This window comes from Pezoporus occidentalis, unplaced genomic scaffold (assembly GCF_034315485.1).
Source record: "Pezoporus occidentalis ecotype Australia unplaced genomic scaffold, CSIRO_AGI_Poc_V1 ctg370, whole genome shotgun sequence".
NCBI classification, from domain to species: domain Eukaryota; kingdom Metazoa; phylum Chordata; class Aves; order Psittaciformes; family Psittacidae; genus Pezoporus; species Pezoporus occidentalis.
In genome coordinates this window covers 695-138,929 of record NW_026915692.1, presented here as the reverse complement: position 1 = coordinate 138,929, position 138,235 = coordinate 695, and the positions used below count along the sequence as shown (strand labels likewise).

The following is a 138,235-nucleotide window of genomic DNA, read 5'->3' as shown; positions in this document are numbered from 1 at the left end:
GTGTCCCCCCCTCAACTCCCCAGGCCTGGCTCAGCCCCCCGATGACTGAGAGGGACCCCGGGGATGAAGCCGCCACCTCGCGGGGCCCTGGCACTGGTGCGGATGGGGATGGCGCTGGGACAGCGGCGCGGAGCCAGCGTGGCACAAACGGGGCTCCCCTCCTCCTTGGTTTTGTATCTGCACAAAGAAACCCCCATAACTAAAGATCCCCTGGAAAGGACCCGACCGCGACCCGAAACGGGAACGAGGGTTTGGTTTGTTCCTGGGGGCACAACAGAGGTGGGGACCAGGGGCAAAGGCTGGCACCGACGTGCCGGGGTCACCACCAGCTTTCTCCCACCTCTGGCCCAAGGGGCCTCACCCTGTGACACCCTCGTGGATGGGATCCTGTGGTGGTTGAGCTCTTCCCCACAGCGATGTCCCCAGGGACCACGCAAACAGGGAGGCAAAGCCCAGTGTGGGATGCTGCGAGCAGCAAACACTTGGGACGTGTGGGCTCGGGTGCCGAGGGATGCTGGCATCACCTCACACGGTTTTTCCCCCTGTACCACGCCAACTCCGGTGCTTTTTATAGCTCTTTATAGCAGCAGAACTCAGCAAGCCCCGGAGTGTGGTGCCAGGAGCAGCGATAACCCCTGGGACATCATCGTCCCCTGATGGAGGTGGAAAATCCTCACCAAATTCCCCTCTCCCAGAGGCAGCAGCCAGGCGGGAGCGTGGCTTTGCCATACAGCTTTAAGTGCTTTATTAATCGAGCGGGTGAAACTCCATTAGTCACACAGGGTAATGCCAACCCCTCCAGAGTCCTCCTGGCTGTGGGGAGGGAGGACGGGGTGAGGGATGCACTGGGGTTGGGGGAAAGGGTGCTGGATGAGACCCCCTTCCTAGCCCAGCAATGGGTTTGGCTTCTCCAGCAAGCCCTGAGCACCCAGCGAGCAGCTCCATCGGAGGATGCACCAAGCGCCCAAACCCAGCCCTATTGCTCCATCAGGGGATGTAGGAACCACCTAAAATCACCAGGAGATCCCTGCTTCATGCCCTGCCCCCCGGGGGCTGCTATCCCACCGCATTCCCACCTCTCCTCCCGGCGCTCCTACTCCTCCACGAAGCAGTAGGTGCCGTAGATGCGCCGGTCCTTGCTGGGGAAGCCGAAGCTGTGGACACCGGGATGCGGGAGCCCCCCGCAGCGCTGGCGGGGGGTGGTGATGGGGAACCTCACGCTGCCGTCCTCCAGCCACCCTCCATCGCAGCGGTCCAGCTGGGAGAACTTCCATGCGGAGTAGAGCTGCCCCACTTTGGCCATGGCGGCCCCGTGGTCGCGGCACGCTTGCGCTGCCTCCCTGAAGTTCAGGTGGCCCCGGATGAAGTAGACGTGGCCTGGGGATGGAGGGGGGGGAACGTGGCAAGTGAAGGAGGCACCACCGGTGATGGGATGCACGGCCCCATCCCTCATACCTCCTGCACCTTAGGCAGGAGCTCTTCCCTGTGAGGGTGGTGGGAAGCTGCGGCTGCCCCATCCCTGGCAGTGCTCAAGGGCAGGCTGGACACAGGGGCTTGGAGCACCCTGCTCTGATGGAAGAGGTCCCTCTCTGTGGCTTTAGATGAGCTTTAAGGTCCCTTCCAACCAAACCCATTCTACAGTGCAGGCCTAGGTGGGCACTGGGGTGGGATGGGAGGGACAGGGGACCCCAGCACTACCTTGGAGAGCAGAAGTGAAGCAGAAAGCATCGAACCGGTCCTTCTGCTTGTCTCTGGCCCCATAGCTGCGGACCCCGGGCAGGAGGAGGCGGCCACCGCACGGCTCCCGCGAGTTGATGATGGGGTAATGGACAGTCCCATCGAGGACCCAGCCAGCGTTGCACCAATCCAGCCCCTCCGTCCAGGCTGCAGGGTGCGAGGCGGCTCAGCACCGTCCCAGTGCCCAGGGAGGAGCGTTTTGGGGCGGGTGAAGGGGGTTTCGGGGATGCTTCACCTTTGTAGAGCTGCTGGTAGGTGGCGAGGCGGGAGTCCTGCTGCTCGCAGGCTCGTTTCGCGTCCTGGTAGTTCAGTTTGTAGCGCCCGCTGCTGGGCTGGTAGGGGAAGACGATGCCTGGGGGGACAGGGGCAGAGGTTGAAACCCCCCCTCAGAGCGAGGGCAGTGGGGCCTGGAGGGGATCCTGCCCCTCTGCTCTGATCTGGGAGGCTCCCTTGCAGCACTGGGTGCAGCTCTGGTGGCCCCAGCACCAGGACATGGAGCTGTTGGGTCACATCCGGATGAGCAGGGGCTGGAGCAGATCCCATAGGAGCCAGGCTGAGAACATTGGGGCTGCTCAGCCTGGAGAAGAGAAGGTTCTGGGGGAGACCTCAGAGCAGCTCCAGTGTCTGAAGGGGGGCTACACGGATGCTGGAGAGGGACCTTCATCAGGGACTGGAGCCATAGGAGAAGGGGTGATGGGTTCAGACTGAACCAGGGATCTTAGGCAGAAGCCCTTTACCATGAGGGTGCTGAGGCGCTGGCACAGGGTGCCCAGAGAAGCTGTGGCTGCCCCATCCCTGCAGTGCTCAAGGCCAGGCTGGACACAGGGGCTTGGAGCACCCTGCTCTAATGGAAGGTGTCCCTGCCCGTGCCAGGGGGTCGGAACTGGATGATCTCAAGGTCCTTTCCAACCCAACCCAGTCTGGGATTCCCTGTGGAGGAGCTGCTCCCCTAAAACCCCTTTGCTTTAGCATCCCCAAAGACTCAGTGCTGGGCGATGGGGCTTCGCTGCGCACCCAAGCGCCCAGCCACGGCCCAATCCAGCCCAGGCACGCAGGGGACGAGCCCATCCTCACCCTCGAGGTGCAGCGTGAGCGAGACGCTCTCGTCCTCCAGCCCGTTGACGAGCTGGCAGCGGTAGCGGCCCTCGTCCTCCAGCGCCACGCGGCTGATGGTCAGCGAGGCGTCGTAGCGGTGGCTGTGGCGCAGGCGCACGCGGGGGCTCAGGGGCCCGTAGTTCCTGTGGTAGAGCCCGTTGGTGATGATGATGACGCTCTCGCCGTAGTTGGCCGGCTCCACCTTGCTCCACTTGACGCGGTAGTTGCGGGGCAGCGCCCGCAGGACGCAGGGCAGCGTGGCCGTGGCGCCGCGCCGCGTGTGCACCGCGCTGTGCAGGGGCTCCAGCAGGTACTGCAGCTGGGGGGGGGCTGCGGGGCACCCGCCACGGGGTCACCAGAGAGCTCTGATGCTGTCCCACCACCCTCCAGCCCTCACCGGCTTCTCCGGACTGGTTTCCATCACCATCCATCACCCTGCATCCCTCATCAGCATATCCAGCCTGGTTTCCATCACCATCCACCACCCTCCAACCATCATTGGCATCTTCAGACTGGTTTCGATCACCATCTACTACCCTCCAACCCTCATTGGCACCTCCAGCCTGGTTTCCATCACCCTCCAACCCTCATTGGCATCCCCAGCCTGGTTTCCATCACCCATCCACCACCCTCATTGGCATCTCCAGCCTGGTTTCCGTCACCCATCCACCACCCTCATTGGCATCTCCAGCCTGGTTTCCATCACCCTCCAACCCTCATTGGCACCTCCAGCCTGGTTTCCATCACCCTCCAACCCTCATTGGCATCTCCAGCCTGGTTTCCACCACCATCCACCACCCTCATTGGCATCTCCAGCCTGGTTTCCATCACCATCCACCACCCTCCAGCTCTCATTGGCATCTCCAGATTGGTTTCCATCACCCATCCTGCCTCCTTCCCCACCTCTTTGAAAAGATCAGCCCCTGCCCTTGGCTGGACCCCCCCTCCCCACCACCACCTCCCTCCTCCAGCACTGACCCTAACCAGCAGAGCCCCTCAGCTCCATACCCGGGGTCCCAGTTGAACTCTGGAGGATGCTCAATGCTGGGGGTACCACCAAGAGCCAGAGGGAGCTGAGCAGGAGAAGCTGGGGCATCCTCAGAGCTGGGGGCAGGACGGTGCCTGGGGGGAGCACAGCGGTCGGGGATGAGATGGTCGATAAAGCCAGAGGGAAGGATTGGGACCCAGGAGGCCCTGGACACGCTGGAGAGCTGGGACTGTGCGAACCCCATGGAGTTCAGCAAGGCCAAGGGCAAGGTCCTGCTTCTCCATTGGGGTCTCACCCACATTTACTGTGCCAAGGGGATGCAGGATGTGCCAACCCCCTCTATCCGTCCCCTCTTACCGTCCCCAGCCGTGTCCTTTGGGAAGCCACCGTTCCCATCCAGCGCCCGTCCTGCCGCGGCCCCGCTCCGTCACAGCCGCCCCATGGCGGGGCTGAGGGCTCTGCGAAGGTCAAGAGGGAAAAGAGGACGCAGGGACACAGGGATGGGTGCCCCGTCACCACCCCGGCGTGGGCAGTGCCCCTGCAGCGCGGTGCCGCTGCGGCCCCATGGCCGTGCCCGCGCTCCTGGACCTGTCTCCGTCTCTTCCCACTTTCTTGTCCGGTTTCCCCCCCCCCTCCAACACCTCCCCGAGGGACGCAGGGGAGGAGGAAGCACAATTTCCCATTGTGAGCATCTTTCTCTGTATTGTTCTGCTCGGCAAAACACAGCGCGCCCGGGTAACAAACATCCCTTTATGTGCCGGCCACAGCACCGGGAATGCCAGCACCACCCCGGGCTCCAGCACCCCTGGGACTGGCAAAGCCTCCCCTCAGCACCAGCACCCAGGGCCGGAGGGTGCTGCCTGCTCCTGCAGGAATCAGGGCTGTGGGCATTCATGTGGCAAGTCTCTGATAGGGGGGATGCTGCTCCCATCCTGTGGAGCTCCCATGGGATGCGGAAGGGGGGTCCCAGCACTCCTGCTCCCCACCAGCCCTGACAAGAGGCATCCGAGAGGCTTCCCCATCCTCATCTTGTGGCCGGGATGCTGCCGGGAAGAGGGTGCACAATGGGGGCTGTGTTCTGGGCTCCCTTATCCCCTCCCTCCGCCAGGATCCATCTCCAGGGCTGGAGGAAGCTCTCCTCCAAGGACACACAAGACAAGCAGCGTCTGTCCCCAGCACCAAGGGACCCAGTGACCCCGGCTTCACCACGGCCCGGGGAGCAGCAGTGTGGGGTGCGCCGCTTCCCGGCCCCTCCTCGCAGCTCCCAACCCCTCCATCCCCATTCCCATGCCCACGGCTGCGAGAGCAGATCCCGATGGATCTGCTCAGGGCTCCTTGGCTGGAGGATGCTGGGTCCCAGCCCCACGGCACCACCACGAGCGGAGGCTCCGGCCCCAGCCCTCCAGGAGTGACTCATTCCCGTTCCCCATCCCGTTGGCGTCAGGGCACGACCCCAGCCCCACACCGCTCCTCTGAGCTCCCCCCTTGGCCTGGCGCTGTGGCAAGGAGGCACCCGAGGCCCTTCCCAGCCTCCATCTCCCCCATCCCACCCCGAACCCCCCCGTTCCCCCCATGCCCGGCCTCGGCAAGGCTGAGCCCTGGGGCACCCCCAGGCACAGCTCCCCCCTGCACCCCCTCCCCACGCCGCCCCTCGCACCCAGCCCCGCCAGCCCCCGGCTCAGCCCCCGGATGGGGCGCACCCGGTGCCGGGGTTTCCGTGTTGGCAGCTCCAGGCGTGGGAAGCACCGGGGCAGGGCCGGGCCCGGCAGCCGCAATCACAGGCGGGGTTTGAGGCCCCAGCCCCGTTCCTCTTCCCACTGGATCTGGGGGGGGGGGGGGGGTTCCTGCCCCACACCATGGCCGAGCCCGGCGCCACCTCCAGGCTCCGGCTCTCCGGGCTCTGCTTCCTCCTCCAAACCTTCACCATCCTCCTCTTCGCTGCCTTTGTGCGCTTCAGCCCCGAGAGCGGCCCCGGGCTCTGCTCCCAGCCCCTCAACTGCAGCCGCAGGATCCAGGATTGGGGATCGCAGCCCCCCCGTGAGTACCCCGGCCCCAGGCTCCCTCTGCCCCAGCTCTGCAGCGGCCTCCAGGGCAGGGGGAGCATCAAGGCTGTGGGGCCGGCGCATCCCATCCAGGAGGGGTCGGGGTTGGGGGGGGGAAGCAGGCACATTGCAAGGGATTCCTGCACGTGGGACAAAGCCAGGCTCAAACCGGGGAGGTTTCATAGGGTCATGGGGTGGTTTGGGTGGGAAGGGAGCTTAAAGCTCCTCCAGCTCCAACCCCTTCCGCTGGAGCAGCTTGCTCCAGGCCCCTGTGTCCAGCCTGGCCTTGAGCACTGCCAGGGATGGGGCAGCCGAGCATCCCACGGACGTGCTGGATTTTGCAGTGCCCAAACCCTCCTTTCACAGAGGATTTGGCTCCTTTGGTCCGGCCCACCAGGAGCATCCTCCTGCACAGCTCATCCTGAGCTGGGGAATGAGGGGCTGATCCCGGCTTTCTGAGGAAAGGGTTGGAGAGGTACCGAGGGAGGGGAATGGGGAAGAGCAGGGGGAGGAGCAGGGGCAGGAACAGGAACAGGAGCAGGAGCAGGGGCAGGGGAAGGAACAAGATCAGGAGCAGGAGCATGGGCAGGGGCAGGAACAGGATCAGGAACAGGAGGAGGAGCAAGGGCAGGAGCAGGGGCAGGAGCAGGAGAAGGAACAAGAGCAGGAGCAGGAGCAGGGGCAGGAGCAGGAGAAGGAACAAGATCAGGGGCAGGAACAGGAACAGGACCAGGCAGGTTCCCCCGGTTTCTCCCCACCCCACACAGTGACTCACGGCTCCGGCACAGGGCAGGGATGGGACAGAGCTCCCAGCAGAGCCCAGGGGTGCAAAGGGCATCGAAGCCCAAGGCAGAAGCAGGCTCCCCCCTTTGCACCAGCAGCTGCTGGGGCTGGGTGCGAGGGGCAGCGTGGGAAGGGGGTGCAGGGGGGAGCTGTGCCTGGGGGTGCCCCAGGGCTCAGCCTTGCCGAGGTCGGGCATGGGGGGAGCAGGGGGATGCAGAGGGGAGCTGCCCCACCTTCACCCTGCTGCAGTGGGGTGCTGATGGCTCTCAGACACCCCAAGAGGTCTCGGGGCTGCAGGGGGAGCCCGTTGTGATGGAGATGACCCAGAGCCACTGCAAAGGGTGCCAGGGGACAGCTTTACCCCCCCCCACCACCAGCCCAACCTGAGGGGCTCAGCTGAAGCCTTCGGGTCCCCAACGCCTGTTAGAACAGGGGGTTCCTGAACCCCTTCATGGGGACGGACCCTGCTGCCTCCAGCCCCATCCCGCTGCCTCTCCTCCTCCAGGGTTCCGGGATGCCCACGTCCAAACTCTCCTCGGCTTTGGGTTCCTGGTGGCCTTCCTCAGCCGTTATGGACCGGGCAGCGCGGCCATCAGCATCCTGGTGGTGGCCTTTGCCATCCAATGGGCTCTGCTGCTCCAGGGCTTCCTGCACCAGTTCCGGAATGGCAAGATCCACCTGGGAGCTCAGAGGTGAGCCTGCTGCGTCCCGGTTCCTCCAGCATCCCTGCTCCAGCCCTGGCACACGAGCTCCCTCCTCTGTGCAGCTCGAGCTCTGCTCCGGAGCAGGATGAGGAGGGTTTCCGTGGGCGCTGGGTACCACTTTGTCATCAGCATCGCAAGGCTCGCGCTGCCCCTTGGAGCAGTGGGATGCGGGCCTTATGCTGTGGGCTCAGCTCCCCACCCCCCCCAGACCCACATCTTCCTCCTTGTGCTTCCCAGCATGGTCCGTGCTGACTTTGGAGCTGCAGCCGCCCTCATCTCCACCGGAGCTGTGTTGGGAAGGGTGAATCCAGTGCAGACGCTGCTGCTGACCCTGCTGGGAGTCACCCTCTTCACCCTCAATGAGTACACCCTGCTCACCCTCCTGGGGGTGAGTCACTGCCTATGGGGACAAGCCCTGCCTTGCCTAAAGGGACAAGCCCTGCCTTGCCTATGGAGCCAATCCCCCTTCCTGCACGGTGCTTGCTGTGCTCAGCAGGTGAGCGACAGCGGCGGCTCCGTCACCGTCCACGCCTTCGGAGCTTACTTTGGCTTGCTGGTATCCCGGCTCCTGCGCCAGCCCCATGGCGAGCAGCAGGAAGAGCAGCAGGACACGGGGCACCAGCCGGACGTCTTCGTCGTGGTCGGTACGGAGCTCGAGCTCGGAGCACGTGGCGGTGGCAGGACCGTGAGGAACAGCGTGGCTTTGAGCGAGAGTCCTGCAAACCAGCAAGGGCAGAGGCTCTCCCCCTCCCTGGGGCTGCATCACCCTCTCCAGGACCAAGCTGTGCCCCGTTGGCCAGCCTGAAGCTCCCATGCTGCGAGCTGAGGCCGCTCGCATCTCTTGACGCCGGCGAGAAGCCTGCATCAACCCCAAGGTCCAAACCTGCTTCTTCCCCTTGCTCACAGGAACCATCTCCCTGTGGATCTTCTGGCCCGGCTTCACCTCCGCCACCACTGCCCATGGCAGCGCTGAGCCCTGGGCAGTGCTCAACACCTACCTCTCAATGGCAGCGAGCACCATGGCCACCTTCGTCCTCTCGCCTGTCCTCTACGAGCAGAGCACCCTGCGCATGGTGGGTCCTCTCCTGACACAAACCCAAGGCCATGAGCATGAACACACCCAGGGCACACGGGTGTATTCACCCCTTAGGCTTCCCCAAGTTTGAAGCCCCAAATCCCCCCAGCCCCACGCTGATGTCCTCAACAATCCATTCCCCTGCCCGCATCCTGCTCCATCAGGTTCAGATCCAGGATGCCACCGTGGCTGCTGTGGCCGTGATGGGCATGGCTGGGGAGATGCTGGTCACCCCCTTCGGGGCGCTCATCGCAGGCTTCTTGGCTGGTCTCATCCCTCCGCTTGGCTTCAGGTTCCTCACGGTGAGCGGCCTTGGGAGCACCCAGGACACCGGTGCCAGGGCAGGGACCCAGCACCCCCCCAGCTGAGTCCCGGCTCTTCCCTGTGCTCTCCGCAGCCCTTCCTGCGTTCCAGGCTCAAAATCCAGGACACGTGTGGGGTTCACAACGTCCATGGGCTGCCCGGGGTGCTGGGCGCCTTGCTGGGCACGCTGCTGGCAGCACTGGCCACTGCAGATGCCTATGGTGGCAGGTGAGGAGGGCCAGGACAGCAGAGAACCAGATTATGGGATGGGTTGTGTTGGAAAGGACCTGAAAGCTCCTCCAGCTCCAGCCCCACGGGCTGGGACACCTTCCACTGGAGCAGGGTGCTCCGACCTGGCCTTGAGCACTGCCAGGGATGGGGCGTCCAAACCTTCTCCATCCAACCCATCCCAGCGTCCCACCGTCCTCCCAGGGAAGAGCTTCTGCCTCACACCCCATCTCCATCCCCCCTCGGGCAGGTTAAAGCCATTCCCCTCGTCCTGCCCCTCCATCCCTTGTCCCAAGCCCCTCTCCAGGCTCCAGCCCTGCTCTGGGGTCTCCCCGGAGCCTTCCCCTCTCCAGGCTGCCCCAGCCCCGCTCCCTCAGCTCCCCAATTCCCCCTTCCCTGGTGCCCAGGCTGGAGCCCGTGTTCCCGCAGCTGGCCCGGGGCAGCCGGACCCGCACGGGGCAGGCTCTGCTCCAGCTCAGCGCCCTGCTGCTCTCGCTGCTGCTGGCCGCGCTCGGGGGCTGCCTCACGGGTGAGTTGTACCTGGGGGGGCCGGGGATGGGGCTCCGGGCCCCGGGGCTGCGCTCGGTGCTGCCGCTAGATGTCAGAGCAAGCCCGGGCAGAGGAGCCGGGCCGGGGCCGCTCCCCGCCGGGCTCAGGAGCGCGGCTTTCGGCATCCTCAGGAGCCGTCCTGCGGATGAAAGGGCTGAGAAGCGCCGCGGCCAACCGGTACCTGCAGGGCACGGAGGTAAAGCTGGGAGAGGACGGGGTCCTGCGGGGGGGCTGCAGCAGCATCCGGGGTGCGGGAGCTTCGTGAAGCATCCCCCAGGTCCCTCCCGTCCCGTCCTGGGCTGCTCGGAGCAGGGCCCCTTTCCCTCCGTGCCTCTCCTTGGTGCAGGTGGATGAGGAGGGATGTGAGCGCGGAAAGGAGCCGGGCACCAGCACCTTGGTCTAATGAGGTCCAGCACCAGCGGTTGAACCCTCTGCCGGCATCACCAGGGATGGGCGGCTTCTGCCAGCCTGGATTCCCCAATGGGCTGCTCCGGAGCCAGGATGCTTGTCCCGATGTGGGAGCCAGCTCCGGGTCCTGTCCTGGGCGCAGTCGGGTGCCCCACAGGCCTTTGCAGGGTGAAGAGATGCTGCGGGGATCGGGGTGCTGCTGTGGGAGCGATCAGAGTGTTCCAGGGACACATCAGCCGCTTCCCCTCTCTGCTTTGTGCCTCGGTTTCCCCATCTACTGCTCTGCAAGGAGAGGAAGGCGATGGCAGGGGCTGTGCTGGGGTACCCGGCCCCACAGAAAAGGCTTCCTATGGACACTTCTGCACACAGCATTAAAACAGGTTTTGTGGCCTCAGAATTTGCCCACATTGCCCCACAGAGCAAATCCAAACCTTCTCCCCCTGAGACCACGCAAACCGGAGATGGTTTGGTGCCGCTGAAGGCCCATGCCAAAACAGAGGCCCACAGGGTGCCATCCTGCTGCCACCGCAGGCACTGGGCAGGGTCCTGTGTGCAGAGTCCCCATGGCACACACGGCTCCATGGGGCAGAGGAGGGATGCGAGAGGGAGCCCTACAAAGGGGGTGCCAGGCTCACGGTCACCCCAACCCCACACCACCTCCTCCAACCTTCCCCCCCCAGCCCTCCCCTTGCCCCTTGCCCATCTCCTCCCAGCACATCCCAAAAGCACCCCACTGCAACGGGCAGAAAAGCCCCTCCGGTGGGATCATGGCGAGACCCCAGCCCCAGGGCTCGGGGATGAAATGGACCTCGCTCCTCCTCCTCCTCCCTGCGCCCATCCCCGGCCCCTCTGTTCTGCAATGGGATTAGGGCAGCCCTGGGCCCTCCCAGTGCTCCCATTGCCCAGCAGACCCCAGTTTGCTCTCCCAGCGAGCCGAGAGCTGGGGTGGGTGCCGACGGCGCGAGCCTGGAGGGTTCAGTCAGCGAACAAATTGCTTCTCTGTGGGGGCCGTTTTCCTCCCAGGTTGAGCAGAATGATGGCAGTTTGGGGAACAGATGGTGCAGCTAAAGCAGATAATCCCAGTGGCCCCACCAGCGCTGCCCGCAGCGCCAGCGGCCCGGCCCGGCGCACGCTGGGTCATGGTGGTGCCTGGGTGGTGATGGCAGCCCAGGAGGAGCTTGGGTGAGAAGCCGACCTTTGAGCTTCTCTTGCTTCAAGGGTGGTGGTGGGGGGGAGGTTTGGGTGCCAGGCCCTGCTCCTGCCTCAGTTTCCCCCCTTTTCCCAGCAGGATTTAGCCTCAGGTCGCAGCCTGATGTGGGGAGATGGCCCAGGAGGCAGTCCCTGATGGGGGCCCCTCACCAGCATCCTTGTAGCCCCCTGCAGACACTGGGAGCTGCTCTGAGGTCTCCCCCAGAACCTTCTCTTCTCCAGGCTGAGCAGCCCCAGTGCTCCCAGCCTGGCTCCTATGGGAGCTGCTCCAGCCCCTGCTCATCCGGATGGGATCCAACAGCTCCGTGTCCTGCTGCTGAGGGCACCAGAGCTGCACCCAGTGCTGCAGGGGGGCCTCCCAGAGCAGAGCAGAGGAGCAGGATCCCCTCCAGGACCACTCTGAAGCTCATTTTAGCCCCATTTTCCTCTTTTGCTTCCCTCTCCACCAAGAAAGAGGTGAAATGTTCAGTATTTAAGAGGTGGAAAGGGCTGGAGAGCCCATTCCGCCCGCTCCCAAGGGCTGGGTTCGGGCTCTGCGTGCGTCAGGCTCAGGGATGCCTGCGGAACAAGTCCTTATTGCAAACACATCAGCAGGAAAAGCAGGATGGGGCAGGGGAGGGCACAGCCACCCCTGCATGGAGCCAGCGCTGCCTGCGCCAGGGAGCCCTTCCCCACGCTGCAGGACCCGCTCCGGATGCTCCCCACCGCATCCCTGCTTCCAGGGCTTCGTTTAACTCCCGTTTCCCCTTACCCCTTGGCAGCCTGGTCCCTGGAGAGCCCCGGCTCTAACAGCTCCCTTTGGCCTCTCCCGTGGCAGCCCAGCTGCCAAGAGACCTGCTTAAATCACCTCCTGCTAACGCAGGAGCTCAATCAGCTGCTCCAAGGGGGGGTTTGCAAGGCAGAGCCATCACAGCATCTCCCCGGTGCAGCTGGGGAAAGTAAAGCCCACAAAGAGGTGCCTGGGAGTCCATTGGAATTAGAGGCAGGACAAAGGCTGGGCTCTCCCAGCTCCCGGCGTACGTGTCCTTACACATCCCTCAGGAACAGCTGATGCTGGTGCTGTTGATAGGGAGCCCACTAATCATCTTTGCCACCTTCCGGAGGGTGTGAATCGTTATCCCAGTGACACCTGGAAAGCTCCTGTCAGACGAGGCTGGTGCACACACGTCTAATAATGGGCGCCATATGGGAGAGGGAAGGCTCAGGAGAGGGGAAGGGGCCCAGCCGGCTCCGTGCCAAACAAAGAGCAGCACCCAATGGCTCCCCATCACCAGCACCGTCGGGAAGAGCAGCACTGAGCCATGGCAGAGCCGGCGGGGAGGAAGAGCCGCTGCTTGTGGCACTGAACAGGGAATCATGGAATGGGTTGGGAGGGAACTTAGAGCAAACCCAGCTCCAACCCCTGCCACGGGTAGGGACCCCTTCCACTAGAGCAGACTGCTCCAAGCCCCATCCAACCTGGCCTACTCACTGCTACTCCCTGCCCTTTGGTCTTTTACATCCGAGGGTGGTTCCCAGCCACAAACCTCACCACAGGCTTCATCCAGCCTCTCCCCATCTCCTTCTCCTTTCACAGCCATTCGCCATCACTCCCAAGAGCATCCCACCATGGTTCGCTGCTCATCACCACTTGGGTTGCAGGGATGCAGCAGCCCCAAGCCCCCTTGTCCCTCCTCATTACCCAACCAGCATCCCTGCTGGAACCTCCATCCTCCCGGACACGATCCCACTGTCTGGGAGGCGTGATGGGTTTGGATGGTGGGACCGCAGCAGCCACTGCTCCTTGCACACCGGTTGTGCCGGGCAGCGTTGTGCACAAGCAGTGCTTGAACCTGCAGGGCCGAGGAGGCCGTTTCAGCCGCAAGATAAATGGATATCGTGGAGCAAGTGGCAATTAGCGAGGGTAAAGAGCCCCTTAGTGCCCGTCGCTGACAGAACACCTTTGTTCCAGGCCCTTCACTTCCTATCCCGGCTGTAAATAAACTTGACTCCCAGTTTGCCTGGCCTCCTTTGTTCCCTCTTTGTTAGGGGTGGATTCTTCTTTGAAGCCAGAAGAAGGAGCCGATTGTTCACCCGTGGGGAGGTGCAGCCTTTGGGGTGCTGCCCGGGGCACCGTTACCCCGCTCACCCCGAACTGGGCGCTGGCAGCAGCCACCGATGGAGCCACCCATGTGCCAGCACGGCAGGGATTTTAATTGCTGTGTCCCCACTGACGAGGCCTCATTAGGGTGCTGGCGGTGGATGGAGCCTCGAATGGGGCTTTGTGAGTGCAGTGGATGGAAGGCGGTGGGGGCTGGCAGAGGGGCTGAGCTCTGCACCCAACGTTTGGGGTCAGGGAGGCAGTTTGGGGACTCTGGAACGACCTCAGTGCAGGGATTTGTCTCTAATTCACACCATGTCCTCCCTGTCCAAAACCAGTGGGATCGTGTCCGGGAGGATGGAGGTGCCAGCAGGGATGCAGCCCAGTGCTGGTTGGGTAATGAGGAGCGAGGGGGCTTGGGGCTGCTGCATCCCTGCAACCCAAGTGGTGATGAGCAGCGAACCATGGTGGGATGCTCTTGGGAGTGATGGCGAATGGCTGTGAAAGGAGAAGGAGATGGGGAGAGGCTGGATGAAGCCTGTGGTGATGTCTGTGGCTGGGAACCACCCTCGGATGTAAAAGACCAAAGGGCAGGGAGTAGCAATGAGTAGGCCAGGTTGGATGGGGCTTGGAGCAGTCTGCTCTAGTGGAAGGGGTCCCTGCCCGTGGCAGGGGTTGGAGCTGGATGAGCCCTAAGCTCCTTTTGACCCAAAGCAGGCTGGGATTCGATGCTGCCCTGCCTGCTCCTTCCCCTGCAGCACGCAGCCTCTCTGCTCCCATCCCTGCCCTCACCCTCAGTGCATCCATGGGCGCCAGGCCCGAATGAGTGGGAAAAGGAAGGAGGAAGAGGAGGTGGGAGCATCCCGGGGAGCCCAGAGGTCGAGCTTATTGACAGAGAGGCTGTTGAATGGCGCGGGGGAACAATGCCAGCCCTCAGCCGGGCCAGTGGGGACTGTGTAAAGTGAGGGGCCGGCAGCAGCGGCCGCGGGGAAGCCCTCCAGGCGAGTGGCCTTTAGTGCTGTGTTTGCCTAACCCCTGACCCTCCCTTTAGGGCTCTAATTGAAATCCCAGCTTGGTGACAAATTGGCATGACCAGAGGGCCGGAGGCGAGCCTCGAAGGGAGGCCGGGAAGCGCTATCCCTGCTCCGGCAGGAGCCGACCCACTGCCCCTTCCTGGTCTGGCACGGGCCACCCCCAAAGTGCTTTACACCTGAGGTGAGGTGTTCGGATCAGCCTCTTCCTTCCTCTCACGGCACTGCCCGAAGGTGCCACCATGGCCACGATGCTTGAGCAGGCTCAAGGCTCCTTCAGAACCCCCCATTTGGGCTGAAGATGCTCTGATGCTCCATCAGCCCTTCACAGGCTGCACCCTGGCAAACCCCCAGCACACAGAGCCCAGCTCCGGTCCCCAGCCAAAGGGAAGGGTCCCAGCCCTTCTCTGGGCTTTTGTCTTGAAGTAAAAGCTGCTGTTGGGAGCCAAGAGGAGAAAGGAGCTCCCAAAAAGCAAATGCAACTGAAAGCCCAAAGCGCTTCCCACCGCCTGGGCATCAAACCCTCACATGGAGCCAAACGGAGCTGAAGAAGTCCCATTGCAGAAGCTCCTGGGACAGGAGCACCCTTGTGAGCACCAAAATCTCGTTTTCTGCAGAAACCAGACTGAAAACAGAGAGAAAAAGCCCCAAATCAGACACCTCAACCCCCCCACCCTTCATCCCTTTTACAGCATCCCTGCTGCTCTGTGTGGTACCTCAGGGATGCAGAGATGCTCCATAAAGGTACCACTGCACCTGAGATGATGCCAAGGTGGGGATTACCACTGGTAAAGGGGCTCTGTGGAGTTCCACCATAATCCTCATCTTTTCCCTTCGCTTTTCCAGCCGTTCTGAACACTGTAATCATGGGAATGCTGGGATGAGACTGCCCAGTGTTCCTGCCCACAGGCAGGGATTGAACACTTGATGTTGTGTAGATTATCCAAGATGAAACTTAAAGGGGAGGGAATAATGTCTGGTCCCTTGTGCACCCAGGGCCCCAAAGCACAAACAGCACAAGCAGGGACCAATTCCAGTCTAAACCTGGGTATATTCCACGTGCAGGCAGGAGTTTGGGAATCACAGGGGCTCCTGCCCATGGCCCCACCAGCCCATCCTGCAGGATTGCGGTCTGCTGAATCCAGACCCTAACTTTGGAGCATCCATCACATTTGGTGGTGTTTGTGCATCTACCTCGTAGTAAAGCACCCAGATACCCCCCTTGCTGCCTGCACCTCATTTGCAAATCATGGGCAGGGATTTTGACATGCCCTAAAATACCTTTAACTGCAGGTTTCGTGCCTGTCACCCATCTCTGATTAATGCACTTCATCGCTCATTGTCATTATTGCTATTAAACGTGCATCCATCCAATTCAGACATCAAACCCCTGTCGAACAGCACAAAGCCGGGATTAAGCAGGCTTTGCTTTCAGGAGGTGCAGCCGCCAGAGATGAGGCATCTGAAGTCAAACTGGCCTGCGAAAGAGAACCAGGTCACCAGTCAGCACAAGGAGAGGTACAAGATGGGAAGTAACTTACATCCGATAACTCCAATAGACCTCAGGCACCGGTGGGAACTGGACTGCCTGGTCCCTTCCTCCTCCTGCCTCCCCACACGTTTGCCATGTTTTAATGGAGTGAAACCCTCTGTGCAATCCTGGAATGGTTTGGGATGAAGGGACCTTAAAGCTCCTCCAGCTCCATTGGTAGGGACCCCTTCCACTGGAGCAGGGTGCTCCAAGCCCCTGTGTCCAACCTGGCCTTGAGCACTGCCAGGGATGGGGCATCCAAACCTTCTCCATTCAACCATCCCAGTGTCCCAAAACCCTCCCAGGGAAGAGCTTCTGCCTAAGATCCCATCTCCATCCCCCCTCTGGCAGGTTAAAGCCATTCCCCTTGCCCTGTCCCTGCATCCCAAGCCCCTCTCCAGGTTTCCTGCAGCCCCTTCAGGCACTGGAGCTGCTCTGAGGTCTCCCCTTCACGCAGCAGAGGGGCAGGATCCCCTCCTTGAGCTGCTGCTCTGGGCTCCAGCGCACCCTGAAGCCGGGTCCTGGGGCCGGGGCAGTTTCGCAGTCGAGGTTCGATGGGGCTCGCAGCACAAAACCCCTTTGAGGGGTTTCTCGCCGGCCTCGGAAAGGCTCCGGCTTCCTCTGGGGGGCATCCTCCTGACGGGCGGCTTCAAGGCAGCGCAGCTCCCGGCTCCCAGCCGGACCCGCAGCCACGCCAAGTGCCCCCGGCACCCTTCGGCTGGCACCGAGGTCCCAGGCTCGCAGGGAACAGCCCCGTTTCCCAGTCCCCATCCTCATAGAAATTCCCTTCCAGTCCCCGTCCCCGTCCCCGTCCCCCCCCCAGTGCTTTTCTCTCTGCGTGTTCTCCTTTAGCCGGGAGCTGCCCTCCTCTTCCCCACTCCCACCGGGCGCTTCCCCCCTCCTCTGTCCCCAGCATCCCCCTTTTCTCTCGGCTCTCTATAAACAAAGCGCCTCAGTGTCTGGGGGGAAGAAAAGTTGCATTATGCAAATGGGAAAAAGCAGAGAGGAGATTTCTCACTCCGAGAACCCCCATTCCGGGCCTGCACCTCGGTTTCCATGGCATGGCCAAAGCCTGCTGGAGCCTGGTTTGCATACGGATGAGAGAGGAGATGAAATCAGCACGCAAGCCCATCACTGACAGAACCCCATTGTTTGGCCCTGTCTGATTCGGAGGCTAATGAAACGCCATTAAAGCAGAAAGAAAGAGGGAGAAAGAGCCCAGCGCTTTCATCCTGCCTTTGGTCAGTGCTGGGGAGGGGGAGAGCACCATGACGATGGAAGGGCTCAGCCGTGGGGTGAAGGTATTCTGGCACTGGGGAAGGAAATTCCCAGGATGCACTGCCCCTGCGAGCCGGAGCGATGCTGACGGGAGATGGTGCTGTGGGCAGGGAGAGCCCTGGCTCCCCTTGAGGACGTACAGCACGGGAATAGCCCGAGCTACAACAGCACCCATCCGTCCCATCCGCGAGGGCTCAAACCCACCCTGTGCTCAGGAATGACGCTGGGATGGGCTCAGCTCTCCTGGCTTTCAGAGTGGAATGAATGGAAAGCTGTGGCACCAAAGGAGCAGGAAGCAGCGCACTCCTTCCCTTCACTTCTTCTCCATGCAAGCTGGGGGAGAAGCCAACACAAAACAGAGAGAGAAACACCCCTGGGTGCCCCATCTCCCCCCCCCAGCAGCATCCCCCTTGGGCTATCCCCAATGCGTTGGGTTAGGGATGTCCAGGGGTCCGAGGACGTGGGCTGGATGGAGCAGGAGCTCCGGGAAGCTTTGCTCCCTTTCCCCTTGCCATGGCCACCCAGTCCCTTTCCCCCTGCCCTGCTGCCAACAGCACATTGTCCCCAGCGTGATTGGCCTTGAAAGGGCTGATTTGCTTTCCCCGGGCCCATTGAAACGCCGGAGACCAAAGGCTGTTCCCTCCAGGCGCTCGGAAACCTGGCACCTTTTCCACTTGGCTTCCCCGTGCCCCTGAGCCCAGCGGCTCCTGCTGAGGTTTTGCCATCAACAGAGTTTTGTTCCCTTTGGAGGGCGGCGCGGGAGGGACACAAGGACCTTGGAAATGGGCAGCGTCTTTGACACCGCTATTCTGCTGCGACCCCCCTGGCTGAACAAACAGCTCACAGAGCCCCACTTTACTCTGTTTCCTCCTCCGGGGGAAAACACTGCATCTCGGTCCTAATTAATTTACCTCATTAACATTATCTGCATTGGCTCTCTATTGCAAAGGCCGCTTTCTGGTCGGGACAGAGGGGAAAAACCGGGGGTGAAATATATCCCGGCATCTCCCAGCCCCGGCTGTGAAAGGGACATCGCGGGGTGGAAGCGAGCTGCTCCCATCCCTGCAACCCGCACCTCGACCTCCTCTCCTTGGCAAACGGAGCACGGGCTGGGGCTGTGTCACTGCACACCCTCGCTGCTGTGCTGGAAGTGCACGGCGTGCCCTTAGGGAAGGACCGGATGGGATGGGATGGGACGGGATGCTCGTGGTAGAGCATGGGATAGATGCCCGTGAAGCCGATGGGAGCTCTGGGCCAGTTTATACCCAACGGGGAGCCTGCCCTGTGCTTAGAAGCTGGGTTCAGGAAGCTGCCAGGGAGGCAAGGGCCCTGTGGAGCATCCTCCTTCCCTGCTCCTGCCTAGCAAAGCCCTGCTCTGCCGGCTTGTTCTTTTCCCTGCCAGATGCCAGCTCTCTTCAGGCTCTTTCTTCTCCCCACGCTTTGCTTTGCCGCATGGATCCGGAAACCAGAAACAAAAGGAGAGGAAAGAAAATGGGATGGATGTTGGGGGGGGGGAGGTGGAAGGGGGAGTTTCCCTTCCGTTAAAGCTTCTTGCAGCTCTCCCAATATGAGACACTCTGGAATCTCACATGAGGAGTGCGTGCGCCCACGTGCGCGCCCACGTGATGGGTGCCCGGCTCTGCCAGGCGAAAGGAAGGAGGCTGTGGTTGCATCCCGGGCCCTTTGCCTGGAAAACCAGGAGGATGCAGAAGGGAAAAGCTCCCCTCTGCTCCCGACCTGCATTCCCAAAGCTTAGAAAGGGAAATCCCCCATTCCCGGCAGCCAGCCGTCCTCCTAGGGCTCGTTCCTTGTCACTCGGGGTGCGTTTCCATATGGGAACGTGGGTTCCCCACAGCAGCCCTCTCTGCGCACGCCGCCTTTCCCAGCAGTTCAAAACCCAGCTTCCCACTTCGAATTCCCTGAATTTTAAGGACACGAGGAGCTGCTCCCATCCTCGGGAGCGCCGTCGGGATTCTCCACACCGGGGGAGGAGCGGGAATGGGAAGAAACCTTTGTGTCCTGATGGACAAGGAGGAGAAGTCCCTTCAGCATCACTTGAGCTCCTGGAGGAGAGCCCTTGGTCCAGGCAGGCAGGAGATGCTCCCACCACCAGGAACCTGCTATTGGCAGCGGGTGCTTTGTCCACCCCATTCCCAGCCTCCTCCAGACTCCCAGCCATTCCCAGTGGCCTCATTTTCCCCTTCGTTTTGGGGTTGTTGGCTTGGGTTTTCCTCCTTTTCCTCCAGTTTTAAAGTGTCGCTCTTTTCCCTCCGAGCTGGAATTTGCCGTTTAATCAACTTCGACCCAGATCGCCTGGAGGGGGTTTGGGGAAAGGGGAGGAGGGGATTTGGGGGGGGGGAAGAATGGGAACGCTAATGTCCCATCCCCTCCCTAAAATGAGTTTTAATTGTAATCCTTTAATCCCTCTCAGATGGCCCTCTCTCCACTGATGTTTTCCATAATTATTCCTTGCCATTTTCCCATCGGGCTCAAGAGTGTCTTCAAGAGGGAGGGGGTGGAGAAAAGGCCCTTTTATAAACTAATAATAATGGGGCAAATTAAGACACAAAGAGGCAAATAACAAGGGGGTGAGGGCTGAATGGGCATTATTAATGCCTCCCCCCCCCCAAATTTCGGTGCTGGTGCTCTCAGCCACCCCAATCAGTGGGCAATTGAGGCTCGAGTGGCTGCACCCTCCTACAATGACCCACATTTAGCCCAAGTGGCTGCATTGAGGGAGGACCAGGTGCGCGGGATCGGGAATCTGGGAATGCGCCTCCAGGCAGCGTCTGGCCTGCGGGATTCCCTGCGCCGAGGGCTGGACCCCGGGAATGAGGAGCATCCAGGGCCCTCTGCCTATCCCCTGCCCCCCTGCAGGGCTTGGGAGGGCAGCGCTCCCAGGGTCCCTGCGCGCCATGGGGTGCACATCGCAGCCAGCACCGATGGATGGGACCTGTTGGAGGGACCAGAGCCCAGTATGGATGCTCCTGAGCAGCTTGGGAAGGGGAACCCAGGTTCATGTGGCTCTTGGGGGGCTCAGGGGCTCTAAACAGGGGGGTTAATTCAGGGGACTCAAGGCCCACCTTCCTTTGAAAGGATGTGGGCCTGGGGGAGCAGGAGTAGGGATTGGGATGCTGATGCCAGAGCATCCGTGGCAAAGCACCCTGGCGAAAAGGACTCACCTGCCGAGCACTGAGCTCCTGTTTAACCTGGGAACCCTCTAAGCCAGGTCTGACGGGGGTTAATCCCCCCTGAGCATCTCCTTCCCCCTGCCCAGCCATGAAGCTCACCCATCACTGCTAATCACCCCATTACTTCAAGGAGCCTGACCCAAAAGGCTCTGCCAATGCCTCCTCCTGGCCCTCCCCGCTTCCTCCTCGCAGCAGCCAGCCCCGTATCCCACCGGGATCCGGCTGACACGAAGGGGTGAGCCTCGGGGCCGGCAGGGCACGGCCACGGTGACCCCCAAGGGCAAGTGATTCTTGCAGGAACAAAGAGCCCCTGTGTGCCGGCAGCCGGGAGTTTGCGTGCAATGAAGTGGGGGCAAAGCAAACAGAGCCGGGTCACGAGCACGGAGCCCGGGGCGCCTTTATAGACTCCCGGCTCCATGGAATGGGAAGAAGCTGGAAAACGAGAGGAGGCACAAAGTGAAACCGGGATGGGAGCAAGGGAAGGGCTCGTCCGTTGCGTCAGGCACCAGCAGCATCGGCAAAGGGAAGGGTCCCTTTAATCATCAATGGATGGGCACCCGAGGAAGAAGGGTTTTGTGGCTGGAGGGGGGCAGTGGGAATGCTGGACATTCCATATGCACCTATCCACAGCCCGAGTGGTGGTTGGGAATGGGGAGGGTGGGCAAAGCGGGGTCTGCCATAGGCTGCTCCAGATCCTGGCTCACCGCTCGCCTGGCACTGGAAGGATGCAGCCCCCATCCATCCATCCAGGGCTCAGCGAGTGCCCCTGCATCCCGAAGCATCCCCCCCCCACCAACGACACCTTTTCCCCTATCAAAAGGGAAGGCAAACCACATTGGCCATGTGGAAATTCCCGAAGAATTCCAGGGTGGTGTTTTGGGTTGAATTGCAGTGGAAACACAATGACCGGATGCAGAACCTTCCATTACTTGCATGGGACGGGCATGCTAGACATGAGATACACAGCAGAAGTTCACTGAAATGACCAAAATGAAGGAGTTTTGGGGTGGGTTTTGTTACCAGCCCTCAACACAAGCACCGGAGCAAAGTCTTAACGGGGTTGTTTGCTGCTGATAGGGAACTATCCCTGTAAAACACATCCCTACATCCCAAACCTCTGTATTCCCATTGACCATCACCAACACAACCCCTCCCGTCAGCCCGAACCCGCTCCTGGGCTCGGCCCCATTGGGCAGCAGCACAAAACTGGGCACGAATCCCTACTTTTCCTCCATTTCCCACATCAGCATCACCCTTGTCCATGCCCTGCAGCATCCCGGCTTCGGGACAAAGGCAGCACGGCCGATTCCCAATATCCTTCAGGAGGAACGCCTCTTCCCGCTTGTACAAAGGGATAACGGCAGAGGAAGAGGGAAAGAAGTGGGAAACACCCCCCGACCTTTGCTTCCTTTGGGAAGAGCTGCTATGAAACCCCTTTCCTGACCATTTGGGAAGCTCGGGAGCGGTGTCCCGGACCCCGAGCAGCCCCATTCCCTGGGGCAGCCCCCTTCTCCCAGCTCCCTTTATGGGAAGCAGCGGGAAGGAGCCCATGGGGCCTTGGGCCCCGAAGCCGGTGCCATCCCCACGCCATGGAGGGGAAGGAGAGGGGGAAGAAGGAGAAGGAGAAGAAAGGGAAAAGAGCCCCCTTTAAACCAAAGAGGAGGAGGAGAAAGCCAAAGGGGGGGGGGGGTTGGGAGGGGGGGGGTGTGTAAAACTCGTTAGCACTAATTATCAGGCGCAGGGACACCCGATTAATTTGCAAGTCAATTAAGTCTCCATAGGTTCACGTTTCCTGTTCTCAGCCACTGAGGGGGAAAGAAAGAGGGAGACACAACTGCGGCCTTAATCCTCCTGTGGGGCCGCCATGGCGGGGCCGCCTGCCCGTGCCAAGGCGGAGGGAAGGAGGGAGCGGGAGGGGGGGCTCCAGCTGGCACCGCCATAGCCCAGGGGCCGTTATGTGCCACTCATTGTGCCCTCCGGAGCCAGCCTGGCACCGCGCCGGCGCCTTCCCCGCCGCCATTTGGGAGCCCCCGACGCCATTTTGTCCGTGCCCTGCCAGAGCCCGTGGCCATATTGTGCTCCGGCCCCATCCCCGCCATCCTCCTGCCTCCTCCCTGCTCCCTTCGTGCCCCCCACGCCATGTCTATGGGGCCAGCGGGGCCTGCAGGTGCTACTGGGCTCTGTGGGCTGAGCGGTCGCTGGGAGGCCAGGTCTACCATGGCCTTGGGTGATGGGTTAGGGGCCATGCGATGAGGGGTGGGCCGGGTGGGGGTCAGCCCCATAGCGCCTTGAGGTACACGGTGGGGCTGGGGGCTCATGGAGAGGAGCATAGGGAGAGATGGGGTGGCGTTAAGGGCGTCCCCCGCGCCTCGGTTGTGGTTTCTGTGCCGTGAGGAAGCATCCAACCGTCCATCACAAAACGCGTTTTCCAGGAGCAAGCTCAGGAATGAGCCGAACGTTGAGCAAAAACAGGGGAAAACGGAAGGAAAACGGCTTAAAGCGATGGATAAAGAGAAGCAACAGTGCCAGAGCCGCCGGCGGGACACAGCCCTGGGGACACGCAGCCAATCCCAAGGCCAATTCCAAGGCACGGGGGACATTTGTGTGCGTGTGTGGACACAACATGTCTGGGGCCTGACAAAAGCCCCCTGATTGACACAGAAAAGGGGGCTGACAAAAGGCCCGGCGGAGCACAATGGTGGCCGCCGGGACCACGCGCGGGGCTGGGCACCCAGGGAGGCTTTTAAGGACACCTCCACCTTCGCCATTGGAACAAACGCCATCAATGGACCTCATCGAGCATCCTCGGGACAAAGAGGTTTTCACCCTCCCCACCCCTGGCCGCAACGTTCCTCACCCGCCAACGGGCGCCGGAGCCCTGTTTGTGCCGAGGGTAACACGGATCTGTTGGCAATTGGATCCTTTGCCCGGAGCTTTCCCGATAGGAACCCAACCAGCTGGGGAATGAGGGCCCAAAGTTTGGTTCAAATCCCTATGGAATAGAGGGCAGCTGAGTTCCACCCTGCAGGGGCAGCATCCCAGGGGAGCGGGCACCCCCATCTCCCATCCCTTTGAAAACCCCTTTGTGTGCAATAAAACACACGGATTTTGTCATAAAACCCATGTATTTTTCCTAAAACCCATGTATTTTTCCTAAAAACCACATTTTTGCTAAACCCCACATATTTTTCTTAATCCCACCTATTTTCTTCATTCTAATTCCAGCTGGAGCGAGGATCCGGCTGAATTCCCATTGCATTTTCCCGAGAAGCCTTCTCAAAACCCGGTGGGTTTGGATCTTGTTTTTCTCTCTCCCCCTCTCTTTTCTTATCGAGAAACAAAAGTGTTTGAGCCTGAAACGGCTCCATTGCGACAGGGAAGACCTGGAGCAGCGGTTGCTTCCCTGCACAAGCCACGCGGGTTGGGAATGCCTCGGAGCACAGGCACTATTGAGCCTGTCGAAGTGCGAACCCTCCTCTGTTGTTATCCTTTGGCTTTAACCGCATCCAGGACAATTCCAGCAGCTCCAGAACTGAGGAAGCTTTATCTACCTGAGAGGTTCAAGGCCGGTTTGTCCGTCAAAATGAGTTTTAAGCAGGACTGACCTAAGTTGAAAGCCCCACAATAGGGATTTCACACGGAATAAACCTCAAAACGCACGCTTTTGTTTTTATCTTTTTCCTGAAAGGTTTTTAATTTTAATCCTTTTTTTTTTTTTTAAATCAAAAGAAAAAAAAAAATATTTCGTTCCCAAGAAAGAATCAACCCAAATTCCTCAGAATAATAGGAAATACCCCGGGATGATGCGATACAATGGAGCTAAAGCGGCTGCCACCAGCTCAGGAGCCTGCAAAAAAATGCCGGGGAAGATTTTTTTGGGGGGATTTCTTTGTAAAAAAAAATGGGAATGAAATTCAAATTTTCCATTTTCATGGAAAACACGAGATTTGAGCAGGATAAATTCGAATTAAATGCGGGCATTTGAGCATGTTCAAACACTTCCCTAACGTTGCTGGTCCGAAAAAGGAACAAAAATCTAGCGGCAGTAATAACACCGCTGTTAAATCCCTTCTTTTCCTTTAAATACTGTGGGGGGGAACGAGCACTACGATTTAACCCCCCCTCCCAGAAGAACAAGTACTTTTTCGTTTGCTCCATTCTAAAGCAAAGTGGAGGAATTGCGTTTCGGAAGAGCCTTAAATCGGGATCCTCGACCCGACAAATCCCGAGTAACGACGGCTTTGTCTGAGCGTTGGATTCCCCCCATCCCCGAGCTGGGAGCAGCCCCAGGAACACACCGTGTCCCCTAACCCCCCCCCAAAATTTCCCCTCTAGGATTTAAGGGGATAATTCGCCTTTAACGAGTTGTACAGTTACAAACCCAAAAGGGTCGATTGAGTCCGTTCGAGGAGGGATTTTTTTGCCTCTTTAATGGGAGAAATAGAAGGAAACGAAGGGGAAATCTGGGGGAGGAAAGTGGGGATTTGGGGGGGTCTCAGGATTTCCCTTCACCCCCAGCCGCGGACGGCAGTGGGAGGAGGCTGGGGGGGGGGGGGAACGAACCCCACTCGGGAGCGCTCCTCCGTGGGGGAGAAGCCACCGGGAATGCCAAAGGATGCTTTAAACCGAGGGACGAGCCGGGCTGTGCGCTTTAACGGGGGTGCTAAAGCCGGGAGCGGTGTTTCAGTGTGTGCCCCCCCCCAGATGCCCCTTTGCTGCGGGTTTTGCGCTTTAACCCCGTTTAAAACCAACCCAGAGCCCGCGCATCCCTCTCGGACCTGCCCGCTCCCTCCGGAGCCCTCCTCGCAAACGAATTCCTTGCTCCAAATCGCCTGTTGCGAGTCCGGTACCCCCCGAAGCCTCAGGAGCGGCCGGGGGGGGGGGGGGGGAGCAAAAGGGGCAAAGGGGAGAGGGCTTAACTTGGGGTGAGCGTTACCCCCTTGAGGTGCGCTCGCTTTGCCCATCACCAGCGCGGTCACCCCAGCAAATGCCCCTCAAGTAATTGAATTAAAAATAGCTTCTTTTCTAATCTGCTTTGGGAGGGGGGGGGAACGGGCGGTTACGATCCCCCCCCCCCCCCCGAGCATTTTATAATGAAATGTAAGATTACAAATTAATTAAATTGCTTCCCCCCCCTCCCCCCCCTTTTCAATCTGTCATTCGCTGAAATTTGGGGCTAATCGTAAAGCAATGGAAAACAGCCCAAGGGGGGGGGGGGGGGCTACAGAGATGTCCCGTTCCATCCACGCTGCACCCACAGAGGGTGTCCAACCTGTACCCCCCCCCCCCCGACATTTGCACCCCCCCAAAAAAAACCCTTGAAACCTTAAAGAATAATGACAATAAATCGAACACATCCCTCTTTTGAATGCACCCTCAGCTCGTCGGGATACAGAAGGGCTGGAAATCCTGGGAAACGAGAAATGCTTTCCTCTTGAGCCCATTCAGTTCATTGGGTTTCGTGATTTTATTCGTACCTAAACACGGCTCCTACATTTAGAGCCGCAGAGATTAAATATTACAATTATTATCTATGATATTTATTGCAATTTAAAGCGCGGTTCTGGTAGAAAACGCTGCAACCAGAGAGAGATTTTGGCTGCTTTTAGATTTACCCTTTTTCCCTGCAGTCACTGTTTAACCACATTTATTGGGACCAGGACACAACCTCGCACAGTTTTGATCCTATCCATAACTTCCCAATTCGATCAAAAGCTATTCCTAACCTAAACCCGTCACCGGAGTGCAGGCGGTTGCCTTTGCCTCCTGGGTTTGTCCATCCCCGCTGGATCACGTCCCGTTATTTCACCTTTGAGGAGGCTCCTGCCGTTTGCCAACTTTGGGGCAACTTTTGAGGAGTTTTAAGCCCAAATCGACGCGTTTCAGGATGGAAAAAATCTCTTTCGATAAAGAGAGAAATTGCGGCTGCTTTTTGCTGCTGCTCCCCCAGGACCCATGGGCGCGATCCGGGACCCTCCTGCTTTCACTCTGCTCTTGCAACAGGAGGAAACCACAAAGCGTATGAGGTGCCTGGTCCCTTGGGCATCCCTCGCAGCACCTCAGCTTGATCCTTGCACCCCTTGGTGCCACCCGGGTGCCCCAGGATCCCCCCTTGGCACTGACCCGGCAGCTCAAGATGCTTTTGCACTCCCTTTGCTTTGTGTCCTGGCTGTCTCTCCCCACGTCGCGATCTTAACCCAGCTCCTATCGGCACAGATTTTAGGGGGAATAACGCAATACCCCGGGTCGTGCAATGCCAGGGGCTTCCCAGCCCCGGGATTCGGGAAACCGCTCTCCCAGCAGGGTGATTTCAAACAGCAAAGTCTTCAAGCCCAGATAAAAGATGTTTAATGCTCGTTTGCAGAACGGGAGGGTGGCACCGGGACTGAACAACCGGTAACGGGCATTTAGGAGAGACACAGCTCTGAAAGCTCCATCCTCGTCAACCTGATTTCGGACTCGCTTCGGGAGGCTGGAGCTTCTCTTTAAGCTACTAAAACCCCGAAGTGCTTTTCAAAGGCAGTTATTGCTCTGCTCTGACCTCAGCGGGGTTGGGGGGTCCTGTGCTTCGCCCCAAATCAAGTTCCCCCCGTTTTCCCCTAAAATAACCCCAACCACACAGCAAACCCCAGCCTGGAGCGTTCAACCTGAGCCCATTTCCCCTGCATCCCAAGGAAAACATTCCAACCTGGTGGGAAATGACACACACACACACACCCCCCATTCCTTTTTGGTGCACACACAGTTAAGCTGCGAGGCAGATGGGATTCTTGCTCCCGCATCGGCATCGCAGCACCAAAACCTCATCTGGGTGATGGGTAAAGCCAAACCGAGGATAATTCACCCCAAACACGGCTGCGACCACGCTGGGGTTTAACCTGATATTTCACAGGGATCAGTTTAACGTTCTCTACATGGGTCGCCCCCGGCTCCCCTTAGCCCTCCGGTTCCAGCAGCAGTGATGGGATTTAGCACCCGAGGGCTTCCAGGATCACTGATCCTATTAAACTTCCGCAAACAGGCAGGGAAACAGCCGTGGGCTGCCCAGGGCAGGGCAGAGGGACGTACGCACCAGCAACGACCCTAAAGCCTTGTGGAATACGTTAAGATGAGAGGAGTCCCCTGATGATGTGCCTCAAGTCTGGCTCTTAGAGCCCCCTTCCCCACAGACTGGGACAACAAATCCACACATAGGTCCCTATGGAGCTAAGCAAAGGGCATGAATGGAGTCGTGGGGTGGGATAAGAGTCATAGGGTGCCCCCCAAAACCCAGGGTCAATCCCACCCGTCCTCCCTTGGCTCCACCACCAGCAGGCAGCGCCAGGGTCCCTGTGCCCCTGCCACCAGCACTGGGGGGGATGCTCCACAGCAAGATTCCCCCCCTATCCCATCCGTGCCATGGGGCAGCCTTTGCCAACCACCCCAGGAAAGCCCTAAAAGCCTGATGGAGGGGAAACGGAGCAGCTTCTATCCTGAAGCCCTCCCCTAAGCCGTTTGCTCCCCACTAAACCCACCGCTGTTCCCTAGTGCCAGCAGAACGCTTGCTCCCTGGCACACACCATGGAGAAAGGAGGGCAGCAGCTGCCAGGCAGCGCCGAAGCAATGACATTTACTGCGAGGGGGGGGGGGACCGATGGGGGCAGCTGGCTGCTGATTATTGCATTATTTGGGGGGTTTAATTCATCTTCCTTTAAACAAGATTGTTCCAACGAACAAAGCGCTCGCCCAGGCCAGGTTTCCAAGAGGAAAGATGCCGGCGCGGGATGCACCCACAAGGCTAGGAAAAAGAGGGATCCAAATGTATTCCTATGGGCAAGTCTCCGGTGTGAGCTGAGCGAGGCCATCGGGGAGGCTGTAGGGGGGGGCAGTTAGGGGGTTAGCTATGGATGCATTGGGTTTCTCTCCCTCCACTGATTCCTGTCGTTCAGCCCCTTCCCAAACCTGCTTCTACGCACATGGCGCATCCCAGCCAATTTGGGATTTCTCAGGGATCTGCTTCCACCTCCTGCTAGCTGCAGCATCCAGGAGGAGGTGGGAAAACAGCCCTGCAAACCCAAAAGCAGGAAGCGCCAGCCCGGTTGCAGGGTGATGCCTGGGATGCTCCATGGCCCCAGAACCGTGTTGCATCCCAACCTCCCGTGCCTACTGCCACCCACCAGCCCTTTGTCTCCCAGCCCATCCCTGGCTGTGCCCTGTGTTTTATTGCTATTAACATGCAGAAAACACGGGGAAAAGAAACAATCTCTTCCCAGTTGAACCACCGCATCCCTCCCACCCCCTTTAAAACAACCTTGAGCCGCTCTGCCGAATACTCCCATTTAAAACCGCCAGCAGAGTTGCAATGGGATTTGTTATCTGGGGAGATGGGTAATTTTGGCCTTAATAAACGGGGGTTTCCTCATTTACGGCAATAGTGGATTTGGGAAGGGTTCACTGGATCACACACTGCAGCTGTGGGCACAGGGGTTCTCCCAGCAAGGCATCACTGCTCAGCGCCACTTTAAAGCCTCTGGGATGCTTAACTTAGTGATTTATCCCTGATTCCTCATAGCCATTTTGCTCTCGTTTCAGTGCTTCTCCCCTCCCCAAATAACCTCTTTGGAGACACGGAGCCATGCAGGAATCCTGCTTTTGAGGAGCTGTCATTTGCCATCCAAAACACATCCATGTGTTGGAGAGAACCCCAACAGCTTCTACTGGGGCACAACTGGAGAACAGAGCTCTTCACCCCCCAGTGAAGGATTGCGTCCACCCTGGTCCAGTGCAGACAATCCCAGACTGGTTTGGATTGAAGGGACCTTAAAGCTCATCCAGCTCCAACCCCTTGCCATGGGCAGGGACAGCTTCCACTTCCAAACCCCATCCAACCTGGCCTTGAGCCACAGCTTGTCCGGGTGCCTCCACCCTCACAGGGAAGAGCTTATATCCAGCCTGAACAGGAGAAGGCAAGAGGGAAGCTCTCAAGTGGTACCTGCAAGTGGTACCGGCAAAGCAGTGGTGCAACCGAGTCCAAAAGCCACCCAAAATCCTTTCGGTTTGTCTATTTTGGGGGAAACCACGTCCAACCCCTAGGGAATACAAGTGGATGGAGCTGGAGGGATGGCCAAGTCCTGGCACCCTCAATGCCCAGCTCCTCCTTCTCCATCCCATTCCCTACCACCTGCTGGGGGGGGGGGTTTCCACTGCCTCCTGCTCCCCCCCTCCCCAGCACACGGCTGCTTCCCATGTGGAATTCCAACCCCACAATGGCGCAGGCAGCGGTGCCAGGGGGATGCCAGCCCCATCCCGGGTAAACGCTGCTGCCCCTTTTGTCTGAGCCCATTGAAAGCATTGGGGGGGGGCTGTCACCGTGTGATGAGTGGCTGCGCGGCGTTACCCGTCTGGCACCGGTGCCCCCTCGCCACAAATGCCATTGGCAAAGCTGTGCACAAACAGCTTTTCAGGGCTCGCCTGGTTCTCCCGGCTGCCATAGAAACCCCTCTTTTAGCTGCGAGTATATTAAAGGGTGGCGCTGGCCCTCGCCTTGAATTCATCACATTGTATTCCCCCGGCGAAAAGAAGCCCCAAATCAAAGGAGAAAGCCCACCCCTTTGTGCTCTGTCTGAGGGAGATGGTCGGGCTCCGGCTCCTGCCGCACTTGGAATCGCATCTCCCCCCTTCCCCAGCAGCCCACCAGCCCGCAGCTCCCGGCCTCCTCTCCCTCCATCTCCCCCCAGACACCACCAAAAGGCTCCTAGAAGAAGGATCGTCAATAAAGAGCAGATAGGAGCAGGTGAATCCCTCCCTGCTCCTCTCCGTCCCTCCCCAGCGCCGCTCGCAATGGGTCCCAACAGGGGCTTTGGGGAGGTTGGGAGAAGCAGGCAGGGGGGTATTTGGGCACGGCAATCCCTTTCCAGGTTGAACAGGAAGTTTCCAGCTTGAACAGCAGGAAAACCATGGAATGCACCCGAGCATCTGCAAGGTGCGATCCGAGAGGCACAAACCCATCATTGCCCGGCTGCTGAGCAAGCTCATCCCCTGCACAGCAGCAAGGACGCGGCTGTGAGCGGAGCGGCTTCGCCCGCCCTCGGCGGCCCTGTGGAGGTAATTTAGTCATTCCAGGCGCTGGGAATCGCCCATTCAAGCAGATTTCATGCCCTGCCACCGGCCACATCTCTCTATCAGGGTGGCCGGCGGAGCAGCACCCGGGATCCACCTCCAGCCCTTGTCCCACCACACTGGAGACCCAAAGCAGCCCCAGGACACTCCAAAGTCCAGGGATGCAGCAGAACCCCCCAGCGCTTTGGGTTGAAACCTGAATTTTCACCCCCAGAGAGGGGAAATTCCTGTTTCTTGCAGAATTTGGGACAAAGCCTGCTGCAGATTTCATTTTGCTCCCCAAATTCCCCGTTTCAGCCAAAAAAGAAGCAGGTTTGTGCTCATCTCTAGCCATCACTTTGAGCCGGTTCCCTCCGCGGAACAGTCCTCAAACCTAACCTGAGCTTCCTCCTCCTGGCTCCCAGCAGCGCAGCCACTGGCAGGGGAAGTATTCCCGAGCTTTCCCAAAGCCTCATCCCAATTTCATGTTCAAGCCATTTATTTTACCCCCACTGACCAGGGAAGCAGCAAAGCTCCAAGCCAGGCCCTGCTGTGTCCTGGGGAGCTCCTTCCATCAGCTGCATTGCTCAAACCTCCCCTCCAAGTAACCCTGGTTCTGGTCAAGAGCCGGTTCTAAACCTTGGGCTCTGCTTTGCTGGGCTCTGGAGGGCTCCCAGAAGCCACCCAAAAGCCACCCACAGGAGGTGCCCAGGGCATGGTCCCTGTTAGGCTTTAGTAGAGGGAGCGCAGAGGGGATGGATCTTGCTCCAAGGCCATTCTCAGCTCAGGAACGAGCCCTTCATTCCTTATCCCTGCTGAGCATCAGTGGTTTCCCCTTCCCTGCCACAGCTCGGGTTAAGTCCTCAGGAGCACAGCTCCTCGCGGTGACCCTGGGGGTCTTGGGGGTTCCACATGGCCCCATATAACCCCCCCCCGAGCCCAGCAGCAGCACCAGGACCAAGCTGATGCGGGCGCAGAAGTGCTGGGAAGAGCCACCCAAAAGCCCCACACGCAGGCAAGGGGGAGCTGGGTGCCTGCTCCGAGGTGGCCTCACCCCAGTACCAAGCATCCCACAGCCCCACATCATCCTCCCTCCATCCTCACCGCAGCAATGCACCCACCCCAAACGATCCGCAGGACCCAAAGGGGTGCAGGAGCACCCACCCCCTCCAAACCGCCCCCCCCCATGGACCAGCCCCATGGTGATGCTTGGTCCCTCTCGATGTGGTGATGGTGGTGAGGGGGGGAACCTGGGCCGGCGGTGGGGTGGGGGGGACGGGACGGGACCCTGCCGCTTGTCTGGCCCGATCTGCATCACAAAAGGCCCATTCTTGCGAACTTGGGCGACCTCCCGACCCCGGCAGCTCGGGGAGTGAATGGCTTTAGTCTGCCACGACCATCATGTCACTGTGATTAGTGCGTGAATAAACTCTCAATCCCGGCCTTGGGGGAGGCAGAGCCGGCGGGAGCAGCGCTGGAGCCCTCCCAGCCCCTCAACCAGCACCCAGCACCCAGGGGGGATCCCGTCCCACCCAAAGCATCCTCAGCGCGGATCCCACCTCCCAGCTCCCGTGCTTAGGGGATGCTTTTGGGGTGATGGCAACCCCTTCCCATCATTGCTGCCTCCCCGGGAGGCCTCGCTGGGGGAGCAGAGCAGCCCAGATGAAGCAGGGAAGGACCATTGGCTCCTTTAGAGCCCCAAGCTCAGGCAGCAGCAGCCAGAGCATTGATGGGGAAGCTCCCTGCACCGCTTGAGCAGACTGGGCCGGATCCAACCCAGCTCCCTTCAGCTCCTGGAAGGGTTCACCAAGAGCTACAGGAGCCTCCAAAGCCCCTGAGTCTTCCTGAATGCCCCAGCCAGAGCCACTCACCCAAAGGAGGGATGTTGGGTTCCATAGGGGCAGCCAGGCTGGCTTCAAGGATGCTCCAAGCTCACTTTGGTCTCAGCGTCCCCAAATCCAGCATCACTGAGGGGATCCAAAGGGCTTGCAAGCTTCTGGGCAGGCAGAAAGGCATGTTTTGAGGGAAAAACCTGGGGGATCTCATGTTTCTGGAGGCCCTGAAGTGCACTTCCATTTACAAGCCAACCCGAAGGATGCAACCGGCCTCCAACATCTGCTTTTGAGGAGAAGCTGGACTCTTGGCATCCCTCCTGCTCGCTGCACATCCCAGGGTATCCAATAACCCCCGGGTTGCTCAACACCCATCCAGACCTGCCCAAATCTCACCAGTTTAAGCCTAAAAATCCAAGATCTGTAGAAAAGGCTTCGGAAGACAGTAAATTAGGCCCTGTGCAAGGGCTCTACATGGGAAGCTAATGACCTTTTGTCTCTCCTGTCTACAGACGGGCCTCATTTGCATGGATGCAGTTGGAATAATCTCGCCCATATTTCAAGCGTGTGGCTGCATCCCCGCATCCTCCTCCAGAGAGGTTCCCTCCTGCTGTGCGAGCCATTATAACCCTGCAGCCACTTCAGACTGCCTCCAAAGCCACCGAGACACCAGGCAGGCTCTCCCCGTGGGTCAGAAAGAGAGGGGCTGAGGCCCCAGATGTGGCCAAACGGAGCAGGCCTGATGTAGCGTGGCTAAGGGGTACCCCAACAGCAGCGCCCACGCCTCAGCTATGGAGAGCATGCCTATGGGGAGATGCTCCAGTAACAGCCCCCATCCTCCTCCAGGGACCAAGCTTTTGGGTTGATGGAGCCCAGGTGTGTTCCTGCAAGCTGGAGCCCTGGGATGCTCTTTCTTAGGTGCTTTGAGGATCTTTGTGAAGCAGCTCCCAAAGGGCAGGTTAAAAGTGGTGGAGGTGGAAAAACTTGAGGTCTCCCTGCACCTCTCCCTGCTCACGTTGCTTTTCTTCATGGCCTGGAGGTATCTCAGAGCTCAAGGGGGAGCTTTGGGCTGCTGTTGTTCCTGGGACCAGACCAGCTCTTTACAAACCCAGCTCCTGCTCAAGGTGTGCAGCAGGGCTGGCAGGGACCCCCTTACCTGGGGTAGCGCTGGCTTCACACTGCCCAACCCCATCCACTTGCTCCACAGAGATCCCAAGGGCAGGATTAGCCCTGGCTCTGGGCAGACTGGATTGCAAGAGCCAGAGCAATGCAGCTCAGGCAGCCCAGGACCCCAAACCCCTGAGCATCAGCCTCCCCCATCTTCCTCCTCAGCCCTTGCCAAGGCTTCCAGCATGAAAATCCTTCTCTCTTCCAGCATGGAAACGATGCTGGGACTGATGCTCCCTCATTTCCTGCTGCCATCCCCCCTTCCACTGAGCCTCAGCACCTGGTCTCAGCCCCTTTCCCCTGCACCAGGATCAGGTCCATCGGGGACCAGAGCAGCTCCGTTAACAACACCTCCTCCGGTTGCGGTGCCGGGGAAGCGGCGTGGCAAACCCAAGCCCTCAGACAAGGCCGAGCTGTCAATCCAGCCCCGAGCACTCAAAGGCTTGATTAAGGACCCCCCAAAAAAGAGAGAAGGATGGGGAGGGAGGGGGGAACCAAACAAAAGGGAAACGGGAATTCCTGGCCAGGAGCTGGGAGGCGGGGACGGAGGGAGGGGACAGCCCGGCCACGTTAAAATTCCGACGGAGAACTTGGAGCCGCACTATAGAGTCTAGACAAGCATTCAGAGCCCTGGCCCCGATTGTTAGGGAGCCTCTATTGTCTTAATTAACCATTTGAGCCGCAATGGAAGCAGCCAAACCTTTTCTTCCGCGGCCCAGCCCTCCTCACGCAGACAAACAGCCCCGAGTCAAGTGCTGTGATTTAAACCCCCCTCGGCACACACGCACGCACACAGACACCTTCTTATGGGGTGGGGGCTCTTTGCAAGGCTGGTTGAGGAAGGGGGTAAAGGGGGGGGGGGAAGAAATGCAAATCCTCAGCGCGCCGTGAATGGGAACAAATGGGTTGATTCTTTTAATCTCCTAATGTGCTTAATAAAGCATTATGGCGATGCAAATTTGACTGTAATGCTGTACATATTTTCGTTGACATGCTGGTAATTTTAGCTGGCTGAACAATCCAGCGCTTTGTTTTTAGGGAGTTATTTCTGGGTCGGGGTAAAAAAAAAAAAGGGGGGGATATTTTGGAGGGCATCCCAGCGTTTCTGCCCGTGATACCCCCTGGGAATCTCTGCAGCTCACTCTGCAGCTAAAGCAATGGCTAAGGTGGCCAAATTCTCCTCTCCTGACCCCAGCAGAGATGCAGGAGCAGCTCAGAAGCGCTTCTCAACCCCCCTTTGAGCTCCACAGCCTCTTTTCACCCATCCCTCTGGTGCCTTCCTGCCTCCTACATCCCATGCATCCAAAGGGGGATATTGGAGCATCTTCAGGTACTGGAAGATGTAAAGGTATCCCAGCATCTGAACGGGCCTACAGCTTAAACCAGGGACATGTAGGCTAGATGTAAGGCAGAAGCTCTTCCCTATGAACCCTCATCCCCCATCCAGCCTTCTTTAGGGTGGGTTTGGGATTTCCCCGCTCTGAGGGGTGCCTGCTCCTTCTGAAGGTGTTTGCATGAACCATTCCCAGTGGCCACCTTGAGGCCTGCATGTTGAGGTGGGGAAGGGGCTAACAAGGGCTCGTATTGCCCCTTCCTCACCATAACCTGAAATCTGGCACCTCTCTGGAAGCACCCCAGGGCAGCGCCAGCTTCCCCTGTGGGAATCTGCCTCCTTTTCTGCTTGTGTGTGTGTCAAGGTACAAACCTGATTGGAAAAAGAAAGAAATTAGTGCCAATTATAATCATGGTGCCAGGCTGCGGCTCTCCAAGGGAAAACTGTCATTTTGGCAGGATAAATGCAGCCCCGAGAGCTCTGGAAAGCAAACAGAGATGCGTGTCAATGGGCAGGCTCTCAATGCTCCCGAGGCCTCATGGAAAAGGGGCTTTTTCAGCCCAAAACTGAGCATCAAATGCCCTCTGCATGTTGAGGACCCCCCAGACTGCTCTGCCCCCCTCATGGGAGCCCCGAGGCGTGCACTGGACCCCTCCTGCCTCAGCATCTCCACAGGGCAGGGGTAGAAGCACCACTGGTGATGGGGATGGGGCCCTTTGCAAAGCCCCTGAGTGCAGAGGGAGCACAAGCCTGGAAAGCCACATCCCAAATCCATTGGCTATAGGAGCAGGCAGCAGCTCTCCCCATCCTCCTCTCAGTGTGCAAGCCTTCGCTGCAAGGAGGGTGGAAGCTGGAGGCGTGAAGGGTCTCCCCTTAACCTATAGTGAGCATTGACCCCTCCAGCACTTCAGGGATGGTGGCAGGAAGCCTCTCAGCAGCTGATCTCCAGCAGGGAATGGCTGCAGGAAGGATTAAGGGGATTAACATGGTCCAGGAGCTACTTCCAAGAGGTTTGCCACAGCCAAGTGCAGGGCAAGGAGAGGCCTTTACTGGTCCTCCCTCAGGACCATTCCCAGCCCTCCCAGGATGCTAGGAGCAGCATCTGTGGGGAGGAAAAGCCACTTTGGCCCAACCCACATTCCCAAATTCCCCCCGAATTCCCACAGAGAAACAAGGACCACAGAAACTCACATGCTCCTTCATCACACATGTGCTCCATCCATCACATCCATGCTCCATCCATCACATCCATGCTCCATCCATCACATCCATGCTCTATTCACCCCATGCTCCATCAATCACAACCACACGCCAGGCATCGTGTACACGCTCCAGCCTCCCTTGGGAGGACAGGGACCAGCCCAATACCCTGCAAAGGGGCTGGAGATGTCCAAGGGATGCCAAGGGTGACGTTCCCCCTGTTTCATCTTTGTTCCAGCCTCGCAATGTTACCCCTCTGCTCCTAATAATTCATCTGCTCATTCGGTCTGCACCAAACACCTCTTTCATCACCATTCCCCGCCATAGGAACAGAGCCACCAGTGAACAGACACCTTGAGCAAGCCAAGCTTTATTGTCGGCGATCCTTCGCTTGGGGTTGGGTTTGCCATGCAAGAAAAGCAGTGGGGAAGAAAGAAAGAGCTCTCTTAGAGCACCACGAACAAGAGGGAGGCAGAGGGAAGCCGAAGCCTTCCCTTCATTAGCATGAAATTTGCTGGTAATTAGATTTCGGGGCATGAATATTTTAAAAACATGGAAAAGACAGGCTGTCAAAAACAGCCCGGCACCGGCAATTCCATCATGTGGGAGACAGAGACATCCACAAGCCATTAACACACATTTCCTGCGCTCCGAGACTGCCTTTCCTTGCTTTGCTTCTTTTCCCCTCCCAGCAGCGTGTTCTTCACCTGCAAGCAAAAGAAAACACAAAATCACTGCAGCTTCCATTGGAGATGGTTGCTTCCTGCTTTGCCATCATCCCAACGTGATCCCGGCGCTGGTTTTCCCTTCCTTAGCATCCTTCCCTCCCCTGCCTCCCACCGCAGCCTTGCTTAGCACAGGCAGGCCTGAGGTTGGGTCATCCATCAGACCTCCCCCCTCCTGCAGGACCAGATTAAATTAAGGCTGCAGGAAGCTCCTGTCTTGATCTTGAGGCTTTTCTGCTGAAAACACTGATTTTGATCACTATTTGCATAATTGTATGGTTAGGTGCTCGCCGGGTCCCTAATGATATGATCTGTGTTCAACACCGCTCCAATGAGGGCCGCTTGTGAGGGGCATAATAAACCACTGCTCTGTGCTCACCGCAGGCCTGGCCTTGGCTCTGGGCTGGGATCCCCTTCCCACAGCTCCTCCCTGCAGCCTCCTGACCCCCAAAGCACGGTGGGGCCAGCCCCACACACAACCTGTGCGTGAGGACGTGCACCGAGGGCGATGCCAGCCCCAGGGGACAGGGGTTGTGGTCGGGATGCTGGTCCCTGCTACCGAAACAACCCTCGGCAGAGCCATCATCCTCCGACGGCTCCATCCGAAGGGATGCAGTTGAGACGCAGCACCGCGGGCATCGCTCTTGCCCATGCTCCGTTTCCAACAGGACCACAATGTGGATGGGAAACAGCCCAGTCCCACATTTCCCTCTGTTTTCTCAGGAGAACTTTGCATGCCAGAAAGAAATCCATCCCAGGGGCTGCTTGTTGGGATCATTCAGGATCTGAGCTCGTTTGGAGGTGGGGGTATCACAGGGTAGGATCCATCCATGCCCGGAACCAGCACAGACACCAGAGCACATCCCCTGTATGACCAGTGCGGTGCCACCAACCCCATGGACGTGCCCAGGGAGGAGCTGCTTGCTCATGCACTTGTCAAGAGGACATCAAGTTAAGATGCTCCTGCTCATTGCAGGGGGGCTGCACCGGATGACTTTGGAAGGGCCCTTCCAACCCAACCCATTCTATGGGTCTGAGATCCTGTTCTCTCCTGAACTCTTCCTGTGCAAAGCATCAACATCTGGGGGGGGGGATTTTTGCTTTCAAAGAGCCTGGGTTTAGCCCTAAATCGGGACCAAACACTTGAAAGGCTCTAGAAAAGGGGCCTCTTTCCTCTGCACATCCCAAGTCCTTCAGAAATCAAGTCCTTATTATAACCGAGCCCTCAAAAAGCCTCTTGGGAAGAGGAAACTACAACAAGAACCCCCCCAAACCCCCATTATTTGACCTTGCTGTTAAAATTCCCCATGTTAGTTCCTCTCATCACTATCACCGTGATCATCTCTGGCAAATTCAGCCTACGCAAAACAGCCCCACACAAAGCAAATCCTAGACCTCAACTCGGGTCATGCCTCCCCAAAATCTCCTTTGCAAAGGCTTTATCGGCCCGAGCAGGGAGTAGAAGCAGTTGGTACAAGGAGCTGAGCGACCAAATCAAAAGCATGTGAGCAGATTAAAGAATCAATCGCTCCGTTTGATGCAGAGGAAATCCCACTAATTATAAAGAAGGGGCTTATTTCCTGGAGTCACTGTGTTTGAAGTCATCCAAACCAGGAATACTTCATTCCTTTATGGAATATGGAACACCGAGCCCCTTCTCCCACTTGCCAGTCCTCTGATGCCATCGCTGGCACCAGGGCTTACAAGGGGGTTATGGTGATGTTCTTCCCTATGTGCCTATGCACTTATTGGGTCAAATGAAGCCCTCACATTGCCTGCAGGGACGTGTTTAAATGTGCTTTCAAAGGAGGTTAGAATGGAAAAGGGGAAAGCTGTGATTTAGCCATGCCAGCTACCTGGCTATTACTGCAAAGGGGTGCGCGTTCCCTGCCAGCAGCGTTCACAATCACGTTCTTTGGAATGAAAGCAGACTGAAGGGGTTTCCCCCATCCTGATCCTTGAAAAGGGAAGGGGACTGGCAATGGCGTTACCAAACCTCACCCTCCACAAGCCCTGCCACAGCAGGAAGAGAGGAGCGAGGTGTGGCTTTTGGTCTATGGACACAGGTCGATTACACCCATGGACAGGACAGAACCCCCCGGTATTTGGAGGCAAAGAAGCGCTTCTCCTTTCCCAACTGGCATAAAGATGTTGAATGTCGAAGACTCTCTGATTTTCTTCATCTTTCCAGGTCGGGACATGCTTTGCTCAAGGGCAAACCACCCCTCTGCAGCTCCTGGTTCTGGAGCCAGGTGATGACCAGCACAACTTGCATTAAAACCCCAGCAATAATCCTCCTTTTGGAGGCTGAACGACGTGACCTAAAAGGTGCAGGCAGGGAAAGGCAAGGAAGTTCACTTGATCAAGTCTTGCCATCCTCGCTGCGGGCTCAGGGGGAGCTGGATACCCCTGAGTGCATCCCTGGCGCTGATGCTGCTCCCAGCCCCAGCGTCCTCAAGCAAAGCCACCCCTGGCTATGGAGCGAAGCCCACAGGATCAAACCCCTCTCCCAGGATGAGATTAAGCTCTCTGAGCCCATTATTCCTCTAAAGGCAACCTCTGGGGAGCAGGTTTCATGCAGAGCTGCCCATTTCCATGCTGAGGCAGCACCAGGACAGCCCAGGTTTGGGTCTTGCTCAACCCTGGTGATGATATTTGCCTCCTGCGCTTCCCTGCCTGGCCTCAGATGTTTGGGATAGACGGAGCAGCCGGATTTCTCCTTGCCCCATTCCTGGCAGTTCTCAAGGCCAGGTTGGACGGGGCTTGGAGCAAGCTGCTCTAGCGTGAGGTATCCCTGGTTTGGAACTGGATGAGCTTTAATGTCCCTCAGCCCAAAGCATTCTGTGATTCTATGGTTCTATGACAATAACACTTCTCTGGGCACCAGCATTTGGCCCTTCCTGGCTGGTAAGAGAGCGGCAAGAAGGGAATTGGGTTTTATCCAAAGAGGCTTTCTAGGGCTGGAGATGATCTTCCCTCTAATCCATCTCAGTGACATGCGTTAGCGGTGGCCTTGGCAGTCCTGGAGCCATGCTTGGACTCGATCTCAAAGGGCTTTTCCAACCTGGTTGATGCTGATTCTATTCTATGCAGCAGCAAGGGGCAGCCCCAGGGCTGAGCTCCAGGTCCGTGCCTCAGCCATGACCTGCTGCAGGAGGAAGGAGCCTTGGCTGCATCCCCACTGCCCGAGGGATGGGCTCAGGGCAGACAGACCTGGACCCTCCCTGGTCCTACCCCTGCCCTGCATCCCACCTCCTCAACCAGGGATGCGGGCTTTCTACGCCCCAAGCACATCCCCATCCACCAGCCCTTCCTGTACGCTGAGCACCGGGACCTCAGCACTGGGGCGCAGGAAAAGGGTTTACTCCCTGCAGGAAGGGGTGAGCAGGTCCCCACGGAGCAGGGTGATTCTGAGCGGGTCACTTTGCCTTCATTATCTGCAGTTTGTACACAGGCATCATTAGGGATTCATTCGGTTTCCCTAGCAGCAGGCATTAGTCTGGTTCCCTTTCCCCCTTCCCTCGCCAGCGCCCTTTATTTTTAGTGTCTTATTTACAGTTTGACAGAGTAACTGTAACCCTTGCAAGCTACTCCAGCGGCTTTAATCGGGGGAATAATGGCTCCTGTCTGGCCATGAATAGAATTTAGGGGACAGATTGTTCCACACTCGCCCGGTGGGGTAATTTATTTATGTGCGCACTTGTCAGGAGGAGAAAGGGACGGGGGGGATCTGTATGCGCCGAGGACACTGAAAGGGAAGGGAGAATGGAGCCAAACACCCCAGATCCCACTGCACCCCCCCGCTTCCCTTGCTTTTGGCAGCTGAATACCTCCAGTGGCCGTGAACTTGGAGGGGTTGAAAGCCCCATTCCCAGGCCCTCGGCACGTCAGCGGGGCCGCCGGGTGCCGGCAGCGGGCTCGGGGCTCCAGATGGGTCCGGCCGCCGTGGGCAGCCCTCCCCGGCACTGCCCCGCATAGCCGCGGCGCGGGGAGCACGTCCCATAGCAACCGTACAGTAGCGGGAGCACAGCGGGGGTCTGGGAAGAGAGGCAAAGCCCTCGGAGAAATACAGGATGGGGCCAGACAATGGCCCCTCTCATATCATAAATTACACGGCAGCAACAAAAGGGGATGGATCCGGCCCTCGTCCCCACTCCCACAGCCTGGGTGCTGGTGGGCATCCTCGGACAGGGTCCGCTCTTCAGCGGGGACTGGAGCGATAGGACAAGGGGTGATGGGTTCAGACTGAAACGGGGCAAGATCAGGTTGGAGATAAGGAGCAAGCTGTTCCCTGTGAGGGTGCTGAGGCGCTGGCATTGGGTGCCCAGAGAAGCTGTGGCTGCCCCATCACTAGCAGTGCTCAAGGCCAGGTTGGACACAGGCTCCAGTGGAAGGTGTCCCTGCCCGTGGCAGGGGTTGGACCTGGATTTAAGGTCCTTTGCAACCCAACCCGTTCTATGATCTATGATCCTATGGTAGTGGCAGCCTGATGGGTTTCCAAAGGAGGGAGGTGGTGGCGTTGCCCCTCCCAGCCCATGACATCTCCTGCACCTTCCTCCTGTCTCCACTCCACAGCAACCCTGCATGCTGCCCCAAAATGCTGCCAAGCATCCGATGCCTGCGCATGGAGTCATCCATCACATCAGGCATGTGGTCCCTCAGCCAGTGCTAACCAGGAATGGGGAGAAAGAGATCCTGGTGCAGAGGCGCGATGCTTTCTCCTTCTGCACTTCAGAGAAGAGGCCCTTTTGCTCCTTTTCCTCTTGGTGGTTCAGATCCGGGAGCATTTTGCATCCAGAGCCAACAGCAGCAACGTCTCAGCTCAGCTTCTCCCATGAGCTTTTGCCTGGGTCTGGATGAGGCTCCATCACAGCCCGCCCTGGACTCCCATGCAAAGCAGGACAGTGGGATGCAGGCAGTGGTGCCCTGCTTAGTCCGGCTTCCACCTATGCTGGGAGCCTTTCCCTTCCAAAACATAGCCTTCAAGTTAGCACGTAATGACAGCCTCTGCCCAAGTGGAGACCCTTTCTAAGTCACTGGTGTGGTATTAAGGCATCCCTGATGTCTACACACTTCTTACACCCACAGCAGCCATGTGGGTACAGAGCATCTTTGCTCCTGGGGTATTACCAGTTTACTGACAGAGGTGCCTAGAGCTGGGTGAGACATAGGAGGACTAAAGCAGGAGGAAAGCACCAAGATGTCATCTCCAGGCCATGGTGCAGAGAAGCACCAAGTGTTCTCTGGACCTCCATTGCCTGCGGCACAGCCCATGCGATGCTCCTGGCGTTTCTCCATCACTGCTCCAGGACCAAAGGCTTGGTGTTGGCTTTTTGGGAGCAGAGGTCCTGCAGGTGATGAGGGCTCTCATCCAGCTCTGTCCCAGACACGTGCTCAGGATCCCACCTCCAGGGTCACCACCATCTCATGGCCAAGAGATGCACTCAGACCTAAAAGCTGCTCTAGTCCCAGACTGCTTTGGGTTGGAAGGACCTTAAAGCTCCAACCCAGGGACACCTTCCACTAGAGCAGGGTGCTCCAAGTCCCATCCAACCTGGCCTTGAACACTGCGAGGGATGGGGCAGCCACAGCTTCTCCATTCAACCCATTCCCCTTCAGGGGGGATTCAACCCATTCCCCTTGGCAGAGAGACCAAGACTTCCCCTTGCTCGGCTCAACCCCAGCCTTGCACACACTCAAAGGTGCAAGAACGGGGTCTTTGCTGCCCCATCCCACCACGGCGACGGTCGGCAGCGAGACCTGCGGCACGGCTGCGTCGGGCCTGGAGGGGGGAACCCTCCTCGTCGGGGTACAATGAGTGTCTATTCTGCTGATCACAAGCTTAATCCTCTTTGGTTTTTAATTGGCATTTGGGCTAAGCTGATTTAAACCTCTTCACCTTGTTGGGTTCCCCCCTCCCCACTTCTTTCTCCTTTAGTTTTGGACCAAATAACAACGCTGCCATCACCAAGTCCCCGGCACAATGACATCTTTGTGCGAGGGTGAGAGGAGAGGAAAGGGGAAGGGAGGGGGGGAGAAGGGAAATGCGCTGAACCCACTCGGCAACAATGCGGAGTTTGTGATTCAGACTTGACCACTGGCAAAGGACCCGCTTCAGCTGCGCCTGGTTAATAAACACACTGTCCCTTCCCGGCCCCTCTCCCCCCTGCCCATCACCTCCGCCTCGAGGCTGCTCTACCTGTGGTACCCATCCCCGGATGGATGCGGCGTCCCCGCGCCCCAGTGCGGTACCCGCATCCCACCCCGCTCTCACCAGTAGCGCAGGACCAATGCACAGCAGCAGGATGGTGATGTCCCAGGATCTTCTCCATCCCATCTGGTGTTGGCGTCCCTATGGCGAAGCCCCAGGAGCCCTGAGCAGCCTGGAGGGATGCTGCTGCAAGTCGTGGTCTACATCATTGTGCTCCAGGAGGAGGAGGAGGAGGAGGAGGAAGAGGATGCAAGTGGGAGCAGCCACGGTGAGGGGCTTCTGCACAGGTCCCACTGGCCGGGCTCTGGTGCCTTTTGGAGGTGGTTTCTTCCCCACTGCTGGGTTCATGCTCACCTGAGTTAAAATCAAAAGCAGCAGAAACACCTTTTTCACCCTCTTTCCACTTCAAAGACAAAAGAACCCCAAAAGACCCCTTTGTTCTCCCAGGTGGAAACCCTTTCACAGGGATTGAGGATCACGAGGTAACAAACCCACATGGACAAAGTTACATCCACAACTGTCCCAGGCTTTGGGATGAGGGGATGGGGAGGAAGATGCTGGTGACCACAGAGCTTTTGGCCTCTCCGTTTCCCTATGATGCGGTCATGGTGGTCTTGAAGCAGTCCCTGAGCATTCCCTATGGGATTCAGCCCATCCCGGCAGCGTGCAGAGGCTGCCCAGTGGAAGAGCTTATGGAAAGCCTTAGAGATGAATCCACTTACCAGGAAATTCCATGTCAACTGTCAGCGGGGCCGGAGACACGGGATTCACCAGCTGCAAAACGAGCAGAGCATCACGGAGGGGGATCCCACTCTGCTCCCTGGCAGGGAGAGAAAGAAAAGAGGATGGGAATGTGCTAAATGTCAGCCCCATCCTCCCGTGCCTGGATTACACCAGAGCAGGGAGATTACAGCCACGTTCCTGGCGGGAAAAGGGGATGGAGGAAGAGAGGGATCAGTTGGGACAAAGCAGGGCTGGAGACTGGAAATCTAAGTCAAAACCCCCCTTTTGTGGCTGCTTTTCCTCCCCATTTGCCTTCTCCAGGCTTCCCTCCCTGCCCAGGCCACTGCCGGCTCCACCAAGGCACTTTAAAGCCTTGGGAGATGCATTGAGGGAAGTTGCTTGGATCAAATATAGAGTGAGGATCCCGGTGGAACCCATCCCTGTGACCCCAACCCCGTGCTCTGTGGGAAGCAAGCAGGAGAGCTTGGTTCCTTTCCCATCTGCATAAACTCTGCCTTCGTCCCTTCACACATGGATTCAAACAGCGAGTGCAGAGGTTGCTTGGCTTGTTGGATAGAGGAAGGTGCTTGGGCCTGAGAAAGAGCCTTTTCCCCTGCCCATTAGTCCCATAAATCATTGATAACACTACAGAAATCAGAGAGAGAATCCATGCTGTGGGAAGGAAGTGACGGAGAGTGAGCGGGAGCAGCGCAGGGATGCCCACATCCATCCTCTCCTTCCAGCCCCACTTCCCACCCACCAACGTGCCCCATCCCAGGCTGAGAATAAGGAAGGAAGAAACCCCCCCAGACCCAGCGTGGAACAAAGGTTAGCAATGAAAGCAGTGAGAAACCAGCTAAGTCCATGCGGCTTAGCCAAATAGCTGAGAGCCTTAGTGCATTTTTGGGAGCTTTAGGAACATGGTTCCCATTCCTGACTAAGCACGTTTGGCAGGCGGAGGGGAGCGCGTGGCTGCAGGAGGGATCCCAAGGGATGGTGATGGTCGTGGTCACCACTTCCCTGCTCCCTTCCCACCTCAGAGACCCCAGGCGGGCCCAGGACTGAGCTGAGCAGCACTTCCCTATGGGGACAATCCCAACCGAGCGCGTTTGGGGCTCCAGCATCCACCCACCAAGGGGAAAATCCCGGGATTTCTGTTCCTTCTCAGGATAAATTTCCGGTTGGTTTTAATCTGCTTTCCACATTCCCGTCGCACCAGGGTTAAACTCACTTGGGGTATTGAGGCTTTTAAGTTTCTAGGGTCCCATGGCAACAGAGGGATGGGGAGAAATTAAGAACAACAACAAAAACTCTCCTGTAACACCCAGATCTGCACCTAAAGCATCAGCTTCTCCCAACAGGATCTGTAGATAAACCCACCCCACAGCATTCCCAGTGCCGGAGTAGAACGGCTCAGTCCACACCCCATTGGGTTCTATGGTGTAGAAAGGGAGGTTCCCCCCACTTAATGCAAGGTCTTTGTACCCACAACCCATCCGGACCAGATGAAGCCTCTCCCACTTCTGATTATCCAAGTAGGGGATGAATTTGCTCATGGCTCACCTTGATTTCCCCTCTTGAACAGCCACAGAACGGGCTCAGCAGCTTTAAAAATGGCTCTGTTGGGTTTTTCTGGGCCAAAGAAGTGGGGGGGACACCGAGATTACAAATCAAAGGGGTTTCCCTCATCCTATTGAGGTCTACGAGGAACGAAATAGCATTTCTTGCCGAGCCTCAAACCCCACATTATCCATGTGGGGCCCAATGATAATGAATAGAAGATGGGGTACAAAAGCCTGTCCCTCGCCTTGGCTCCATCCCACTGCACAGCCTGGAGCCGAAACAAAAGGAGCTCGAGTTTTAGGGGGTGAGTTGGGTGCTTTGGGCATGGCCGGGGGGTCGTTCATAGCCACGACGCCCTACAGTGAGCCCCACGAGGGGCGGGAAGAGGAAAACCCCCATGGATGAGGCTGGGATGAGCACCCCGCGGCGAGGATGCGGTACCCAGGGCGAGATCGTCGGCGTTGCCCGGGATGCTGCAAGGATGCAGCCGCCCGCATGGCGAGGACCAGGGGGGGAAGAGAATCGGCCATTTTAGACGTCGGCTGCCTAAAATGGTGGATTCCCACCTTTTTTTTATCCCTTTCTGCTCCCGTTTCCAGCACGCATGCACCCGCGGGAAGGGGAGGGAGAGGGCAAGGGCGCCGGCAACGGGAGCCAGCCTGGAATTAGAGGGAGAAATGAAAAGAGGGGAAAGGGGGGGAAAAGAGGGGAAGGATGCGCTTCGCCTCGACACGGCCTATCCTATCCGTTGGCTTTTGTGCATCCTGCGGAAGGGAGAAGCAGGAAGGCTTCGAGGGGAGGGAAAAAAGTGGGGGGGGAATGAAGAGTATTAGGGTGAGGCCGGTGAGGGGCAGGGATGCGCATGGGGTGCGGAAGGGGGGAGATCTTCCCTCCTTTCTTCGCCGACCCCCCTTCGCCCTCCCCGCAATCCCGCTTTGACTTTTCCCACAGAAGTAGCCAACCTCCAAGAATGCAAATGACATTCATTATGCAAATGCATGCAAATCAGGTTTAACTATCGGAAGAAGGGCTCGGAATTTCTAATGGGTTAACTCTTTCGCGCGCAACCGGGATCACAAGAGCCCCCCGTGTCTTCCGTAGGGCTTTGTGTTCCCTCATCCAGGGCCGGGCACCCCGACCCGCACCCCCCGTGGGTGCCCCGTGGTCCCCATGGAGGGTGTAGGGTGGAACAAAGCACCAGGGCAAACCCAGCATCACCAACAAAACCCCATTGGCGTGGGAGCGGCTGCCCCTTCCTTCCACACGCAGGCAGGAGGGGAGACAAAGCAGGATGAATGCAGGACTGGGGGGGGGAAGAAGAGAAAATAAGGGAAAACAAACAAAAAGGGAAATGAAAAATTAAAAAAGGAACAAAAAAAATTAAAGGAAATAGGAAAGAAAAAAATTGAAAAAAAAAAGAAAAATGGAAAAGGGAAAAATGGAAAGGGGAAAAAATGGAAAAGGAGAAAAATGGAGAAGGGGAAAAATGGAAAAGGGGAAAAATGGAAAAGGGGAAAAATGGAAAAGGGGAAAAATGGAAAAGGGGAAAAATGGAAAAGGGGAAAAATGGAAAAGAGGAAAAATGGAAAAGAGGAAAAATGGAAAAGGGGAAAAATGGAAAAGGGAAAAAATGGAAAAAGGGAAAAATTGAAAAGAGGAAAAATGGAAAAGGGGAAAAATGGAAAAGGGGAAAAATGGAAAAGAGGAAAAATGGAAAAGGGGAAAAATGGAAAAGAGGAAAAATGGAAAAGGGAAAAAATGGAACAAGGAAAATAAAAAAAGAAAAAAAGCAAGTGGAAAAGGAAAACAAAGGAAATGGAAAAAGGAAAAAGAAAATGGAAAAGCAAAAAAAAAAAGGAAAAAAAGGAAAATGGAAAAAGGAAAAAATGGAAAAAAAAAAGAAAAAGGAAGAAAAGGGAAAAGGGGAAAAAAGAAGAAAAAGGGAGAAAAGGGAAAAAGAAAAAAGAAAATGGAAAAGAAAGACAAAAAATAAAGGAAAAAAGGGGAAAATCTGGGTTGAAACCCATGAACTAAAGAAAGGGAAGGGAAAAGCAGGAGGCGAAACCCTCCCCGCGCTGCACCCACAAAGGCTGGTGGCAGCCACGAGGGTTCTGCTGTTCACATCCCACCGGCGCCGGGACAGGCACGGAGCCACCGGCTCTTTCTGCTGGGGAAAGAAGGCCCCAAACGGCCCCAAATCCCCCTTTTTTTTGCCAGCTTTTGCATTGGAAAACTCCTCATTTCCAATCTCAGCTTCCCGGGTGCTGCGTGAGGCCGTTTCCCCCCAAGAAGGGACCTATGGAGGGGTGGCACCAGGACCCCCATCTGCATCCCTGTGAGCCGGGATGCTCCCAGTCGTGGCACCACCACCCCTCTGGGAAAAGCCCAATTCCCCATCCCAGCCCCCAGAACACAAAGGCCCCGGTGCCAGGAGCTGAAATGGAGAAATCCCAGTGCTCACCATCCGCAGGGATTATGGCAAGGGAGCAACGGATGCATCGCATCGTTCTCAATGTTTTATAGAGCTGCTGCTATTGATTAGCAATAATAATGCATTTTAATATCAATTCTGAGCCTTGCCTGAGGATTATGCCTAGACCCTCTGATTTTCCTGTGATTTTCCATGATTTTTATGCTCCTTCCAACACCCACATTTGATTTTTTTGGTCCCAATCTGCTCCAAACCTCTTGTTCTTGAGGCTGGGAGCTGCTGGGAGCAGGAGGAAATCTGGGCTAGGGCAAAAAGCTCCCTATCTAAGGGGTTTGGTTAGGAGCACCATTGAAAGGATTGGTTTATAGGGAGCTGAAGTGCACAAACCCCGAGCTATTGGCCAAATCCAAGTGAAATAAAGCTTTTCCTTTCATTAATAAATAGTCTTTATAAACGTGGTCTTTGCCTGCTTGGGCCCCTGCAGAGGGAGAAATATGCAGCATTTGGTAAACCTTGAGCATCCCAAACCAATGAGAAATGGGTCAGCCCATTCCCTATGGAAAAAAAAATTAGGAGGGGGAATAAATAAATGAACCAAATCAGGATTAAAACCCTTATCAATGAAACCAATCTGGGTTTCTTTCTTCTCTTCCTGGCCTCCAGCACGCGGCAATGGGCCATGTGCGGCCCTTGCCCTGCTCCTTTGGACTCCCAGCCCCACTTCCCAACGGTCAAACTGGAAGTGGGTGATTTTGGGGGAAGAAGGATTGGAAATGCTATAAAGGATAAAAGAATTGGAGGCAGAAAACGGGGCTGGTGGGTGCAGATCCCTATTGCTGGTGTCTAATAGGCAGCATCATTATCATAGCACACTGCTGAGAAAGCCAACTTCTCCAATGCTTCCTTAGGAGCACACACACAAGGAGCTTGTAAATTGTCCTTTACTCAGCCTGGTACCTCCTTAGGATTCACTTAGTAAATACCTGGTGGCAGAGGCATCCCCGGAGCTGCAGGGCACTGGCTTCAGTCTGTGGGAATGAAGCACAAGTTTGGTGGGGTTAGTGCTGGAAAGAGCTGGAGAAGATCACATCCCAAACGGGCTGATCCTTAGGAGCCTTCCAACCCAAATCACTCCAGGATTCCATGAGCTGGAATTCTGGGTTTCTCCCAGCTTCCCGCATGAAAAGCATCGTTTGCAGCAGTGATTTCAAGTGTGGTTTGCTATGAAAAAGGCACCTCTTTCCCTCCACCTCCCTCCTCTGTCAGATTTCCCCATTCACACCCGCATCCATTTCAAACCTTTTTGCCCCATCCTTGCTGCACCTCTTGAGCCCTGGAAAACTTCAGCGTTTTCCCAGCCCCGAGGCTGCAGTCTTTGGGAAAAAAGAGGGAAATTTGCAGCTTCTACCTCCCCCCCCCACCAAAATACAGCTTTCCAAGTGTTTTCATCACTTTGCATTAAAACCCCACTGCCAAACAGCACTCACTGGGAGTGTTCAGCCATACCGGGGGGGGATGGAACCTGGCTGTTTCCTGCCCATAAGCCCTGTTTTACGCCCCAAAAGACCCATTTTCCCTCCTTGCCAAAGGGGGTGATTTCCAGATGGGATGCTCAGCACTGGGCTTTGTCCAGGGCTTTTCCTAAGCCCCACCATGGGGAAAACGGGCTGGGAGAAGATGCTGCTGGTCTCTAAGTGAATCCAGTGTCAGATGATGGAAAACAGAGATGTGGAAATACCAAGTCCTCAGGATGGGCTATGGAGCAGCAGGAGCCGCCACCATGGTTGGAAGTCCCTAAAGGCTCCAGGTCCGTGCCCCAAACCAACATTCCCAAAGGAAAAGAGCCTTTAAAGTGCCCAACTGCTGCACAAACCTCTTGGTTTTCCTCCCTAGCAGGACCTGTGGGGGTTTCTTGATGAAATCTGGGATTTGGGGCTATTATACCTGCACCAAGGGGTATAATTCTTTCTCTTTCAGGGAGAATCCTGACTTTTCACCACTCCTGGCAAAAGCAAGAGGAAAAGAGGAATCCTGCAGCAGCGACTCGCGATACCCGATGCCCATCACCTCTCAGGATGCAACGGGACGCGGAAACACCCTTTGCCCACCAACCAATTCCCGCTGGGATCACAGAGGGGATTTGATGAGCAAGCCTTAACGCAGCAGGAGGCGAAGGCTCCCTGCACTGTTTTAGAGGCAGGAGCTCCTGCTGCTCTTCTCTGTAACCACTTGCACCTCCTCTCCCATTGCCCTTTTCCCAAGGGACCTCACCAGCCTTGCCAGGGCCCGGTGGTTTTTGGGCCACGTTCCCTTTTGCATCCCTCCAAAGACACCACGGAAAAAGAGAAAGGAACCCAACCAAACCCAGCGCCCTTTCTTCTGCTCTTCCCAAAGGACCGGGAGGCGCGAGCACTCGAGAGTCAAATTTGCCCAGGACCCGCGGTCCCTAAGAAAGCAGGACTCATTCTCCTTCCCCAAACTCCACAGCAGCAACAAAAGTCCCTTTCAAGCCCTTCCAGACGCAAGTCCTTCAGCTCAATTAGTCAGGCACACAGAGACACAAAAAAGCCTCCCATTCAAGCCAGTGGCTGGCTGTGGAGGACAAGGGCGAAGAAAGGATCTTTCTCCCACGCTTTCACTGGGTGTCATAACAAGCAGAAAGCCCTCTTACGGGGGGATTATTGGAGATAAGAGTCCGATGGAGGAGCTGGTGCAGGAGCTGGGGCTGCAGGAGGAAGGGAGGAGGGGATGGGGTTGGGAGCTTGCAGCTCCCAAGGTCGGCAGCGAGCGCGGCACCGCGCTCCATCGCCAAGGGTTGAAAGAGGAATGACGATATTCCAGCCTCCCCCCTTCCCTTTCCCCGGTCCACACACGCGCAGAATAATCCCGCTTCTCCATGGCAACCTGCTCCGTGGCCATCCCTCTCGCACCGGAGGAGGGAGGCAGCTCAACGGCTTGCCCTGGTGCTGGCAAAGCCTCCGTGAGATGGGCAGCGGGGCTGGGAGCTGTTCGCTGCCTGATGCTCCAAAACCAAGTGGTTATCCCAAGCCAAAAGGGCCAAGAAGATGGAAAAGCTCCCTCTGTCCAGAAAGCCACCCAACCCAGGGGATGTTCCTGGGTTTAAGGTTAAAAAAAATAACTTTTTTTGCCTTAAAAAAGGGACGAATTTGGTGGGTTTGTGGCTCAAAGTCGAAACAAAGAGGGAGAAGGGAGAAAATGCCCCAAAGAATGGGGTTTGTCTGCAAAATCATGAGGTGGGTCCACGGTCCGGGGCCATCCGCCCTCTGTGGTACCCATCCGACATCGCGAGCCCTCAAAGCTCCCTGTAGGCAGTGGAAAGGTCCTTTAGACACCAATACTCGCAGCATGCATCAAGGTTCCTAAAGGAATTACGACCCTCATTCCCTTCAACAGCCAACCAAGGTTACATCCTTAATACCCCACAGCCTTCCCATCGGCTCCATGTGTGGCTCTGGAGGCCGATGCACTTCCAGCTCTCTCCAAAGCCATGATTCCAGGGGTCACCGAAGCAAATCCCAAGTAAAGGTTAAAAAACAGAGGGATTTTTTAGGCACCCTTCGCTGCTGAGGGATGCTCCCATTCCCAGAGGATGGGAAGAGCATCCAAGCTTAGCAGCGTTTTACAAGGATCGGGGATATAAACTCTCCAGCTTGGGGATGGAAAGCCGAGAAACTCTCTCGGAATACATTATCCCATAATTGTAGGGTTTCAAGCACTCTCCTCCCAAGCAGCTGGTGCCTGCTGATGCCAGAGAAAGGTTATTTGGACCAGGCGCCTTCCTGCCCGGGAATCCCTAAACCAACCCTGTGAAATGCCATAAAAGCTGAATATTCCGCCTTATTCTTACCTAAACTTGCAGGTATTTACCAAAGGCAGAGGGGAGGAACGGGCGAAACAAAGCAGGCTGCTCAGGGATAACCCTTCCTTCTTTCCCAGGGCTCTGCTTCCCTTTATCCCCCCGAACAGGGGTGAGTTTTGAGCTTCCACCAGGCAGGAACCTGCTGAAGGTCAAATGAAACCTGGTTTAGCTGCACCCACCTAAGCAATGCAAGGCCACAGGAGAAGCCAAAAGCCTCCTGGAGCCGCACGCAGGCTCGGGGCTGAGCCAGCCACCAAACACCCACTTTTTCCCATTGCCAGCACTTATTAATCAGCTTTTCTTTCATTTTTCCCCTCTTAGAGCTGCTTTTTCTGCCTGTCCCAGAACCAGCTCCACCTCCCCATAGAAACCCATTGCACCAAGCGGCTGAACCCAAAGCGGATGCTCCCTTTGCCAGCACCAGCATCCTGGCACCGCTCCCTTTGTCCCTGCTCCGGCAATACTCCAAGCCCTAAAAGTGGAATTAAAATGGCTTTTACACCTAGCCCGAGCTGTCAAAGCTGAAGCTCAGGCCACGGCTGGGTGAGGATTACACAGCTTAGCTTTACACTTACAGATGCCAGGTTTAAGTCTGGTCTCGGCTGGAGCAGGATAAAGCCTGGAGTTACCCATCAGCATGAAGCCTGCGATCCACCGATAACCAGAGACGGATTCAGATCCAAGACCTCCCGTCCATAAGGACACCCCTCAGCCCCAATCCCAATCCACAGCTGGGAACCACAACTCCCCAACCCTTTTGCTGCCAAGCCAGCCACAGGCAGACCCTGCTGCTCTCAACCCCATCGGTTGTCATCCTTCCTCCCAGTGCTTTACAGCCAGGGGGAAGCGCAGCGAGCGGGGAGGTGTCGGCCCTCGCGCGCACACGTCCCTTTCCATCTCCATCCCTGAAAATCCCACAGGACAAGCCAGGACGCAGCCCCCAGGGACTATTTTTAGGGCCACGTTGGCAGCGCTGTCAACACAAGCCTGGACCAGCAGAACCTCCCGCAGCAGCGGCGGCGGGTGACGGGAGAGGTGATGCTGCCGGCGAGCGCCGCGGCTCTGCCTTCACATCCAATCACCCCAGCTGCATTTGAGCGACCTCTGTCTCCTCCAAGCAGCCTCAAGACCACAGAGCTCATCGTTTTGCTCCTATCCGTCCCCTTCCCCAAGGCACTGCCACCCTCTTCCCGCAGGCAAGGCGCAGGAGAACCGTGCGGGCCCCCCAAGCACCGCGTTTGCACCCCGGGATGGGGTGGGAGAGGAGAAATCCCTTCTCACACACAGAAACCAGCACCAGACACCCCAAAGCCATCCCAAGCCGCATCAGTGACCAGAGCCACGTCAGGTGGGGACAGGGATCGGGGTCACCTTTCCTCATGTCCCAGTGCGGGCCCCTGGTTAAAGCAGAGCATCCATCCAGCCCCTGATCCCACACACCCGGCACTTGCTGGAAGGAAAGCGGGGCCTGATGCGATTCCGATGGCGGCTTAAAGCGCCCACTCAGCTGCTTCCTCATAATCCCCACAGGAAAATCATTCCCTTGAAAACACTCGGGGGTTTTGGAGCTCTGATTGTTTGCAAAGGAAAGACCCTGCTCTCGGCACAAAGACGAGCCCCGCTCTGAGCCCCGATCCAGGGCTGGAGCCTTCAATAAGCATTTTGACCCCTATAGGTACCGATGGCAAGAAGCTTTCTGCTTTCTCTTGGCACAGAGACATTCCTCACCCCCAAAACCCAGCTCTGGTCCTGGAGCACATCACATGGACCCAGCACCCCAAAAGCAGAAGAGCTTTAGGGGTGATGTGGACGCAAGCCGCTGCCTCCTGCCTCAAAAGCACCTTTAAAACCGTCGCATCTCCCATGCAAACCTGGCTGGGAGTGCTTGGAGAAAGGAAATACATCCATACATTGTTCAACCCTATAGATATACACACAGATCTACATCATATCCATATGGTTTCTTTGGGGTGGCACGGCCGTGCCATTTCGCACCTACCCAACCCTGCGGTGGGAGCGCGATGCCAGAGAGAGAAAGGAGCTTTGTGGAGACCTGGAAGGGCTTGAGCCATCAGGGCCTCCTTTTGTTTGCAGCTGAGAAGTGGAAAAGGCCAGCAGAAAATTCCTCCAGTTGGGAAATCGCTGCTTTCCCCAGTCCTGGTTTTAAATAGGAAGGGAAAATGACCAATTTCTCACTGTTTGCAGCGGAGAATTTCCTTCTCTTATGGGTAAAAATGGAGAATGTTTCTCCTCTCCAATATCCACTGGCAGCATTGACCAGCACAAGTATTCCTGCACATTTGGCAATGTCCCGACCCGCGTTGTTCATGAGGAGAAGGGGCTTTGGACCCAACAACAAACCAACTCACTGCATTCCCACCGCCTGGCATTAAGTATTAAGGACAGGAGCTAAAGACAAGCTCTATCCTAAGGGAAAGCATTACAGTGAATGAAATTAATTCTCAATAATTCTATTTGTATATTCAGTTCTTCTCAATGACTCACTGAACCAGAGGAAAATTAGCATTGCTCCATTTTTACCTCTCCCCAAACACTGCTTCTAAGCACGGAAAAGAATGCAGAGAGCTAATCTCTTGATACACAACATGCAAGCATATCTCCTATTAATGTCTCCAGCAGTTATGTGACCAGAAGGGAGAACTGAGTAGACAGTGCTGAGTGTTAACCAGTCAAATCAGAGTGTCCAAGCAAGCTTAAACAGCCACATGTAAGCTGCAATTTGGATCAACGTCACACCAACACGCCGGGCTTTCTCCTTGCTCCTGCATTCCAGTGGCAAATTGAGGAGAAAGGGGGGAAAAAAGTCATAAATCAGCTCTTTGCAAGAGTATTCCCACCCGTGTTCCCAAAGGCCTCGGAGAGAGCCAAGCTCTGAGCACGCAGCCGGTCCCACCACTGGGAATCATCACCCACAATGACAAAGATGCGAATGAAGAAGGAATCTCCAAAGGCATGGAGAGTACCAGGATCAACAGCACCCCAGCAGCAGCAAGTGGGGTGAAACTGGCTCCCATTCGCCTTGCCAGGCTGGGAGCACAAAGGGGAAGCCCTGTGGTGTCGCGATGTCCCTGAGCCGATGGGAGGCTCAGGACTGGTTTAAGGGGTGGGTTTTACATCAGGGAATGAAATGCACAAGCTCTGGAGAGCCGGGCCAGGCTTTAAACCCATCCTCTCCATCATGGACCACCATGGGCGCCTCCTGCCCCTGGATCCATCCTGCCATACACAGGCTCCCTCCTCTCCCGGTCGGGTTTCGCCCTCGTCCCACTTCGCATTCCCCCATTCCTGCTCTTGTCTTTGTTATACCCAAGCAAGTGACACCATCAACCATCAGCCTATGGTGGTGCCGCCTTGGCCCTGCACAGACCAGGATTGGTCACCTTGGAACACCAAAAGATGATCACATCCCATCGCTTCCAGCCTCCGATTGGACAAAAGGCGCTTTTTTCCCCCCGCCTTGAACGAAGACACTGGCCAATGGTGGATGGCACATGGCAGCTCACCAGTGCTCACCCAGCAATAAAAGTCCCTTGTCCCTGGGTGAGCCACCAAAACCCCTTCTCATGAGGGCTCAACGCCAGGGTCCACCCGAAGCCACCTCCCAGTCCATGAGCCTGGTGAGCACCAGTTCCACCGGCAACCGTTCTCCTCCCATCTCCATCTGCCTCAGAGGGATGAAGGAGGAGAGCTCCTTGTGATGACCTCCTGGTGCCACCAAAGCCAAGGTTGTCCAACTCCATCCTATGAGATGCTCAGGGCTGCGAGCATCCATAGAGGACGTTCTCCCTTTCCACGGAGGATGCTCTTTCCCCTTCCATGCACCAAGGCTCGGGTGCTTCTGTTGCCCTGTCCTCTGTAATGTCCCACTCTGGCTGGAGACAAGCAACCAGGCCAGGAGAGTGGCACCTCCAAGGGCAAGGAGGAGCAGCAAGGCACCAGAGAATAAAACAAGAGCTCCTAAGAACTTCCCTACGCCCCTGCGACCGCCAGCGTGGGCTGCGGGAGCAGCGCCAGGAACAATAGCAGCACCTAGATGAACCCTGAAGGGAAGACAGAAAGGAGGTTTTCCTTCAGCTTTCCCCAAGCAGATCATTACAGGGAGTTAAGGCATGCACTGAATTATTCGGAATTACAGGGCTGTGGGTGAGGAGGGAGGCAAATACCTTGTTCGTTCATTTAAAGTCATCGTATGAGCAGGAGATCTCTTTTACGCTACACCCAGAGGTGCAGCCTTGCCCCGGCCAAGCTGCCAGGGACAGCTTCTTCTGCCTCTTTCTCTTTGCCCCTTTGCTTTTTGTGAAGACCCCCACGAGCACATGAGCGAAACGAGCGGGTCCAGCACAGGTCAGAAGGCAGCTCCTTGCCTCTGTTTCTCACAAGAGGGTTTTCATGAGGTAGCAATGCCAGAATTGCTCCTCTCCAAAGCAGTTCAGGTGCTGGCACCCCCGTTTGCTCTTTATTATCATGAACTCTTTCCCCCCCCCCCCCCGGCCTTGGAATCACCATTCTGAGGTTAGGAATGATCTTTACATCATCACAATCCATCACAAGATCTTTGTGTTCTTCTACGCACCATCAAGACCCCTTTCCAAATTGGTTGCTGTGTTTTGCAGGTGGCATCTAAAGGCAACCAGTCCGACCCTTACAAGCGAGGGGGAAGCACCCGGTTCCCCTCTTTGACCCAAAATTCCCTTCTACGGTAAAGCAGGTAAAAAAAGAAAATCTCCGTTTCCATCAGGAAAAGGTTGGTACAGAAACCAGGGGAAGGGATAAGGACCAGCGTGGATTTGCAGAGAGGATAAATTAAGCAAAATCAAGTTCTCTGATTAGTCTCCCGTGGTTTCATACGCGCATAATATATTTTTTGCAAATCCCCAATCTTGGCATCTCGAGTCTATTCAAAGAAATGGAACAGACAAAGGGTTAAAAGAAGAAAGAAAGCATTTGGATAGAGGTACTAGGGAATTAAAACAAAGAAAACGGCAAGAAAGCAGTTCCCAAATCACCAGATCCTTCTCTTTTAATCCTGAGATGGAGTTATATCTATCAGGGAAGAAAATGAAACAGACAAAAAAGAGGGAATGGAATACGGGGAGAGGGGGGAAAAAAAGGGAAAGGAGAAAAAGAAAAGGAATCCAGCGCTCGTATTTGCAAAACAACCATTAATAACCAGTGCTCTGTTGCTGCTTTATTAAACAGATAATCCAGCACAGTAATCTGCATTGATTTAGGGATTCTCTGGTGCTCTACGACTGGTTATGCAACGAAAAGTTCCTCCTTGAGCTGTAGTTCTGCGTCCTGGGTTTAAGTAATTCCTAATCTGATGGGAAGTTTGACTTTGCTAATTCAAGACCAATTCCCGGCCACATCCTCGTCTTTCTCAAGACGGACGTTCTCTTCGCATGCACAGAATCAAGAAACTCGCTTCAAATCACAGGAGGCAAAGAGATTCTTTTAGGAAAAAAATCAAATCCTACCTCGGCTTTTAATTCGTCTCAAAAAGTTGTCTTTTGGGGGGGGCTTTTTTCCCTTTTTTTTTTTCCTCTTTTCCTTTCTCTTCCCTGCTTTTTTTTTTTTTCACTTCATTTTTTCTTTTCCTCCTCTTCCTTTGGATGAATTTCCTTTCTTCTCCACATCCTCCTCCTCAGGCGTGTAATGGGGTTATTTTTACTTTCGGTTATCTAGCTTTATGAAGACTCGACACCACTCATACAGCTAGATAACCAAAGATAACAACCAACCCCTGAAGTCTACAGCATTAGCAGGAAAAAGCCAACCTCTTCTTCTCCAGGGGGGTCGAGGGGCCACATGGCTTTTAAGGAAGGAATGAGGGAGGAAAAACGGATAAAAAGATGCAAATATTAGCAGCGAGATCCATAATATCACCCCCGCTACGGCAGCGGCCCTGTTCCTGCATCCCAGGGGCGAAAGCATCGGTGGGACAGGCGGGATCAGGCCCCTCGGGAACACAATTTGGAGCAGAATTCCAGGATCGCCCCGCCAGGAGCTGCCTATTTTCTTGCCGAGTTGGAATTTGTTTCATTTGCAAACCAAATGCTATTCTGCAGGTGCTGAGAATTAAGCCCGCATTATTTTTAATAACTATCAAATTAATGCATTCAAAGCGATAATAATCAAAGCAAATAGAATTTGCGCCCGCAACTTAAAATATGCGTTAAAAGACCGATAGGACGTTTCCCCACCCATAAATGCATTTAACGCCCTCGAAACAAAATGACTGCGAAAATCAAAACCTGCCCGTTTAAATAAAGAATAACTTGTGGTGCCTTGGGCTCAGCCAAGATCTGAGGGGACAGAAGCGATGAATAAACACAGAAAACACGGAGGAAATGATGAAAGGGAGGCAAGGGAGGAAGGAGGGAGGAAGGGAGCGAGTCCTGCTCGCAGCTCAGCACCCCGGCCCTGCGCGCAGGGTCCGCGCAGGGACCCGCAGCCCTCCTTTGCTTCGGGGGGGACCCGCAGCTCCGCTCCGAGGGCACCCGCAGTCCTCGCCTTCCTTTCCCGCATCCCTCCGTCCTTTTTTTCCTGCGCGGGGAACCCGCATCCCTCCGTCCTTCCCTTCCTCGGGAGGGGAGAACCCGCATCCCTCCGTCCTTCGCTTCCTCGGCAAGCGGGGACCCGCACCCCTCCGGTGAGGATCCTGCATCCCTCCACCTTTCCCCCTCACACACACATCGGGGCCACCCGCATCCTTCCATTCTTCAAGGGGAGGACCCCGCATCCCTCGCCTTCCTCCGGGAGAGCCGCATCCCTCCCTCCCGCCTCCACCTGCATCCCTCCATCACCTCCATCCCTCCGGTCAGGCTGCGGGAGGCGGAAGGACGGGGGGGGGGTCCTCGAAGCTCCGCTCCTCCAAAACGCCGCCGCCCGCCCCCCCGTCTCTCCCGCATCTCTCCCGCGGAGCGGAGCGGAGGCAGCGCGGGGCCGGAGCCCGGCTCGGCTCCTACCTGCTGCCCGCTGCCTGCTGCCTGCTGCCTGCCGCTGCCTGCCGCTGCCCGCCGCTGCCCGCAGCCTCTGCGCCGGGGGGGAGCGGCGCGCGGCACTTTTCATTCATGCTTTCACACTCCCGGCCCTCGCCGCCTCCCCTCATTGGCTCGGCCCCGCCTGACGTCACCCCGGCCCTGATCTCCCACCCCTCTGCAGCGCCTATCGGTTCATCAATGGGCGGGTGAGGGGCCCCGAGCCGCGCGCACCCGCGCGTCGCCGCCACCCATCACCCCCCCCCAAAAAAAAACCCTGTCACCCCCCCCCCCTCACCTTCATCATCCTCCCCCCCCCCCGCCATCTGCACCATCCCCGTCATTATGGCCATTGCCCTCAGCACCATCATCGTCCTCATCGCCACAACGATCAGCACCACGACCACCGCCCTCACCACCACCATCGCGGTTACCATCACCCTCATCACCACCACCACCCTCATCACCACCGCCATCGCCAGCGTTACAACAACTGCCCTCATCACCGCCACCCTGGCCACCATCGCTACCATCATCCTCAATGCCACCACCATCACCTTACAACCACCACCACCGCTATCATCCTCAGCACCAGCGCCATCACCCTCAGCGCCATCGGCCCTTGCCCATCCTCAACACCAAGCATCACCACCATGACCATCATCTCCCCAAACCTTCCTCCATCTCTCCACCCTCTCGGGGCCTCAGCACTCTACCTTCTGCCGCCCCTCACTGCGGGGTCGGGCAGGGACCGGGGCCTGCCCGCACTCTGCAGACCCAGAGGGACATCAGATGCCATCAGATGGCATTGTATTTCTGCCGTTAAGACACCCAGCCCTGTTCTTTTTATTGCCCAGCCTTAAAACTAGTAAGGGGATTTTTCATCAAACAAGAACGGGGTTTTGGGGTTTATTTGGGGTCTTTTTTTTTTTGATTGTTTTGTTGTTTGTTTGGTTTTTTTTTTATAATATTTTTCCTTTACTCTGAAAATTCCCCTTTGCCTCGGATTTCCTTTCCCTAGGATCAAACAGCCGGGTTTGGGGCTGCAGCTTTGCCTCTGGGGCAGGAGCAGCAGGGACCAGCCCTGGGGGCCCTAAACCTGTCCGAGGTGGGAAGTGGGGGGAGTGGGCAGCGCATCCTGACCCCGTTTGCCCCAGGACGTAGCCTCTACTCCCTACCCCCGGACTATCGCTGCCTGCAGACAATCCTCGTGGCCTCCTACGTGGCCCCCGGCTGCATGAAGGGGTTTTTGGGTGTAGAATTTTCACCTCCAGCTCGGTTTAGGGAAAAAAAACACGGATTTCGGACACATCCTAAATAGTGCTCAGGGAGAGGAGCGTGGGGGTCCGGCACCCCCCGGTTCTAGCATCCCTCAGAGGGGATTTTAGGGACGCGGCCCCGCGCCTTCGCCTCTTTTTAGTCTCCTTTTTCGTAAATCCACGTGAAGAAAAGAAGAAAATCAGTTCAAAACGATCGAAATTTGTATTTTAGGCTCCTCCGGGAATTACCCTTGAATTTTGGTTGAAGCCGCCAAAAGAATAAACACCATGAATTTTGTTATATCCCGAGACGCGATGCAATGATACCGATTCCACTTTCAAACTTACATTCACAGAGGGATTATCCCAATGACACATGGTGTATATATATATATGTACATATGTATATATGTATGCATGTATGTATGTATTAAGGTCGCGTTCGAGCCGTCCCGGGCCGGGAGGGTTTTGGGGAAGGACCCCATAGATGCTCGGGTGCATTTCGTGTTTTATTATCAACCCAAGCCCAGCTCCGCGCTTTGCTGCTGCCGAAAGTCGCTTTAGGGAGACCGAAGCCACCCCAAACCCGCCGGTAAATACCCGAGAGCCGCCGCCGCGATCGCGGCATCACACCGGGCACGGCCGATTCGGAGCTTCCCAGCCCTCAAACGAGCTCGCAGGCCATTGCAGCAAGGAAAACTTCATTTTGGGGAGGCTAAAAGCGGAGCTGAGCTGGGCAGGATTTGACCCCGCGGGTCCCAGCGCTGCAGAGACCGGAATCCACTCATGAACCGAAAAAGGAATCAAAACCTACCCCAAATGCTGCGCGATTTTATTCTTCCCCGAGCAAGGTTGAAGCACAAACTCCCTCTTTCCCCAGGAAGGGAAAATGAGGGCTAGGGATGCGGATATTGTAGTTTAAAAAAAAAATTAAAAATTGGGGAAATTTAAAATTTAAGATTTTTAAAAATGGGGAAATTTAAAATTTTAAAATTAAAAATTCAATAAAACTGAAATTTTAATTCAAAGGATCCTGAGCAGGAAAAAGCCACGCGGGATTTTCACCATCACCAGCCCCGAGCGTCCCATCTGCCCCGAATAACGGCTCCAATTATAATAACCTCCCCCCCCCCCAAATTACTTCATTTTGGGGCCCTTCTCGGCCTGCTGCGGGGTTCTCTCATCGGGCTTTAACTGAACGGAGCAGCTCGGCCCTGGTTGGGAATTGGGGGGGGGGGGGGGGGAATTAAATGAAGGCCACGCAAGGAGAAGTTTGGAAGTGGGGGGAATCCTCCCATTGCCCCTCAGCTCCACACCCGGCCGCGCTCAGCCGCGCAGGGAGCAGGAAGAGGAGCGTAACCTCCGCTCTTGTAACGCGGGGTTGATTTCATTTCATTACAGCCCCATCCAACGGGATTTGGTTGTTCGGTAGCGAGTCCCCAGCTCTGCTCACCCCCAAATCCTGCCCCCAAAGCCCGGCCGGGGGGTGCAGGGAACGGGGGTCAGCCGTGTTCGTGTCCCCGCAGCACCCCCGGCCGCTCGCAGGAGGGAGATTTGGGGTCCCCCCACCCAAACCCTATCGGGACAGGGGGGTCTCTTGGCGTGGAGGGCAACAATGAGCAACGGACACGCTGGGGGGGGGACCACGACCGGGAATGGCAGCATCCCTGCAAGGACCCGCACCCCAAACCTCGGTCCTCGGCTGCACCCCACCCGGAGTGGGTCTGGATCCCCCATGGGATCGGGGCAAAGCCATCGTGGATGGGTGAAACGCGGGGGGGAAAGGGAAACCTGGGGGATGTGTCCCCCAAACTTTCCAAGCTCAGATGCCGGGGGGGGGGGGATCCCACCTGCCGACCCCGCAGCCCCTCCAAGGTCCCGCTCCCGGAGCATCCCCTTCCCGACTCCGCAGCCCCTATAAAGACGTTTTAAGGGATGGAGCCCCCCAGACCCCCCCTTTTTCGCCGCCCCCCCTCCCCCTTTTTGTTTTTGTTATGATTTTCTCACCGAGTCCAATAAATCGCGCTGCTCGTCTGGCCTCAGACGTGTTCAGCAACCCAAGCCCCGCCGCTTTTGTTCCGCCAAGTCTCACATTGTTTGTCCGGCTGCGGGGCCGGCCCGCGGGGGGCTCCGCGCCCCGGCCCGGCTGCCGGCAGCAGCCGCAGGGCTGAGGGGTGTGGGGGGGAAGCGGTTGGAGAAGGGGGGGACTGGTCCGGCCCCGGGGTTCCCCCCCGGATTCTTCAGCCCACCTCGAGGGGAATGCGCCCATAAGGCCAGCGGGTCCTGCCTGCGCTGCCTGCTCTGCTCACCTGCCTGCACTGCCATCCCTCCCTGCCCTCTCATCCTGCCTGCATCCGAGTGCCCTGCCTGCGCGGCTCTATTTCCCTTCCCTACCCTGCCTGCATCCCAGTGCCCTGCCTGCGCGGCTCTATTTCCCTTCCCTACCCTGCCTGCACCCCAGCGCCCTGCCTGCATCGCTCTGCCTCCCTGCCCTATCCTGCCTGCACCCTCAGTGCCCTTCTTGCACGGCTGTACATCCCTTCCTGAGTGCGCTGCCTACATCTCTCTGCCTCCTTGCCCTCCTGTCCTGCCTGCACCCCAGTGCCCTGCCTGCATCGCTCTGCCTTCCTTGCCTACCCTGCCTGCACCCCGGTGCCTTGCCTGCATCTCTCTGCCTCCTTGCCCTCCTCTCCTGCCTGCACCCCGGTGCCCTGCCTGCATCGCTTTGCCTTCCTTGCCTACCCTGCCCGCCCCTCCCCGTAGCCCTCTGGTCTCCTCGATGGCCCCGGGACCGGAGCCGCCGGCGGAGGTAGAAGGGGCCGTGCCCGGCGTAAGGATATATAGGAGCGTCCGCGGAGCCTCCACGTAGCCTATACGTAAAGTATACGTGTTGGAGTTAACAAAAGTTGGGCTGCAAACGCGGGGCGGGGGGGCCGGGGAAGGAGGGGGGGGGGGGGGCGTATTTCCAAGCTTACCCTGCTTATTGCTAGCAATCGATCAGCAAGGATGGCAATTAAGAGCTCATTACCATATATGCAAATCTAGCAAGCCCGCTCCTCAGGCGCGTAAAGTGGGGGGGGGGGGGGGTTTGAGCGCCTCGGGGGAAGCGCAGCGGGTTTCGGGTCGGGAATCGTGGGGTTGAAGGGATAGGAGAGGGGAAAATAAAGGGGTTTTGGGGGTGTCGGGGTGGGTTTAAAGGCAAACGGAGGGGCCGAGGGTGCACAAAGGACTCGGGGCTCGTCTGCGTCCCTGCTCTGAACGTGGCCCCCAAAACCGTCATTTAAAATTAAAAATAACAATAAAATTCCCTCCTTTTGGAAATAAACTCCCCGAGGAGCTCCCCAAAACCCCGAGCCAGTGCCCTGCAGGGAAAACCCCGTTAATTCGGTCTAAAGGGGTCCCCGACCCCTCGGGGGGGGTCGGAACGCTCCCAGCCCCGTCTCTGGCACCGAGAGGAGGATTTTAAGGGGAATTAAGGACTTTTTAACCTTTGATTTATAGAAACCCCCACTTTAAGAGGGTGATTTTCCAGCGCTCGGGCTCGATCGCGCGTTCCCCCGTTGCAATGAGGAATTAACCGTGATTTCATGGGCATCGTCGCGTTTTCGGGGTCTATTTTTCGCTTAATAAGCGCTGATTAGGAGCGAAGCCCCCCTGATATTTAGTAACCAAGGCTGGGGGTGACACCACAGGGAGCGGGTGTCCCCCCCCTCAGCAGCGTTTCCCACCAGGGTATTTTATGAACTTCCAGCCGCGTCAGTGCTTCCGTCTTTCTATTTGGGGGAATGACTTTGTGTTCCTCCTTCCCCAAGCCCGAATCACGCTTTATTAAAGGTAAATAATGCTCGCTCCGAGTTGGACTCCAATTTCCTTCCCTGCTTGGGATAGATGGTTTTTAATTCCCCATAAATAACGTTTTCTCCCCGCTTTAATGTAACGATAGTGAAATGAAAGCCGGGAATCGATTCCTTCCCCTCAACAGGGGTTTGGGGATGAATAAGAGCTATAAAAACACCCGAAGTGAACAAACCCATCCCGAGGGCTCCGGGGGGGGGACACCCACACATTATCGGCCGCAGCAGCTCCACAAGCCCGGGTCAGTCCCTCTCCGAGCCGGGCCAGCGCAACAGCCCTGAACGGGGGTATCCGCAGCGGGCTCTGTCTTTATTCCTTCCCCTTTTCCCCCCGTTTTCACCCTTTTTTAACTGGGAAAAGCCCCTTTCCAGCGGCCGCATCCGCAGCTCGGCAGCTGAACCGCTTGTCCCGGCTCCATCCAGGTCGCTGCTCCCCGCATTCCTCTGCCTCATCCCTCATTAATTCCTCAGCTCCCAGGACTGATTATTTTACACACATATTTCCCCCCCATCCCCTTCATTTATTTACTGCGAATGGCCCAAAATGGAAACCAGCGCCAGGCTGAGGGATCCTCCTTCATCCCGGGCATCTCCCTTCCATCGCATCCCAGATTTTGATTTGATTCTTATTTGTATTTAGGGAATGAAGCCGCCAATTTCTACAAATCTCCTGCGAGTTTCGGAATAGACCGAGCGGTGTTTGGAAAAGGGGGAAAAATCGATCCAAATCCCTTTCGGTTCCTCCTCTCCTGGCAAATCCACAGTTCCCGATGAGGCGAAGCCTTTTCCCCGTAAGCCCTCACCCCAGCCCCGGCGGCTCTGGCATCACTTCACCACCCGCGGGCGAGGACGGCGGCTTCGCCCCCCACATCATGCTCCAAAAAATGGGATCATTTCCACTTTCCCCCTTCTCATCCCAAAGCAGCAATTCCCAAAGTGCCGGCAGCCGGAGGGGATGTGCCCGGCCCCTCCGCACCGCAAGTTTTGGGGCGCAAAGCTCCGCTTTATTTTCTCTTCTATCGAACTTTAAAGTGGAGGGAAAAGGAGAGGGAGATCCATGCCGTCTTTCCCGGAATTCCCCCTGGAATGCCTGCGGGAGGACTGGCTCCTCCGTCGGAGGGCACCCAGCCCTTCCCCACAGCCGGAGTTCTTTTGCCCTCCCAGCTCCCATCCCTTTTGCACAGCACCAGGGATCCCACACGGGCGTTATTTAGGGAAAAACAGGCGGCTTCAACGGATGCTTTTCTTTAAGCGAGCTGATGATGGGAGGCGAATCCCGGGCTGCGGCGAGGCGAAAGGGATGATCCAGGAGGATTTTCACCACGGAAAACCGGGATTTTCGGTGCTCGCTGCCCCAGGAGAGGGGACCCGCGGCGCCCCGCGGGACTTGGGCGCACGGGAGCCGCGTAGCCCTTACCGTGATGCAAAAAAAGCCCCCATCAACCCCAAAGCAACCCCTTAATTCTGCCCAGAAACGCGCCCTTCGCTGCGCACAAGCTATAGCGGGTGCTGGGGATGTCCGCCCGTCCCGTCCCCCCCCCCAAGGCAGGGGTGCAGCCCCCCCCCGGGTTTAATGTCAAAGTCTTTGCTCTATTTTGCGCAGCCCCCCCACCCTTCCCCATCCCCTTCCCCGCAGCCCCATTGAGGCCACGCACAACGGGGAGCTGCAAAGGGGGTGCGCCCGTTGTGAATGCAACAGCAGCATCCCTAAAGCGGCTCAGAAAGCCTTGGGGTGCACCCATCCCTTCCCCACATGTACCCCACTTGCGTGTGCCCCAGGCATGCAGCCCTTGTGAGCATGCAGGCTGCACTTACCCCGCATGGGGTGCATAGATGGTTGGGTGCACATACGTGAACACACGTGCACACACCAGCTCCATCCACCCAAGCACACCCGCAGCGAGATGCTCCCCGTGCCCCTCCGCTTGTGGAGGGGCAGAATAGCCACCCCAAACTGCTCTGCCCATAGGAAAGGATGAGCCTTTTGCTGACTGGTGCTGGGCACCAGGGAGCATCTCCGAGGCTCTGATGCCTTTGCAGGGTGCTGAGAGCCTTCAGGGCCCTGGCATGGACCAGCCCTGGTGGGATTTTGAAGGGAAATCCCTTCCTTTTTGCCTATCAGCTCCGTGTGGGAGGCCTCTTAGAAGTGCATCTTGCTGATACCCAGTGATGGTCAGATACAGGGTTTGGGTCGCAATTCTCCTTGTGGAGAATTCCTTCAAAATCTGGGCTGTCTGAGCTCTGATCTCATAGATCTGGGGGGGAAGGAGAGGGGTTTGGAGCTGGTGATTGCCAAGGAAAGGTCTTTGTCTCACCCACTTGTGCTTTCACTGGGCATTCTCGCAGTGCCACGGCTGCAGCATCCCCCCAGACAAAGACAAGTGCAACAAAAGATGCTTTTTGGTTGCGTGCTGAAGAGGACAGGAGCAAAGAAGCTCCAGATCTGGCCCTAGGGCTGTGTCAGCCATGGACACCCTCACCCTTTGCTCCATCCTCACCCATCAGCACCCACAGGGAAACAAATCCCTTCTCCCTGAAAGCCTCGTGTCCTCCTCCTGCTTCTCCCCACCATTTCCTACCTCAGGTGGACATTGGAATAGTTCACCTAAAAGGCCAGACCGCAGCCGGATGCCTTCAGAAGCACCCCTATAACCTAGGAGCATCCGAAGGGAAGCGGGCTTGGAGCCTGGAAAGAAGGAAATTAATTTCTATGGGATTATTTGGGCCTTTTGGGATGTTTTCCCAAGCCAACAGCAATAAAAACCCACAGCAGACACACACCCCCCCCAGCCCCACCAAACCCAACCCGAATGCAAATATTCCCTCTTCCCAGAGCGGAGGGGAGCTCTGTTTTGTCTGGATGGAATTGGGTGAAGTGTTCCCCCGGCACCTACCCCGGCTCCCACAGCTGCCCGACGCACTCAGTCCAGCAGGTGCCTTTTCTTCTCCTTCAAAGGGCTTTGATGTGGACAGCTCTTTTGGAGAATGGGTTTGTTAGTAAGAGATGCCTGGCACGAACGCGGCCTGATTACAGCCCTGCTCGTTAAAAACAGCTTCCCTAGGTATTGAAGGGGATAACAAGGATATTTCAACATTCCCAGCGTGCACCTTTAAGCGGCAGAAAATAAGGGAAATTGCTGCCGTTTAATTCACTATTGCTCCTTTTGAACTCCCACTGGCTTCGCCCTGCAATTGTTCCCTTCGCCGGAGCTCCGAGCCGAGGCTCGATGGCAGCGGCATCACAGGGCCGGAGGGACGGGAGGCACAGCGGGACCGGCTTCCCCGTGCGGCAAAGGGCCAGCGGGGCCGGGATCCACTTGGATGTCGGAGGTTTCCCACACCAGGGCCCACGGCCCCGTTGAGAATTCCTCTTGGATTTGGGAGCAGCGTTCCCTTTTTGGCTCTACCTCGCAGGGAGCTTTTTTTTACCCCCCAAAACGAGAGCAGAAAAGCCCACAGCTGGTGTTGGGGGATGAGCAGCTCTCCCATGTTCTGCGAAGAGGGAGGGGGGGGGAAAACCCACCCTAACCCTCTAATTTTAGATGTTCTGCAATGCTTGCAGCATGCATCCCTCCAACGGCCTGGCACGGGGGCTGGTTTCCACCCCAGCACAAGGAGAGGAAAGGAGAACTCGGCTCCGCTGCGATCTTTTCCATGCTCTCGCCATGGATATCTCCCCTTTTTGGGGGTCTTTCTGCCCTGGGAAGGCCCTTTGGTTAATAGTTACAGATGGCAGCTCCCGGGCGGAGGATGAGGCCTATTTGGGGTAATTTGCCCACATTTTGGCTTCATCCGCTCCTTTCAGAGTCTCCGTCCCCCAGAAAAGCAGCTTTTTGCGGAGCGTTGGGAGCCCTGCAGATGAGCCCCCGAGTCAGATCTGTTATTTAACAAGAAGTCCATTATTTCCCAGCTCTTTGGCCCTCAAGACCTGGATCTTTCCCTCTATGGGGCTGCGCCTCCACCATCCTGCACGCGGCTGGAGCCCACAGCTCCATCCATCCTAACCCATGATCCTTCTCCTCCGAGGTTTTAGCCCCAGACCCGAGCAATTCCTCCTTTTCCCATTTAACCCCCAAGAAGCAGATCCAAACCAGCACCTAAACGTGTGTGTGTGTTGGGGGGGTGAAAGCGAAGCCACAGCATCCCCATCCTGAAAGGGGGAAACGATGCACGGAGGCAGGACAATGCGGCTCAAAGGGCCCGGCGGGCTGCAGCCCCCTGCTAAAGCCGAGCCTTAGGGGAGGGCGAGGGTCTCGGCTTACCCGGCCTCGCATCAAAGTCTCCTCCATTGGAGCAAATAACCTTTATGTCCAGGGCCTAGCAAAGTTTGCTTTCTCCCTCCAGGGTTAGGCACAGCAGGAGCAGAAGAGAAAGCAACGGCTTGTAGGAGGCTCCCTGCGCATAATAACCTCAGAGGAGTTTAGGTCTAAAGACTAAAAGGCTCTATTTACTTTCAGTGACAAGGAACAATCTAAGCAGATGTCCTTTGATGGGATTAGTTATTAATCCTTGAATCACGGGTAAATGGGAAAATGATCCATTCTTTGCCGCAAAATCCTTTACTCGCCGAGGTTTCAAGGCTGGGCCGGAGGGTTGTTAGCAGGAGAGGGCTCGACCTGTCCTGGAGGGGCTTTGGGGGCCGGGTTTGATTCCCAGTGTAGTTTTTACAGTTTGTGCCCTGGAGCGTGGAGCCGAAATGAAGGGAAAAGAGGAGAAATCAACCCAAACCCGCAACGCCCGAGGGAAAGGGGGCTGCTCCCTCTAAGGGCTGAGAACAATGCGACGTGTCAGACAGTTCTCAGTGTAGAGGCCGGGATTCCTCAGGTGATAATGGTGATGGTGGGGATGATAACAGTAATAATAGCAGTAATAATAATGATGATGATCTCATCCTCAACAACAATAATAACAATAATAATACAGCCCCTATAATGATAAACCCTATAATAATATCACCTATAACACACCTATAATATCACATATAATAATATCACCTATGAGAATATCATCACATGTAAAAATATCAATAAGTAGTATTAATAGTAATTGTTAATAATCACCTATAACATCACTTATAACACCACCTATAATTATATCACCTAGAATAATGATATCACCTATAAGAATATCATCACATGTAAGAATATCAATACCAATATCACGATTATCATTAGTATCAATAATAAGAATAATATAATCATCACCTATAATGTATAATAAGCATCACCATGTCTAATAATAATATCACCTAGAATAATGATATCACCTATAAGAATATCATCACATGTAAGAATATCAATACCAATATCACGATTATCATTAGTATCAATAATAATATAATCATCACCTATAATATATAATAATAATCAGCATCATGTATAATAATAATATCACATAAGATAATGATATCACCTATAAGGATATAATCACATATAGGAAAATAATAACATATAAGATACCAATATTAATAATATCAATATCAATAACATGATAACCTCCTATAATAATATCACCTATAACAGCACCACATATAATAATCAGATCGCTTAAAATAATGCTATCACCTACAAGAATATCATCACATAGAAGAATATAATCACATATGTGAACATCATAGCATATGCAAATAGCAATAACATCATTAATAACATTATAATCGATAATATTAATGGTAATTATAATGTTAATAATGGAATTGTCACCTATAACAACACCTATAATAATGGTACCACCTATAAGAATACAACAGGATATAAGAATACAACCACATGCCATGCGCTCAGGAGATGGAAGTGTGGGAAGAGCTGGTGAGATGCTCCGGGGTGTCTCAGGGGACCAATTCCCAATGGATATAAATCCATGCGGATGCTTCCTGGTGCTGTAGGCACATGAGCCTCTTCCCAGTGCTGGGAGGGTGATGCACTCCCCAGCCAAAGCCGAAGTTAGCGGGAATTTCCCCATCTCTCAGAGCCCAACTTCCTCGAGTCAACATGAACTCCCAGTTGGGAAATGGAGAATTCCCAATGGATAATTTCCTCTGCTTCCTTTTGATTTGTGGTCCCATTGCACAGAGCAGCGCTGGCTCCGAGGGGGGATAAACCAAGCTCTGATTGAAGCACCACACGGTGCTGACCCGCAGGACCCTCTCCAGGGCTACGGCCACAGTTCCGACATCAAGGAATAACAGATAAGCCCGTGCTTGATTCGGTTACAATTCCTTTATTGATCCTTTACTATTATTTTACTGACCTTTTACTATTCTTTTGCTGATCTTTGACCACACAAAGAGTAGTTTCTGGCTGCAGGGAGTGAGCATCATATGTGGGGACACTGAGACCTGGATAATGTTTTAACCAAGGGTTTAACCGAGCATCCAGCCTCCTCCCTTACAGACACTTGGAATGGCGTTTTCCAGCATGTAAAACAGTGGGATAATCTGGAGCCAGCTGCCTGCATTTGGGCAAGGGCCTGCAAGGAGCAGCCTATTGGAGGTCAATGGCTTTGGACTTAAGCATCTTCATGGGATGGGGAAACTCCACGCTGGGAATGCTGGGCAGCTCCAAATCCAGCCGTGCAGGCGATGGGATGTGTCCTTGCCTCCGCTGCGGGCCTTGCTGGCTGCCTGTTGCTCTCTGTTAGCACTGATGGGGTCCGCATAGGGGCAGCCCAAGGAATTCCCACCGGGATTGGGATCGGGATCATCGCCGCCGCGGCTCCCTGCGCTCTGCCGCCACCTGGCGGCCAAACGCGACCGTGCAGGGTCCCCATCCCTCTCTCCGCCACCTCCCCTCTGCTTGTACCAGTTCCCACCAGTGTCCCCCCAGCAGCTCCCCTGGTCCCAAAGACACCCCACAGAGAGCCAAGGCGGGCAACGGGGACCCCAAACCGTCCTCAGGCGCTCCCGCTTACCTGGTATCCTCGCTGGCAGCCCAGCAGAAGTCCCACCTCCAGGCAGAGCGACGCTTTCCTTGCTCTAAAACCAGGCTCACGAGGAGCAGGGGATGGTTGGAAACCCGCTGGGAAAGGCTTTGATTGGGAAACGGGGGCCTGATCCATGGGGAGCTATAGCAAGGGCTGTCTCGGGGTGTCAAGCAAGCAAGCAGAGATGGGAGGCATCAGAACTTCATCTCCCCACAGCATCACAGGGGAGCCATCACCCAGCCTTAGGGCTGCTGGTGGGGTACACACAAAGCCCGGGGTGTCCCAGGTCCTCAGACTGCCTGGATGCCAGGGACAGGGATGGGAGACTTGGGGACAGCTGAGGAGGAAAGCAGGGGCCCGGTGGCTGCCCCAGATGTACCCCACAGCCCTGGGTGCTGGGACAGCCCAAGGCCCATCCCCACCTCAGCAGGAGCTTGAACCCAGGAAAGAAAGAGCCAGAAGCAGCGGAAATTATCAGAAACGTGTATTTTCTTTTCTTTTTTTTTTAATAGTAAACCTCTTTACAACAAATATAGTGAAAGAGTTTCCAAACAAAACTCATAAGAATTTTTCATGGTAATTATTATTATTATCATCATCATCATTTTTTTTAATATATTTTTCTTTTTTTTTCTTTTCTTTTTGTTCTTTTTTTTTCCTTTGTTTTATCTTAGTGTGGAATATACAATAACGCATCACCATACAGCACGAAAGAAAAAGGGACATCGGAAAACCAAACCGGACGCCTCAACCACGGGCTGCAGTCCCTGGGAAGGAGCCACTGATTGTCAAGGGTGCGGGTCGGGAGCAGGGATGGGAAGGGACAGGGATGGGGGTGATGGTGTCCCCAGCACTCGGGAGGTTCCCAGCCAGGCCAGCAAATACTCAAGATGGAATTAGGCAAAGATCCCGGTTCCAAACTCCATAAATCCTCCCTTGCAACGCTGCTGCTTGGCAGCATCCCACCCACAGCATGGGGCAGGGGGACACCCTGGTCCCCTTCTCCATGCACGCAGCAGGGTGCCTCCCGCTCCGTACCGCCCATCCCGTGAGCATCCCAATCTCGCCTCGCACACATACACACACACACACACACACACACGTGGAGGAGCATCAGGAAAACGAAAGAGGTTCAAAAATAGAGAGATATATATTATAGATACACAGTTCATCCTTTTTTTTTTGTCCTCTCTTTTCAACTGCTTCTCAAAACAATAAATAAGCTCCTCAGGGGAAGTGCACGTCCTGGTTCGCCTCTACCTGTGCAGCATCCTTAGGGGGGAAAGAAGGAGAAGAGCTGCTTGTGCTGATGCAGACCGAGCTGTGCAGGGGATCCCATTAACCCCATGCAGAGGAGCTGAGGAGAGAGGGATTTCTGCTTTATTCCCTTATTTTAGTGCATCCTTTAAAGGGTCTGTTCTATTTTACCAAGACGGTTGCAGATGCCCCAGAGTATGCTGACACCTACCTGCTTTACTTGAGCTATGGGGAGCTTGGGGGTGGGAGAAGACTGAGGCCCCGACCTGGAGGCCATCCTAGGAGCCGTTTGCCAACGGGATTTAACAGCACAGCCGCAATGGTCCCACTTGGTTCAGCATCCCATTCACCTGCAAACAGCTTGGGACGAGCCGTGGGGAGAAGGGGAGTCGTGGCCTGAGCTTGGTGATGGGGCTGCTTCCTCCCTTAGCCTTGAAGGCATTTGCTGGGAGCCCTCAGCGACATCCCAGCATCCATCCCATGATGGGGAAAGGATGCTCTGTACTGCTCTGTGCTGTGCTTAAATGCAGGGAGGGGGGAAGCAGCTCTTGCCCTTCTCTGCCTCTCCCCACGGCATCGGGATGAGGATGCCACAAAATCCCCATCGCTGCCTGCTTGGAAGATGAGGCGAGGTCTGAGCCACACCACCCTCTTCTGGCTTAAAGGAAGCATATTCCAAAGAGGACTTCGCTCAAAACGGAGCTCCAGAGGAACAAACTGAACATGAATGGGTTTTCCAGCTGCTGGGGAATGGAGGGGAGCTGGGACGACCACATCCATTCCTCTGAGGTCCCCTCTTCCTGCTGGGAGCATCCCTGCGCACCAGGTACCTCCCCATTCCCAAGGCTCCCACAAAAGCTGTTCCTGCGTGGTGCTGAGCTCCAGGACCCATAGGCAATCCGGGAGCCCTCCATGGAAACGCATCCGTGGGGCTCAAACCATCACTGGGCTGGGGCATGGCAAAGTGGGGAGCAGAGAGGGATGGGGAGGGGGCTACGCGGGAAGAGCCAAGAGGGGGGACAAGAAGAAGCTGTACAAGGCGGCCACGGCCGAGGGCAGTATTATTACAATATACTCTGACAAAAATAGAATCTCATTTCATAGCAATACAACAAAAAGGAGCTTTTCTGCCCTGTTACCACCGCTGACCGAGTGAGACTCGCTATTTACATGTACAGTAGCCAGGTTAAATACCCCAAGTGGAAGAGCAGAGGGAGAGGAGGACAGAGAAGGGAGGCTTCGGGCAGGGAAGGGCGATGGAGGCGGTGAAACCTAACACTTGGTTGAGCTTTTCCACGTTAAAAAGACAAGAAAAGGGGGGAAACAAAAGGGGGAGGAGAAGCGAAGTGGGCTGGGAAGAGGAAAAGGCAAAGGCAAATGGTGTGGGATTGGGAAAGGGAAACGAGAGCTGAAGCCCACGGTTCCAGACTCACCCCCGGCCCCAAGAGAGGCGGATGGGGATGAAGTTTTGCCCCTTCGGGTGCTCTAAACGCCCCAAACAGCTCCAAATTGTGCCTCATCCCAGGGGGAATGCAGGATGTGGCACCGGGGGGGGGCTCACAGACAAGGTATGGCTGGGGAGATGCAAACTCCTTCCCTGTGCCGAGGGGTCCTGCTCGACCTCGGCCACTTCCAGCATTCCCGGTGCCAAACTTCCCAATTCCCAGCAAAAGCACTGGGGGGGAAGCACAGGAGATGGAATTTTCCATGGAAAATGGAGGGGGGGGGGATGTAGATTTGCTTTTTCGCTGCTTTGCTGAGGTTTGGGGGAGAGGAAGAGGAAAATGAAGGGGGCAAGGAAAGGAAACCGTCTTTCTCCTCACCCCGCTTTCCCCCACGGGACCATGCACAGCCCCTTGCGACCAGCTCCAACAACCCTCAGACCCCCAAGCCCGGCAGCAGCCCCATACACACGGCAACAACCCCCTTCCCAAAGGATCTCCATCCATCCTCATCCAAGCCTCCAACGCAGCCGGGCTCTTCGCCATCCCCTAAACCCACCCCATTTAGCGGGAGGGGGGACGACCCCAACCCCTCACACCAGACCCTGTGTGATCAACTCCACGCTGCACTGAGACCATCCCCATCCATCCATCCTCATCCTCAACACCCTCCTGATGCACCCCACGCTGGTATGTGCGGCTCAAGGCATCGCTTAGGGTCCTGCTCCATCCCCATGTCTCCTCATGGGGATCTCCTGCCCCATCCTGCTGCTGCAGCTGCAGAACCAGCCCCCGCGACCTCCTTCCATCCTCCTCCTCCTCCTCCTGCACCAAGCCAGGGTGAAGCCCCGGTTATCCCAGTGCACACCAGCAACAGAGCCCCCATCTGCTCCTGGTGCCCCCCCCCCAAAGCACACGGCCATACCCCCCCCAACGCTGCTCTCCCCAGCATCACCCCACCAAGGGGACACCATGGACCCAACCAGCCCCATCCCCATCCCCACCAGCACAAACCCCCCCCCCAAAGGAGCCAGCCTCGGCTCTTCCAAACCCTGGGAAAGACCAGCCTTCCCGGGATGGGGGGGTCACAGCCATCCCCCCCCCCCCAAACGCCAGCATCCCAGCTGCATCCACCAGCACCAAACCCCCCCTTGGCACTACGGTGCCCCCATCACCCCATAGCGAGCAGTGGGGTCCTATGGGGTGATGAGTGGTCCCCATGGGGTACCAAAGGGGTGATGCTTGTGGAGGAGAGGGCGAGGGGGGGGGTCTATGAACCACCCCAGCTTACCTCTGCCTACGGCCCGCGGCGTCGAGCCCCGGTCGCGCGCGTTGGGGAGAGGGATCCACAAGAGATGTCAAGGAAGGTAAAAGATCAGAAACAAAGACTTTGGTTAAGTAACCACACTTTTAGAAAGGGATATATCATTTTGGAAACATTATCAGTGCATACTTCTTAATATGAAAATATACACAATTGTATTTCATTCTCCAAAAAAAAAAAAAAAAAAAAAGGAACAATTAAAAACAAAAGCAAACTAGCCCAAACACAATATATTAGCTTTTTTTTTTTGCCTTTTTGTCCTTTTCTGCGTGTTTTCTCGTCCTCCTTCCCAAATTTGAACGCTACTTTGTTCAGGTTACACTTTTTTTGGCTTTTTTTTGGCTTTTTTTTGTTTTTTTTTTGTAAAGTTTTCTTTTTTTTTTTTGCTGTTTCTTCATGCATTTTACACCTTTGATAGCCTTTGAGAATAAATAAGCTCCATTTTTGCTTCCACATCTCTAAAAACTGCAGCATTTTAACTATTGTCATTGAAATCGTGCAAGGTTTTTTGTGGGTTTTTTTTTTTCTTTTTTTTGCAACACCCCTTTTTAAAAAATGGAAAATATTTTTTTTTTTTTGTCCCAAACTCAAAGAAAAAAAAAAAATAAAATCCAAGAATCCCAACTTAAAAAAAAAATGACCCACGATTGTAACTGTCAACAGTACAATGAGCACGAGAACAGAAAGGGAGACCCGGAATGGGCCTCGAGGAGCACAAAGGAGGGTGTTGGTGTCTTAAGATTGTCGTTTCTCTCGTTGTCTTTTGAAAATTAGGGGGAGTTTTCTGGGTTTTAAAGTCTGGGGGGGGGGGGGGGAGGAGAATGACACAAAAATAAGAATATAACCCTAAAATAACCCCCCAAAATCAACGCTGCCCCCCCCTTCCTGAAACTGCATCACCGCGATGGTGAAGCTGATGCCGGATGCGACCCCGGGTATCCCTGCTCTTCCCACGAGCTGTACTTGCCCGTGGCATCAACCCCAAGGGGATGATGGAGTCCTGCCGCCGGGATGCTGCCGATCGGCGGCGCCGGGTGGATCGAAACCCGTGTCTCCACGGAACCCAGAGCGTTTTTAAGGCCTGGGCTTTGTGGTCTTTTCCATCCGGGCTCTCAGCTTCGGAAGAGTGAAGTCGGGAGGCAGGGCATGAGGTTCATGAGCAAAAATGGAGGGGTGGGGGGGGAGTTTTGGTGATGGTTTTTGTGTCCCCCGCAGGGATGCTCCAGCGGCGTGGATGGCGTCGAGTGCCAGGCGGGTTTTCCATGCCTCCTTCCCGCCGGGATCTCCGGAGAAGCTGCTCCCCAGCGGGGCAGGAACCCCCCTTTTGGGTTGGGTTTTATTTCCTTTCTCTTTGTGAAGGAACCCCAAAATCAAACCTATAAAATGAGACCAATGAGACGTCGATAATCCCACCTAATTTCCAAAGCAAGGCCGTGCAAAGAGCTCAGGTGCGCGTCCGGCATCGCCGGCTCGGGAAGGGGCCAGGGGGGTCAGCGTAGGCGAAGGAGGAGGATCACGGTCCGCAGCGTCTCTCCCGCTTCCCGGATGGAAAACCGGAGCTGGAGGGAGGGAGATCTGCTTCTGCCGCCGGTGCCGAGCTGGCGTCTTGGAGGTGAGAGCTGAGCATCTCCCCGGGATGCAGCTTGGGGAGGGAGGGATGCGGGAGGGGGTTTGACCACATCGAACCTGCCCGGAGCCGTCCCGAGGCTCGACGGAGCATGGGAATGGGAGAGGGAATTAAACATTTACCGTTCAAAAGGAAGAAAATCATCAATTGGACAAACTCTGTGGCAGCGACTGGCTATTTCCAAGGTTTCCATAGGGAAATTTGGCTTGGAGACTCCCCCGGGCAGGGATTTCAGGGCAGGATGCTCAGCCCAAGCTTTGGTACCTGGGCAAGGTTTGGTGCGAGCTGGCACCGGTCATGGGCTGAGCACAGGCTTCCCTGATGCCAGTGCTGAGTCTCAGCCCGAACCAATTCCATCATCAGGGAGAGAGGGAAAAGTCAGGGTAGGTGTTGGCTCTGAAGGGATGCGCCCCATTTCCCCTCTTTGGCTCTTGATTTTCACCCAGTGTTGGGAGGATTTCCTCCAACCACTCACTTTTTAAGTTATCCCTGTTCATAATAAGCAACGTTTTGGGTGTTTTTCCCATTAGAAACATTGGGAAAAACGCTTGGTTGGGAAAAGTGGATAAATCTCCATAAATCTGCTTCTGGTTTGCCATCAGCACCACGAATCAACGCACAGAGCTGGCCAACGGAGGCTCGGGGAGGGGGATGAATCCCACCGTGACTTTTTGCTCCTCTCTCCTTGCACTGCCTGGGGGGGAAGCCCAGCACCGCTCCTGGCTCCCAGAGCCCATCCAAAGGAGCTGTTTGGCAAAGGTGGCATCTGGGCAGGTTTGGTGCCGGTGGCGCCGGTGCGGTGACAAGGATGGGGACGGGGATGGGGACCAGCATCCTGGAGGAGAGCGCCTGCAGGGAGAAAGCCCATCTCCAAACCCTCAATCCCTAAGCTGGTGGCTGCATCTTGGGCTCAGAGAGAGCTGAGCAACATGAGGAAATTCCTTGAGTTTTCCTCCTTTTTCCCTCCACTAAATCACTCCATTGAGACTTTCCTTTCCACCCAGTTCACCTTTGTCTTTCGAGGCCTAGAAGCCTTCAGGCCAAACCCCAAAGGATAACGAGGTCAGCTGCATCTTTCAATGAGAATCACGTATTCCTGTTTTTCCAATTTAAAGCTTTGTCCTGTGTGGGATGGGAATGGGGAATGCATTTTTACAATGCATTTCCCAATCCTGTTTGGTAAAACCTGTGATTTTCTGTAAAAGCAGCATTAAGAATCACAGAATCCTGGAATGGGATGGGTTGGAAGGGACCTTAAAGCTCATCCAGCTCCCACCCCTGCCATGGGCAGGGATACCTTCCACTAGAGCATGGTTGCTCCAAGCCCTGTCCAGTGGGATGGAAGTGTCTAAGGAATCCTTCCTCTCCAAACACACTGCACCCAGGCAGAGGCCAGCCTTTGGGAAAGGATGACCGGAGTCTGAACATGGTTGTGGCCAGGAATAGTGGAGTTCCCTTGGGTGCTGCCTGCATCGACCTCATGCAAACAGGTTTAAGCCTCCCAAATCTGCCTCTTCCTCCTTCTTATCCCTTTTGATTTAGGAAAATCAGTGCCTGCCAAAACCCTTCAACCTTCCCGAGAGCTGGCTCACGTCCGAGCCGCCCTCCCCTGCACACTGGGCCTGGGAGAGCCCCAGCGCTGCGCTTTGGGATAGCCTCTGTGCCCCATCTCCCCTCCGAGCCCATCCTTGCTGCAGGCGCTCTTCCCCAGGGATCCGGTCCCACCTCCCGAGGGGGACCAACATCCCCCCATCTTGCACTCGATGGGCCCCCACCGCCACTACGGGGATGAGCATCCCCAGCTGGTTTTGGGCAGGACTCAGCCGTTTGATTGCCATCCCTCCCTTCCCAAAGCACCCGCTGGCTATTCCCAAGCCGAGGAGCGCCGCTATGCACTGCGCGCGTCGCCTGCTGCGCTAGGATGAATGCCTACAGAATCCTAAAGCTATTTTTCAGGCAGTTTATGATCATTCCCCTCCCACCCCATCCCATCCCATCCCATCCCATCCCCGGGACCCGTCTCGCCCCATCCCTCCCACCCCTCCCGCCCTTGCCCCGCGGCGCCAAGGGATGGCGAGGAGCCCGTTATGTGACCCAGGTATCCAACCGCATGCGCTTCACGGAGGGGCTCTCGCCCTCGGGCTCGCTGCTGGCTCGCAGGAGGCCCAGGGAGGAGCCGAAATCGGGGCGGGCGGGATCATCCCGCTCGCTGCTGCCTTCGTAGGAGCTGGTGTTGCTGCTGAGGCTGTCGACGGGCGAGCGGCCGGTGGGCTCGTGCCGGGGCTGGTGGGGGAAGGTGCTGAGCGGGGTGGCAGTGTTCCTCTCCCGGTTGGGCGAGACGGGCTCCGACTTGATGCTGATGTTGGGGTTGGTGTTGACAGTCAAAGTGGTGGTGTGGGATAAGTGACTCCCTTGTCTGGGCAGCCGGGAGGCAGCGGGGGAGAGGTTGGGAAAGGAGGAGGAAGGGAATGGGAAGGGAGGAAAGGGGGGAGAAAGGGAGGAGGAGATAATGGGAAGTTGCTCGTTATTATCTCTGCCGTGGCCTTTTAGGTGCCGGAGCACAGAACTCATAACCCGCACCCAAAGGAATCCAGAACGGCCAACCTGGATGAGATTATGAATCTGATTCCACGCTAGATCTGGACTCGTGGTGAGAACTAAGGGTTATGATGACCCCAGGAATCACAATCCATGAGCTCACCACGAAACAGTCACTGCCGCGCCAGGATCAGACCCTGCACAACTCTAACGGGCAGCATCAATTGAGTGGCCACTGGTACCCATTATCAGAATCATTGAGCCAAAGGATGGGTTGGGTTGAAGGGGCCTTAAAGCTCATCCAGCTCCACAGGCAGGGACCCCTTCCGCTGGAGCAGGATGCTCCAAGCCCCTGTGTCCAACCTGGCCTTGAGCACTGCCAGGGACGGGGCAGCCACAGCTTCTCTGTGCCAGCGCCTCAGCACCCTCACAGGGAAGATTCCTCCTAAGATCCCACCTCCATCTCCCCTCTGGCAGGTTAAAGCCATTCCCTTTGTCCTGCCCCTGCATCCCTTTGCCCAAAGCCCCTCTCCAGGTTTCTTGTCAGCCTTTCACTTACATTAAATTCCCTAGTGATACAGGAACCAGATGCTGCTGCGGCTGCTGCTGCGGCTGTTGCTGCTGCGGCTGCTGTTGCTGCTGCTGTTGCTGCTGCTGCTGCTGCTGTTGCTGCTGTTGCTGCTGTTGTTGCTGTTGTTGCTGCTGCTGCTGCTGCCAGGCAGAGATGTTGCCAAGGGACAGCCCCCCGGGTGAGCTGAATGCTGGCAGCGAAGACAACTCAGCGCTCGGCAGCTGGTAATCTGGAAAGGAAGGAGCCCTTCGGTCACTTCAATGTCAAAGCTTCTCCAGCAGAGCCCTGAGGACTGCGAGGAGATGGAGACCAGGGGCACACACCAGCCACGACTTAGAGAGGCTCAGCTACTGCAGGGAGTCACACAGGGAGGCTGGGCACTGGACATCCCAAACTGGGTTGGGTTGGAAGGGGCCCTAAGATCACCCAGCTCCAACCCCTGCCATGGGCAGGGACCCCTTCCACTGGAGCAGACTGCTCCAAGCCCCATCCAACCTGGCCTACTCATTGCTACTCCTTGCCCTTTGGTCTTTTACATCCGAGGGTGGTTCCCAGCCACAGACATCACCACAGGCTTCATCCAGGCTCTCCCCCTCTCCTTCTCCTTTCACAGCCATTCGCCATCACTCCCAAGAGCATCCCACCATGGTTCGCTGCCCATCACCACTTGGGTTGCAGGGATGCAGCAGCCCCAAGCCCCCTTGTCCCTCCCAACCCTGTGTGCCAGGAGCTGGGGGCTCGGCCACCCCAAAGCTGCTCCATCCCACCCCAACCCTGACCCGCTGTCATTAGAGCTGGCAGCTAATGAGGCATCTTCTGCCAGCCTGATGATAGAGTCATGGAACGGGTTGGGTTGAAGGGACCTTAAAGCTCACCCAGCTCCAACCCCTGCCACAGGCAGGGACCCCTTCCACTGGAGCAGGGTGCTCCAAGCCCCTGTGTCCAACCTGGCCTTGAACACTGCCAGGGATGGGGCAGCCACAGCTTCTCTGGGCACCCTGTGCCTCAGCACCCTCACAGGGAAGGATTTCACCCTCACATCCATCCTTCTCCCATGATCGGGACATGGGGCAGGCTCAGGGATAGGGGCCACGCCAAGAGCCCCCCTGCCCCACGCCCCCGCGGGCAGCAGAGGGCGCTCTCCGCCCACCGCCCTCTGGTCCATTCCCCCCCCACCTTTGCACGGTGTGGGGCGGGGATGAAGGATGGGGGTGATGCTCTTCCCGAACATGGAGCATCCTGCTCCGGTGCAAGGTGTCCCTGCCCGCGGCACGGGTTGGAGCTGGAGCAGCTTTAAGGCCCCTTCCAACCCAAACCATTCCCTGCTGTGCCCCCCTAGTGCCTCCTCCTGCTTTCTCGCTCTCGGTTTGGGCGTCCCCACCCCAGCGGGGGCCCCGCTCGCCAGCAGCAGCCGAGCACAAAGAGGTGGCTGCAAAGGTGCTGAACCGCTGCCAATGCCGCGGGCTGAGCCGAGCACACCCTGCGAGAGGCCCAGGGCCTGGCTCTTCGCCCTGCGCAGCCCTTTCACCCCCCCAGCACCAGCTCTTCTGGTTGAGGAGCTCCTGACACCCACTGCTTATGGCAGCCGCCACCACCACGGGCAATGGCAAGAGCTGGAGCCACCCCATAGACTGGGTTGGGTTGGAAGGGACCTTAAAGCTCCACGGGCAAGGACACCTTCCACTTGCTCCAAGCCCCATCCAACCTTGAACACTGTTAGGGATGGGGCAGCCACCTCAGCACCCTCCCAGGGAACACGATCCCATACCTCTTTTGTCACGTTTTACACGAGTTTCCCATCTCAGAGCTGAGAACAGTTGGGTTTGACCCAACCAGGCTGCAGAGCAGCCATGGGGAAGGGCAAGCCTGGCCAGCGAGAAGCTCAACATAACCACACAGCTCCCACCCAATGAATAGGATAACCCCGGAAAGAACAAGCCCCAGCGGCCCAGGCTTGGAGCTTGCTCAGGGCACCTGCAGCCTCCAGCAGGGTTTTCATGCAGGCGATGACAACCCCGATAACATCCCAGCCACGGGCACGGAGGGAGCCCGCGTGGGATCGCTTCCGTGCCTGCGGTCACTGCAGGAGGAAAACCAGCCCGGGGAGCTGGAACCCAGCTCCTGTCCCCACGCGGAGAGCACAATTACAGCCTATTTTGGGCCCTTGGGCTGGTGGAGCACAGGGCTGGGGCTGCCTTGCACGGGGTGTGTGGGGGGGGAGAGGAGCCTCCTCGGCACGCATCCTGTGGGCTACACCTACTCATTAGGAGAGGGAGTTCCCAACGTGCCTATTCCGGGCTCTTCCAGACAACCAGCTTTTGACATCGTGGCTGCTCTGAGCCCCAGTGAGCTATGGAGGACATGCAGCGAGTCCTTAAGGTCCTGGTGGATGGGTTGCAGATGATCCCCCTCCATTCCCATGGCCCACAAGCAGGCTGGGTTGCATTCCTCCCAAAGTTTTAGGGGCCCCGACGCTCATTTCCATTAAGCCCCTATTACAACATCACCCCCAGCTCTCAAGAGCATGCAGATGGGTGGAGCTGTAATTAGCACCCACTTAAAAGCACCTTCAAGCTGCCAGCACAGCGCAATCCTGCCCTCACAGCCCTTGTGCATGGGACAGGGAGCTCTTAGGGGGCTCAATACTGGTTCTCCCCTTGATTTCGATGCGGTGAAACCCTTGGCAGTGAGCCCCAGGAGGGATGATGGAGGTGAGGAGGGAGGGCCGGGCGCGTGCTTGCAGCAGCACCTACCCCTTGCCCATCACGAAAGGGCTGCGGGCTCTTACCTGTGTTGTAGGCTGTGGGCATGGCAGAGAAAGGCAGCCCCTGCGTCAGCAGGCTCGGGGTGGCCACGGAAACAACTGGTGTGGTTAAGGAGTGAGCTGCCTGGGAGCCACCCAACCGCTGCGTGTTCTGCTGGGGAAGCAAAGGGAGAAGGGGTCAGGAGCCCGGTGCATTGCACTTGTTATCCCCCCCAGACCTCAGTCTGCAGCTGCATCCCCCCCCTCCTCTCCAGGCATGCACCAGGCTGTGAAGCATCCGAGGCTGTGGGGCTGAGCAGGGCCACTCCTCACTGCAGCAAGGTGCAAACCACCCCATCACATTGGGGGCCCCTGTGGTGTTCATCTGCAGGTCACTTGGCATTGGCCTTAGGTCACCTTGGTACCCAGGGCTGGGCTTCACCCGCAGGGACCCGCGATGTCCCTGCATGCACGGAGGGGATGCCTTGGTTTGCATCCGCCCTGGGGTAAAAAAGGGTGGAAGTTCAGGTTGGAGACAAGGCACAAGCTCTTCCCTGTGAGGGTGCTGAGGTGCTGGCACAGGGCTGCCCCATCCCTGGCAGTGCTCAAGGCCAGGTCGGATGGGGCTTGGAGCATCCTGCTCTAGGGGAAGGAGCCCCTAGGGGCTGGGACTGGAGGAGCTTTAAGATCCCTTCAACCCAGCCCATCCCGTGGCCCTCTGGTACCCTTCAGCAAGCCCAGTGCTCAGCCCCCTGCCCGCTCGGAGCCCTCCTGAGGTTTGGGGGACTCGGGCATTAGCAGGTCCGCTATGGAAAACTCCTGCCTTTGGAGCTGTGCACGGCAGCCTCCCCCCAGCCCCACGGCTTTCCAGGCAGTGACGTGGGCACATCCAGCCCTGTTTACAAGGCAGATAAGCTGCGCTGTCTCTGCTGAGCTGATTTAAATCGGCCTCAAGAGGCTTGCCTCTAAGCTGAAGCACCCTGGCACCCGTCACCTCGTGAAGCCCAGGGCAGCGCCCAGCTTAAATCAGTGCCTGGCACTAGGCTGCCTGCATCCCCAGGGCCTTGTGGGGCTGGCTGTGGGTTCATGGCCACGCAGGAGCCGCCTGGGATAAGGCTGGAGGCTAAAACCCCTGCCCTGGCCACCTCCGGAGGTGAGAGCCCCCTGCACCCACACGCTGCCTCCCCAGCACCCATTGAAGGCGATTACCGGCGCTCTAATTGCTCAAGCCCTGGGGCTGCAGGAGCAGGTTTATCCTGGCCCCTATCCCGCTGGCAACCACCCTGGGCCATGGCCGCAGCCTGCGGGTTAAGGAGGCTGCAGGGAAATGCCTTCATGGGGGGCAGAATTCAGCCCCATCCCGCTCCTGCCTGCACCAGAGCCTGAGCTAGACCAGCAGGATGCGGCCCCACAGCCCCTTTGCCCCCCGGTAGCTGCTTTTCCTGGGAGAGCACGGGCATGGGGATGAGTCCGACCACAACCGAGGGTTGGGATGAGGGGATGCTGTTGAGCAGGGGGGTATCAGCGCTGGGAACGGGGCAGCAACCACCCACCCCTATATTTACACCATGAGTGTGGGGATGCCGGACCCGGATCCGCATCCTGATTCATGCAGGAAGGATGCTGAGGGTGCGCACGCTGCCCCAGCCCCACACTGTGCCCCTTGCAAAATGCTCCTGGTTGCAAAGCACCACGTTATAAAGCCATGCAGGAGGTGAGCCCGTGCATCACCATGGGCTTGCTGACAGGATCCTGCTCCAGCCCTTGGATGAGGGGCATAGGGGGGACACATCCGGACCCCCTTAAAGGGCTCAGAGCCTAAAACTGCACCCCAAAAGCAGGCAGGGCAAAGGGTTAAGGGCAGCGCGAGGGGCAGGTGACTCATCCCTGTGTGCATGACGAGGTGGGAGCTGCCATGCGGAGAGATGTGGTGTGTAGGTTGAGCAATGTGGAAGGAGCAAATCCAGGGAGAAGGTTAACGGAGCAAGGCGAGGGGGGGATCTGCACCACGAGGGGTGAATCCACAAGGACAATGCTGGGTTCTCCCCTTCCCAATCCAGCTGTGCCGAGGTCCCTGTCCCCCCTGCCCGGGTTTCATCCCCCCATCGCCACCTCCTTGCGCTTCCCCTCCAGGCAGCACCCAAGCCGGTGAGCTCAGCCTAGCAATGAAGGCTGCTCATGCCAAGCGGGCTCATTCCTTGCCTGGAGCAAGCTGCTCCTCCTGCTCGGAGACAGGCAATGCCCTCTGGCAGCGGGACTGGTGACATGGGAGCAGATGGGGAGGCGGGAGCTGACTGCTTCCACTCTGCGCATGGGGAAACTGAGGCACGAAGCGGCTTGGGAGGGGGTTTGAGGCACGGAAAACAGCACAACTCGAGGCTGCCAAAGCTTCCCCCTTGGCCAAGTGGCTCCTCGCAGGCTGCCAGAGGCATTGGCTTACTCCCGGGCTGCTGGAGAGCTTTTCCCTGGCTGCTCGAGCTGCATCCGAGAGCAGCGCTCGCCCTTCCCTCGCTGCGCTGACCTGGCGCCCATCTGCCTTGCACCAGAATAGCAACAGAGCAGAGTGAATCATTGCCACAAACAAGGTGGCATTCACTTTGCTGGCACGGGAGGGCAGAAAAACCCCCCAAAGCCATTAAAAAGAACATGGAATGCTGCCCCCCGTGCACAAAGGAGGTTTGGGGGGAGGCAGGAGGCAGCCAGTGGCTTTACATAATATCCTTCGTATGGGAAGAGCCTGATTTCCTCCCTATCTCTCATGTGGTGGCAATGGGCCGGGTATTCCCGGAGGGCAAAGGGAACAGCGTCCACCCCCTGTGATGGCCCCATGGCAGGGCAGGATGTGAGGACCAAAGGGACAAGCAGCCCATGTCCCATCCCAACCCGTCCCCCCCTACCCCAGCCACGATGCTCATCTCAACAGGGAACTCACCAGAGCCAAGTGGTCCTCAGTCTGCGCGCCGGAGAACAGGGAGAAAACCAAGAGGTACCATTAACACCAACCAGCACCACCACGCTCACCAGCCCCGCGCCCTCGCCGACCACTGGTCATACTGGTGGCCAGCACAGGGCTGTTGGCATCCTGTTGTGGAGCCTTTGGGCCCCCTGCAATGCTCCAGGCTTGGGGAAGAGCATCTGGAAACCGCTCACGGAGCTGGGGATGCTGATGGATGGGAGCTGAACGTGAGCAGCTTGTGCCCGGGCAGCCAAGAGGCCCCCAGCATCCTGGCCTGGATCAGCACCAGTGTGGCTGCGGGGCCGGGGCAGGGGTTGTGCCTCTGTACTGGTGAGGCCACAACATCCCTGCAGGCGGTCACGTCACAGGGCCCTCAGTGCCATGGGTTAGTGCTGGCCTTGGGGAATGGGTCGGACTGGATGAGCTTAAAGATTGATTCCCTGGTTCCGTAAACGGGAACCCAAGCCCCATCCCGCTCCCAGTGCGACGGCAGGGAAGAGGCGCCCGCGCTGCACCGGCTCCGTCGCAAAGCCCCCCCTGCAGGGTGCCTGCTGGCACGGGACACGCTGCCACCGCGGCGGCCGGGCTCTGCCTGGGCACTCACCAAGTGATGCATCAAGCCCTTGCCGCTCTGCGAGGTGATCACGCGCAGATCCGGCTTGCGGCTGTTGCTGGCGAGCTGGGTGCCGTGCGCCGGCGGCGGCGGCGGCGACTTGGCTGGGATGATCTTGCCCAAGCTGCTGCCGTTGGACACGGGAAGGAGCCCCGGGGAGGCTCTGGCGCTCACGTAGCCGTTCCCTGCAGGAGAATGGGCGCCAGAGAGGATGGAGGTGAATGCAGGGCGCTGGGAAATGGATGCACCGTGAGCAGCGGGGAACTGGGGCTATGAGCTGCAGCAGTACTGCAACAGGGCTATGAGCTGCAGCAGCGTGGCACTGGGGCTATGAGCTGCAGCAGTGCTGTGATGGGGTTATGAGCTGCAGCAGCCCTGCAGTGGGGCTATAGATGCAGCAGCCCCACACTGGGGTTATAGATGCAGCAGCCCCACACTGGGGCTATGAGCTGCAGCAGTGTGGCACTGGGGCTATGAGCTGCAGCAGTGCTGTGATCGGGTTATGAGCTGCAGCAGCCCTGCAGTGGGGCTATAGCTGCAGCAGCCCCACATTGGGGCTATGAGCTGCAGCAGTGCTGTGATGGGGTTATGAGCTGCAGCAGCCCTGCAGTGGGGCTATAGATGCAGCAGCCCCACACTGGGGCTATGAGCTGCAGCAGCCCCGCACTGGGGCTATGAGCTGCAGCAGTGCTGTGATCGGGTTATGAGCTGCAGCAGCCCTGCAGTGGGGCTATAGCTGCAGCAGCCCCACATTGGGGCTATGAGCTGCAGCAGCCCCACATTGGGGCTATGAGCTGCAGCAGCCCCACACTGGGGCTATGAGCTGCAGCAGCCCCACATTGGGGGTATGAGCTGCAGCAGCCCCGCACTGGGGCTATGAGCTGCAGCAGCCCCGTGTGCCCCCAGGCTCCCCAAAACCCTCCTGCACACCAAGCAGGCTCAACCACAGGCCCGGGGCAGGTACCTGCAGCCTCCCCAGCACTCAGATGCCTGCAGCGGGAGCATCCTCCCCAGCACGAGCAAACCAACCTGCCCCAAGCTGCCTGCAAGGGGCAGCTCCTCGACCTGCAGGAACCCACCGCTGGCACTGCAATACCAACCAACAAATGAGAGAGGCCTGATTTGCAGCAAGGGCTCTTTACACTGCTCGGGCAGGGTACCGGGGCCCTAGCAAAGGGGGATAATTCCTGCTCCGTTCACTTTTAAGGTCTCTTTATGGCACCAGAGCAGCAAAAAAAGGGGGGCTGTGGCAGAGCGAGGACTCAGTTCGCTGCTCCCACTGCCCCTTTGAAGAGCTGAGGTTCCCTCCTCCTCCTCCTCCTCCTGCTGCCCCACTTAAGGATTTTATGTGCAAAGAGGGATGGGGAAGCGGGGGGGGGGGGGAGGGAGGGAGAAAGAAAAAGAAAGGAAAGGAAGACAAAAATGTAAAAAGGAAAAGATTTGATGAACATCAGGAAAGGAATAAATTGGATCAGATTACTGTTCTGATGAGGGCTGGGCTTGCTTTATGAATAGGCCCCAAAGATAGCAAAGCGTTTAGCAATCACCAGGATTCAGCCCTCATATTCATGGCACGTTAGACCAGGAAAAATAGGTCGCTGATTGCATTATTAATCGCATCGAGCATCGTGCTGCATCTGCAGTTCAGCAGGCGGCTGGTGGCAGCGCCGCCGCAGCCCCGGCGCCTGCTCAGCAGGGACCAAGCCCCAGCCACCGCCTCTCCCGGAGCCGGCCCGGGAGGACCACGGCGTTCCCGAGCTCAAGCAGGCCACGGACCCGGGGCTGGTGCCGTGGGTGCTGCCAGGGATCAGAGATGCGGCGCGGGAGGGATGCTGGCGGCGGCAGCGCCACGGAGCGGATCTGTCCCCAGGGAGGAGCTCTCCCAATCCCAAATCACCGTGGGCAGCCGTAGATCAGGTCCCGGCTACCCCAATGCACCATGAACCACATGCATTTCGCTTGCAAAGCCCCTGGCTTTGATCTCTATGAACAACAAAGGTGCATCAAATGCTCTGGGTGACCTCTACCTTGCAGTGCCGGTGGCCACGCAGAAGCCAGTGGAGGCAAAGCCAAAAGACACGTGAAACCCCACAGCATTCCCCTTCCCGAGATGGCACCGACACGGATGCCCCACAGTAACGGCCCCTTTGAGGGGCACGCACGTCCCTGTGCATGTCGGAGCACTCGGGGCCGCCTTTGCACCACCCTGGTGTGAATTAAAGCCCTGTGCCCTCGCCAAGCTGGGGACACCCAGGGCACAGCACCCTGGCGATGGGGCAGGCAGGGTGGGCAGCGTGATTCCCACCGCCGCGGGCACTGAGGACGGATGGGGCACGCCATGGGTGCGCGGGATGCAGGGACGCAGCCCGCATCGCAGCGCATCATCGCATCACGGCAGGATGAGGCCAGAGGCACCCGGTGGCTGATGATTCAGAGGCAGCAGGTGATCACACTGCAAGGAGGAGGAGGAGGAGGAGGAGGAGGAGAAAGAGAAGGAAGAGATGTCCCAGGTACCCAAAGCGGTGCCAGAGCCGGAGCCACGCGCTCAGCCCGCAGCCGGCGCAGGGAGCCCCAGGGAGGTGTGGGGCCAGCGGGGTTCCGGGGCTGGCCACGGCCGGGCTGTCCCTGCTCCTCGCTCCTGTTTCCTGGAGCAGCAGCAGGAACGCAGGGAATGCTCCGGTGACGTCAATGCTGACATTCACGGGCCCTGCCAAGCTCCGCGCTGCCGCGGCTGCTCCCCGCAGCTGACGTTGGGGTGGCCTCCGGGATGGGGTGGTGGGGGGGGAAAAGGGCCATGAAGGTGGTTGGGGGCTGCAGCACAACGGCCCCAGTAGAGCCCCGCGTTGGGAGATGCCAACCCCATGGATTGCCCCAATAGGGTTTGCTGCCCTCCCGTGCTCACACGGCGGCTGCCACCCATGCACAGGGTGAAGGTCAGGCTGCGGTGCCAGGGAAGGGCATGGGCAGCCCCATCCACACCACCGGTGGCACTTGGGCTCTGGTGTGGTTTGAAATGGGGTGGGGGGGGGCAAAGCTGAACTTCATCGTCCGCCTCTGTGCTGGAGCCCCACTGCAAAGAGCTCCCTGCAGAGGGTGCTGAGCCAGGCCAGTGGTGCAGGGCCGCCTTCCCCCTCCACCTCACCGGCATGGCCAGCAGCCACGCTGCTAAGCCCTGGCCCGCAGCCCACAGCTGCTTCCCAGCAGGATCCAGGGGCTCCGGAGGCACCGACGCAAGCGCTGGCCCCAAAGAGCTCGCCCCGCAGCCGGCGGAGCGGAGGCAGAGCACGGGGCAGGAGGTATTATTAGAGCACTTTATAGCTGGGGAGCTAAGCCACAAAGTCTGAGCCTTGTTAGCAGCGAGGCTCTCGCAGCGGAAAGGACCTTAATGAGCTTTTTGCCTTGCAGTAAAATACCTTTATAGGGCCCGAGCGCAAGGAGGAACCGGGTGTTAAGTGACTCACCCCAGGTCAAGGGCAGGAACGGGGAGCTAAACCCAGAGCTGCCCAAATCACGGTCCTCAGTGGCCACCTCCATCAGCCCCTTGGTTTGCAGCGATCCCAAAGAGCCAGGGGAAATGCTGGCCCCAGGCCATGCACCCTGCTTATGGGGTCCCTACTGAACCCAGCAGCCCCAGTGAAGGCGCTGATGGTTTTGGTACGTGAAGGGGGTCCCCGCACCAGAATCTTCCCTTTGCACTTCTCCATCGACCAACGGTGCCAAATGGCAAAGCAAAATCCTATGCTACACACGGGGAAACTGAGGCCAGGAGCAGCAAACCGAGCCAAGGGCTCTTCACTTACCCACAGGGCTCGGGCAGGCTCCGTTCGTGTTGTTCAGGTCTCCCCCCAGCATCGCCCCTGCAAAGCAATAGGAAACATGGGATCACCATCCGCTCGGGACCAGGGTGAGCATCCCTCCTTTTGGGAGGGAGGAAGAGGGAGAGCGGGAGGGAGGGACGCAGGGGAAAACGAGCAGCGCTGCTCGTCCTGGGCAAAATGAGCAGCATTCCTGGTGATCAGGTTGGGAAACATTACCCAGGCATATCCATTTCCTTTGGGAAGGAGCCAGGCAGCACAGGAGCCTGCTCCAAAGGAGGCAGCTTGGAAAACACTGCGCCTATTCTATTCCAAGCCCCGCTTTGGGGGGACACGGGGGGCTGGTGCTGCTGGAGAAGAGAGCCCCAGCAGCAAGACGTGAAACACAACCTCCCCTGTAATGTTCACACCGAATGGAAACCATCCCCGTGCTGCCAGGACGTGGCTGCGCTTCGGCCTCCCGTGGTCCCAGCGCTTGGGAAGCGCCGCCGCTCCCTGCTGTGCCGGGAAGAACCATTCCAGAGCCCTTCTTATCCCAAGAAACCGAAGGTTTCGCCTCTCCCGCAAGGAGATTTTCCTTCTTTGCAGCCTTGTTGGCAAGCTGTTTCTCAAAGCCACCTATTGACAGCCCGAGGGTGCCTTGGCCACGCTGCAGGCAGTGATTTTCCAGCACCGGAGCTGCAACCGCAGTCATCCCGGAGCCCTGGGCAGGGGAATGAAGAGCCTCGGATCCCAAAGCCCTCCATTAACCACTGCCCAGCCCTTCCCAGCCCAGATGGGGAAGCCTGAGCCACAAACCTTTTCCTTCCAGCCCCGTGCTCTTGGTTTGAGCTCGCAAAGCCCTGAAAGCAGGAGAGCAGGAGGGCTGAGCCGCGTCCACGCAGGGAAATGTGCTTGCTCCCCACATGGGAACAGGACCGGGGACGCTGCGGGTCCCTAAAGCCTTTTACAGCTTGAAATAGGGGAAGGCTCCAAAACAAGGCACCCTTCTTTCGTGTGATCACCACAAAGCGGGGCCATCCCCTTGGGGGAGTGATGCCAGCCCCATTCCCAGCCCTGCAGACCCCCTTGGGTCCCTGAGCTGGCACTGGCTCCTGACCCAAGGCTGCGCCGCGCGTTGGCTTTGGGAACGCGGCTCCGCTCGAGCCCGTTGCTGTAAAGAAAAGAATGAAGGGGAAAAAAGAGTTCTAACATGCAAGGCCCTGGCTCCTACAAACAGGATTCGGCCGTGTCCCAGGCAGGGAATGAATGAGATGCAGATGGTTGGACTTGGAACACCTCTGTGCTCGCAACCACAAAATGATCCCCCTTCAGATGAGCGCCGGGATGGAAACACGAGGAGCCTCCAGCGCCTTCTGCACCGCAACCAAGCCTCTTTCTTTTCAGCAGAGGGGCCTGTGAGAGGGCAGGGACCCAGAGCTACGGCTTTCCGTGGCCGAGGAAGGCTCTGCTGCTCAGGCTGCTCTTTTTAGAGCAGGAAGGGCCCTCTCCATCAGGTCTGAGGGCTCATCGCGGTACCCGAGCGCTTCAAGCCATCATGAGACCATGTGGAGAGAGCAGCAAGCGACCAAGCCAGCTCCAACCAGTGCTCCTATTGCATCCCAGCCCTGCTATCTCTTTCTGCTCGCTCTCACCCCACTCAACCCACTGCTGGGGGCACCCCCCAACCCTTCGCCCTCCTGTCCAAGCCCCTTTGAGCTCTCAGCACCCAGATGTCCGGGCGGTCGCAGTCAGTGGCTCTGCCATTTGCAGCCGGTTGTGATTTCTCCAGACCATCTGTGACAACCGAAATAGCAGGCAGGGGCTTTCTGCACGCTATTCTTACTCCTGATCACACTGCAGGGCTGTGGCCACACGTCGTGTGTGTGTGTCCCACCCCGCTCCTGCAGGGTGCAATGGGTGATGAGCTCCTCCTCTCCCCATCCTGCCCTCGGCCACCCATGGCCGGTCCCCGCTGGAAACGCCTGCTCCCTGCGATCTGTCACCGGATCCACATGCGACCAACTGCAACCAGCAGGGCCCGACTTCCAAAAAGGCCCTTTTTAGGCAGCAGCCCCATGTCACCGGAGTGCCACCGGCGATGGGATGCCGGCAGCCACCCCCAAGCCTGGGAACGGTGCCGGGTGACTCATCCCCTTGTGCTTCCCAACCTCAAAACACATCCCTGCAGGGATCCAGCTCTCAGCAAGACCTGGGGTAGGCAGAGAGGTGATGCTCGCACTGAGACCCCTGGCCCGGACCCATGGCCGCGGGGGTCTCCTGCATCCCGGGATGCTCCACGCTCGCTGCTGCACACCCAGCAAGGCTCCCCCAGCGAGGATGAGGAGGGAGGGGTGCGAAGGGGCACGGCATCGCTCACCTGCGCTGGCCGGCCTCTGCGGCAGCCCCGGGGACACGGTGTTCCTCTGCAGCGCCGGCTGCTGTGGCGAGAGGAGCCGCGGGTCCGTCAGCGAGGAGGTCACCAGGGACTGTGTGACCAGCGAGCTGCCGGGGTTGCTGAACTGCAGCGTGCTCTGGTTGCTCACCGGCACCGTCACGGGCATGGCGAAGTTGGGAGCCGGCACTGCGGACTGAGCAGAGAGCAGTGGTGAAGGGGAGCTCACGTCGCAAGCTCTGAGCAAGAGGGGGCCTGATCCTGCACCACAGCAGCTGGAAAGGGGGGGGGCAGCACCTCAAAGCCCCACTTCACTGCTGACCTGCACCGCTCTGCTGGCCCCCCTGCCCATGCTGGCAGCTCGGAGGGATGCACCGGAGCATCCCTCCAGGGATGGGGCAGCCACAGCTTCTCTGGGCACCCTGTGCCAGCGCCTCAGCACCCTCACAGGGAAGAGCTTCCTGATACCTAATAATATCTAATCTAAATCTCCCCCCCTGTGATGGGAAGAGCCCTCCCAGAGAGCCAGCAGTGGATCACCGACACAGGCTGGCACTGCTGCCAGTGGACAAGCAGCTGGGAAAGGCTCGTTTTGCCTGGCGTGGCCCCAGGGTGACATTGGGATTCACCCTGGCACCTCTGGGAGCTGCTGGGAAGGAGGAGCTGACCCTGGGGAGCAGGAGCATCGCTCCAGCCCTATCCGGGGCTGCGGGTTGAGGACCGGCTTCACCTATGGGTGCCCTGCTGGAGCCAGACTCCCTGCGATTATCCCAGCGTCTGTCTTATGGCACTGATTTGCTCTTCGTTAACAGGAGCAGGCACCTGCTTAGAGGCTTTAGCAGGGGCTTTGCTAAAGTCCCACTTTAATTTGCTCAGGGATGGAGGGGCAGAGCAGCCCAGGGCCTGATGGGACCATCCCAGGGCTGGAGCTGGGAGTGGTGAGGGCAGAGGGAGCCGAGCATCTCCCCACCGCACAACGATGGGGGCCCCTTGCCCCTCCAGAAAGCTGCTCCTAGGCGGGTGATTGTCCTCTGGGGACTGAGAGGAGGCCGGGGGGAAGGAGTGGGACGGTGCTTACCCACGCGTGGCTGCTGGAAACCCTCCCCACCAGCCTCTCAAGGGCATCCCGTCCTTCAGAGAGATCCTGTGCCTGCAGCCAAGCTCCGGGAACGCCGGCTCGGAGCCTGCGCTGCGGCACCGCGCTCACGGGCACCCGGCTCGGCCTTTCCCCACTGCTGGGGAGAGCTGGAATCGCCCTGCTCCTGCCGGGAGCTGCAAAGCCAGGAGGAGGAAGGTGGCTGGGGCACTGCCGGAACACCGGGAGCGGCACCGGGGGTAAATCACGGAACCACACACAGAGACACAGCATGGGCTGGGGTGGAACGGAGCCCGAGGTCATCCACTTCCAACCCCCTGTCACGGGCAGGGGCACCTCCCAGTCAGTGCCTCATGGGTTTCCATCACTGCAAACCCATCGGTGCCCGTGCACAAGGGAAAGGAAGGCAAAAGCTGCCCCTTGTGCATCGCACCTTAAACAACGCCTTGACAAAACCAAGAGGCTGGTACCCCACCTGCAGAGAGGACGTTTGCTTTTCATCTGTCTCTTATCTCACCGCACAACCCAGGCCACCAGCAACATGGTCCCAGGTTCCCCCCCCACACCCCAACCCCTAGGGAAGGCAGCTTGCACGTCAACCCAAAACGTGGGGCAGGAGATGCACGCAGCAGCCAAACCTCAAGGATTCCTGTTCCCACTCAAAGCAATTCCAAACACCAAACGCAGAAGCCACGCCGAGGCCTCTCTTGAGCAAACAAGGCTGTTGTTAAGCTTCCCCGGGTGCTGAGGCTGGTTAGTTCTTGTCACACACAAAACCAACCCAGCTGGTTATAAAGGAAGCAGCGTCTTCTTCAACTGCATCGCTCGGTCCCTTCGCTGCACACGGAGGTTTAGTGGGGGAGCCCGATGCTACGCCCTGACTACGACACCTGAATGCCACCAGCCAAAATGACTTCAGGGCACGGAGAGCTCCTTTGTGGCCCAGCTGGATGCTGCCTCCAATGATGGGAGCCTGCTTGGAGCCCTCCCTTGGCAGCAGGCACACACAGATGCTGAGCAGACCCTGCTGCCTGAGGTGGTTCTACACCCAGCTTAAACCTCTACTGACTTTTCGACCTATTCTGCACCAGTGACAGGGCTTGTGTCAGGTACTGGGGGGGTGCCAGGGCTAAAACCCGCTCCCCAGTAGTGAAACCAGGGAGGCCAAGGCAGAGCCAAGCCTTGCAGGAGCTCACCCTGCACTAAACCCAGCCTGGGGGGCATAGCTCTGAGCATCCATCACTGCCTGCATCCATCCTCAGCTCTCCCAGCGCTCAGGGCAGCCACCCCCCATCACCCCTGCAGGTGCAGGGGATGGAGATGCAGATGCTGGGGACCTTGGGAGGCTCCTGGAGCTCACCTGCTGAGTCAGCACAAGGAAGAGCTGTGCACGTCACAAGGGCTAATTCTCAAGAGGAGATGGGAGTTTTAACTCGTGGGGGTTGCAAAGCACCAAAGGGCAGGTTATTTTCTGGTGGGGAGGGGGTCTGGGTGTGGGGAATTATGACACTGCTTCATCCAGCCCTTAGGAATGAGCCTCTGCTCTGCTCCGGGCAGCATCAGTTCTGGCTGCAGCAACTCAGGGCTAATCCCTCTGAAGGAGCCTCCCCTGCATCAACAGTCTCTGCTCCCTTGAACTAACAGCTAATTTGAAGCGTGTCCCTCCTCCTCCTCCTGTCTCCTGACACAAATCCCTTCCAGCACTGTCCTGATGCCACCCCGGTGCCGGCTCCGGGATCACAGGCTAAAACCTCCCTGGATTCCTGCCACGGCCACCAGCTGCCCCGAGGGCTCGGTGGATTGGGGGGAATTAATGTGGAAGAGCCCAAAGTCTCACAAGGATGTGAGGGGCTGGCATGGCGTGAACCTGGAGTCTTAATCCAGGCAAAACAAACCTGGTTTTGAGGGGAAAAAGAGGCCTTAAGCCAGTATTTGCAGTGAAGATGGGGAGAACATCCTCCTTCACTGCCAAGCTGGAGCCACCGAGGCTCAGGAACGCTGGAGCTAATGGGAATGGCTTTCCCAAAGGATGCTCCTGCTCCTCCCGGTGGGAAACAGGAGGGACCCCCAAGGCCCCTCGTGCCTCTCACCCCTAGGGTGCATTCGGGGCTGTGGTGGGCTGCACGCATCGGCTCCCAAGGCACAGCACGGCTCCGAAGCAAAGCCATGCACAAGGCAGCCCCTCCATCACTCGGAAGGGAAAGGAGGGGGGCTGCAGACCACCAGCTACTCACTGCGAGCCGGTAACTCTGCATCATTTTATCAAACTCCTCATCAATCTTTTTATACTTCTCTTCGGTCTGCGGGGTCAGAGCAAACACTTCATCCCCTTCTGGGCTCTCGCATTCCCTGTGCTTCTTGTTCAGCGCCTGTGACGTTTGGGGATGGGGTGGGGGGACACAGGACACGGAAGGGGGGTGTCGGGGAGGGGAAATGGAACAGAAGGAGAACAAAACAAAAGAAGAACATATAATGAAGGTTTTCCAGCCAAGGGGGCCCGGTACTTACACCATAGCGCTTGAACAGGATATCCAGATCCTCGCTGCCTTTACGGTATTTATCCTCCATCAAGGGGCTCTGGTCTATGGAGTCATCGCCGTCGGGCTCCGGGCTGTCACAGCCGTTAAAACCTTTCTTTCTTAACGTCTGCAAACACAACCGGGACAGTTTGAGGTCTGGGAGTGGGGATGGGGAACACGGGAAGGTGCCCGAGACGGGCAGGTCCCCCCCAGGACAGCCCCTGGACCGCAAAGACGATGACTTTGCCCCAAGGATTCGGTGACCTTCATGGAGTTAAAGAGTCAGGAGCCAGCCCTCGGGTGTGGACACCAGGCTGTCCCTAAGTCGGGAATTACAACATGGGGAGGGATGGATGGATGGATGGGGAGAAACTTCTGTGCTTTCAGAGGATCTGTTTACGCCAGAGCTGAATTTGGACCCATACCAGCTCAGGCGCATCCATCACCTACAATTACTACAATGACAAGGAGGGGAAATAAACTTTAATGATACCTGCTCTCCTGCTAAAAATAGGGAAAAACCTTCTTCCAAATAGCAAAATAAGGACCAAAACAACAAGCAAAGAGCAGCTTCTCCTGGCAAAAACCAGCTGGGTTCTAATGGAGCGCATTTTCCATGCGCAATGGGTACCGCATCAAGAGCATCGCATCAAGAGCATGGCACGGGTGATACAGGAGGGTGACGGTGACAACACCCAGGGCAGCAAACCCCACAGCGAGCCCCGGCTGCACGAGCAGCAAAGGGGCAGAGAGCTACTGAAGTGACATCTCCTCCTTCGTGAACAGGAGCCTGGTAATCACACGCACGGTGGAAGCCCCAAAAGTTCCTCTTGCGAGCGCAGTAGCCAATCTGCAGATTGTGTTACACATGCACATTTAATCACTCTATTTTCAAAATACCAAAAGCAATTAGATGTTATTACGGAACCATCACTTGCCAATTCAGGGGGTTTTTATTTAGAAGTCAAAGCTACAGAATTTCCTGGAAGTCTTGATCTCTTTTCATGCCAAATTCAGCAGGAGGAAAGAAAAAAAGCAGGGAGCCTTGACAATCCTCCTCTTGTCTTCCTAAACTGTAATAAACATCAAGGGCAGGTTGGATGGGGCTTGGAGCAACCTGCTCTAATGGAAGGTATCCCTGCCCGTGGCAGGGGGTTGGGACTGGAGGAGCTTTAAGCTCCCTTCCAATCCAAAGCATTCCATGGTTCTCTGCTGGGAACCGAATGGCTCTGCCTTTTCCCACTGGTCCTGCTTGGTGGCCGCTTGTGCTGCATGACATTGGTCAAGGAACAGGCACCAAACCCATCCTCCAGCTGAAGCTTTTCACCCTATTTCCAGTCAAACTTACTCCTTCACCGTCCTCAGTTGAACACTCGCTACTTAGATATGACGCAGTGGGGAGAAGTCCTCATCCACATCCAGCTCCACCAGCGAAGGGGCTGGCTCACTCTTGATCACGGTGGCATCTGAAGCCCTGTTTGGTGTTACTTATAATTCCTGCCACCTAATAATCGGTCCCTGTCCCTGGTCACAGACTTCACAACATTGGTTATAACTTAATTGTCTCTGGGTCTGATCCCCACCACCAAGTTCAGATCAGAGCATCCCGAGCTGGGACAAGCGGCTGCGATGCCACCATCCCATTGAAAACCCAGCAGCAGCCCCAGGAAACATCAAGCCAGTTGTGCATGGGGAGAAAAATCCCTCCTGGATGCTACAGGCAGCTGCCTGTGGGCACGGAGGGGAGGAAAGGAATGGAGATGGGCTCCAGAGCTGGCACAGCAGAGGATGGGGATGATCTGCAGTGTGGTGGGACAGGAAGCACCGGGGCCCAAGTCGCAAAGCAAAATCTGCTGCTCCAAAGGAGCTCTGGGACAACAAAATGCCATTCCCAGCCATGTGAGCTGCTGGGGTTGTCATTTTTTTGGGATAAAATAATGTGTGTCCCACGTTTTCTGCTCCCTGACAAGATGATGTAAAAGGAAAACCATGCTGCTGGAGCGGGAATCAACCCCAGCCGTTCCCGGTTTCAGGATCTCTGCAAGGTCTTTTGGAGAAGAGCCTTCCTTCTCATTCCTCCTCATTCCCTTTTCCAGGAGAAAAGCTGCACAGAGGCGTGAAAGCTCTTTGTCACCAGGCTGCACCCCGAGGAACACCACTCTCTCCCCATAGAAAACAGACCTAAAACCAACCCCTTCACAGCAGAAGGTTTTCAAGGAAAACCAGGGTGAGAACCTCACATGGCAAAGAAACTCCATTCATCACCTTCCATCTCCCTGCCACCCCCAGGTCCCCCCCCACCATGGCAGGACCCGCTGCAGGTCCCCCTCTTCCAGGCCATGTTCCCACTCCCATGATCCCAGCTCACATGGGAACAGACTTCTAACCCGAAGAGGGGGAGAGAGCAGCAGGAAATGCAGAACATGTGAGAGGAAACGATGCTCAACCAGGATGTGGCTGACTTCCCTTCGAGGAGGGGGCACTCAACCACCGCAGGCTTTGGGGAAGTCTGGATAAGGATGAGGATGAGGATGAAAACACGGCACCAGCAGCTGCCTTTGCAGCATCCTCTGCGATGCCCTCTGAGGAACGCCAGCCCCGGGATTTAGGGAAATCTCAGCCCTCCCCGTGACATTCAGCCAAGGAAAGCAAGGAGAGGCACTGCTGCGTGGCTTCAAGTGGCTCTGGAGCATCCCCTTGCCCTGTTCTCACCCCACTCCCTCATCACACACACTGGCACGTCAGGCGGGCTGCGCGGAAACGAGAAGCGACAGCGAGGAGCAAAGCCGGCGTGATCCCGGCACGTGGCCCCCAGCGTGCCTGGCCGGGGGCCTCTGCTGTCCCCCACCTCATGAAGGGAACCCCCCTCTCTGCATTAAGAGAGATTTGCTCTGACTTAAAAGCTTCCAACGGCCAGGGCTTTGCCAGGCACGGAGAGAGCCGCAGGGGTTTGCGTGGCTCAACCCCACTGCTGCCAATCCCCAGCGCGGAGGCGTCCCCACAGGGGATGCCATAGAGTTATAGCATAGAACCAGACTGGTTTGGGTTGAGGGGACCTTAAAGCTCACCCAGTTCCATGGGCAGGGACCCCTTCCACTGGAGCAGGGTGCTCCAAGCCCCATCCAACTTGGCCTTGAGCACTGCCAGGGATGGGGCAGCCACGGCTTGCTGCTGGGGAAGCTTCCAAGGATGCAAAGATGCACTTGGAGGAGTCAAGTTCAACTGGGAGTCACCAAGAGACATGAGATAAACTGGGTCTGTGCGTGGTGGGGCCAAAGCCGGGCTGGTAGGACCTGACCTGGGCAAGGGGACATGGCTGGAGGGGTGGGATTGAAATCAGCACCAGGAGCAGCAATGCTCTGGGCAACCCTAACCCTGCTCCCAGATGAGATGAGGACAAGGGGGGGATGCTTGAGCAGCCTCAAAAGCTGCCTCCACCCCAGTGGGTTTCAATCCAAGGCAGCTCTTCCAACCAGACATGCCGAGCCCGGCGTGTTTGGGCTCTTTTCCTTGCCATCCACCAATGTCCTTCCGCTGCCGATGTTTCTCTCCTCGTCTTTGGATGCGGCTCCAGCTTTTCATGTGGTGCAAACACAGTATTTCTTTGGGTGCCAAGGACTGTGTGTAACTTGTCGGCTTGGGAGTGTTTGCAGCCTGGACCATAAGGGAACAGCGAACGCTGCCCAAAATGTTTACGGGTATTTTTAGGCCAAGACAAATCTGTTCGACGCCGCGAGCGCCGCGGTCGGAGCATCCCGGAGAGGCTGGATGAGGCGGCGCTGAGGAGCAGGCAGGGAACAACCCCGGCATGGGCATCACCTGGCTCAAAGAGGCCAAAAAGGGGCAATTCAGAACCATTTCTATGCCCCCTCCACAACCAGGCACTGGTGGACAAGGAGCCAAACCCCCGTGCTGGATGCTTGGCCGTGGCCATGTTGGTAGGAACCAATGAGGTGAAAACCTGAACCCAAACCTCTCAAAAAGAGCCATTTCATGGAGAAAACACAAGAAAAAGCAGGATTTAGGAAGGAAGGTGTTTGGTTTTTCCTTCTTCATGAAATCAAGGCCCAAATGCGCTGCCAGAGCCGCACCAAAGGGATTCCAAGGCCCGAGTGGCAGGAGAAGCCGATGCCTTCAGCAGTGCTTTGACACGAAGCTTTGTGCCATGTGAGCTCCAAGTCTCTGACCCACACAGGGCTCTCTGTGGGGCTGTGCTGCTCCGCTCCTTTGGGGTTAATCTACCCCCCCGGAACGTCAGTGATCAGCCAGCCAAGGGCTGATCAGATTGGACTCACCAACCCAACCGCAGCTGGACAAGTCTTGAGCAACCCCATCTACACAAGAGAGTGGCCGTGCTTTGAGCCGGTCGGACCACAGGCACCCAAAGGTGCCTCCCAAGCTGAATGACTTTGTGGTTCAGCCCCTGGTGCCCTCCTCCAACCCCACCACGTGTCTCAGAAACAACAGACAGGGGCACCATCACCACTGCACCCTGGGAGATGCCTCCCAAACTCCATGGTTTGCCTGGACCACGGGGAAGTCCCACAATGCAGTATCCCAAAAAACCCGATTGTATGGCACTAGCTCAACACATCACTCGAGACAGCTTCAAACTCTACTACCCAGACCCAAGTCTTTTCATAGCCTGGACCAAAACCAGGTTGGCATCAAGTCCTGGAGATCTGCTTGCTCCCATCCCCACCCAGCACCGACCTCCTGCATCCATCCGGCTGCGGTACCCGACCCGGCGCCAGCTCCAGCACCACGGCAAAGCCCGGACAAGGACGGGTGACCTCACCTCGATGATGTCCGCGTTGGTTCGGCTCTCGTGGGGCTCGTTGTACTCGGTGTACTTGAGCAGCACCTTGTCCATGTCGGTGCTGGCATACTGGAACAGCTTGTTGGAGTGGTTGAAGATGATGAGGGCGATCTCGCAGTCGCACAGGACGCTCAGCTCGTAGGCTTTCTTCATCAAACCGAACTTGCGCTTGGTGAAGGTCACCTGAAAGCAAGAACCACGGTGAGGAGCCAACCCCAAACAGCCTGGAGAAAGCCGGGATGACCACTGGAGGAAAAACAAAGGGAAGAGGAGGGCAGAGGGAATCTTCTCTCCTCAGCTTGCCCAACTGGACCACACACCCCAAGCTCTCCTCTCCCACCTCCCTCTTCCAACCAGTTCCTATCGCTGCCTATTTCGGGCTCCTCCAAAGGCAGACGCTTCACAAGCACAGAGATGATTATCAGCCTTGGAAATCATCACATCTTGCCAAATCAAGAGCAAACGAATCTCAGCACCCCCCCCCAACAAGCAGAGCTGCCATCTGTCCGGGGGCTGCGCGGTGCTGGGTGCTCATCAAGTTGAACATTCAAGCACTGGAGATCTCATCCTCGCTCATTGCAGCAGCGCTGTGAGCACCCAACCCTGTGTGCCAGGAGCTGGGGGCTCGGCCACCCCAAAGCTGCTCCATCCCACCCCAGCCCTGACCTGCTGCTCTGAGGTCTCAACTCAGCCTTCTCTTCTCCAGGCTGAGCAACCCCAATGATCCCAGCCTGGCTCCAGCCCCTGCTCATCCTCATGGCCTCCTCTGGATTTGCTCCAGCAGCTCCATGCCCTTCTGATGCTGGGGACAGCAGAACCCAGATCCTTGCGAGCTGGCTGGGGGATGAGGATAGAGCTGGGTGCAGGCTCCAAAACACTCCCCAGATGCCAGACAGATGCTGGGCTGCATTTCCCAGCCAAGGCTCCTAACAGGACCCAGCTGGTGGGGAAGGAGCTGGTTTGGGCTCTCCACCGTGGCCACTGAAGGTCCCTCAGCCCCCACAAGGAACAAATGCACCCCACTTGGCCAATGCCCTCTTAGCAAATGAAAGAAAGGAAAATGAAGGCAGGAGTCAGTGCTTTGCTTCAGGCATCGCTCTCAGGTTGAGGCAGCAGCCTGGGGAAGGGCTGGAGATGAAGCCGAGATGCCCTTGGGTGCCCCTTGCCATGCATGGGAGGGCTTGACCCCTCTTTGGGCCTCCACCACAGCATCGCTTTTGCAGCTGAACAACTGTAATTCGCAGTGTTGAGGGAGGAGAGTCCATTGCCTTCGCTCAACTCAAGCCTGGACAAGCTGTAACACCAGGAAGAGCTTCACCTGGAGCATCCCCATCCCCACCAGCAGCATCCCTGCTGCACCCAGCTCCGAGCATCCCTCCAGCAGCAGCCGCATCCCTCTGTGCAGTTGGGAGGGCAGGGCAGGGGCACACGATGGCCTGTCCTGCCCCACCATCATCCAGAGATGATTAAGCAGTAACGAGATTGGGCTCTAATCTCCTCATCCCTTGGGAAGCGCGTTGGCCCCGCGTGCCACGTGCGCCCGCTCTCAGCATGCTTGGGCTGCGAGCACCAGCGCTCACATTGCTGGTGGCCCCCTTCCCGGTGGCATCCAGGACCTCTCAGCCACCCAAAATCCCTCCTGGGATGCTCCCAGGACTGAGAGGAAAACACAGTGGTGTCACCACCAGGACAGAGGGAACAGCTGAGGGTGGTGGTGGTTCCAGCAGTGCCCGGTGCTGGGGACCCACCTTGCTGGGCACCATGAGATCCCTTGGCCACGACCATGGAGCCATGGAATCAACCGGGCTGGAAAAGCCCTTTCAGCTCATCCAATCCAACCATTGCCCAGCACTGCCAAGGCCACCACTAACCCATGGCACTGAGGGCCTCGTCTACACTTGCAGGGACGGTGACTCCAGCCCTTGCCTTGGGAAGCCTGTTCCAATGGGGCAGGAACTGGTCCTCAGCTCCATCTAAACCTCCCCTGGTGCAGACTGAGTGGCCAGTTCCAACCCCCTGCCATGGGCAGGGACACCTCCACCTCACACTAAACCATGTCACCCAAGGCTGTGTCCAATCTGGCCTTGGACACTGCCAGGGATGGAGCATTCACAACCTCTTTGTCGTCCTTGAGCATGGGGTTACCTGCCCAAAATCAAGCAACAACCCGAGCTGAGGCAAGCAGAACCCAGAGCACCGAAGCATCCCTCTATGGACAAGGGGTATTCCCTCTGCAGGTAGGGACCGGGTGGAGGAACATCCTTTTGCCTTGGTACCCCAGAGAAAAGCAAAGCCCTGCCATTTAGTCAGCCCCAACACTCACAAGGGTCAGCCAACGCTGCCTTGCACATCTCCCTGTGACCTGGGGCAGAGACCCCAAACCTTCCCCTACCGCCGTGCATGAGTCTCATCTAGAAGAATTAACCTTCTAAGTCTAAGAGGGTAATCAAATCTCATGCTCCACGGCATAAGCTGATCACCAAAGGGGTCAGGAAGGAATTACTGCCCCACACTAGCAAGGGATTTTTGCCTTTCCCCTGATGTAGACCATATTGGTCGCTGCCAGAGTCAGCAGGCTGGCCCTGACGGCCTGATGCTCTGATCTGTTATGGCAAATCCTCTCCACTAAGTCCTTTAATGACATTAGCGACTCTTACTTGCTCTCCTCCCCTGGTTTTGGCTTCTGCTGTCATTCTGCTCTCCTCTGTGCGGGCTCGTGGTCCATGCACCCACGGGCGGCAAGGCGCAGGGTGAGAGCAGGGCTGGACTCACTGATGCTGAAGGTTGGATGCAGGATGCAAGGGAAGAGCTTCACTTTGCTCCTGTTCACCCTTTGCTCCTGAGTGTCCTTCAGTCCTGTCCCATCCCTGGCCAGGCCTTCCTGAAGCTCCTCGGCTGTGCCATCAACCCCCAGCATTACCAACTACCTTCTGCTCACCTGAACTTCTACTGGGGCTCCAAGAGCTGCAAATCCCTCTCCCCCTGTGCAAGGCTGGCCACTGCTGCCCCATAAAACACACTCCAGCTTTGTCACTAACCCCATTCCCTTCTAATTATGGGACTAAGCAGTGCCATGAGCAACCGGGAGGTTATCAAAAAGCATTTTATGCCCATCGCATCCCCCCAGCCCTAATGAAGAAAACCTGCAATTTCCTCTTGTTTTGCTGTGGGGCACTAAAGCAGCTGACCCAGTGCTGGCATTTGCCCCTTTGGAAGCATTAGGATATAGAAAAAAATCTTGTTTTCAGGAATAAAAGCAGGAGAAAAAGTGGGGCAGCCCAAACTGGGGCATGGGCAGCAGTGGCTGCACCGGAGGCACAGGCTTGGACGTGCTGAGCCTGACTCAAGGACCACAGGAAGCCACGGAGCAAAGGGATCCGCCTGGAAGTCTTGTGGTTATGGCAAAATAGAGCGGTGGAGTCACCCCAGAGCCAAGGCGGGGTGGCCAAATGCTGCCACCCAGCTGGTGCTGCCCAGGAGCATGAGCATCGGGGAGAACCCTGGTCCTCTGCATCCCTGAGATACACACCGGCATCTCTACACGCGCACGTCTAGGGCTTGGCTTCAAGGGAGCCCAGGGGGGAAACAAAGCCCTGGCTCCATCTGAGTTTTCAATTGAGAAAAACAAGGAGAAAAAAAAAAAGGGAATAATTTGGGCTGTTTGCATCCCAAAAAAATGGAGACGCGTTGCGGCTGCTTTTCATTGGAAAAACCTCACGGCAAATGTCAACTGAACCAGATCTTCTGCAAGAGACACGGGAGAGAAGGGAGCGAAGCGGAGAAGAGACCTCCTTCTGGAGAAGAGCTCAGATGGAAACGGCGTGAGGAGCTCCAGGATGAGGAGCAACGCCCGGGTAAGGCAGAAGCGGTGCTGGGATCCGCCTGGATGTGGCCCCGAGGCCCGGTTTCCGCTTCTTTTTATGGGTTAGACCCAAAGCAGAAGGCATCGATTGGGCTCAGATGGGTCATTTTGAAGCAGAACCCTTCCAATCCCCAAGAGAAGAGCGGGTGAGGAGGGAGTGGAGAGGGGAAGGGAAGGGAAGGGAAGGGAAGGGAAGGGAAGGGAAGGGAAGGGAAGGGAAGGGAAGGAACTGACCTGCCGGTTGCGCTCGTCCGTGATCCGCTGGATCTGGATCTTTTTCCTCCCCATCTTCTCTGGAAATCCTCGCCGTAGCCGGGACGACTTCGCTCCAGGGGAGGGGAAGAGGAGCTCCTTGTTAAAACGCTGTCATGAACGGCTGTGGGATGCTTTGGGGTCAATAGGAAAACCAACCTCCAAACAAGGCTGTGTCGGGGGGCTGCGTGCTCAGTTCATGGTACCCTCCGGCGCGGCCGGGTCCTGCGGGGCTGAGCTCTCAGCGGCTGCTCAGGAACCTCTGCAAGGACAGAGACAAGAGTGAGACGCTCTGGCCCCAAACCCCATCCAGGATCCAGCACCCTCCCCGTCCCCAGCATCGCTCCGACCCTCCAGCCCACGGGAGTCTCTGCTCCATCCTCCTGCCCACCTTGGGGCCAGGAGGGGTTTCATAGACTCAGAGAATCCCAAACTGGTTTGGGTTGAAGGGGCCTTGAAGGGACCCCTTCCACTGGAGCAGGATGCTCCAAGCCCCTGTGTCCAACCTGGCCTTGAACACTGCCAGGGATGGGGCAGCCACAGCTTCTCTGTGCCAGCACCTCAGCCCCCTCACAGGGAAGAGCTTCTGCCTCAGAGCTCATCCCCTGCTTCAGGTTAAAGCCATTCCCCTTGGCCTGTCCCCATTGAAGCCGGGTCATGGAGAGCTTCTCACCCAACACCCCCAAGTCCTTCTCCTCAGGTCTGCTCCATCCAGCCTCCCCCAGCCTGGGTCTGTGCTTGGTGCAGCTGCAGCCCCGCTGCCTTTCTCCAACCCGGTCCCAATTCACCCCAAGGATGGAGCCCGAAACCGCCCGCGCTGCAGGACATGCGTGGGCTGGACACAGCGATGCTCATCGAGGAGGAGGAGACGACAGCACCCAGCCCGTGAATCATTATCCCTCTGTGACACTCCAGGCTTTCTTTTCCCCTTAATAAAGTCAGCAGCAGCCGAGCGGCTGGTGATTAACTTGGGCAATTTAAATCCGTCTCCAATTCCTGCATTAATCTTCAATTGGGAATTTGAAGAAGTCTTTATTTGACTACTTTTAATATAGATATATAAAAAATCAGGCACAGAAACCTACTTCTTATGGGCATGCTTCTTACTCCATGATTCCGCACTGGATAATGGGACAGGGGCTCAGCATTCCCCAGCACTCGCATCCCTGGATGCAAGGGGGATAAAAGGGAAAGCCACCAGTTCATCCTTCCATAGGGACGTTTTCCTCCTGGTTCTCTCTCCGAGTGGCTGGATAAGGGCAGCGATAACGCTGCATTTAAGGCGAGGGTGTCCCCTGCCAAGACACAGGCAGAGGGAAAAGCCAGTCCCAAAATAGCCTCCTATCTGCCTCCACTTGGCAGCCCCCAGCCCTCGGTCGTCACCAAAAGCATGGGGAAAAAAGGCTTTTTCTCCTCTTCCCATCATCCCAAATTCACCTGCAGCATCTGCATCCCAGCTCCTCCTGCTCCTCTCCCACCCCAGAGAATGGAGCCCCTCTGGACCTCACTGAAGCCCCGCAGGGACCTTGACCCCATTCTTCGCCTCCCCATAGGACCATGCTGCGACAACACACAAGCCCTGACGGTCTCACTCCCACACTTGTGTTTTGGGGGTTCACTGAGTCATCAGAGTCACTTAATCTTGTTTTCTGCTTCTTTTGGGGGGGAAACTATTCACTGTGCACCATGTTCTATGGTTTCAGTGCTGGTTCAGGCAAACAGGACACTTCTCCCCTCCTGATATCCATAATTTGCCTTCTAGAGAAGATGAACCATGGGGAGCCCAGGAAGGAGATCAGAGAGAAAAAGGGCAGCAAAATCCTAGAGCATCACCAGTCCTAGAGCATCACCGGTCCTAGAGCATCATTGGTCCTAGAGCACCATTGGTCCCAGAGCACCATTGGTCCCAGAGCACCATTGGTCCCAGAGTACCACCGATTCCAGAGCATCACTGCTGAGCCTGGCACCACTGCCACAGGAACATCCCTCAAAGGTCCATGACACAGGAAGAGCCCAAAGGAAAACAAGGATTCGTGTTTCATCCACCCAGGGTGTCCACTTGGCATTTCCACCACCACGAGCCCACAAGGGAAAGGGGATGAGGTGAGGCTTTCACACGCACGGAGAACACGTGGCAGAGGAGGAACTTTCTGCCCCTTTTGCTTTGCAGCTTTTCCCTTTGGAGTTGCCATTCCTTTCAACTGGCTGCAGAATATTCACCTTCACCACCTTCAAAACCACCGGCAGCAGTGGGAAGCAGCAACAGCTCCACATCCGGACCCAAGGCAAGATGCTAATTCTTTCCTTGTGCTGCAGCTCTTGGACAGAGAAACCCTCTGAAAAGACAGCGGATTTGCTGTCCAAACCAGAGAGGAACTCTCCAGAAGCAACAATAAACACTGCACAACAACGGGCAGTAAATTTAAACCGAGTGAAAGGAAACACATTCTAACACAATTTGGTTGTGGGACTTCTTCACAGGACGCTCTCGTGGCCAAAAGAGTTAGGAAAAGAGATGGGATGAGGAGAAAATCCCTGCCCCAGGCGTCCCACAACCTGGTGCTTCTTACATGGGAGTGGTGGCATTGAAAGCATCTTCCCCTCCCGCGCCACAAACAAACCCAGGTGTTTCCACACAAACCACCTTTTTCAACCACCAGACCACGGTCTCCTGGGTCCTCATCCTGCTGCCTGGATGGGGACCACTGTCCCAGCCTCAGCGTTTGCTCATGCTGATGGATAAAGTCCCCCGCAGGAAAAAAGGGGGACTTGGCAACACTTGGCTTGACCCCATGGGGAGCAAAGGAGCTGGTCCCTTGATGCTCTTCATCCCTCTCCCCTCCGCAGGAAGGAAAACACCCACAGCGAGTGCGGTCCATGGATGGGATGAAAAGGAGGGATGGAGGAAAGCACAGCTGGGATCTCAGACTCCCTCTTTTCCTCTTCCTGGTCCTGGTGCTGGAGTTTTGGGGTGGGTTTCTGCGGTTTGAGGCTGTTTTTCTCCCCACACCACGTTTTTCAAGGCACACGTTCACGTTTCCTGCCCAGGTGGCTGTTTCAGAAGGTCCCACCACAGGCCTGAGTTTCTGATCAGCATCAGTGAGCCCAAGAAACCTGGAGAACCTCCTGGCCCCCTGCCCAGCACCCATGCACTGCCACTGCATGCCCTGGTCCAGCCCAGAAGCAGCCACACTACACCAAGCACCGGGACAAGAGCCTCCAGAGCTCCCTTTCCTCCATGAGCAAACTGCTCCACTACCATACCAAGCCATGGGGATGACCCAGGACCCTCCTCTGTGATCAGGTGCAATTGAAGCACCTGAAGGTACACACTGTCAAGCACCTGGAGCACAGCCCCCTTCCTCAACCTGCTGCTCATGCTCTGGGGGTGCAGCACAGCACACAGGTCATGGGGAGTTTCTCATCAACCAACACCCCTACGTCCTCCTCCTCAGGGCTCCATCGGCTCTCCACCCAGGCTGTGTTTGTGCTTGGGATTGCCCATTGCCACACGCAGGGCCTGGCTGACACTAAAAGACACTAGAGAATCTCTGCAGCCCCGTAAGGCAGGTTGACTTGGCCAAAATGTGACCCAGTGCGGTCCTGAACCACGCTTGGGATGGCTCAAACACCACAAGACCGGGACAGGGCCAACCCAGGCACCCACAGCCTCCCCCCCACCCTCATGCTGCCACTATACCCAGTGGTACCCGTCTCCATGGTGACCATCTCCACGCAACCACCGAGCATCTCGGCTGCTCCGCCACCGGCAGCACAGGGACTTTTGACAAGGGTCTGCAGGGACAGGACAAAGGGAACGGCTTGAACCTGCCAGAGGGGAGACTGAGATGAGCTCTTAGGCAGAAGCTCTTCCCTGGGAGGGCGGTGGGACACTGGGATGGGTTGGATGGAGAAGGTTTGGGTGCCCCATCCCTGGCAGTGCTCAAGGCCAGGTGGGACACAGGGGCTTGGAGCACCCTGCTCCAGTGGAAGGGGTCCCTGCACATGGAGCTGGATGAGCTTTACGGTCCCTTCATCCCAACCCAGTCTGTCAGATTCAGCATCGCCCCAGGGAAGCGAGGAGAAGCACCAGGATGGAGGCAGCCCATTAGCACCCGCATCCCTCCCTCTGCCCTCCTCCCCTCCCCTCGCACGCCTATGACTACGGCAGCAATTAACACACTCGCTAATTAACTCCGAGCAGGTGCTGGTTAACTCTGTGCTGAGTAATTCAGAGCCGGCTCCAAGTAAATTGCTTTCAATTGGAGCAGCGGGTGAGGGAGCAGAGCCGGCATTGTGCAACGGGGGGGGAAGGAAGAGGCATCTCAGCATCTCAGCTGGGCGATGTTTTCACAAAACAAGGGATTTGGGGGTGCTGCATCCACAGCCCCACAAGCTGGGGGGGGGGGGGGGGTGCAGCGAGAGCTGCTCTCTCTTCCAAGTCTTTGTTTCAGGGTTTTTTTAGCCACTACCCACATTTCCCAGCCCTTTTCCCTATTCCTAAACGCTCGGCACTGGAAGCAGCAGGGCTCGGTGCATCCTCCCTTTCCCCATCGCTTCTACACAGCCCCGTATTTCTCCCCGCGTGCTTGAAGCCACTTGGACTTCTCACAGCCCCTTCCTCCAGCCGCTTGCTATTTTTACTGCGCTTTGATTGCATCCCTTTTTAGTCACCTCCTCCCTCCAAGCCAGCCCCGCCGCGGAGGTGAGGGCATTCAGCTGTCCTTCCTCAAACCTCCGCCTCGCAAAGCCTCCTGTGCTCCCAGCACGCCGGCAGCTTAAATAAACCCAACCTCGGCTGCGCGGGGAACATCAAAACGCTGAGGCCAAAAGCTTTAGGAAGAGGAATGGAGGCAGAGCAACGCCTCCTGTCCCAAACTGGATTTTCCCTTCGAGCCCTCCACAGACTTCATTTTCCCAGCATCTGCCCCTGCTGCTTCCCAGTCCTGCGCTGAAATACACAGGGGAGCCAAAGGGAGGCCAGGATGCGGATGGGTCCATCCCAGCACTGGTTCAAGGGGTGTTTTCCCCTTCTCCATCCCCCAAAGCAGGCCAGCGCCACAGGGATGTCCTTGGCCACTGCAAAAGCACTCAAAGGACAGCTGGAGACTGGGGGGAAAAAGGAAGGAAAAGGGAAAAGAAGAAAATCTCTCTCCTGTGAAGATGCTGAAAGGACCAACGCGGCTCATCTTCCAGAGGAGATGAATGGAGGATGCCTGGTCACGGCACAGAAAGTCCAGAATCAAAGGGATAAAAGCAGATGACAGCTACAGCAGCCCGTTGTGCCCAGGCACCAGATGCAATTCCTGCAGGACAAACCCATCCTTTCTCCAGGATTTGCAGGAATTCTTCCAAAGATGGGGTTATCCTTATTTGGCTCCATCAAATCTTACTTGGCTCCATCAAACCAAGGGGCTGGCTCAGCATAACGGGACCAAGCATCCTTCCCCCGGCACCCAACAGGACCAATTCACCCAACCCAGCCCAGTGGGACCAACATCTTGGGGAGGGGGAGCTCAGCATTTATCCACGTACAGAAACACCCTCCATGGACACCTTCCCCATCTTGGAGCACCTCCAGGTGACGAGGACCATTGCACACAGCCCATGGGCACAGGGAGGGTTACACGGCGCAGGATCTGTCCCATCTCTCTGCCCATGACAGGAGAAAGCCCACGCTGGGGCAACGCTGCTGTGCTGCAAAGCAGCCCGTGAGCTGAGCCTGCCATGGGAAGTGGTTTTACAGCCTCTGTGCTGCTGCCGAGCCCTTCACCAGCCCGTGCTGGGGGAGCCGGGGACCGAGGATGCTCTGGAGGTGATGCTGCTGCTTCGGCAGCGGGGAGAGCAGCCCCACGCTCTGCTGCGATGCTCCCCACTGCACACCTGCAGCCCTGCCCACGGACAGGGGCTGAGGGGAGGCGCGATGGGGCACGGGCAGCGGCACCGGACTCCTCCTCCCACCGCAGGAGAGCTTTAGGAATCACCGCAAAGCAAGCAGCAAAGCACAACCGAGGGCTCCAAACCTCAGCTTGAGGCTGCCCACGTCCTGCCCCAGCACAAACCAACAGGGCCGCTGGGCTTCCATCCCTTAAGGATATGGATTTAGCTGCAGTCACCTCTTGAACCCGACTGTTTAAGTTCAGCTCTTGCCTTCCTGTTTCCTTTCTCGCTGCCGGCCAGGCCTGCCTTTTGTGACTTAGTGGTTGTTTTTTTAACACATCCTCTCTGCTGACACCAAGGACTTTTGAGTTTCCTTCTCGGTGCTTTCTGGATCTGCAGGACCGGCTTCCTCCTCCTCTGCAGCAGGGGGGAAGAGCCACCCTGCCTGAAATCCAGTCTGCATCCATGTTAATGATGCTCTTATCATAGAATCCCAGACTGGTTTGGGTTGGAAACGACCTTAAAGCTCATCCAGTTCCAACTCCTGCCATAGGCAGGGACACCTTCCACTAGAGCAGCTTGCTCCAAGCACCCTGTGTCCAGCCTGGCCTTGAACACTGCCAGGGATGGGGCAGCCACAGCTTCTCCCTTCAACCCATCTCAGCTCCTCAGCTTCTTCATAGGGAAGAACTCCTGCCTAAGAGCTCACCTCCATCTCCCCTCTGGCAGGTTAAAGCCATTCCCCTTGCCCTGTCACTGTCCCCATTAGCCTGCAAAGCCACTGGCAATGCTCTTGCCACCAACCACTGACCCAAGCCGGCTTTGCTGCGGGATGCAGCAAAGGGGATGTGCACCCGTACAGGGATGTCCTTGGCACTGCAGCGGGCAGCGAGCGCAGCCATGAAGGACTCCCAACTCGCCAGCACAGCATTGTTTAGCACCTCTTTATCTCCAAACCAAGATCAAAACCACACCAACAAGCTGAAGTCTCCTCCGAGGCTTCTATTCTGGTTTCAGGATGATGCTATCTGGGTTCCTGTGTCGAGCCTCCAGATGCAGGCAGGGGGAGGGGAAGAGGAAGGCGGCCGAAACACGGCTCCGGAGCACAGCTCCCGCTCAGAAACGCAGCTGGAGCCTCCCCGGGGCCGAATCCTGCTCGTCCACAGCAAGCACAAACCCAGCGCCCGATATCCCCCGCACGCCTGGTGCCTATGGGAAGGTCCCTGCTTCCCCAAGCATCAGCAGCCGAGCCGAGGGCTCAGGTCCTCCTGCCTGCGCAGGATCCATCCTGGCGGCTGCAGGTACAAACCTCGGGAGGCTCAGGAGAGCCAGAGCGAAGCCGGATTGGATCGGGTCCCTGAGGAACAGGAACAAGACACAGATATCCCTGACCCAGATTCAGGAAGCTCTCCGGAGGGAAGCAGATGCCAACCAGCTCTGCTGAGCTGTAACAAAACCACGCGCCCTGCCAAGACGGGCAGAGCCTGGGGAGGGAGCGAGGCGCATCCCAGAGTGATGCCGGAGAGCTGGCATTTGCCTGTGCAAGGGCAGGGAGACAGGAAGGACAGGGAGGCAATTATTAAACCGGGGGGTACCCAGAGGAGCTGCGGCTGCGCCATCCCTGGAAGTGCTCAAGGCCAGGTTGGATGGGGCTGGGAGCATCCTGCTCCAGTGCAAGGTGCCCCTGGAAGAAGGGAGCCTGGGCAAGGCCACCAGGGAACCAGCATCACCCCGTGCCAAGGCAAGGACACAGCTTCCTGGGGGAAAAGCCCAAGGGGCAGCACCCCCTTTCCCTGGGCACAGCCTCTTGCGTGGAGCATCCCTGTGCCACCTCCATCCATCCCCAGGGAGGAGCAGCCGGACCACACGGAGCCATTCCCCTTCCCTCGTGTCCTTATCCATCAGCAGCTCGGGAGCTGGAGGCCGGGGGTAATTTTCCCCTCTGTGCTAAGTAGGGTTTTCTAAATGAAGGGAAGCAAGAGCCCATTATCCAGCTCCATCACCCACCCCACGGCTCCCTGCAGGGCATGAAATAACCAGCTGCCAGCTCCCCATAGCCCCGCGCCGTGGCAATGAGATCGCAGCTTCCCCTGTCACCGTTGTCAGAGCAGGATTTAGATACCTGGTAATGAGGAGGTTTAATGTGACAGATGAGAGGTTGACTCATTAAAAAGGAACGGAGCGAGAAGGAGGGAGCTGAATCCGGGCTCGGATCCTGCGCTCGGGAATCGGGAGGTTGTCCCCGGAGCATGGAATGGGTGAGGGTTCCTAAACGGAAGGGATCCTCCAGCAGCTCTCAGCCCCACTTGCCCCAGTGCTGAGGCCAGAGGGAGGAAAAGGAGGGATGGAGGAGCAGGACGTGGGGCCACCAGTTCGTAGCCCCAAAGCACACCGCACCAAGAGGGGGGAACTGCTGCCTTCAGCTCCTGCACCAGGGGTGGGATCCCAGGCTGGGACACTGGAACGCGGCCCCCCGTGGTGGGAGGAGGAGGAAACCTCCCCTGCAGGGAATTTAGGGGCTCTCCTTGCAAGGGGATGGGATTCCCCCCCCTCCCCGGTAGCGCAGAGCACAGCTCTCCCCATGGTGGGTTTTACCCAGGGGAAACTCCAGGAGACCCAATTGCTGCTCCAGACCCTCTGTGAGAGGGATGGAAACCCACGGCAGCCCCACGGGACAGGGCAGAGAGTGGAGCTGTCCCAAGGGAAACATCCCCCGTGTCCATGGGGATGGGGGATGCACCCTCCACGGCCAGCACAGGGCATCCTGCTGCCACCTTCCCTTCACCCGAGGGCAGCGGGGTCCCAAGCTCCATCCCCAGCCCTCGAGGATGCTCCCAAAGGCTCAGCCCTTCCCCAAGGGGCCACCAAGATCTTTCAAACCGGCCTCCCCAACCCACTTCTTGTTCTTCCTCCACCCCCAGGCTCTGGTGAGTAAGAGCAGCAATGCCCGGAGTCATGGGGCTGCAGGCTTATTTGCATCTCCTCGCTGCTAAACCACATCCATGCCCACAGCAGCCCTCACATCCAGCAGGTCTACAGATGTGAGGGCAGCGCTGAAGCAGATGCTGCTCCTGCATCGCCCCATCCCACCCTCAGGTCAGGGTTTCACCCCTAAGCTGACAGGGAGCAGCAGCATCCTCAGGGTCTGCAGGGTCCAGCACATGCACCGAGGAGCTGGTGAAGCCAGGAGCTTCCCAGCATTGGGAAGGGGATGGGAGTCACCAGCTCCTCTTGACCATGAGAAGAAGGATATGAACTTCAGCAAACTCAAGCTTAGGAGCGTAACTGATGCAAATGAACTTGATTTGCCACTGCTGTGACAATGCTGATCCCTGGGAGGGTGACACCAGAGAGTGGAGGGATGGATGGGAAGGACTCAGCCAGCACCACCAGGACCAGGCTCCTTCCTCCATCCCGGTGCTCAGACTCAACCATCACAGCTCTCACCAGCCCCTGGCTCTCCCAACGTGGAAACAAACCCACACAAACCAGTGTCCTGGCCATCTCCTTTTCTCAGGGGCGGACGTGCCCATCCACCCGTCCACATTCCCACCCCAAAACCTGCTTTGGTCCATAGCCACGGGCTCACCAAACAGCCGGATCCTTCCAGGTCCACAAACAGCATAAATCATCCGGATCCGTAACAGCACCATGCAGGAAGCAAGGCCCAGCTGCCCTGGCTCAGCAGCAGGGTGCATGCCCATGGTGGGACAGGGAGAGCTCCTCACCCCGTGTCCCTGCATCACAAGGCGGGTGGGTGAGGATCCAGCCCCGACAGCTGGTGCTCAGCTGTTGCTGCTCACTCACAGGAACCCTTCTAGACCCAGGGGCACCGATCCTGCTCTGCCCGTGCCACCAACATCAAGCCAAGGCAATGGCCATCACTGGCAGCTCCGGTCAGACCCATTGGTGATGGCTCCCATCAGCAGGGAGCAACCGACTCCTCCAGACCCCTCTGCTGTGCCCTGAGAGCCGCCCCCCCTGCATCCTGCATCCTGCATCCCGCCCTGGGACAGCACAAGAGGGATGTGGAGCTGCTGGAGCAGGGCTGGAGCATCCCTGCTCTGGAGCCAGGCTGGGAGAGCTGGGCTGGGGCAGCCTGGAGAAGAGAAGGGTCCTCAAGGGGAGACCTGAGAGCAGCTCCAGTGCCTGAAGGGGCTGCAGGAAACCTGGAGAGGGGTTGGGATGCAGGGACAGGGCAAGGGGAATGGCTTTAACCTGCCAGAGGGGGGATGGAGATGGGATCTTAGGCAGAAATTCTTCCCTGTGAGGGTTTGGGGACACTGGGATGGGTTGAATGGAGAAGGTTTGGATGCCCCATCCCTGGCAGTGCTCAAGGCCAGGCTGGACACAGGGGCTTGGAGCATCCTGCTCCAGTGGAAGGTGGCCCTGCCCGTGGCAGGGGTTGGAGCTGGAGGAGCCCGAAGGTGCCTTCATCCCAACCCATTCCATAATTGTATGATTAAGATGGAAAAAGCTTTTTCTGGGATGAGCCAAGCCCAGCACCAGCCCCAGCCCCAGGGACTGGACTCTAAAGCAAGGAGGGAGTTAACAGGAGGCGTTTGAAACCCCCAACCCCAACCTCAGGAGGAAGCACAATAAATCACCTCCCCAGCACGAGGATGGAGTAAACACGGTGCCTGCTCCCCGCTTTCCTGTTTGCTGTCCCACATCCGAGCTCAAACAACCCCTTCCAAGCAGCCACAGCACCCGTGTCGGGCCCCAGCATCACCCCTACCACAGGGGACCACGGCTCTGAGCGCCCCACATAGGGGCTGGATTCCTCCCCAGTCTGCATCCGCCTGCTTGTGCTTTCCTTCCCCATCTATACCCAAACAGGAGGGAATCTCAGCTCACCCACTCCCCACCGGGGAGCCGAGGGCTCCCTCCATGCCTCAGTTTCCCCCTCTCCATGCAGCTGAACCTCCCAACATTGGAATTTCACCCCCAACCCCCCCCCCCCCCAATTTCCAACCCCCAACCCCATCTCCCTCCCTGCTCACGCAGCCCTGGATCAAAAGCAACGGGGTCCTGATTTCCGGGCACTTTTGTGCTTTACCACGAACACAAAGGGGGAAAAGAAAACCCAAAACAGAGGCAAGACTCACATTGAAGAGCTGTGTCGGGAGCAGTAAAGGGGGGGTCTGGGGCAATCACACCCCCCCCCTCCACGGCAGAGCAGCGGTGACCGTGCTGGAGGCTGACCATAGATAAGGGCTCTATATTCGGCGCTGAAAGGCGATCGGGCTGGGGCTGTGCCGGGGCTGCTGCTCCGGCTCCAAACTCAGCACCGAGCCTGCAGCGTCACCCGTGTTTCAATAAGGAAGGAACGAAAAGAGGAGGAGGAGGAGGAGGAAGGAGGAGGGGAAATCAATAAATAAAAAGGGGAGAAGGGGGGGGGGGGGGGAGAAAAGCGCCGGTAACAACAGCACCGAAATCCCGACCAAAACCCAGGGAAAAGCAGGCACAGGGAGGGGAAAGGAATGAAAGGAAACCCGGTTTGGGGCTGGCGAGCCTGGGAGCGACGCCTGCTTTAAAAAAAGAAGTGGCTAATTTTAACTCTCCAGTGGAAAGAGTGAGAGGGGCTTCCAGGAGCCAGGGCGGCTGCGTCCTCCTCCTGCCGCCACGGAGGGAGGCAGCGCTTGGATGGAGCCACCGGTCCCACATGGAAGCACCCCAAAGCCCCCCCCGGGTTTGGGTGCCCGAAGGGTTGGGGAGTGAGCCCCCAGAAGGGCTCGCTTGCAAACAGCCTGAAGGCAGCAGCCCCGATGCTCACTTCCTCCATCACCCCAAACCTAGGGGCAAGGAGGCAGGATGGGGATGGAGCCATGGGTACAGCGGGAGCGTGGGCCCGGCTGCTGGGTCACTGTGGGCAGATGACATTTCTGCACATGCATTCCTGACCACGCTGGCTTTTCCCCAAGGGAAAAGGGCTCTGAAGGCATTTCCCCACCACCACCCCGTCGGTGGCCATGCACTGGGTGAGCTCAGACAAGCAGAGCAGAGCTGGGCCCACGAGAGGCCACGTGGCTCCATAGGGAGCTAAGCTAAAAGGTGATGTCCAGCAGCAGGAAACCAGGATCCCACCTCTCCCAAAGGTGGAAAGAGCCAAGAAGTGGGATTTTCGGTGAGCCCATCGGTTGGTTTTTACAAGCTCTCTCCAGAGATGGGGAGGATCCTGCTGGATGCAAACACCTCGGTACCAAGAAGGCAGCATCCTCATACTTGGAGCTTCAAAACAAAGCACTAAACCTCAAGAAAACCCCATGCAAGGCCTTTGAGGGCAGAGGAGCAGAGCCGCTGACCCAAAGGCTCTCCCCAAAACAACTGGAAAACAACCCTGGGCTGCAAAACCCCATGGAGACACAAGGAGGTTGGCACAAGCCCTGCAGCTCGTCCCTGCCGTTGGTCCGAAGGGCCACGTGCTCTCCCGAGCACGGCTGCAGCGAGATGATGCGACCGTCTCCAGGACGTGAAAGAGCTGATTCAGTTCAGGTCACGGGCCCGAGGAGATGGGATTGGGCTGTGAGAGGTTTTCCTGGTGCACCTCAAATGGGGCTGGCCCCAGGAAGACAAAATGCCTATTGACGGCGGGCAGTGATGCTGCATGGCGCAGGCTGCCTCGGGATGAAAGCTCCCGGTGCCCGGCTCGATGTTGCTCTTCTGATTGCTCCGCTCCTGTGGCTCTCAGGGCGAAGGGGAGCAGCCCCCAGAGAGGTTTTTGGTCTCCCCGAGCTGCACAGCACCGCTGCTCCTTGGAGCGAGCCACGATGCAGCTGAGGCATCACTTGCGGCGCTCCTCCTCCCCTGCTCAGAGCGCTGCGCTGGCGCCGGCAGCAGCACGGGGCTCTGTGGGAGGATGCTGCCAACCCAAAAGCCTGGGATTTGGGGGAGCCCAGGAAATAAGGAGCCGGTGTAGCTGGTGGGAATGGAGCCGTGAGCAGGGGGTATGGGGGGGCTCATCACAGAGTGGTTTGGGTTGGAAGGGGTCGGAAAGCTCCTCCAGCTCCAACGCCCTGCCCTGGGCCATTCCCCCTCGCCCATTTCCAGCGATCCTGGCAGCGTCCTGGGGCACCAGGCCCATGGCACTCGGGGGCTGTGTAAATCCTGCCCTCCATTCCCAGCCAAGCCATCCCAGTCCCGCTTTCCTCCAGCGCTCCGCAGCCCAAACCGAGACGGAGCAGGGCCCTGCCCCTGCGTCTGCCCTGGCACAAGCCTGAGGAGCTGCTCTTGGTTTCTATCATCAGCCTAAGCGATGGCAGGATGAAGCCCTTGGTGCTGACCTTGCGGAGGAAGCAGCGACTGCTCTCCCCAGCTCCAGATAAATCACTGCCCCTTCTCCAGCACGAGAAAGCCATCGCAAGCCAGCGCTCCCTAAGCAGCGGTGACAGAGCCCCCTCCGTCAGGAGCCGGGCTCCCGTTGTCTCTCCCTGCATTGATTTCAGTATCAGGTACAGAAGATGCATCCCATCAGACCACAGAGCCCTCATAAATGGGGCCCGCGGCGTTGTCTCTACCACAACCTCACTGCAGCCAAGGGAGAGGCCAACAGTTACCAGAACAGCAATAAACAGGCAGAGAAGGTGGAGAAGGGGGAAAACAAGGATATGGGGCCCTCTCCCAACAAGGAACAAGAGAAGAGTGGGTCTGGAGCAGGGGAGATGCACGGCCCCCGGCAGGTGAACTCAAGGGGGCAGGGGCTCCAGGAGGTTGGGCTTTCCCCTCCTACCTGCTACACAGCCTCCTGCATCTTCTGCTCCTGCCAGAGGATGAGCTGCAGGCACCGCTCCTCAATCACACTGCAAGGGAAGAGCAAGCAGACATCAGTGCGAGGGGCTGGGAGCAAGGACAAGGCTCCCCATGCTTCAGAGGGGACACTGAGAAGGTCCCAGACCCCCCCTGCTGAGTGAGGGGACAGGAGCTGGGGATCCCCTCCTGCACTGCCCTCATCCTGAGCATCGCTGCAAGGACCCAGGAGCCCCAGTGCTGAGAGCATCCCAGTGGCCAGAGGTGGGGATGGGACACGGGAACCTTTGGGAGCCCAAAAGGAAAGGGGGGGGGGGGAAGGAGTTTTCTGCCCCTTTTTCCCCGCTGAACAAAAGGGAAACTGAGGCAGCAGGGCCAGGACCTGGCTCTGGGAATGCACCGCAGCCTCTCCCCACCTCCGGTGCTGCAACAGAGCAAGGAATTGTGCTCGGCTCCCTCATCCCCTGCTCCAAGCAGGGAGCCAGGCTCCCCCCCTCCCAGGGCCAGCTCACTTCCTGACCCGACCAAATCCAGCCCGAACAAAGCCCCCGAGGCGGGCGTGTGGTTCAGGTCGGGAATGCACATGGAGGGGACACCCCAAAGCAGGCGCTTTCCGGGCTGCCAAGAGCATCCAACCCCACGCCACGCATCTGGGGCCCTGCTGATGGCTGCGTGAGGTTGGTACCCAGGCCACAGAGGCCAGGGTTTAATGCAAAGGGTGCTCCAGGAGCATCTTCTCCAGGGAGCAGATGACCCGGTGTGATAGGATCAGAGAACCCCAGCCTGGCTTGGGGTGAAGGGGCCTTAAAGCTCATCCAGCTCCATCCCCATGCCATGGGCAGACACAGCTTCCACTGGAGCAGCTGGCTCCAAGCAACCAACCTGGAAGGTCTGCACGGGAGGAATGCTGCCCAGGAAGAGGTTTCATAATGCTCTTGTATGAGCTGAGGTGGGGAAAGGGATGGAGGCAGCAAAGGCGGTGAATTCCCCTTTCTAAGGGAAGAAAGAGAGGGGAGGAAAAGGGAGGAAGAGCAGACAAGCTTCCTGCCCAGCTCTGGGGCAGAAACGCTGAGCAGGCAAGAAAACGGTTCCTGTTTGACAACCAAAGCTTTGGGAAAGGTCTCGGAGTGAGATCTGCCCCAGGAACAGTGGGAAACCCTCCCCCAGCATGGGGGCACCTTGGGGGGGCTTTAACAGATGGACTGGGGCTGGTGCAGCCTGACAGGGACAGGATGCTCCAAGCTGCCCCGAAGGATCCCAGGGGATGTGAAGGGATGGCTCCAGGTGACAACCCCGGATGCTCGGGTACCTGCTGGGCTGATGCTCGGCATGGGGCCTTTGCTAATACCCCCAAATACATAGAATCACAGACACTAAAGAGCCTTCTCTTCTCCAGGCTGGACAAGCCCAGCCCTCTCAGCCTGCCATATATGTATTTATACATATATATACCCACATATATACATAAATCCCTAAATATATATATACCCACATATATACACATCCCCCAAATATATACAACCCCATATACATTTATAGACACACACCCCCCTGACTACATCATGCATATATGTAATACCCCCAAATAAATAACCCCCTTGAGCCATTAGAGGAAGGGTCTGAGGCAAAGCCCATCCTCGCTGCACACAGAAGGCTGGAAGCCACTAAAGTGAGCTCCCGGCTGGGTGCTGGTGCCCCATGGGATACCCCGCAGGGCCATGGGGCCGTCCCAAAGCTGAGGGGGAGATGGATGGAGCTCCTCCGGGCTGAAGGGGACAAGAGGGAGGCGCAGATTGCGGAGGGGAAGCAGCCGACCGCAATCTCTCCTTCCCCTTTCTCTGTGTTTCCTTTAGCAACGGGCTCGGGGCCGCAAACGTTTGGATGCCAAACCCAAACTTCCCCCCCCCCCCCATCCCCATCTCCAAGCTCCTGACCTGCTCCATGGCTTCTCTGCCAGGAATTCTGGACCCCCATCCCAAAGATGCTGACCCCAGACTCTGGGGCTGGGCCATGCCGAGCTCAGAGCATCCCAGCAGCAGCATGGACCAGCTCCCCAAGCCCCCAAAGGCCGTTCTCCCTTTCTCCAGCCCAGGAAACCAAAGCATCTCAGCCATAACTCAGCCCTCAGCCTGCACCAGCCACCGGGAATACCCCCCCCAGGCCTTCATTAGGCCTGATTTGTCTTTTCCCTTTGGGTTTCCTGCAGCTTGCCACCAAGGGATGGGAAGGGACAAACCGGGAGAGATCCCACTGCAGGCAGGAGCACCGGGTGGGACAGCACAAGTGGTTCCATGGAGCAAGAAACCACAGCTCCCAAGCGCCCATCGTGCCGGATCCCACACCCCAGGGATGGGAGCCACGAGGGGGACATCCACCCCCAGCAGCACCAGATGGAGATGCAGGGGTGAGCGACGGCACGGGAGCGATGGCACAAGCCCGTTGTGCCAAGGACACATCCTCACCGTGCAGAAGGTGCGACCACCACCACCAAAGCCTGCACAGGGATGGGGCAAAAGCACAGAGGGGGGGGGCTCATCCTCACCTTGCAGAGGTTTTGCCCCCATAGAGGGTCTCAGCATGGGTTTCCTGCCCAAATCCGTCCCTTGGGTGCTCTCTGTCACAGCCACCATGGAGGGGTTGTGACGTTGGCCAATGGCCCTGCCAGGACCTGGGGTACACCAAGGGGGTGCTGGGGGGGGGAAGAGTGCAACCGTTGGAGCCACTGAGTTTCGCTCTCGCCACCCGAGTTCCCCCTTGGGTGGAGATGCAGAACTGAAACCTCCAGATGTAGGGACGAGGGTGGGGGAGATGGGAGGGCAGGGGACCAGCACGGGGCTCGGCAGGGGGATGCAGGGGGGACCAGGAGTTGCCATAGGGGATGGAGAGGGGACCAGGAGTTGCCATAGAGGGATGGAGAGGGGACCAGGAGTTGCCATAGGAGGATGGAGAGGGGACCAGGAGTTGCCATAGGGGATGGAGAGGGGATCAGGAGTTGCCATAGGGGGATGGAGAGGGGACCAGGAGTTGCCATAGGGGATGGAGAGGGGACCAGGAGTTGCCATAGGGGGATGGAGAGGGGACCTGGAGTTGCCATAGGGGGATGGAGAGGGGACCAGGAGTTGCCATGGATTCACAGAATGGTTTGGGTTGGAAAAGACCTTAAGCTCCTCCAGCTCCAACCCCTGCCACTGGAGCAGGGTGCTCGAAGCCCCTGTGTCCAACCTGGCCTTGAGCACTGCCAGGGATGGGGCAGCCACAGCTTCTCTGTGCCAGCGCCTCAGCACCCTCACAGGGAAGAGCTTCTGCCTTATCTCTGACCTGAACATCCCCTGGTCCAGTCTGAACCCATCACCCCTTTCCTATCGCTGCGCTCCCTGATGAAGAATCCCCTCTCCAGCATGCAGATACCACACATTGCCTTGCATGGGGGCCCCAGCTCCCCTACTGAGGAACAGCAACCCCATGGGCCCCAAGGCTGATGCAGCACTTGCCCCCATCCCGAGCCCAGGAACGCAGGAAGAGGAAACCACCCTCACGAAGAGCAAAGCCCTTTTGCTTTGCTCTGAGTCGTGCTCTGCCGTCGCCTGAGTCAGCAGCCTGCACCCAGCCTCTCCCTATGGAAACCAAACAAACACCTTCCCCCAGGTCCAAACCCTGCAGCCCATCCATCTCCCTGCTCTGGCAAAGAGCAGCAGGTCCCCAGGCACCTCCTGCCTGCCATCCAGGTGATGCACTGGGGGTGGCTGCTGCTTGCACCCCAAACCCCTGTGCCAGCACGACTGCCGGTGCACAGGGAGGAGGGGGGAAGTCGCTAGGAAGGACCAGGCAACACCCGGAGCATCCTCTGCCCCACGGTGGCAATGGGGACACGCTGGAAAATCCCAGCCCAGCTCCGGGGCTGGAAGCTGAGAGCTTTCTTTAAGGCTGTTCATAAAGGATGACTTGCAAACAGGCAAGAAGAAGGCCCTCCCTGCGCACAGGAGAGGTGCCCTGTGCTCCAACACAGGGCAGCAGAGATTTGCATCTCATGCCGGGTTGTGCCACAGACCCTCCTGCGTGTCCTGACCTAAACCAGCCTCTGCTGATGCTTCAGGCACCCAGCACCTCTCAATAGTCCAACTGGTGCCTCCAGCCCTGCCTCTTCCAACGCCTGAGCATCCTCTGGGGAAGGAATTGCTCCTCGTCTCCATCTAAACCGCATCCCAACGAAGCCAGCATCCACCAGGACAATCATCCCCAGCCTTAAACAAGGGTTTAAGCCCCCAAACCCCCTCGGTAGCCCTGTGCAGGGAAGGGAACTGCTCCCCAAAGCCCACATCCACTCCTTTGATGCTGGAGATACCAAAGCCTCCAGATGAAGCTATTCCTCCCCAGCGAGGTGCCGAGCATCACTCGCACATGCGGTGCCGTCGTCAGCAACTCCCACACTGCCCCCCACGTACACCACTGCGAGGGGAAGGCACGAGGAGGGGGGGGTTGGAGGCACCTACAGAGAGAAGGAGAAGATCTGGGTGTGATGGGGTGCACAGTGAAGGGAGCAGCACGAATCCATAGGACACCCCCCCTCTCCATGGGACAATGATGCCTCCATGGCCAGCACCTCCCGGGATGGGAAGTGATGGATCTACCCCAATCACCCTGGGGAAAACCCCAAAGGCAACCCTCACTCGCACCAGCCAGCACAAAACGTGGGGTCTATCAAGTGTTGGAATGCCAGCCTGGTTTGGGATGAAGGGACCTTAAAGCTCATCCAGCTCCATGGGCAGGGACACCTTCCACTCAAGCCCCATCCAACGCTGCTGGGGATGGTTCATCCCAACCTGCCCTCTCAGACCAATTTTCAGTGGGAATCCCAGCGTTCTGATGCAGGAGGATGGAGCAGAAGCAGCTCTCGGGCCTGGGAGCCAATCCCAACCAACAGAAAGTGTTTTCCTTTCTAATGCCATGATTTTCTTTAGCTAATCTCTCCAGTGGAAAGGGAAGACGGGCGCGGGATGCTGCCGGCGGGATACAGCACGCGTAGCGCCCCAGCCAGGACTCCATGCCCTGCTCCCCATTCCTATCCCTTTTGGTCATATTTATCCTGCCTTCTTCTCGGAATCACTGTGCAGGGGTAGAACAACAACAGCAGAGCTCTGGGAAACTCTTCACAGGGGGGATTTGGCTCCATTCCCCTTTTAAAACTCCCTTTTTCCCTTTGGGTTTTCCCTGCTTTGCACAGGGGGGTTCCAAGATCCCTTCCCAGCCCCAGCAGATCCCTCTGCTCCCATTTGCTTTGCCCTTCCCTGGCAGAAAAGTGGGGTCCTCACCTGGCTGGAGATCAGGGAGTCATTTGAGTTGGAAAAGACCTTTAGGACCATTGAGATGATGCTTTTCCTGCCGCAAAAGGAGCCCTGCTCATGGGATGCTCAGCAAAACGGGAAGTTTTAGGAGTGGGAAGGAGCACAACCACCCAGGAATGGGGTTTGTTTCCTATCCAAGGCAAGACCTTGGATGGATGCAGCAGGAGGGGACAAGAAGACCCAGGAGCAGGGCTGGAGCAGCACACCAGAGCCAGGAGCTCGTTGCACCCCTTTGCCAAGCCACGTGGCCTCATCCATCCCCCAAGGAAGCAGAGAGCCAGGGCAGGGAGGAGGCCGTCGGATGCCATGCCCGGAGCCCATAAATTACAGCAGGGAAAAGGAGTTGCGTTTGCCCTATTTCTTATCTGCTTGGAAACGGCACCGCTTTCCCAGCTGCAAAGGCAGCTCTGTTCCCAGGAATTTCAGCAAAGCCATGACCTCCTTCCAGGATCATACAGTATATGGTGGCGGGGAGCCAGGGCTAATTATAGGCACAGGAAAAGGGGAAAGAGGCGGCTGGAAAAGCTCTACCTTTCCCAGAGGCTGGAAGCAGGGCAGCACGGCCCCAAGGTGGGAGCATCCCAAAGGGCAGGGTGAGAAGAGCACAGCCCCGCGCTCCCGGACATCACCATTCCCCTCTTCCGGAAGGATACAAGTCGGTGCAAATCACAGCTCCCCAGTTCCTTCACACCCTGGGAAGCCCCACAACGGGAGCAGGACCCGGGGCTGCTCCAGCAATGGCACAAGGAGCACTAATGGCTCAGTCCTACCCCGGGTTCCCTGGGGAGATCCCATCTCCTGGAGCCGAGCGATGCCCCAAGCCCTTCGCTGTGCCCTGGCAGAACCAAAAGGATGCTCTCCACATTCCGAAGGCAAATAAATGTGCATTAAACTTTCAACAGCAGCAAACGCTCCGGAGAAGGAGCATTTAGAGCCTGGGTCATGTTCATCCCCTTCTCCCAACCCCACCATTCCTGGCACGGAGGATGGATGAGGACACAGGAACCTACGCACCAGCAAAGAGGAGGTTGGACAGGAAAGCACTAGAACCTTTCAGCCACCGTGGTTCTCCTCCAAGCCACGTTCCCACCCCAAACCCAGGGCTAACGAACACATCCCACCTATCTCCTTTGGAAAGGGGGGAAAAAGCCTCTTGCTTGAGACTCCGCTCATCTCTGCTCGCTTATCCCCCCTGGACTGCGCTTCCCTGCTTGCTGCGCGCGTGGGAAGCGTGGCTTTGGGTTTGCTCTTGGCACTCACTCCTCAGACCATCTCCTGGGATCCTGCAGGTCGCAGCCTGCGAGGCCAAGCCCCGCTCCAGCACCCGGCCAGGCAGGATTCCCACGCCACGGCTCCAAAGCGCCTTCCAAACCTGAGGCTTGCAGCGATCCTGACCCCCACCCTGCCCTCACTGCTGCCATCACTCAGCAGGACAAGGGAAGGATGCAGGAGCTGGGTGCTGGCAGCACGGAGCATCGGGGCATCAGCTCCAGCTTCCCAGCGGGAAAGCGGCCGCTCGCTAAGGGAAGGAATCCACCCGCACACGCCGGCTCCATCCGATGCCCTTTTTAAGGCTCCTATGGCAGTGGGAAGGGGGATATCCAGCACCGAGCTCACTGGATAACCCCAGCTACAGCCTTGGCACCCGGGGGTGCCGCAGCAGGGACACTCAGGGCCGCTCCTAAGGATGAACCAGACCAGCTCCGGTTCCCATCACCAACACAGGCAGCGATGGAGGGGAAGATCACCTGAAACATCCCTGCAGACCACCCCAAAGTCATCCCCACCTCTCTGAGCAGAGCCCATCTCCCCCAGCGCTGCCGTGGCACCGGTGGGAATGACACAGCCCCTTCCCAGCCACCACACAGGGCTCTCTAAGCCCTCCCGGGATAACAAGCTCACAATGAGATCCTAATGAAGGATTAGGGAAATAGAGTTTAAAGAGATTAATCTGGGTGCAGCACTGAAACTTCTTTTTCCGTGGGCCCATCCACACGGAGCTGCCCCCGCTGCCGGCTCCGGCCACTCGGGATGGTTTTTCCGTGCAAAGAGGGGCTGAGCCTGTGGAAAGGATGGAGGAACACGCACCAAAACCCAGCTCGTGGCGCCTGCAAGCCCTGCCCGAGGCCCTTTAAAAGCGAGCCAGAGGCTCCCTTCATCTCTCCCCTCCCACACCAGTCCCTTCCCATCTGCATCCCAGCTGCGCGCAGCGATGCTCTGGTCCCGGTCCTAATGCGCGGCGCGGTTATCCGCCCGAGCCGGAGCCTTCCAAGGAGCCCCAGGGAAGCAGGTACTCAACTCTCATTCAGGGAAAGTTATTAATAGGCATTTCTTGGCTCTAGGCAAACAGAGCAAGAAGTCAGCCCTGGCCTCAAAGAGCTCGGCGTGACTGCCAGCCCCACGCGCTCCCAAAGGTCAGGAGCCTGCTTCGCCCCCAAACCAGACGGTGCTGGTTTAAAATAGAAAGCATCACATCTGGGGGTGCTTTTTGGGGAGGGGGGGGGTGGATTTGGCCACTCATTATTTTCCCTGCAATCACAACCATCAGTAACTTTCTCCTACTGGAAAAAAGGCAATGCCACTTCTGCCCCCATCCCAGGATTCCAAGAGCTGGGAATCCACTCAGCCAGCCCCACGAGCAGCGGCGCCGCGGGCAAAAGAGGCTGGCGGGGAGCAGGGCTCATCCCAAAGGCAACGGAGCTCATCCCATGGGAGCGGGGCGACGGCTCGAAGCAAGCCCCTTGGATGCCAGCGGAGCCGTCCAAAGCCACGCGCCGGAGGGGAGGTGGGATGGGGATGAAACAGCCCCGTCGCGAGGCTGCGACCCAAATCAAATGAAGATGTTTGGAGCGGATCCAGATGTTTATTAGGGATATAGGGTATAAATAATTACCCGGTAGGAATTGTGTTCACAGGCAGCAAGCCCCTTATCTAAACCTGATCGCAGCACAGCACGGGCCCAGGTGCAAAAGAAGAACCATGGCACCGGTTTTAACCCCAGTAAGCCCTGGATGCTCAGACTGGAGCTGCCAGCACCCAGACCTCATGGGGACACAGCTCTGGGAAGGGAGCAGAAGGAATGGATGAGGTGAGGGTGCAGGGAGCTGAACCCTGCCCCGTGCTTGGCACCGGCTGCAGGTAATGCGGCACCAGCAGGGACAGGAGCCGCTTGTGCCATCGACCGGATCCCTCCAGGCCTGTAAAAACCCAGCTGCTTAAAATACACCAGCAAACCAAACCCTCCCTGGCCCAGCAACCTCCGAGCCTGGACGCTGCAATCGCCTCCAAACACATGGCCCTAAGATGCCAAATGGCAGAGGGGGGACGGCGACAGCACCGCAGCATCACCACCACCAAGCCCAAGCCGAAGGGCTCGCACACAACTGAGAAACAGGTCAAGAAAAGGCTTTAACAGCTCAACCCCCCCCAACCTGAGCCGCTCTCTCAGCATCACCAAACCTACCCCATGTGGGAGGTGCTGGTGGCCCTCATCCCCCACCACCAGCATCCCAAAAACTCCAGCACCCCACCAGAGAGGGTTGGAGAGGAGAAGGGCTGGAAACTTACTGTAGGAAATGGGCTGCTCGGCTCCGACTCCCTTGTCCCTACTGGTGGGAAAGTCTATAAATCTCTAATAAAGAGGGGAAAAAAAACCCACCCAACAATAAATCCCCTCCCATTTTATTCCTTGTCTCTCCCCCTGCTTCCAAAGGATTGCGAAAGCGAGAGGGCAGCCGGGGCTTGGATCTGCGGCATTTCTGAGTTCCTACGGAGTCTGGGCTCCCTGCCACCAGCAACAGCGGCTCTGGGGGTGTGGAAAAAGAGAGGGGGAAAAAAGGAGGAGAAGAGAGAAAAAAAAATAGGGAAAAAAAAAAGGAAAAAAAGTCCTGTTTATTTTGGGGGATGAGGCACAAAGCGCGGCTCCAGCATTCCCGCAGCATCCGCGCGCGCCAACAGGAGCGACTTTGGGATGCAAAGCCTGGACTTGGGGTGCAAACACGGAGCTGGCAGAGGATGCTCGCTGCTGGGGGTACACAGAAGTGAGGAGCCATCTCCTCCATAAGGAGCACAACGCGTCCCGGGGTACATGCACCCATCCCAGGGAGCACCCATGGGTGCTAACGGTGCCTCGGCCCTGCTCCGGTCGCTGTAAGGGGAATTACCAAAGACAGGCTGGAAGAAAAGCTTCCTCCAGCCATGACCCAGATTCCCCTCCAGCCTGATCCCTCACTGAAGTCATAATCCTTGGAGGGCTTCTGGTCCTTCTCTTCCCCCCCCCTTCCCTTTCAAATCCATCCCTGCACGTTGCCATGGCGATGAGGGTGATGCTATAATTTCGGCATTACAGAGAGGAGAAGGTGCCTGGTACACGGACGAGCTGCAATGGGGATGTATTTAGGGGAAAAGAATTAAGAGAGAGGAAAACAATGACCAAGGCAGCACCGTGGCTTCATCAGCAAGATGCTGGGCTGACCCAGGGCTGATGGATCTCCCTGCTACAGAGATCTGGTAGATCCCCCTCTCCTGCCCTCTGGGAGAGCATCCTGGGGCAACAACACAAGAGGGACAGGGAGCTGTTGGGGCGAGCCAGAGGAGGAGCTCTTGCTGTACCCAAGGCTGCCCTGAGCTTGAGCACCCTATTTTGGGGGGGGTGTTGAGCCCACCACGGCTCAGCACCCGACCACTGCTAAAACCAACCAACTCCGCAAAGCAGCAGCTCCAAAAGAGCTCCTCAGCCCTTATTTCACCTTCATTTTCCACTACCTTTCCTTTGCACCTTCCTTTGCCCACCTTAGGTCCCGGTGGCATCCCATCACCACCAGGATGTGGGACCCCTGGAGCTCCCGTCCAGCTCCCCATGGGAGAAAACCCAAGGCCATGATACAGCCCTGGGTGCTCTCAGGGTCTAATGCGGTGTCAGTGGGGTTTCCACACAGGAGGGATGAACCAGGACCCAAGCCGGAGCACTGAGGGCTTCACCCCTCCAAACCCCACCGGCCTCAAGCTGTCCTGCAGCTTTAGCCCCACTTCCACCCCCCTGTGCCCCATCCCACCGCATCGCCCCGCACCCAGAGCACCGAGCTTCCAATGGACCCACAACCAAAACCGCATCGTACACAAACAGCTCTGCCCAAACGCAGCCCAACAGCCCGTGACCCCCAGCACGGGGGACGTGAGCTGCCAGCGGGCTCATGGGGTCCCAAAGGAAGCCAGAAAGCCCCATGGGGGCCGCCTCGCCCCATACCAAGCTCACCTACACACCCTTCGTAATGGGTGAGGTGAGCAGAAGGCGCTTCGGTCCAGTGCACGGCATGGGGCACAGCATCCACAGCCTGCACCCCTTGGGTTGGGTATGAGGTGTGAGGAAGACCCCGGTAGCAAAACCCAAGTGGTTGGCATGAGGGGAGGGTGTGGAAATCACCGTGCCAGAGCCATGGTGCCTGGACACAGCTCCAAAAGGCAGCGTAAAGCAGGGATGCTCAGAGTGGGGGCAGGATGCTCAGAGGGGAGCTGGGATGCTCGGAGGGGACCGGGATGCTCGGAGGGGACAGGGATGCTCGGAGGGGACAGGGATGCTGGGGCAAAAAGGTCTCCCGAGCCCATAAATGCATGCACAGCATTGTAAACCCAGGCAATCCAGCCATGGGGTGGCACAGCGGGGCTCGCAGCACTCCTCAGTGCACATCCACTTGTAGAACCTCAAGGAGACAAGAAAATTCAGAGCATTTGGTTTCAGTGCCCCAAAAGGAGCCAACCCCTCAACCGGGCACCTTCAGCATCCAACCTGTCAGCCTTGAGCCATCAGGGTGGCTTTTGGCAGGGCCCTGAGCTCCGTATTTCGCCTCTAAGGTATTTATCTGCGAGAAGCTAAAAACCAAGCTGCATTTGCATGACAAAAAGAGCCCGGGTTGCTCAGGACCTGTGCAGCAAGGCAGGGACAGGCCATGCAAAGCAGCCTTCCTCCCTCGCCAAGCAGAAGGCACTGAAGGTCACCCGAGCGGATGCTGAGCTCGCGGTGCCTGGTCCTATCCGCTGGAAAGGACACGGCAAGAACATCATCCCTGATGGGGAAACCTCTTCCCAACCTTCCCACTGACACCCCATCCAGCTGGAGCAGCCCTTTGGGGCAAGGGGCAGGCGTGAAACCCTGCTTGCGCCCGACCTTAAAACCTCCAGGATCAGAGAGCAATGAGCAGGGCTTGCACCGACTCAACTTGATTTGCAACCAGAATCCATCGCTCCGTTTCCTCCCCTGGGTACCAGCATTGGGCAGGGGCCACGCAGCTTGGTCCCCCCTCAGAAGCAGGGTCTGCAGGGGGGATGAGGAGCCCACTGGCAGCGCAGTGATGTGCAATGAGCCTTTCCCCACCACGCTCCTTCCAAGGTGGCCCCAACGCAGCTCATCCAGCAGCCCAGGAGCACGCACGCACCCAGCACCACACTGGGCTCAACCCAGCACCGACGTCACTGTTTTGGGACAAAGTCCCTTCTGTGACCCGGTGCCACCCAACTCCCCGTCACCTCCTTATCTCCATCACAACCCCTTTACCCCCGCCCTGCAGCTCAATTAGAATCATAGAATGGGTTGGGTTGGAAAGGACCTGAAGATCAGCCAGTTCCAACCCCCTGCCATGGGCAGGGACCCCTCACACTAAACCATCTCACCCAAGGCCTCGTCCAACCTGGTCTTGAACATTGCCAGGGATGGAGCATTCACAACCTCCCTGGGCAACCCATTCCAGTGCCTCAGCACCCTCAAAAGCACAGAACTTCTTCCTCAGATCCAATCTAAATTCCCCCTGTTTCAGTTTTAACCCGTTCCCCCTTGTCCTATCACTATAGTCCCTAATGAAGAGTCCCTCTCCAGCATCCCTATAGGCCCCCCTTCAGATACTGGAATCTCTGAGGTCTCCCCACAGCCTTCTCTTCTCCAGGCTGAACAGCCCCAACTTCCTCAGCCTGTCTCCATACAGGAGGTGCTGCAGCCCCTGAGCATCCTCATGGCCCTCCTGTGGCCTTGTTCCAACAGTTCCACATCCTTTTGACATTGAGGACCCCAGAACTGCACACAATGCTCCAGGTGAGCTCTCACAAGAGCAGAGTAAAGGGGCAGGATCACCTCCTTGGACCTGCTGGTCACGCTCCTTTGGATGCAGCCCAACCATCCCCACCACCAACAGGGATCACACCAAACCCCCCCCCCCAAAAAAAAGCCAGATGCTCATCTCTTCCAGCACCAGGGAGAGGATTGATGGAGGGAGCAAGAAGCAGCCACCAGCTGCCGCGGGGAAGAGGCTTGGCTGCCTCCACCGCCAGCATCCTGCTCCAACCATTTGTTCTGCTTCTATTTTGGAGCGCGCTGGGGCTCGGCGGCTCCCAACCTTCCCAGCGCCACAGATTCTGTGCTCGGAGGCAGCGCCGGCTCCGCTCCCCGCCTTGGCAGCGGCATCCGAGCGGGGCCCGGGGATATTTTTGCTCCAGCGAGCCGGGAGGTGCGAGTTTTCCCGGCGGCGCGGGGGAAGGAGGGCTGTGGTGAGGCAGGGAGCGAGGATGGGCTCCATCCCCGCGCTCCCAGCGCGAGTCCACGCCTTGGAAACAGTGGAGCATCGAAGCCCTAAGGGGAAAGCATTGCTCCAGAAGCACACGGAGAGCCCCAAGCCCGCAGGCACCAGTCCATGCACCCGGAGAAGAGCCCGGCACGCACGGAGCATCATAGAGCGGTGTGGGTTGGGAAGGGCCTTAAAGCTCATCCAGTTCCAAGGGCAGGGACAACTTCCACTAGAGCAGGATGCTCCAAGCCCCATCCAACCTGGCCTTGAGCACAGCTTCTCTGGGCACCCCCCTCACACAGGGAAGGATTTCATCCTTATATCCAACCTGATGTATCCAACCTGATGCATTCATCCTTATATCCAACCTGATGTATCCAACCTGATGTATTCATCCTTATATCCAACCTGATGTATCCAACCTGATGTATTCATCCTTATATCCAACCTGATGTATCCAACCTGATGTATTCATCCTTATATCCAACCTGATGTATCCAACCTGATGTATTCATCCTTATATCCAACCTAATGCATTCATCCTTATATCCAACCTGATGTATCCAACCTGATGTACTCATCCTTATATCCAACCTGATGTATCCAACCTGATGTATTCATCCTTATATCCAACCTGATGTATCCAACCTGATGTACTCATCCTTATATCCAACCTGATGTATCCAACCTGATGTACTCATCCTTATATCCAACCTGATGTATCCAACCTGATGTACTCATCCTTATATCCAACCTGATGCATTCATCCTTATATCCAACCTGATGTGCTCATCCTTATATCCAACCTGATGTATCCAACCTGATGTACTCATCCTTATATCCAACCTGATGTATCCAACCTGATGTACTCATCCTTATATCCAACCTGATGTATCCAACCTGATGCATTCATCCTTATATCCAACCTGATGCATTCATCCTTATATCCAACCTGATACATTGCCTGTGTGATCCCAAGCGCTGGAATACCAGATGAAAACTGCCCTGAGCCCACATCCAAGCACGCCCTGCCCTCACCCAGCTGCAGTGGAGGAGTTAGCAAAGCACGCTGTCTGCTATCCCTGCGTTGGCTTAAGGGCAGAGACGCGTCTCCAAGGAGCACGGGGTTTATCCCTAGGAATAACTGCACCTCGCAGTGCAAGGTGGAAGGTGCCCCTGCCCACGGCACCGCGTTGGAACTGGAGGAGCTTTAAGGTCCCTTGAACCCAACCCAGGCTGGGATTCGTGGATTCCATCGCACTGATTTATCTCCCGCTCCCAGGAGAAGATGCTCCTGGACCACCCCAGCCTGGGGCTGCGGGGCAGGGCAGCCTCGGCAGCACAACAAATGCCTGGCAGGTCCAAAGGACTGCTTCGCGTTCCTCTTTTTACACAGCATTACCTTTTCCTTCCTTGGCAGTGGAAAACTCCTGCGCTGGGACCGCGTCTCAAGGTTATGGCTTGGGCTGGGGGAGGATTTCAGGCTTTACAACCCAGGAATTCCAGGCAGAAACCCAGAAACTTTGCCAGCTTTGTCCTAAACACAACGGTTTTTCACCCAAATTATTCCATTTCTTCAACTTGTCTTTTTTTTTTTTTCCAGCAGGTTTTAAGTAAACCCCATTTTCCTGTCCCCAAAATAAGGATGCTTCCAGCAGAAACCTCTCACTGACGCCATGGACATTTTCCCATTCCCTATTTCTTCTCCTGAGGAAAACCAACCCAACCCGACCCCATGAATCTTCCCCACCTGCAAGACATGGGATGTGTTCCTGGGTTTCTGCGGTGCCCAAGGAAGTGTTCCCTGAAGTCTTCCAATAACTGGAGAGGAAAAATGCTCTTAAAAAATTAAGTTTCATCTTAATAATAATAATAATGATGAAGCTTTCCAAAAGGATGGAGAGAAGTGACATTGGTCCAAAAGGCACTTTCATTTCCAAAGGCAGATGCAAACTTTCAAACCAAGGCTATTTATAACCACTGCTTATAGCCATCAATAACACCTTCCGCCCCACGAGCTCCACTGCATCCTCCTGGGTAGGGAAGATGCTGCCAACAGCCCCCAGCACCCTGCTGTGGGGTGCAGGATGATGCCAATAATCCCTGCCTGTTGCAGAAGGAGGAAGAGGAGGAGGAGGAGGAGGAATCCCTTTGCTGCCTTCCCAGATGAGCCTACAAGAGGTGACCCCCTTGCAGCCCTGGGATGGGCACGGGGTCAGGGACCTGGCCCCGTTTGCTGCCCCCCAAATCTCTTTACTCCTTTTTGGGGCTGGGAAAAGAAACTCAACCATCAAACATCGGGGAGCTGCGACTCCCTGCTTCCTATAAAAGGGGGAAGAGCCGCGGGGGAGATCCCCCTTCCCTCCCCATGGCACCCGGACCCCACACGCGCCCCGAGCATCCCAGATGGGAGGCACCTCCTGCTCTGGAAGCGGTTTTGGGCTGGTGCCGGCCGCTTGCTGGAAGCCGTTTGAAGTTCTGGAAAGAGAAACGATTCCTCCTCCTCCTCCTCTTCCTCCTTGCCCAGAAATAGGCCAGTTAATTACCCCCTTTCCAACCCCAAACCCAACACTGAGTCAAGGCAGGAGGTGGGAGCGCTTCAGCCCCGCGCTGGCTCAGCCCCAAAGCCACCGCAGCACGGCTTTGACCTTGAGACGTCCACGCCAGGGCACGGGGGCAATGGCAAGCACAGATGGCAAGGCCTCAGCTCCCTCCTGCTCCCGGAGCTCAGGCAGCACCGGTCCATCACAAGGAGGAGGGTCGGGAACGCGGGTGCTGAGGAGCCCCTTCCACACGCGGCCTCCAGGAAAAGCCATGGGGAATCGCACGTTGGGAAAGCATCCGTGTCCTGCTCGGCACAGCCCCGGCTGCTTTGCGCCGGGACACCACGGTGGTGGCTCCTGGGTGGTGGCCACAGCCTGACACATCCCAGCGCGGCCACCATCCTGCCCTACCGGCTTGTCCTGGCACTCATCCGGTGCTCTGCTGTCATAGGGGATGGTTTGAGGGAAAGGGACCTTGGAGCTCATCCACGTCCAACCCCCTGCCACCGGCAGGGCCACCTTCCACTGGAGCAGGATGCTCCAAGCCCCTGTGTCTGACACTGCCAGGGATGGGGCAGCCACAGCTTCTCTGTGCCAGGGCCTCAGCACCCTCACAGGGAAGAGCTTCTGCCTTAGATCCAACCCCTGTTTCAGTCTGAACCCATCACCCCTTGTCCTGTCAGCACAGCCCCTGATGAAAGCCCCTCTCCAGCATCCTTGTAGCCCCCTCCAGGCACTGGATGCTGCTGCGAGGTCCCCCTGCAGCTCAGCTCATCCAGACCCACTATCCCACTGCTATCCAGGGGCACCTCTAGCTCGGGAGATGGGAAACCGAGGAGCAGCCCCCAACCTGGACACAAGCACCATGGGCCGAGCTTCCCCCCAAAACTCCCCCCATCCTGCACCCAGGATGCAGATCCCCCCATCCTCTCAGCCACCATTGAAGAGAAAGCGAACATACACACACACACCCCCATAATAAACCACCCCAAATCCACGTCTTTAACTCCACGTGGGCACTGGGGCTTTATTCCTTAGAGGATGCAAGCTCCTGTCTTGTTTTCAAGCAGTGGGGAGCTCCAGCAGGGAGACACCAGGAGCGAGGGAAAAAGGGAAAAACAGAAGGAAAAAGCACAAGGAAACCAAACTGGAGCGCGAGATGAAACCCGACAGATCTGTGGAGGGAGAGCTGCTGGCAGGCAGACAGCTAGATCCATCTTGAGAGCAAAAGCAAAGTGCTGCTCAAACAAGGCACAGGGAAAAACCTCGAGGTCTTTCCGGCACTGCCTAAGCTCCCATGGAACAAAATGAGGAGGAAATTCCAGCTTTTTCTTGAAAGCTGCTCTAATTAGAAGTGGGGGGGGAAAGGAAGGAGAAAGGAATTGAAGGTGCGTTGATGGGAAAGGGATGAAGAGCATCTCGAGGAGGAGAAGGGCTGATGCATCCCATGGTCCTGCTGTCAGCGGCCGCGGGATTCTGCTCTTCCTCCTCCTCCCTGCCCCTGCTGTGACTCACTTGCTCTGCGCTGGCCGCGCCTGGCTAGAGCAGAGCCACAGCTTCCCGGGGGCAGGAATGTCATCTGCAATAGAGTCACCTCGGAGCTGGGGATGGCTCAGCCTCCAGGACCTGCCAAAACAGCGACCCAAAACCGAGCCCCCGGCCCTGGGCGCAGATGGGGAGAAGCAAAGGGGGGTGTGTGGGGGGGGGGGGTATTTTTAGCTGTGGCTGCAGATGGGGAAGTCCAGCCACGGCATCTATGCAGCAGCCCCCCATCAGCTCAGGCCACCTCCATGTGCTCCCGGGTATTAACGGGATTTAATGGGATGCTGCCGGCTCACTTCCCAAGCCTCGGGGGCAGCGCCTGGCCAGGGCTGCTCGCTCCACAAGCACTGGGCACCCAGCCCCAGCACCACGCATCCCTCTCCTTCCTTTCCCTCTGCTCCCAAGGAAGCCACCCATCGCTGGGGTACATCCCACAGCATCCCATGGCGGGTCCAGCCGAGCGATGCCGACCTGAGACAAGGAAGCAGCTCTGGCTTGGGGACAAACACAAGGGAAAAGTCATTTTCGCCCCTTCACCCCGGATGGGTTTTGGGGTCACAGGGACAGAGCCCTCCTGGTCCTGTGGGATGAGCTGGGCGGCATCACCCTCCACCCGCTCCATCCTTCACCAGCACCTCCGGGTACCACGGAGCTGGGTCCCGCTCCCGGACTTTTGGGGCTTTGTTCTCCAAAGATGCCATTTGGCCGCCCCGGCAGCACAGAGGGACCTCGAAGTGGATGTGGTTTATGACCATATTTAGGCTCCTTTACGTTGCCAGAGTGGCAGGAAAGGGCTGCGGCATGAAATGAGAATCAGACCCCACTTGTTTCACTTGGCAGCCTGGGAAAAATCCACCCCGGGTGACTCCGGCACCGTCCGAGCCTCCACCCTGCCCGCTCGGGGCCGGGATAAAACAGCAACAGCCCTTTCCAGCGCTTCCCAAACGGAGCCGAGAGCCCTACGCGGACGAGGAGGGAACGGGGCGGTGGGAATGACACACATGAACCACAATCCCCTCCCGAGAGCAGCACCGAAGCAAAGGGATGTGCCCAAGGTCACTCCTCAAGGTGCCCATAGAAGATGCAGGGATGTGACCCCCCCCCCCAGCAGGAGATGGTTTGTGATGGGTTGGCGGGGAGGGGGGGGGACTGGGGCAGGACTGGAAGCACTGCGTCCCTCACACACAGGCACAGGAGGTAAAACCCCTTCAGCACGTTAAATCCCCGGCGCGGCGGAGGCGACGGCGCTATTCCAGCATTCTGGAAACCCGAGCGGCACCGGGGAGGGAGGGGGGGACGGGGGCCACCTGCTCCCAGCACAGCACAAGTGTGGATGCCTCAGCCTGGCAAAGCCACGACAACTGCAGGGATGAAGGGCAAGGAAAGGGAGGGGGGGATGAAAAGGAGAAGCCACGAGGCCCATCCCGAGGTCTGTGACCTTCAGGATCCCATGGGCAGCAATGCCGAGGGCAGCTCAGGCTCCGCTCCCAAGGGACACGGGCAGCCCCCAAACACTTCCCAGGCCGAGGCCACCGGCAGCAGGGGGGCAAAGAGCCCAAACCCACTTTTCCCACCCTCAGACCCCGCAGCCCCCTCGCCTGGATGCGGCTCCCGCAGCGTCCCCATCGCGCCGACAGCCCCGTGCCCATCGCCTGGATCCCCCGGGACACCGGGACATGGGGGCACCCACCTTGGCGAGGCGACGCCGGCCCGAAAATCCACGTGGGAGCAGGCGCTGCGGGAGAAGAGGCTTTGGAAGGGCAGGATCGGGGTGGGATCGGGGGCAGGGACACGGGGAGGAATTCGCACCAGATGTGCTCCACTTACTGGTGCCTGCGGCCGGTCCCCAGCCAGATCCGCACGGACAGGGAGGATGAGGAAAGGGGGGGACGGGACGGGACACCCCAGTTTGTGTCCCTATGGAGCCGCGGGCACACACACAAGTGCCTCGCTGGTGTGTGCAAGGCATGGGGGTGGCAGGGGAGGGGGGATCAATACAGAACCAAAGCCCCCCCAAAGCCGAGGGGCAAAGAGCGCCCCAGATGCTCCGCAGCACCCAGATGCCGGACACCCCCCATCGGTCCCCGCGCCCCTCGACGTCCCGGGGGGGGGATGGCGGGGGTGTCTTGCCTCCCCCCCAACCCATAGCAACCAACCCCACCGCTGGGGGCACCGGAGCAAGGCCTCAATCCAGCCCCCAAAACGCTGCCCCCCGAGCCCCACAGCATCACATCCCCCCCCCTCAAACCCCACATCCCCACTCCTTCAGCTGTCACCGGGATACATGGGGGGGGGTTCCCCGCTGGGGGTGCAACCCCTCAGGACCCCCCCAACAGCACGGAGCGGGCCCCATCGCCCGTCCCCCCCTCTCCTCACCTGCTTCTTCCCCTTCCTCCCCTCCTTCACCTCTGCACCATCTTGGTGACGGGTTTGTTTTGAAGCGGCGCCGGGGAGGGGAAGGGAAGGGAAGGGAGGGGAAGGGAAGAGGGGGGGGTGGGAAGGATGCGCTCGCCCATCCCCGCCGCCTCGGGGCGGCACCGCGCAGCACGGGGGGGTACCAAAGGGTACCAACCCCCCCCCCCCCGGTATGAAATCACAGCCCGACGGCACCGCGGATGGAGATGGGGGGGGGGGTGTCGGAAGTAAGGCGGTGATGAATTAAGGGGGGTCAATGGGGCGATGGGCAGCGCCCCCCCCCCACCCCACAACCGGGAAGGCACCGAGCGGGGCCGGACCCACCTGCGCGGGCGCGGAGCCCGGCGGCCGCCTCCTCCCGGGGCTGCGGCGGAGCCGGCGCGGAGCGACCATGGCCGGGCCCGGCCCCAGCGTCAGGACGCGGCGCAGAGCGGGCGGCCAATGGCAGCGGGGGAGGGAGGGGGGGGGCGGGACCGGAGGGGAGGGGGGGCGGGGGGGGGCGGGACTGAGATTGGAGGGGGATGGGGGGGGGAGAACCGGGATGGGGGGGGCGGGACTGAGATTGGAGGGGGATGGGGGGGGGAGAACCGGGATGGGGGGGGAGGGACTGAGATTGGAGGGGGGAGGATGGAGGTGGGGGGGAGGAAGAACCGCGTTGGGGGGGCAGGACTGAGATTGGAGGGGGGAGGATGGGGGGGGCAGAACTGGGGGTAACAGAGGGGGATAAGAAGAGGGGCTGGGGGGCAGGACTGAGATTGGAGGGGGATGGGGGGGGAGAGAACCGGGATGGGGGGGGGCAGGACTGAGATTGGAGGGGGATGGGGGGGGGAGAACCGGGATGGGGGGGGAGGAAAACCGGGATGGGGGGGGGCAGGACTGAGATTGGAGGGGGATGGGGGGGGGGAGAACCGGGATGGGGGGGCCAGGACTGAGATTGGAGGGGGGAGGATGGAGGAGGCAGAACTGGGGGTAACAGAGGGGGTAAGGACAGGGGCTGGGG

The 138,235-nt window shown here is 57.5% G+C and overlaps 4 protein-coding genes and 2 long non-coding RNA genes across 25 annotated transcripts in view; 3 read left to right on the top strand and 3 right to left on the bottom strand.

Annotated features, from left to right (window-relative positions):
* BCAN (brevican) overlaps positions 1-238 on the top strand; it is a 12,558-nt gene extending 12,320 nt beyond the window's left edge. For all 3 annotated transcript variants that reach the window (XM_062631646.1, XM_062631645.1, XM_062631644.1), the window contains one exon: positions 24-238. In XM_062631646.1, the coding sequence (XP_062487630.1) occupies positions 24-49 (26 nt within the window). In that variant the 3' untranslated portion in view covers positions 50-238. The remainder of the gene's footprint in view (positions 1-23) is intronic.
* Positions 239-1,050: 812 nt separating this feature from the next.
* On the bottom strand, positions 1,051-4,391 carry HAPLN2 (hyaluronan and proteoglycan link protein 2). Its single transcript, XM_062631640.1, has 6 exons — positions 4,178-4,391; positions 3,841-3,954; positions 2,812-3,162; positions 1,973-2,089; positions 1,699-1,884; positions 1,051-1,377 (listed from the first exon to the last, which is right to left on the bottom strand). The coding sequence occupies exons 2-6, from the start codon at positions 3,926-3,928 to the stop codon at positions 1,094-1,096; spliced, it is 1,026 nt and encodes a 341-aa protein (XP_062487624.1). The 5' UTR covers positions 3,929-3,954; positions 4,178-4,391; the 3' UTR covers positions 1,051-1,093.
* Positions 4,392-5,669: 1,278 nt separating this feature from the next.
* LOC134170335 (ammonium transporter Rh type B-like) lies at positions 5,670-9,915 on the top strand. The gene is made up of 10 exons (XM_062631639.1): positions 5,670-5,857; positions 7,151-7,337; positions 7,587-7,737; positions 7,846-7,993; positions 8,256-8,422; positions 8,589-8,726; positions 8,822-8,955; positions 9,363-9,484; positions 9,636-9,700; positions 9,851-9,915. Exons 1-10 carry the CDS (start codon positions 5,677-5,679, stop codon positions 9,905-9,907), a joined length of 1,350 nt encoding a protein of 449 aa, XP_062487623.1. The 5' UTR covers positions 5,670-5,676; the 3' UTR covers positions 9,908-9,915.
* A 26,280-nt stretch (positions 9,916-36,195) lies between these two features.
* On the bottom strand, positions 36,196-66,082 carry LOC134170342 (uncharacterized). 7 transcript variants are annotated; one of them, XR_009967249.1, is made up of 6 exons: positions 61,642-61,754; positions 51,363-51,516; positions 48,478-48,522; positions 43,500-43,597; positions 42,841-43,131; positions 36,196-36,548 (listed from the first exon to the last, which is right to left on the bottom strand). It is a non-coding gene; the product is annotated as an uncharacterized LOC134170342 (long non-coding RNA). The 7 variants fall into 7 exon arrangements; XR_009967250.1 differs by having other exon boundaries at positions 51,363-51,513; XR_009967251.1 differs by lacking the exon at positions 61,642-61,754 and adding an exon at positions 56,873-57,089 and having other exon boundaries at positions 51,363-51,513.
* On the top strand, positions 62,404-71,294 carry LOC134170343 (uncharacterized). 2 transcript variants are annotated; one of them, XR_009967254.1, is made up of 3 exons: positions 62,404-62,510; positions 68,159-68,312; positions 71,084-71,294. It is a non-coding gene; the product is annotated as an uncharacterized LOC134170343 (long non-coding RNA). The 2 variants fall into 2 exon arrangements; XR_009967253.1 differs by lacking the exon at positions 62,404-62,510 and adding an exon at positions 67,639-68,008.
* Positions 71,295-78,128: 6,834 nt separating this feature from the next.
* Positions 78,129-137,691, bottom strand: MEF2D (myocyte enhancer factor 2D). Of its 11 annotated transcripts, none has more exons than XM_062631657.1 (12): positions 137,560-137,691; positions 117,827-117,896; positions 104,200-104,477; positions 100,083-100,286; positions 95,274-95,411; positions 95,000-95,134; positions 91,655-91,865; positions 89,281-89,337; positions 85,472-85,665; positions 81,957-82,083; positions 79,157-79,397; positions 78,129-78,475 (listed from the first exon to the last, which is right to left on the bottom strand). In XM_062631657.1, exons 3-12 carry the CDS (start codon positions 104,251-104,253, stop codon positions 78,145-78,147), a joined length of 1,692 nt encoding a protein of 563 aa, XP_062487641.1. In that variant the 5' UTR covers positions 104,254-104,477; positions 117,827-117,896; positions 137,560-137,691; the 3' UTR covers positions 78,129-78,144. The 11 variants fall into 11 exon arrangements, with proteins under 11 accessions (XP_062487641.1, XP_062487631.1, XP_062487635.1 ...); XM_062631647.1 differs by lacking the exon at positions 95,000-95,134 and adding an exon at positions 84,844-84,864 and having other exon boundaries at positions 81,957-82,086; XM_062631651.1 differs by lacking the exon at positions 95,000-95,134 and adding an exon at positions 84,844-84,864.
* Positions 137,692-138,235: the final 544 nt, after the last annotated feature.

Bases quoted from the DNA above. Each gene is read 5' to 3' on its own strand.
- MEF2D (XM_062631657.1), bottom strand. From the start codon at position 104,253: ATGGGGAGGAAAAAGATCCAGATCCAGCGGATCACGGACGAGCGCAAC. The intron at 85,666-89,280 runs GTAAGTGAAGAG...ATTCTCCTGCAG, and splicing joins AGCCTGCCCGAGCCCTGTGG to GGAACGGCTACGTGAGCGCC. The intron at 82,084-85,471 runs GTGAGTGCCCAG...CTTCCCCAGCAG, and splicing joins AGGGCTTGATGCATCACTTG to AACACGCAGCGGTTGGGTGG.
- HAPLN2 (XM_062631640.1), bottom strand. From the start codon at position 3,928: ATGCCCCAGCTTCTCCTGCTCAGCTCCCTCTGGCTCTTGGTGGTACCC. The intron at 2,090-2,811 runs GTGAGGATGGGC...CTGTCCCCCCAG, and splicing joins GCTCACGCTGCACCTCGAGG to GCATCGTCTTCCCCTACCAG. The intron at 1,885-1,972 runs GTGAAGCATCCC...CGCACCCTGCAG, and splicing joins CTACCAGCAGCTCTACAAAG to CCTGGACGGAGGGGCTGGAT.
- LOC134170335 (XM_062631639.1), top strand. From the start codon at position 5,677: ATGGCCGAGCCCGGCGCCACCTCCAGGCTCCGGCTCTCCGGGCTCTGC. The intron at 8,727-8,821 runs GTGAGCGGCCTT...TGCTCTCCGCAG, and splicing joins TTGGCTTCAGGTTCCTCACG to CCCTTCCTGCGTTCCAGGCT. The intron at 9,701-9,850 runs GTAAAGCTGGGA...TCCTTGGTGCAG, and splicing joins GGTACCTGCAGGGCACGGAG to GTGGATGAGGAGGGATGTGA.